At 42.6% G+C, this 144,179-nt stretch overlaps 2 protein-coding genes across 7 annotated transcripts; both read right to left on the minus strand.

Moving 5' to 3' along the window:
• Positions 1-13,262: 13,262 nt before the first annotated feature.
• Positions 13,263-47,530, minus strand: LOC142741531 (uncharacterized protein C3orf38 homolog). Its single transcript, XM_075850913.1, has 4 exons — positions 47,394-47,530; positions 32,337-32,501; positions 29,425-29,637; positions 13,263-15,186 (listed from the first exon to the last, which is right to left on the minus strand). The coding sequence occupies exons 2-4, from the start codon at positions 32,490-32,492 to the stop codon at positions 14,734-14,736; spliced, it is 822 nt and encodes a 273-aa protein (XP_075707028.1). The 5' UTR covers positions 32,493-32,501; positions 47,394-47,530; the 3' UTR covers positions 13,263-14,733.
• A 13,541-nt stretch (positions 47,531-61,071) lies between these two features.
• On the minus strand, positions 61,072-96,750 carry LOC142743575 (uncharacterized). Of its 6 annotated transcripts, XR_012881587.1 has the most exons (12): positions 96,679-96,750; positions 95,820-95,953; positions 93,094-93,165; positions 92,324-92,407; positions 90,835-90,906; positions 90,064-90,147; positions 82,562-82,672; positions 75,735-75,845; positions 73,883-74,072; positions 65,431-65,474; positions 63,307-63,449; positions 63,121-63,204 (listed from the first exon to the last, which is right to left on the minus strand). XR_012881587.1 is itself a non-coding variant. In XM_075854461.1 (11 exons), the coding sequence occupies exons 1-11, from the start codon at positions 96,683-96,685 to the stop codon at positions 62,695-62,697; spliced, it is 1,410 nt and encodes a 469-aa protein (XP_075710576.1). In that variant the 5' UTR covers positions 96,686-96,750; the 3' UTR covers positions 61,072-62,694. The 6 variants fall into 6 exon arrangements, 5 of the variants coding, with proteins under 5 accessions (XP_075710576.1, XP_075710575.1, XP_075710577.1 ...); XM_075854461.1 differs by lacking the exon at positions 63,307-63,449 and having other exon boundaries at positions 61,072-63,204; positions 90,064-90,138; XM_075854460.1 differs by lacking the exon at positions 63,307-63,449 and having other exon boundaries at positions 61,072-63,204.
• Positions 96,751-144,179: the final 47,429 nt, after the last annotated feature.

Genomic DNA, 144,179 nt, shown 5'->3' on the forward strand with positions numbered 1-144,179 from the left:
TGGAAGCTGCTGCTGGGAACCCACAACATGAGGTCAAAGAAGCTCTCAATGCAAGTGAACCAGACCATAGTTAGGCTGAGAAAAATGAAGAAATCCATCAGAGAGATGTCACAAATGTTAGGAGTGGCCAAACCAACAGTTTGGAGACAGTGTGATGGCATGGGCATGTATGGCTGCTAAAGGCACTGGGTCACTAGTGTTTATTGATGATGTGACTGAAGACAGAAGCAGCCGGATGAATTCTGAAGTGTTCAGGAATATACTTTCTGCTCAGATTAAACCAAATGCAACAAGGTTGATTGGACGTCATTTCACAGTACAGATGGACAATGACCCAAAACATACTGCAAAAGCGACCCAGGAGTTTTTTAAGGCAAAGAAGTGGAATATTCTGCAATGGCCAAGTCAATCACCAGATCCCAACCCGATCAAGCATGCATTTCACTTGCTTAAGACAAAACTTAAGGCTGAAAGACCCACAAACAAGCAACAACTGAAGACAGGTGCAGTAAAGGACGGTCAAAGCATAACAAAGGAGGAACCCCAGCCTTTGGTGATGTCCATGGGTTCCAGACTTCAGGCAGTCATTGCCTGCAAAGGATTCTCTGCAAAGTATTTAAAAAATAAAATAAATATTTATGGTAATGTTAATTTGTCCAATTACTTTTGAGCCCCTGAAATGAGGAGGCTGTGTAGAAAAATGGTTGCAATTCCTAAACGTTTCACAGGATATTTTTGTTCAGCCCCTTGAATTAGACCTGAAAGTCTACACTTCAATTGCATCTCAGTTGTTTCATTTCAAATCCAATGCGGTGGCATGCAGAGCCCAAATCATGAAGGTTGTGTCACTGTCCAAATAATTCTGGGCTCTGGGTTCTTTAATGGTTCCAATTGATCTCAATTCTAGATTCCCTCTGCATCCATTGGTTTGTGAAAAAAAAATGTTTTGTTTTTTTATCTTTGCCATTACGTAGTCTTTTAAAGGTTTTCTACTTCTTACTTAGTTACATTATTTTGTTAGAGGCTGATTTCTCAGCGATCGAAGAAGGTAGGGGGCACTTTCTGTATAATCACCTATACAGTGGAGAACCTGCCAAATGACTAGTGCTTGTTATGATCATGTACACACACATTGTGTATGGGAAAGATGGGTACTTTTTGTTGGCGCTATTCCCCCAAAAAATGTCTTCAAAACTATTCATATATAAGATACATTTTTATTTCTTTAAATAGATATATATTTAAAACAGAGCTTGTAAACTACACATTTCATGTTTAAACCGAGCACTTGCTCGAGTTTAGATAATCAAAGTAATAAATGAAAAGCAAAATAGGTGGGTTGCTGGCGCTACTCTGCCCTACTTAACCAAACAAGCCAAAATCCAGGAGACAGGGCGGGGGACCCACAAAAAACAACCAGGATGGTGCTCAGACGAATCCAAGCCAAGCCATACAGTGAAAGTTTATAGAAAGTAGAAGCAGCACTCACCAGAAGTCATATAAAAATTTAATTTATTATGATCCACATAGGTATCACAGCGGGGGAAAATGCAGCACTGCACACAAGGCAATGGTCATTTCGTCTATAGGAAATGCTTCTTCGGGCTTAGCAACGTCATGGCGTAAGCACGTCATCTTTATGCGTGCTGTGGAACTCTCACCAAGGCAACCAAATACAACAAGCATAGATGTGATACAATAAAAAAACAGTTACAAAAAGACACTCATGCAATTTTTATCATTAAAACCAAGGGCATCAGTTGGGTTAGTTCGCAAAATACATCTAGCTTCTTTCTGCAATGGGACCTTCTGGTGATTCCGAAGCGGACCTAGGACTCGTTCCCCATGTGGACTTAGGACTTGTTCAATCGCTGCAAACCGCTGGACCTCAGGGTTACTCCCATGTACCTCTCTAACATGGTTTATGAGGCGTCCACCAACTGCTTGGCTTTCTGAGAAAAGACGATCAGACACTAAGCGGTTCAGTGCTCACACAACCCTTTCTGCCACTTCGTTTTAGCGATTGGTGGAGGTTTCAGTGCTCAGACCCCCACCGATAAAAACTTCTGACATGTCACTATGACATGTCAGAAGTTTTTTGAAAGTTTAGTTTCCCTTTAATCACTGCCTAAGAAATTAAATGACAAGCACTGTTAGAACTATAGTTAATGTTTGTTTAGCAGCAACTTTCCCGAAAACAAATTTGAAAAAGCACTCTAGTGCATCTACTCATGCTTGAGTAAAGAAAAATATGTAGCACGCGTTCTTCTAGTATCGAAAGCAAAAAAAAGTTTTATTTCACAATAACAAAAGCCACTTTTCGACCCTAGTGTGGTGCTTTTTCAACCTTACGAAAGATTTGTCTTAGATTTGTGACTATAGAGGAGTTGTAGTGACTAAAGCTGAACACTGCTTGCGCTGTGTGAATATATTTTTTAAAACTATTTTACATGTTTTTTGGACTGCATTGTGCTGTTGATCTCTCTTTTTGTAAAAAAAATGATGGGCACGTTAACATAATGGCAATGCAATGGGCACAAACTTGTATGGTGGTAGAAGGAGTATGTCGCTGTATGGTGCCTCCATGAAGCACCACATTCTCTCCTAGAACTCCACATACAGTAATCATTTTCAGTATTTTGATCACTTTTGTGATTGGGGGAATCTCTAAGAAAATTAAATTCTCCACTGATGTTCTGCAAGTCGTTGAGCCGCCTTCAGGTGGCCACTTATTGGAAATGTATGAAGCTGCTCTCACAGATTCTAGATTCTAGAAAAAAAAAATTGCAGTTTCTTAACTAGCAGGTGTTCTATACAATATACATTTTAGGATCAAAAGTAGAACATTGTTGTTGTTTTTTTAAGAAATTAGAAAAATAATTCTGTTCTGTATTCTGTGTGTGTGTGTATATACAAAATATTGTAACTGAGAGAAGTAGATTCTAAGGATTGATGAGACTTTTTAAATGAATTGAGAGAAAAGGTTCACAACAGATCATAGATGTGACAATATATTCATTGTAAAGCAAGAGGGAGGCTGTATTAGCAGCAGGCAGGAAATAGAGGTGTCACCAGAAATAATTGTTATTTTAGGCAAAAATCTCAATGGTGTACAGGAAATATGAGAATCACACCAGGATGATTCAGCTTCTCTATAAAATTAAGTATATTGTGTATACACCTACATTACAATCAGGTAAAGTGTCATTCTAGATTGCTTTTGTGAGTCACATTCCTTAAATTGTATATTTTGTTTTAATGTATTAGATAATCATTGAATAATGTGTGCACTGGCCACAATTCTGCCTTATACTCCAAACCGTTGCTTATTATCTGTGTACAGAGCTTGGATTGCTTCTGCCTTATTCTACTAACTGTTGAAGCTAATGTGTGTTCTGAACTTGGATTGCTTCTTATTATGTCTCTGCCTTATGCTACTAACTGTTGAAGCTTATGTGTGTACTGAACTTGGATTGCTTCTGACCACGTCTCTGCCTAATGTTACTAACTGTTGCCACTTATCTGTGTACCAAACTTGGATTGGTTCTTATTGTGTCTCTGACTTAGGCTACATTCACACTACAGTTAAACACGGCCGTGTGATGAACGTTTTTCGAACGGCTGTCACATGGCCATTTTCGGAACAATGATGTTCTATGGGTATATTCACACGGCCGTTTTTTTAACGGCCTGTGAATATTGGCCGTCAAAAAATAGGACGTGTCCTATATTTGGCCATTTTCATGTCCAAACGGCCCCCATAGAAGTCAATGGATCCATTTTTAATGGCCGTCAATACATGTAACAACCGTTAAAAACTGATTTGTGACACGGCGGCGTGATGACGCTGAATGCCCTACACACTCACACAGGATGTGGTCCTTTCTCCAGAGAGGTGTGTGTGACATCATCTACAGGGAGGCTTTGTGGCATCATATACAGGGAGGCTGTGTGGCATCATCTACAGGGAGGCTGTGTGACATCAACTACAGGGGGGCTGTGTGGCATCATCTACAGGGGGGCTGTGTGGCATCATATACAGGGAGGCTGTGTGGCATCATATACAGGGAGGCTGTGTGGCATCATATACAGGGGGGCTGTGTGGCAACATCTACATCGGGGCTGTGTAGCATCATATACAGCTGTGTGGCATCATCTACAGGGGGACTGTAAATAGTGTCTAAGTGAACATGTGACCTTCCTTTGAGTGTTTTCAGGGGGTTGGGACAAAAATAGCCTGACAAATTGAATTCATCAGTTTTTTTAACAGTCATGAAAAACGGATGCAAAACGGATGTCAAATGGCCATTAAAAACGCATAGATGGACTGGAAATGGATGAAAATTAAGAGACACACTGATGCAAAATGGCCATGAAAAACTGGAAGTTGATCAGTTTTTAATGTCCATTTTTTTTTACCTGTCGTGTGAATGTAGTCTTATGCTACAATTTGTTGCCGATTATCTGTGTACCGAACTTAGATTGCTTCTGGCCACGCCTCGGTCTTATGCTACAAACTGTTGCAGCATACGGGTATACTGAACTTGGATTGCTTCTAACCATTTCTCTGGTTTACGCTACATTTTGTTGCCACTTATTTATGCACTGATTCAGGGGAATTACTTGACTACTCTTGCTAAATAACACCATTCTTTATGATTGTTTCAGCCACTGGACTTTAAACCTGATTCCAGAGACAGTCTCCTCCTACATATGCCCTAACAGATGCAAGTGCATATTATTACACACAAGCATAATGGAGTGGTATATACTGTAGACATATTGCAATAGAGAAGCAGCACCAATTTAAAATCCCTACATCTGGGGTCCAGGAACTTTTATCAAATTACGGATTCCCGTAGTGTCAGCCCATATACTGTGAATGGAGACAGCAGAAGTGAGGCTAGTAAGTGTGCTAAATCTGATTTCCTAGCTGCTTCTCCTCTCTATAAGGGTTGTAAAGGTTGGGATTCCGGTAATAGATATATATTAGAGTGTTTAAGTGGCTTGGAAAATTATATTATGACGGTTTAAAATCACAGTTAATGTGCGCCCTAAATATGAGATTCTGGGATAATTAAGATGGGATAGAGATATGAACAGTGTCAAAATTTTCAATTATTACAGGTTCTCACAATTTTTCTTCAATCTTAAACCAAGATCAAAAGTTTTCTCAATTGTGTGTGATTAAAAAAAATGTGCAGATGGTTTCTGGTTTGGCTATCCCTTGTGAGCGCTGCTTCACCTTCGTTTCCTTTACTGCTCACACTGTGAATCACTGACACACATGTAGCGGCGCTTTACAATATTACAGCCTTCTCTCATTTACTAGCGCTATGGCCCCTTCAAAACAGCTCATTGGTGGGGGACAGTCCGAAGAAATTGATGGCCTATCTTCAGGATAGGCCATCAATATCTCATTGGTCGGGGTCCGCCTCCCGACTAATGAGATATTGATGGCTTATCCTTAGGATAGGCCATCAATTGCTTCGGACTAGAAATCCCCTTTAACGTCTTTAACCAGATGTTACTGTACAGACCAGTGGCATTTACAATCTAAATCTACATGTGATTCTGTGAAAGCAGGTTGACAACCAATATGGTTATTTCAGCTCCCACTGGGTTGTCAGCCTTTTCTGTATCAATGTATAAATAGGCAGACATCTAGGACACTAGGTATGTTTGCCACTGCAGGTCACTTAATATTTCCAGAAATGAATATAAATATATTACGGATTGTGTGCTCTAATAACTGACAGCAGTGAGAGTCAGACACTTTGCTGTGCATGGAAACTTGTGCTCTAGTTCTGCATCTTTATTTCTAACAACCGCACTCAAATAGAAAAAGAATCAGAATATGTTAATGAATCTCTTTTTAGACTGATTTAAAAATCAAATAATCATATTATTTTCATTCACAAAATCTGCTGGAGTTTAAAACTTCAACAATCAGCACACAGATTTAATTTTCCCTACTCAAGCAAATGGTATAAAGAATTCGCAATTAACTCATTTAGAGGCAAATGTCATAACTGTTACAACACTGCCCCTAAGTGGTCAGTTAGAAAATAGCATGTGTGTCATAAAAGTATATTGTTCTTGCGAAAGTAGCAGTCACACACTGGGGCGGCAGGGGCTGGTGCTTGAGGAGACCCAAAGGCTCCTCTGCCACTTATCAAAACAGCAGGATTGCTGGCACATGGTAGGTAGGAGAATAGGCTGTGACAGATTTTGCATTGGGGCCCAGGAGCTTTAGGTTATACCTCTGGGTGTAAGGATGAACTGTCAGATGCCCTTAGCATGGTATCTTAGTTGTAAAGCAGTGCACTGCATAAGATCCAGACAATATTACAACTAGGGCTGCATTATAATTGGCACAGATAGAGCCACTGCACTGTGCCCCCAAATTTCTGTGATCCCCATCGACAGACAACAAGCTTAGTGGGTCATTGCAGATTTTCCAGGACTTGTCTCTTAGAAGGCCATGCCCTTGAATCTTGAACAACAGTCCGAAAACCAAAAGCATTTATAGATATAGTTCCCATAAAACAGTACTTAGAATGTGAATGCAATATTACCAAAGTCATACAAAAGTAATATATAACAGCAGGGGCATACACAGAAATCATAGGGCTCAATAGCAAAACTAAGTATGGGCCTTGCGCCGACTGACAGCTCCGTCAAATATGCAAATGTTCTATTTAGTTAAAGCAACCCTCCGGTCCCGGTACAACATTTTAAATATGATAGGGTATATGGAGTAATATTATCTGGTGTCCTTTAGTTGTGCCCCTCTGTCATGGATCCACCATTTTAGGGTCCCCTCTGCGCTGTCCCAACATGGCTGCAGTGCTCAGACTATAAGTCTGAGATACTACCACTGTTCTTGGATTGGCCAGAGCTGCTCACGTAAGCATCGCTGTCCAATCAGTGAACAAAGGGAGTATCTTAGACTCAGTCTGAGAAGCACTGTGGCCATTTTCAGGCAATATAGAGGGGATCCTATAACAGCAGATTTACGGTGTAATATAATATTATTTTGTTCTGAGAACGGAGGGTCGCTTTAGTGTTCACCATAGTTTTATAACATATCTTGATATGGGGATATTAGTTAATACTGATGCAGCATGTGAGCGGTGCACAGAATCTATCCCCTGTGCCGCATGTAACAGATTGGGGTGCACGCACTGTTGAATCTAGCTTAAGCTAATAACGTCAGGTCGGACCTCTTCAAACACAAGTAGAAATGTGGTCTAACTCTTTCTTGGAAAGATGGGTGGCTGTTACAACAACTCCCATAGTGGTAATCTACAAGCTTGAGACGCTCCTAAATTACAAAGATCTGAAGCGATACATCCACTGCACCAAAAATCGGCCATCATTATTATTGCCAGCTCTCCCAGAAACAGATATAAATTAGAAAAAATGTTTGTCTTTCTGGAAAATGCTTCTTCACTACGTGGCATCTGCAAGCTAAAGATCCGAATTCTGGTTGCCACTTCCTCCACTGGGGGGGGGGGGATTACAATCCATATGTGCTCTCTTTTTGGCTTCTATTTAGTTCAGTGCACAAGTATGACAAGTGAATTTGGAGTGCGACCCTCGGTGTAGGAAGTGGCCACTCAGGGGTGTAACTAGGAAAGACTAGGCCCCATAGCAAACTTTTGACTGGGGCCCCCTCTTCCCTGAATATCACACAACCCCCCTTGTAGATAGTGCCTCCCTGTAGATTCCATACAGCCCCGCTGTTGATAGCGCCATACACAGCACCCTGTAGAGAACGCCTTACAGCCCCCCTGTAGATAACGCTATACAGCTCCCCTGTAGATAACGCCATATAGCCCCCCTGTAGATAGCGCCATACAGCCCCCCTGTAGATAAAGCCATACAGCGCCCCCCTGTAGATAACGCCATACAGCCCCCCTGTAGATAACGCCATGCAGCCCCAAACTCCCCTGTAGATAACGGCATACAGCCCCACTGTAGATAATGCCATACAGCCTCCCCTGTAGATAACGCCATACAGCACCAAACCCCCACTGTAGATAACGGCATACAGCCCCCCTGTAGATAACGCCATGCAGCCCCAAACTCCCCTGTAGATAACGGCATACAGCCCCCCTGTAGATAACGCCATACAGCCCCCCTATAGATAATGCCATACAGCCCCCCCTGTAGATAACGCCATACAGCCCCCAAACCCCCCACCCCCCCCAAAAAAAATGACCTATAGTTTGTCCTACAAAAGAGATGTTTCCCATATGCACAGGATAGCGGATACATGTGTGATCGCTTGCAGCGATAAGGAGAAAAGGGGACCAAAAGTCCCCTGAAGTTCGCCATGATGAACCTCGGACTTCCGGGGTCTGCGCAGTTCAATAAAAATTAAAGGAGCGCTGGTCACGCATGCGCACAGGCGCGACCGGTGCACAATTCATTTCTATGGAGCTACCGACAGACCCCGGAAGTCCGGGGTTTGTCATGGAGAACTTCGGGGGACTTTCGTTCCCTCGTTCTCCTTACCGCTGGTCGTCCCAGCGATCCCACATGTATCCCCTATCCTGTGGATAGGGGATGCATCTCTTTTGTAGGAACAACCCCTTCAGTGGCATTGCGCTGTGGCAGCCATAGTGGCTGCTAGTGGAGCCTCCCCTCATGCTGCGGGCCCCATAGCAGTCGCTATGGCTACTACAGTGGTAGTTACGCCACTGTGGCCACTGCAATGATGAACTTGCAGACATACCAGACTATCGATGCTGCGTGAGAAAACCAATTTATGTATATAGGCTAAATGATCTAAGTGAAGACTGAGGAGCAAATGTGAGACTCATGAATTGAAATGCATTACCCAAAGAAAAATTTTAATATTTATCAATGCTCAAGCTGATTCCATTTATGTTATTGTATTCTGCTGCAGAGTATCATCGCCATCTAGTGGAGAAAACATTCTATTCTCTAAAATGCTTTAAATTAGACCATATGCATACAAGTAATATATTGGTGGGAAAAGCAAACATTTTTTTACCATTATTGTTATTAATATGAAAAACAATATTTGCAAAAGTGGGAATGATTTTCTATGATGAAGATGATTTCTATTATTAGAAATATTCTGTATTGTATGGCCCTTTAATGGCAAGCATTATGGCTCATTGCATACACAATGGGTACAGCCATTGGGTTACCAGAAGCAAAATGAACACACATATATATATATATATATATATATATATATTTGTATTTATTTAAAAAAAAAAAAATTGGGGGCTTTACATTATAGAATTTAGGGGTTGTAAAATTGAATACTACTATGTGCTACTACCTGATTGCTATATAATATTCAGAAATGAAGAGGAGACAGAGCTTACATTTTTAAACATGATTTATTGGAGTACAATCCCGACATCTAAAACTCTTGATCGAGTAGAAGTAAAAAAGACTTGAACACATTTAGCCAAATTGGGGCATGGAGAAAATTCCTTCTTGACCCCAAGAAAAGGCGATCAGTTCTACAACCATGGACCAATGCAATAATACAACTAATACTATATATACTATAACATTCAATATTATGTTATAGAGATACATTTATGATATATCCAGTTGTTTTCTGATCCACACCTTCATTCCTATGTCCTGGTAGTATGTATCGCCTCTCCTTCACAGATCGGACTCTGGATCTCCCAGCACGACTATGTCCATCACCACTGCTGAAAGAGAAAAAAAAACACCACTCCCTATGTCACCGGCTTAGGCCAGTTGTATTATGGCACATCACTTATGTGGCATAAAGCAACTGGCCAACAGAAGAACCGGGATTAGGCCTGTGGTCTATATCTCTGCAGATGTTGGAAGCCAATACAGATACATTTGAATTTGATGGTTGACATATTTTGTTAATAGTCAACTTCGCTATTGGTTCCATCAAAACAACGGAACCCTGACACAACGGTGACCAACGGAAACCATTAACAACGTTTCCCTCAGCATTGAGATCAATGGTGAGGGAAACGGAAGCTAAGGTTTCCGTTTGCCTTTCCGTTGAGGGGTTAATCTGACGGAAACCTCCGATGGAATGCCTCAACGGAAGGACAACGCTGATGTGAACAGGCCCTTACTAGGTCACAGCTGATGTCCAGCTACTTCCCTCTGAAGGAAGACTCATGTCATTGGATTTTGCAGCAAGATCGTATATAGGCCTGTTGTTTGGAAACAGGTAATACCATTCCCCCTTGCTCCAGAGTAGGCCAGTATTTTTACACCACAACTTGTAGCCTAAAGGGTGCCTGAAACCTATCAACTGTAATGCTCTCAAAACAAGGTCCAGTTTCTTGCAATACAAAGCCTAGATGCCATGGGACAACATTCTGCTGTACATGGGTATGGATTTTTTGGTATATGTGTCATTGACTAAGGATAGAGGATACCAAATTTTCGTATATGGACATAGAGAAATGGCTGCATCAAAGCTTCATAAAATACCAGACATTTTTAAAGCATTTGGCTGGTAAATAACTTCTAAAAGTTATTTATTGGTCAATAGTTTTTATTTTAACAATAAAGTAATATTTTACACTAGAAATTATTATCGTTAAAGGTACAATAGAATAATCTATGCTGAAGATTTAAATTCAACTGTTAACCTCACTCTATGATGTCCTCACTTCCCTTTATCCTATTAGCAAGTTTAGTAGACACTGATAATCTATTGGCCTCTATGCAGACCAAGCAAGACCTTGGAATAGACAACCAGGATGTGACATATCATTTCTGTCACAAAAAATCAAATTCATTGACTCACAGTTGATAATTTCCACCACTTAGTTTATTTCTCATCTCACTAGGCCATAGTTAAAGAGGCTCTGTCACCAGATTTTGCAACCCCTATCTGCTATTGCAGCAGATAGGCGCTGCAATGTAGATTACAGTAACGTTTTTATTTTTAAAAAACGAGCATTTTTGGCCAAGTTATGGCCATTTTTGTATTTATGCAAATGAGGCTTGCAAAAGTATAACTGGGCGTGTTGAAAAGTAAAAGTACAACTGGGCGTGTATTATGTGCGTACATCGGGGCGTGTTTACTACTTTTACTAGCTGGGCGTTCTGATGAGAAAGAAGTATCATCCACTTCTCTTCAAAACGCCCAGCTTCTGGCAGTGCAGATCTGTGACGTCACTCACAGGTCCTGCATCGTGTCGGCCACATCGGCACCAGAGGCTACAGTTGATTCTGCAGCAGCATCAGCGTTTGCAGGTAAGTAGCTACATCGATTTACCTGCAAACGCCGATGCTGCTACAGAATCATCTGTAGCATCTGGTGCCGATGTGTCCTCGCTCGTCTGACACGATGCAGGACCTGGGGAAGTGACGTCACAGCGTGATCTCTCGAGAACACGGCTGTGTCTGCACTGCCAGAAGCTGGGCGTTCTGAAGAGAAGTGGATGATACTTCTATACACAACGCCCAGCTAGTAAAAGTAGTAAACACGCCCAGATGTAACACACATAATACACGCCCAGTTGTACTTTTACTTTTCAACACGCCCAGTTGTACTTTTGCAAGCCTCATTTGCATAAATACAAAAAATGGTCATAACTTGGCCAAAAATGCTCGTTTTTTAAAAATAAAAACGTTACTGTAATCTACATTGCAGCGCCGATCTGCTGCAATAGCAGATAGGGGTTGCAAAATCTGGTGACAGAGCCTCTTTAACATGCAATTTGCTCTTTCCCAGTTGGGACTGGCCTCATCAAAGTTACTGCATGAATGTGTTCAAGTCTACTGCTTGAAGTCTAGAAAGTCATCTTTACCTCTCATCCCAGAATAGGCCAGATGTTTTACGCCACCTCTACTTGGAAAGTGGCACATGCTTTAGAGTCCACTGAGAAGCTTTCAGCCTCTATGTAGACCAAACTAGGCCCATAATCTTGCAAAAGACAACTAAGATACCATTGAATAGATAAAATGCTGAAGAAAGACCTGTGAAGGATTTCCCTGACACAGCTTCTGTGTCGACGCCCGTGGTTAATCAGCCTGCATCTGTTCCTAGGTCTGCTAGAGTGACTCGATCTGCTACCACTCAGGCTGGTAGGCTGAGGAGTGGGAGAGCATATCGCAGCCTGACGGTTCTAGCTCCCGCCCTTGGTCCACTTATACCTTAATTTGCTGCTTGTCCTTTGCCTGTGATTCTCTTGCTTTCCTGACTCTGCTGTTCCTGCTGTTACCATTGACCTCTGCTTCATATTGACCCTGGCTTGACTGACTATTCTCCTGCTCTGCATTTGTTACCACGTACACTCTTGGTTTTGACTCGGCTCGTCCACTACTCTGTTGCTCACGGTGTTGCCGTGGGCAACTGCCCCACATTCCTTTTCTTTTGTGTTCCCTTGTCTTGTTTGTCTGTCGTGCCCATATTGAGCGTAGGGACCGTCGCCCAGTTGTACGCCGTCGCCTTGGACGGGCTGTGCAAGTACGCAGGGACTGAGTGGCGGGTAGATTAGATTTTTATAGTTAATGGAAGGATTCATCTTTGTCATCTATTTTTCATCATGTTTTATTACATAAAAATGTGATTTTACAGTATTTTTGGACACAATTTTTTTCAAGCAATGCATATATTGCATTAGTTACCCAACCAGCTGTGATCCTTTGCAAATTAAATAATATTTAATGTGAAAATGCACCGTAGTGCTTTATCTACAATGTTTTAACATATATAGTATGAGCCCAGTAGCTGTTAAAAGCGTGGTGGGACTTACAGAGGTGTATAAGTAAGTATCTTGAGGCTCCATTGCAAAATGTGTAACAGTGTCTTCCACCTACCATGTGCCATTTAGGATATTGATGTCTCTTAAAATTGCAGTGGGATTTTTGGGTCCCCTCAGACAACAGGGCTTGGGTGCATCTGCTAGCTCTGTAAACCATCACACCCCTTGGTGATTATTAGACACAATGAAATGCTGTGGTGCAGCCTGTTTCATTGTTCTCAGCATGGCTCCCAGTTGCTCAGAACTGCTGTAGCTTTGCAAGACTCTCATGGGCTTCAGACAACATATTCTCAGTGTGACAGTGCAGAATAGAAAGATAATATACAACAGTCCAAGTATATATACCTGTATATTCACCTAGGGTCCAGCAGTAGCTCTTCTTGCTCCAGGTCTTGAAGACGTATCCAGTAGCTCTACTTATTTGTGTTTAGCTTATAAATACACAGAACCGGCCTTAGGGGTGTGCGACCTGTGTCATTGCACAGGTCGCACCACTCCAGCAGATGGAAGGGTGCGCTGCGCTGGCCCCCTTCTCCTGCTTGTGTTTCCGAAGTGCCCGGGCTGGCAACTCAGCAGCTGCCTCTCTGCCCGGGCGCTTCTTCTCCCAGTGGCATCGCTACCGCTGTAGCAGCCATAGCTCCTGAAGCGGAATCCCTGTCCACAGAGTTGCCGGACGGGACAGAGTCATCAAGCGCTCCATCCAGTAGCGGAATCCCCAGCCACACGGGGATTCTGCTCCTTCAGGAAGCTACAGTGGCGCTATTTACAGGAAGGAGGGGGGTGCTACCTACCACGGGGCTGTGTGGCACTACCTAAAAGAGGCTGTGTGGCAATACCTACAAGGGGCTATGTGACACTACCTACAAGGGGCTGTGTGGCACTATCTACAGAGGGCTGCACGGCACTACCTACAGGGGGGCTGTGTGGCACTACCTACAAGGGACTGTGTGGCAGTACCTTCAAGGGGCTGTGTGGCACTATCTACAGGGGGCATCTGTGAGTGGCCGGCTGATGGTCATTTTAGTAAGAGTGGGGGGCTGATGGTCATTTTACTGTGAGTGGGGGGCTGATGGTCATTTCAATGTGAGTGGCGGGCTGATGGTCATTTTACTGTGAGTGGGGGCTGATTTTTTTTCCAGGGGTGCCTCAAGTCCGAAATGGTTGGGAAACTCTGTACTAGGCTACAGGATCACTCCGGCCTACACAAGGATCCCATCGTCGGCGTTGTGTACAGCTCAGTTAGTCGTGGGAACGGGGCCTAGATGAGTACAATTTTTTTTGTTTCGGGGCACTGTCTACAAAGCGGGAGTTGGGGGGCTGTAGGGCACGGTCTACAAGTGGAAGGTGGGGGGCTGTATGGCATGGTCTACAAGGAGGAGGTGGGGGGTTATCGCACTGTCTACAGGGAGGCTGTATGGCACAATCTACAAGGGGGCACTATCTACAAGGGGGGGATGTGAGTGGGAGCCAGGGGAGGGGGGCATTATACTATGTGGAGGCCACTAAGCGGACATTATATTGTGTAGGAGCAGTACAGGGGGCAATGTACTGTGTGTGGCACTTAGGGGGCATAATACTGTGTGGGCACAATGAGAGGACAAAGTACTGTTACTTTTAAGGGGTTATAATATATTATATTATTAAATATTATTATTATACTGTATGGGGGCCACTAAAGGGGCATTATACTCTGTGGGGGCACTATATAGGCCATTATACTGTGGGGGGGGGCATTATACTTTTTTATGGGGCATTTTTTTTATGATGGGGTGGAGCGCCGAAAGAATATTTTGCACGGGTGCCATCTATCCTAAGGCCGGCCCTGTATATACATAATATGATAGAAACAAAGATTCTGTCTTTAAGTAGGCACGCTTTTACTAGGGCAGCCATAAGGCATGGGCATCCCCCAGGGACTTATAGCTCTCACTACAGTAGAACATTATACTGTTTTTGATACAAATTCCTAAGGACTTATTTTCGAGATTTTCAATTCACTCTGTTGTATCTTCCAATTGTTATCTCTAGTATTGCCTACTATTTTAAAGACCTGATCAAATGTACCCACGTAGGACTTATTCCTGAAGATTGTACCAGCCACTGCTACTACCATACCTTTAAGGGACCTCTCACACTTTACTCCCCTATTTGTAATATTTGGTTGAAAAATAAGTTTATCTTCTTGTATGAGAGCAAGTAAACGTGAACTTGCATTTCTGCCACCATTGTACTGTCTCTTGGCGGACATGTACGTGAGATGAAGTGCGGCATCCTCCAGGAAGTGCTGAGGGCCCCAGTCTTTATTCTGCAGTCCGGATGATGGATATTGGGAGTTCAGGAGAGGGTAGAACCATTCACAGAAATCTTTCGCAAACTTTTCACAGTGAATTGGCCAAATACACGATGGATCGTCTGCCTCCTGTAAACAAATGCAAAATAAGCCGGGGCAAGACGGACATTCATCCTGGGTTTCAGCTAAGCTATATGGGTCTTACTGTAATGTATTAAAAATACACCAATATTATATATTATATGCATAATTTATGGATATTATTTGAAGCGATCCTTGACTTTTACATTAAAATATAACCTTAGCTGGAGATTGCAAAGGTATTTTCCCTTGTTCCCTCCGTTTCGCCTGTTGTGCCACCGATTCCCCCCCCCCCCCATTCCTGGGTGCCTCTCACGTGAGCAATGCTAGCCAATCGGACAACAGGGCAGAGTTCGTTGGACTGCCGAAGCACAATGTGCATCGGGTAGTTTGAGAAGCGCTGCAGCCATCTTGGATGAAAGAAAAGGGACATGGAAATTGATGTATTGGCAGCACAACACGCAAAACAGAGGGTACCAGGTAAATTAACTATGCATTCCCCAGCTTAGGTTAAATTTTTATGTAAAACCAGAGGGTCGCTTTAATGTTCACAATAAAAATTTGTTGATTAATATACAAAAATAAACATTTAAATTGACAAGTACGCTATATAGGACACCATTGGAGAACCTTTATCTATGTTTAAAGGAGTATAAAGGTTTTAGCAACAAAAAAAAAAGAAGCTTATTCATTGCATTACAAAAAGTTATAAAATTTAGAGCACTATGAGGGTATGTGCACACGACCTATTTTCAGACGTAATGGACGCGTTTTACGCCTCGATTTATGCCTGAAAAGACGGCTCCAATAATACCCCCATAGTGATACTGAATAATACCTCTACACCATAACCACATAGTGACTGAATAATACCCCCATACTGTTACTGAATACCACCACATCATAACCACATAGTGACTGAATACTACCCCCACACGAATGCTGAATAATACCGCCACACCATAACCGTATAGTGACTGAATAATACCCCATACTGTTACTGAATAATACCGCCACACCATGACCACATAGTGTCTGAATAATAATCCATACTGTTACTGAATAATACCGCCACACTATAACCACATAGTGACTGAATAATACCCCATATGTTCACAATGAAAATTAGTTGATTAATATACAAAAATAAACATTTAAATTGACAAGTACGCTATATAGGACACCATTGGAGAACCTTTATCTATGATTAAAGGAGTATAAAGGTTTTAGCAACAAAAAAAAAAAGAAGCTTATTCATTGCATTACAAAAAGTTATAAAATTTAGAGCACTATGAGGGTATGTGCACACGACCTATTTTCAGACGTAATGGACGCGTTTTACTCCTCGAATTACGCCTGAAAAGACGGCTCCAATAATACCCCCATAGTGAAACTGAATAATACCTCTACACCATAACCACATAGTGACTGAATAATACCCCCATACTGTTACTGAATACCTCCACACCATAACCATATAGTGACTGAATAATACCCCCACACGAATGCTGAATAATACCGCCACACCATAACCGTATAGTGACTGAATAAAGAAAAGACGGCTCCAATATGTCGGCAAACATCTGCCCATTGCTTGCAATGGGTCTTACGATGTTCTGTGCAGAAGAGCTGTCATTTTACGCGTCGCTGTCAAAAATTACGCCCGCGTCAAAGAAGTGCAGGACACTTCTTGGGACGTAAATGGAGCGTTTTTTCATTGACTCCATTGAAAAACAGCTCCAATTACGTCCGTAATTGATGCCGCGAAAAACGAGTGCATTTGTAAAAACATCTGAAATTCAGGAGCTGTTTTCTGCTGAAAACAGCTCCATAATTTCAGACGTATTTTGCGTTGCCGTGTGAACATACCCTGAGAAATAAAAGCAGTGTTGCGGTTAGTTGCAATGGGCAACAAAATAAGTTTTCTGTTAGACAGATTCATCTTTCCCCCCATTGAGCACTGTGTAAGCTGAAATAATCACTTCTATTTCGGGTCTCCAGACAGATGGACACCCAACCTGCTCCTGCTCGATTTTTTTTTACAATGACAAAGGTTTAAAGCCCTGGACCATGCATCGTACAGTTATTGCATGCGGTCCTTGACAGGTTAAAGGGGTTATCGCATAACAAAAATAAACTAGTAGATGTTCACTCCCTGAAGTGCCCCCCCCCCCCCCCCCCTGCTCCATCGCTCCAGTTCTGGAAATTCCTGCAGAAGATTAACCCTTTGAGCAAAAGTAGTATACTGTGCAGCATACTTTTTTTGTAGTTGTATTGAAAAAGAGCAGTTGGGGCTGCGGGATCCCCTTTTGGCATAAGTTTGTCCATTAAAGTCTGTGGGCACATTGGTGTATATGCAAGGTCGGTTTTAGACACAGTGTGGCCTTGGACAAAGTTAAAAATGGGACCCCAAATGCTGAATTACTGTATCAATAATGCAGTAAATTCAGAAGTCGAAGTGCAGAGAACTGCATCGCTGATTTCTAGTGCATCTAGGAGTGTTGCAAGCCCCAAAGCATATGTCCCCCTCTCACACAAAAAATTATCTACCATATATACAGTTATTAAATCATACTACTATACCAGATGAAATATTACCTGCATACTGTTACTGAACACAACTTACTATTATAAGACCAATATTACCAACAATAACACAATATAAGGTCCAAATAATACCGCCAAACCATAACCACAGAGTGAGTGAATAATACCCCCATACTGATACTGAATAATACCGCCAAACTATAACGATATAGTGACTGAATAATACCCCCATAGTGATACTGAATAATACCTCTACACCATAACCAAATAGTGACTGAATAATACCCCCATACTGTTACTGAATACCTCCACACCATAACCACAGTGACTGAATAATACCCCCATACGAATGCTGAATAATACCGCCACACCATAACCGTATAGTGACTGAATAATACCCCATACTGTTACTGAATAATACCGCCACACCATAACCACATAGTGAATGAATAATACCCCCATACTGTTACTGAATACCACCACATCATAACCACAGTGACTGAATAATACCCCCATACGAATGCTGAATAATACCGCCACACCATAACCGTATAGTGACTGAATAACACCCCCATACTGTTACTGAATAATACCGCCACCCCATAACCACATAATGACTGAATAATACCCCCATACTGTTACTGAATAATACCCCCACATCATGACCACATAGTGACTGAATAATAATCCATACTGTAACTGAATAATACCACCACACTATAACAACATAGTGACTGAATAATACCCCATACTGTTACTGAATAATACTGCCACACCATAACCATATAGTGACTGAATAATACCCCATACAAATACTGAATAATACCGCCACACCATAACCACATAGTGATTGAATAATACCCCTATACGATGACTGAATAATACCACCACACCCTCACCACATAGTGACTGAATAATACTCCCATACTGTTACTGAACAATACCCCATACTGTTACTGAATAATACCTCCAACCCATTACCACATAGTGACTGAATAATACCCCTATATTGTTACTGAATAATACCACCACAAAACAACTACATAGTGACTGAATAATACCCCCATACTGATACTGAATAATACCGCCACACCATAACCACATATTGACTGAATAATACCCCATACGGTTATTGAATAATACCGCCACACCATAACCACATAGTGACTGAATAATACCCCCATACGAAGACTGAATAATACTACCACACCCTCACCACATAGTGACTGAATAATACCCCCATACTGTTAGGCCTCATTCACACGGGCGTATCCGTTTCACGCGCATGAAAAACGCACGTGAATCGGGTCCGTGGGTGTTGCATTATGCATAAGTGTTGTGTGCTTTGTGAGTGGCATGCGTTATTCACGCGCTCGCAAAGCCCATCTTTTCCTTTTTTTTTATTACTTTCAACTGAATTGATGGGCAAATCACGCAACACACACGCATGTGCATCTGCGTGCGGTGCGTGGTTTCACGCGCCCATTGACTTCAATTGGCACGTAGGAGCGTGATAACGCAACAATACAGGAGATGAAAATCAGAGGCTGTTTTCCCCGGAAAAAAGCTCTGTATTTTACAGCCGTTTTTTGTTTAGTGTTTGAACATACTGTACCCTAAGGGTATGTTCACACGCAAACTCAAAAAGGTTAAACAGCTCCTGATTTTTGGACGTATTTTAAGCCACTCACGTTTTTCGCAGCGTTTTTCACGGCTGTTTTTGGAGCTGTTTTCAATAGAGTCTATGAAAAACGGCTCCAAAAACGTCCCAAGAAGTGACCTGCACTTCTTTTTCGCGGCGGTTTTTTTACGTGGCCATTTTCAAAACTTATCGGATCCTTTTAGAATGTTCCATAGAATATCTAGTGCACAATATCCTATTATCAATGGCCACTAGAAACTAATTTTATGCTGGTATAATTGGCCAGCAATATACATTACCACACTAAAAAATATCTTTAAAAATCTTACAATTATTGTACATGATATCCTTACCATATTGGGCATGTAGGGAGTAGCTGCCACTTGTTCAGTCTTCCCTTCAAAATTTGAATATTGAGCATCAGTCTGAAACATGGAGTGCATTCTGACGCGTGGCACAATATTGGAAAGGATAAACCATCAATATTAGGCTATGTTCACACAGGGTGGACATGCTGCGTTGTGTGCGTTGTGAGTGGCATGCGTTATTCACGCGCTCGCAAAGCCCATCTTTTCCTTTTTTTTTATTACTTTCAACTGAATTGATGGGCAAATCACGCAACACACACGCATGTGCATCCGCGTGCGGTGCGTGGTTTCACGCGCCCATTGACTTCAATTGGCACGTAGGTGCGTGATAACGCAACAATACAGGAGATGCAGGGAGTTTCACTCAGTGGACTCTCGCTGCGTGAAAAATCACGCATGTTTGAATGGCCCCATTGAAATCAATGGGTCCGTGTGCTGTGTGTTGTTTCAACGCACAGCACACGGACGTGATTCATGCTCATGTGAATGTGGCCTTATTGAATAATACCGCCACACCGTAACCACTTAGTGACTGAATAATACCCCCATACTATTACTGAAAAATACCGCCACCCCATAACCACATAGAGACTGAAGAATACCACCATACCGTTTCTGATTAATACCCCCATACTGTAACTGAATAATACCACCACACCATAATTAGATAGTGAATGAATAATGCCCCCATACTGTTACTGAATAATACCGCCACACAATAACCACATAGTGTCTGAATAATACCACCCTACTGTTACTGAATAAAAACAATTATATAATGACCAATATTACCACCATATAGTGAGCGTATTATGGTAGATGCCAGCAGTGGCGGATTAAGTAGACCATAGGCCCTGGGCTGTTACCCATAGTTGGGCCCCCCTTCTCCACCGCCGCCCTGTAACTATTGTTAACACAAATGGGTGTTACTACTCCCCTTGTCAAAAGGCTGTGTCCCCACATACTGACAGTCTCCAACCATCGCTGACAGTATCGCGCCGTGTAGGTACACATTCTCCTGACAAGGGGAATAGTAACACTTATTTGTCTATTAGTCCTGGACTGCACAAAGACTTTGTGAAATACAAGGATTTCCTATAATAAACATGTCAGTAGAGATGACAGATTGTCTATAAATCTAGTGACTCACAGGTGACGAGGTAGTTTTTTTCCTCTTCTCCATCCAATCCAGACTTCATGTCGACTTTTCCCGGCCATGACCCATTTCTGCAGAATTTGCCACTCAGATGTCTTTGGCTCCTCACTTTTCCAACATTTCCACACCTATAAACAAAGATAATATTATCATGGTGCCACACACTGTGCCCCTAAATATAATAGCACCAAACACTGCGCCCCTGAATAAAATAGTACAAACACTGTGCCCCTAAATATTATAGCACCATAGACTGCGCCCCTGAATATAATTGTGTCAAACACTGTAGATAGCACCACACACAGCCCCCTGTAAATAGCGCTACACAGTCCTCCCCCTCTGTAAATAGTGTCACATAGCCCTCCCCCTCTTGTATATAGTGCTACACAGCAATCCCCCTTAGATATAGTGATACACAGCGCTCCCTTCTATAATGGTGCTATACAACAATCCCCCCTTGTATATTGTGCTACACAGCGTCTCCCCCCTTGGACCTGCAGCTCTTGTAATTGCTCAGTATAATGTCCCCCGTAGCTGCCCCCATAGTATATTGCCACCCATAGCTGCCCCCACAGTATAATGCCCTTCATAGCTGCGACACAGTATAATGCCTCCATAGCTGCGACACAGTATAATATCCCCATAGCTGCGACACAGTATAATGCCTCCATAGCTGCGACACAGTATAATGTCCCCATAGCTGTGAGGGTATGTTCACACGTAGTCAACAAAAACGTCTGAAAATCCAGAGCTGTTTTCAAGGGAAAACAGACCCTGCTTTTCAGACGTTTTTTTACCAACTCACATTTTTCGCGGCGTTTACACGCCGTTTTCGCAGCATTTTTTACGTCCGTTTTTGGAGCTGTTTTCATTGGAGTCTATGAGAAAACAGCTCCAAAAACGTCCAAAGAAGTGTCCTGCACTTCTTTTTACGAGGCGTAATTTTACGCGTCGTAATTGCCGTACGACGCGTAAAATGACGCGTCGTGTGGACAATACAGCGTTATACCCATAGAAAGTAATGGGCAGATGTTTGACGACGTATTTGAGACGTATTTCCAGACGTAAAACGAGGCAAAATACGCCTCGTATACGTCTGAAATTTGGCCGTGTGAACATACCCTGACACAGTATAATGCCTCCATAGCTGCAACACAGTATAATGTCCCCATAGCTGTGACACAGTATAATGCCTCCATAGCTGCGACACAGTATAATATCCCCATAGCTGTGACACAGTATAATGCCTCCATAGCTGCGACACAGTATAATGTCCCCATACCTGCAACACAGTATAATGCCCCCATAGCTGCGACACAGTATAATGCCTCCATAGCTGCGACACAGTATAATGCCTCCATAGCTGCGACACAGTATAATGCCCCATAGAGGTGACACAGTATAATGCCCCATAGAGGTGACACAGTATAATGCCCGATAGAGGTGACACAGTATAATGCCCCATAGAGGTGACACAGTATAATGCCCCATAGAGGTGACACAGTATAATGCCCCATAGGTGACACAGTATAATGCCCCATAGCTGACACAGTATAATGCCCCATAGAGGTGATACAGTATAATGCCCCATAGAGGTGACACAGTATAATGCCCCATAGAGGTGACACAGTATAATGCCCCATAGCTGACACAGTATTATGCCCCATAGCTGACACAGTATAATGCCCTATAGCTGACACAGTATAATGCCCCATAGCTGACACAGCATAATGCCCCATAGCTGACACAGTATAATATCCCCATAGCTGACACAGTATAATATCCCCATAGCTGACACAGCATAATGCCCCATAGCTGACACAGTATAATGCCCCATAGCTGACACAGTATAATGCCCCATAGCTGACACAGTATAATGCCCCATAGCTGACACAGTATAATGCCCCATAGCTGACACAGCATAATGCCCCATAGCTGACACAGTATAATATCCCCATAGCTGACACAGTATAATGCCCCATAGCTGACACAGTATAATGCCCCATAGCTGACACAGTATAATGCCCCATAGCTGACACAGCATAATGCCCCATAGCTGACACAGTATAATGCCCCATAGCTGACACAGCATAATGCCCCATAGCTGACACAGTATAATATCCCAATAGCTGACACAGTATAATGCCCCATAGCTGACACAGCATAATGCCCCATATGTACGTACCTAATAAAAAAGAAAACATAATTACTTACCTATCCCGGTTCCCACGACGGTGGGGGATGCTTCTCCTCCTCTGCACTGTGCTGTGAGTGACTCCGTGCAGACAGGCGCGATGACGTCACTACATCGCGCCTGCCTGCACCGAGCCGCTCACGGCAGAGTGAATGCTGGGGCGAGGCTCCAGCATTCAACCCAACTGAATCTGCGTCCTGCGGACGCAGATTCAGTTGGTAGCGGGCAGCGCTGCATAGTTTTTGAAGTTTGTGTGCGGTTCGGGCCGCGATGGGCCCCATGGCAGCCTCGGGCCCCGATGGGCCCCCTGGCAGCCTCGGGCCCCGGGCGACCGCCCGAACCGCCCATATTATAATCCGCCATTGGATGCCAGTTATACACAGGGGTTCTTCACCCCATATAAGTGATTACAGCCCATTTATATCCAGTAACTCACAGGTGATTTTTTTTCTCTGATTAGTCGTTTAATTTCCTTTTTTTTCTCCATCCTGCCCAGACCACTGTGATGACTTATTCCAGCCACGACTCATCTCTGTAGAATTTGACACACAGACATGTTGGTTTCTTGATTTTCCAGCACCCTCCACACTTATACCCCATCCTCTAAATAAACTCGTAATCCACAGTGCCCCAGATTGTAACAGTGCTCGACACAATAATAAGTGCCCCATCAGCAACCACGAACCCTTTGTGCCCCCTGTATATAGCGCCACAGCATCCCCTGTAGATAGCGCCACATACAGCCCCTTGTCTATAGTGCCACACACAGCCCCCTGTAGATAGCGCCACACAGCCCTGCCCCTTGTATATAGTGCCACACAGCCTCCCCTTGTATATAGTGCCACACAGCCCTCCCCTTGTATATAGTGCCTCACAGACCTCCTTGTATATGATGCCACACAGCTCCCCCTCCCCTTATATATAGTGCCACACAGCCCACCAACAAAAAAAACTTGTACTTACCTTGCCCCTTTCCCGCGACGGACAGAGTGCTGCACAGACTCCAGACGGGACGCATGCGCAGGCCAGCGTGATACAGTTACATCATCATGCCGGTCTGCGCAAGGAGTCTTCCCAGTGCCTTATAGCCTGCAGGTCTAAAGTGGCCAGCAGCCTTTAGCATTCAATTGTATCTGTGTCCTGAGGACGCAGATACAATTGAATGTGGCTGTTGCAAGCACAGGGGCGGCGCGGGCCCGCTCATGCCTAAAGTTGTGCCTATAAGGGTATGTTCACACGCTGAGAGGCAGTTACGTGTGAAAAGACAGACTGTTAACAGCTGCCTCGTTTCACACGTAAAAGCTCCTCCTCTGAATTTACGAGGCGTCTGAGACGCTCGTAAACCTTGAGCCGTGCTTCATTGATTTCAATGAAGAACGGGTCAAATTACGTGGCAAAGAAGTGCCCTGCACTTCTTTGCCGAGGCAGTAAATTTACGCGTCGTCGTTTGACAGCTGTCAAACGACGACGCGTAAATTACAGGTCGTCTGCACAGTACGTCGGCAAACCCATTCAAATGAATGGGCAGATGTTTGCCGACGTATTGCAGCCCTATTTTCAGACGTAAAACGAGGCATAATACGCCTCGTATACGTCTGAAATTTGGCCGTGTGAACATACCCTTAGAGTGCAGTCATACATAGCGTACTTGCTTTGTATTTTTGCAGCGTAAACATACGCTGCCGAAAACGTTACACTAAATGCCTATATAAAAAATATATTTGCAACTCAAAAACTAGGGAAATCTGTTTGAGTTGCAGAATATTTTTCCCATAGGCATACATTGTAGTTTTACTATAGAAAATATGCCACGTGTGAGTGCACCCTCACTATAATGGTATGTTCACATGGATTTATTTTTTTGCCTGTTTTCAGTGCATGTCACTTCTTGAGACAATTTTGGAGCCGTTTTTCATTGTGTCAATAGAAAAACAGCTCCAAAATACGGCGGCAAAAAACGTTTGAGGTTTCAAAAATGACTGAAATTCAGAGGCTGTTTTCCCTGGAAAAAAGCTCTGTATTTTACAGCCATTTTTTGTTTAGCGTTTGAACATACTGTACCCTAAGGGTATGTTCACACGCAAACTCAAAAAGGTTAAACAGCTCCTGATTTTTGGACGTATTTTAAGCCACTCATGTTTTTCGCAGCGTTTTTCACGGCTGTTTTTGGAGCTGTTTTCAATAGAGTCTATGAAAAACGGCTCCAAAAACGTCCCAAGAAGTGACCTGCACTTCTTTTTCGCGGCCGTTTTTTTTACGTGGCCATTTTTCAAAACTTATCGGATCCTTTAAGAATGTTTCATAGAATATCTAGAAACTGATTTTATGCTGGTATAATTGGCCAGCAAAATACAATACCACACTAAAAAAATATCTTTAAAAATCTCACAATTATTGTACATGATATCCTTACCATATTGGGCATGTAGGGAGTAGCTGCCACTTGTTCAGTCTTCCCTTCAAAATTTGAATATTGAGCATCAGTCTGAAACATGGAGTGCGTTCTGACGTGTGGCACAATATTGTAAAGGATAAACCATCAATATTAGGCTATGTTCACACAGGGTGGACATGCTGCGTAAAAGCACACAACGTATCAGTGCTGTACTCCACAGGGAATTACGGACGAAAAAAAACGCAACCATTTGTGGTGCAGTTTTTAGTCCGGAATGTCTGCTGCGGAAAACAGCATTAAAAAAAAAAGCCTTTACTTACTCATAGCCATGACGACACATCCCTCTCATGTCCTGAAGCCCTGGCCTCCTGGGTTGATGTCTCATCCCATGTGACCGCTGCAGTCTGTGATTGGCTGCAGCAGTCACATGGGATGAAACGTCATCCCTGGAGGCTGAGCTGGATGCAGGAGCAGAGAGATCTGGGTAAGTATAGACTTTTTCTGAGTTTCGACTTCACTAAAAATCGAAGTAATTGCACATTATATCCTTACCATATTGGCCATGCAGGGAGTAGCTGCCACTTATTCAGTCTTCCTTTCAAAATTTGCAAATTGAGGAGCAGTCTGAAACATGGAGTGCATTCTGACGTGTGGCACATTCTTGGAAGAGGTAAACCACCAATATTACCGTGCGAGTTCTCAAATTCATCAATCATTACATTACAATGTCGGATACAACCAACAAAGGTCTTCTATGTTAGAACAGGGTTTAGAAATCATTAGGGTATGTTCACACGGCAACACAAAATACGTCTGAAATTACGTAGCTGTTTTCAGGCGAAAACAGCTCCTAAATTTCAGACGTTTTTGCATGTACTCGCGTTTTTCGCGGCGTCTTTTTATGGACGTAATTGGAGCTGTTCTTCATTGTAGTCAATGAAAAACGGCTCCAAAAACGTCCCAAGAAGTATCCTGCACTTTTTTAATGCGGTCGTAATTTTACGCGCCGTCTTTTGACAGCGACGCGTAAAATGACAGCTCGTCTGCACAGAACATCGTAAGACCCATTGCAAGCAATGGGCAGATGTTTGCCGACGTATTGGAGCCGTCTTTTCAGCCGTAATTCGAGGCCTAAAATGCCTCCATTACGTCTGAAAATAGGTCGTGTGCACAAACCCTAATTCTTACACATGTACTATGCTCAGGGCTCAGAAATGGTTGTGTAAGATTAGAAAAAATAGGATGCTTATAGAAACTGTGCCACTATTGTCCCTGGGCTATGTCTGGTATTGCAACTTTGTCCCAGTCAATAGAAGGCTGCTAAGCTGCAATACACACACAGGACATGGACAAAAGTTGCGTTGGTTTTGAATGAAAGCAGCCATTTTATTCTAATATCATAGAACCCGCCAGCATATAGCAATCCCTTCCCTTTTAGAAATTTGGGTCTTGTACTTGTTCAGGTGGCAGTCCAATTATTGCAATTTCATCATGCAGCAGTTCAGGGATCATTTCTCCCAAATACTTTTTGTTTTTTCCCCTCTATGTTCGGCACATGCTCTCCACGTCAGGAATGCTCTCTACGTATACACCGAGGATATGGGCCCAACATTTGCCAAAAAGTTGTCCTTTTGGGATCCATTTGCTAGCCTTTAATAGCATGCCTTTTTTTTACTTTATGGAAAAGCGTAGGCTGCTGATCTTTTCCATACAAACGGTTGCTGCAAAAAAATGTATACTGTTTTCTGTCTGTGTTTTTACAATGCAAGTCAATGTGCGTCGTCTGAGCTATACATGCGGTGTATACGTTGGGAACATTTCTTAACATATGCGTTTACCATAGGGAAAAAAGAAGTTAACTAAGCCTTATACTTCACAACTGATATGAAAATGTTATGTTTTTTTTCCGTAATAAGATCAGTTTTTTAGTTGCTATAATGTCATACGTGAAAAAAAGAAAAGTTGTTTGCCATAATATTACAGGCAATAACTGCAGCACCTGAGAACATATATTTAAACGGTTATTCACATCTCAGACATAAATGTCCCGTCCCGCAAAGTAAGACTATGTGGCATGCGCATGGCTCTCCATTATGTTCTAACAGAGTCCAGAAAACAGCTCATTCACTTCAACAAATAGTCCCCACCTGAAATTGGCGGCCTTGCCAAGCGGGATGGGGGTCGTGTGACCTTATTCGATATGTGGGTGTAAGTCCCAGAGTTGGATATGCTGTAGATATGCTATAAATATCTGAGATGGGAATAACCCTTTAAAGCATACCAAACGGGTGTACATGAGGAATAAAACTTTTTCTGGACATTATTTGTCTTGTATTTGGTATTTGTCTGATTGCCATCAAGTCTTCCCTATATTGCACACATACGGAAGAGAACATCCTGCTCTCCAATCTTTATCTATTCTTAAATATATTTTATAAGCAGCAGCATTGAGAAAATTATCAAGAATTAATGAGCAGTGTAGCAGAGAATCCAGCACTGGAGTGAGACATAACGCTCACAAGGAGGCTGCAGCAGCAGCGTCTCTCTCTCTCTCTCTCTCTCTCTCCCTCTCCCTTTCCCTTTCCCTCTCCCTCTCCCTCTCTCCCTCTCCCCCTCCCCATAGACTTTTATGGTTACCAGTAACCTGATCCTCATTGAGCTGATGGTCCATCTCATCTTGAGGAGAGAAAAAAAGCATTAAATTTAAAGTGAACAGTTAGGAAGTGGGAAGGAGCCTGATAAGTGGAGAAAGAGGCATAAAAAGACACATTACAAAGTTTCTTATATTGGATGGTAATATTGATTTATGCAAAGTTTGCTGAAAAGTTAGTGACCATTTAAACCAGCCATGTTTTAAAAGGCAAAGCTCCCCCAAGATCAACAATCGTACAAAAACTTAATGAACAGAATGGACCATGCCCTCCCCCCATAAAACGATATATACTCTGAAGCTAGAGACCTTTTAAATTTAAGACTATTATGAAATGCTTTATCTATCAATCCGTCCTGCTGCAATTTGGGTCCAAAACATAATTTGTCACCAAAAAGGGTTGGGTGAAAAAGGTGGAGTGAAACAACCACAAAACCCAAGAAACTTTATCGCCCATCACTCTTTGCTGGATTAATAATTGCAGAGTTTGTTGTGATGTTTTGAATTCTGGGAAGTGTAGTCATTTCAGATTACAGGAGCATCAAAAATACATTTGCTTTTCTTTTTCAAAATGTGTGCCAAATCAGCAACATAAAAGGCATGCCCTCAAATCCGCAGCAGAAAAACACACTACCTGTGAATGAGATTCTGAAAACCCTATTCAGATGTATTGTACTGTACCTTGTTGTAGATTTTTGGTGTTAAATCCATCCCAAAAATAGGCAACAAATCCACCGCATCTGAACGTGGCCTATCCGTAATCTGCCCTGTCCCTGTGTTAGGGTATGTTCACACGACAGCGTCCGTAACGGCTGAAATTACGGGGATGTTTTCAGGAGGAAACATCCCCGTAATTTGAGCCGTAACGGCATGTGCAGGCGCTTGAACGCCGCGTCAATTACGGACGTAATTGGCGCTGCTTTTCATTGGAGTCAATGAATAACGGCTCCAATTACGCCCCAAGAAGTGACAGGTCACTTCTTTGACGTGGGCGTCTATTTACGCGCCATCTTTTGACAGCGGCGCGTAAATATACGCCTCGTGTGAACAGACAAACGTCAGCCCATTGGTTTCAATGGGCAGATGTTTGTCAACGCTATCGAGGCGCTTTTTTCGGACGTAATTCTGGGCAAAAACGCCTGAATTACGTCCATAATTAGTGTGTGTGAACATACCCTAACCATCACATGACCAGGACAGATGGACAGATTTTAGAATTCTAACTCCGCAGCTAAAGAAAAACACCCCCCCCCCCCCCCCCCCGCCTTTACCCTTCAACATAAGTCATTTTTACATCATATAGTTCCACTCGTGTCATGTAAACTCAAACTTACTTGAGAATCCCATGTCTGTGAAGTTAATGTCTGCTCTTTTCTATCATCCTCTTGACTGCTGTGTATGGATAGTTTGGAAATATCATAGGAGAGTGGGCAAGAAGAACTATTATCAACAATTTCCAGTTGTTGGCATTTTGAAGCATCATAGACGTTCTCTTGTTTTGGCATTGAAGGGGAAACGACAGGTTCTTTGATCCTTGAGAGGATTTCCTGTAACATCACACAAATACAGTTTAAAGGGGTTTCCTGACATTCCAAAAAAAAAGTCTGTGATTTTTTTTTTTACAGAAGCAGTGCCACTCTTGTTTATTGGCCATGTCTGGTATTACAGCCCAGTCTTATTCAAGTTAATGCGACTGAGTTGTAATGCCAGACACATGCCATTAATAAGGGTGGCGCTGTTTGAGGAAAAAAACTGCAGATCCTCTTTTCTAATTCTGGACAACCGCTTTTAGTAACATAAAATATAAACATCATCCAAAAAGCTCTGTAGTTATCAAAAAACACCACTATATGTTCTGCAGACCGACAGGAGACTATACTGGTGTTCTCTAGGGTAATGGGCTGCATAGCATAGAGTCCAAATTGGGGAACACATTTTACCTCCTAATTTGTCAATGATCCCATGTAGTAGTAAATGTAGGTAATAGAAAATGTTGCATTAGAGACATTTCTACTGCAACACTTTATTAAAGTCAAATGACAATTTTACATGGTGTTAGAACAGGACTACGCAAAAGTATTAATAAATCTGCTTAAAATTGTCCTGCTCACTAATGTTCCAGGTTAGTAGTTACAGCTGATATCACACATCCGACACCATCCGACTATGAGGCTGGGTTCACACGACCATGTTACGTCCGTAATGTACGGAACGTATTTCGGCCGGAAGACCCGGACCGAACACACTGCAGGGAGCCGGGCTCCTAGCATCATACTTATGTACGACGCTAGGAGTCCCTGCCTCTGCGTGGAACTACTGTCCCGTACTGTAATCATGATTACAGTACGGGACAGTTGTCCTGCAGCAAGGCAGGGACTCCTAGCATCGTACATCACTATGATGCTAGGAGCCCGGCTCCCTGCACTGTGTTCGGTCCGGGTCTTGCGGCCGAAATACGTTCCGTACTTTACGGACGTAACATGGTCGTGTGATCCAAGCCTAATGGTATACATTAAATGGAAACATCATGAACTGGGGTTAAATGGATGCCATTAAAGTCTAAGGGTATGTTCACACGCAGTGTTTTCAGGCGTATTTCGGGGCCTCTGATTTCCAGCTGTTTTTTAAGCATCAAGAGCTTTTTGATGTGTTTTTTACGGTCGTTTTTGGAGCTGTTTTTCTATTGAGACAATGAAAAATGGCTCCAAAAACGGCTCATGAAGTGACATGCACTTCTTTTTATGGGGCGTAAAAAAAACGCGCCGTCAGAACGAAACACCATTTTTCCCATTGAAATCAATGGGCAGATGTTTGAAGGCGTTCAGCCTCCATACTTTTTGCCATTTTTGGGGCGTTTACGGCTCTGAAAATAGGCCGTGTGAACATACCCTTATGCATCCATTTAACATATCCATCACCCATAGACTATATTGGCATCTGAAATGCTATATTGGTATCGTGGGCTGAGACCTGAATCTGTAAGATTCGTCAGGTTAGCGGCACTGATGGGTTCGGTGACAGACGGTACTGCGTGTCTCTGACACGCAGGATCCGCCTGTTATTGATCACATCTAAGTTATAAACTTAGATGTGATCGGTAACAACTCAATCACACAGTACCCACTTTCACTGAACTCATCACTGCCGCTAACCTGACGGGTACAGGATTCAGCACTAGATACAGCTACTCTGTATACAGTATCTCAAAGCATCTGTATCTCAAAATGTAATTTTTGACTAAAAAGTATTTAGTTGCAGAAAAAACACTGCTAGACATTTTTATAAAAAATGTATATATATTTCAAATGTGTACATAGCCTTTAACCCCTTAACGACATGCCACCTACATGTACGTGACAGACGTTAAGGAGAAGTATGGAGTGTGCTCACGAGCTAAGCTCGCTCTATACTTAGTGGGTGACATCTGTGTAAGAGTGGGTTCACACACACTATTTACGGCCGTAATTCGGACGTTTTAACCTCGAATTACGTCCGAAAATACGGCTCCAAAGCGCCGGCAAACATCTGCCCATTTATTTGAATGGGTTTTACGATGTACTGTGCCGACGGTCATTTTTTTTACGCACCGCTGTCAGAAGGCGGCGTGTAAAAAAGACGCCCGCGTCAAAGAAGTGCCTGTTGCTTCTTGGGACGTAATTTGAGCCGTTTTCCATTGGCTCCATAGAAAAACAGCTCCAATTACGTCTGTAATGGACGCAGCGAAAAACGCCGGCACATGCCATTACGTCTGAAATTCAGGAGCTGTTTTCTCTTGAAAACAGCTCCTGAATTTCAGGCGTATCGGACGTGTACGTGTGACCATACCCTAATACAGCCGACACCTCACTGCAACAGGCGGAATCAAAGATCACTTTGATTCCGCAACTTTAACCCCTTAAATGCCATGGTCAATCACGACTGCGGCATTTAAATAGTTAAAATCAGGGCGGCGGCCCCCTCAGACATGCTATCGCCCCCCCTCCCCACGACATGATAACGGGGAAATGATGGTCGTAATGGCAGCCAGGATGATTTCCTCAATGAAAAATAAAAAATGTATGTCTTTTGAAAGACATAGAGGAAAAAATTTAAATGAAAAAACGAAGATTGGCTGTGTCCTTAATGGGTTAACAATGCTTTAAATGAGATAATACAAACACTGTTAACCTCATATTGCAGCAACCACTATAAAAGGTGCCTCCAGCATATTCCGTTGTATTGTTTTACTGATATTGTATAGACTTACATCCAAACCTGGTGTCAGAACTCCCAAATTCCAAGTTTTGCTGGAATCTTGTAGGGGGCTAAGCATAGATGATACGGGATAAAGGGAGGATGAAAAACGAGTAGCAGAGGCTTTCTGTCTTTGCTTTAGTGAAAATGGAACGAAAGCAGTCGGCATATAGCAATCCTGCAACATTGGAAAAAGTGAATACATGTAAGTTCAGTAAAACATAAAAACAAACAATGTTTTTTCAATCTGCTCACCATTCCACCCCAATGTAAAAGGCATTTCATCACCAATTCAGGCTTCTTAGTTTTGGGGGGTATAGAGATGCCCTCTTGTTTTAGATATGCAGCAATGGTAGCACAATTCATCTTTTTACATTTTAAGAGTTTATGCGCACTCTGACTGTTTTGTAATATTGTATTAATGGCTCCTAAAAATAAAATAAAAAAAGATAATAAATGTAATATCATAAACATAACAAGTGTATCACTGCAAAAAATAAATGACTCCATAGGCAGCTATAGCTTCGTTCACATCTGCGTTGGGGTCCCGTTCTGACGTTCCGTCGGAGCTTTCCTTCCGAACGGGACCCTGAACAGACACAAACTGACATAAATGGAAACCAGAGGTTTTCGTTTCCATCACCATTGATTTTAATGGTGACGGATCCGGTGCCCATGGTTTCCGTTTGTCTCTGTTGTGCACTGGGACCCATCGTTTTGCCGGAAGCAATAGCGTAGTCGACTACGCTATTGCTTCCGGCAAAACGACCGAAGCAAAACGACAAAAATAAAAAAGTTATAGCTCTTTGAATGAGACGATGGACAATTTGTAAAAATAGCTTGTTCTAAAATAGGCTGGTCACTAAGGGGTTAAGGTGAACCTACAGGGGGTTTCTGAAGTGAACCTGAAGGGGATTTCAGATTTTTTCCAAATAGAGCTTATTCAGTGTATATACTAAAAGTTCTACAACTTTCTAATATGCTTTGTTTTTCAATTCCTCACCATTTTCATGATATCTATTTGCAGTGAGTTAAAGAGAACACTATTGTTTAATTCAGAAGCTGCAGACCCTACATAGTCCTACTCTCAGTGTAGAAGTGGATACAATTAGGGTATGTTCACACAAAGTGTTTTCAGATGTATTTCGGGGTGTTTACGCCTCCAAAAATACCTGAAAAAACTGAAGCAGAATGCCTCCAAACATCTGCCCATTTATTTCAATGGGAAAGACGGCAATCTGTTCCGACGGGGCGAAAAAGAAGTGCACGTCACTTCTTGGGACTTTTTTGGAGACGTTTTTCATTGACTCTATAGAAAACAGCTCCAAAAACAGCCGTAAAAAGCGCCGAGGAAATCACAAGTGCCTTAAAAAACGTCTGAAAATTAGGAGCTGTTTTCCCTTGAAAACAGCTCTGTATTTTCCGACGTTTTTGATTTTGTGTGTGCATATACCCTTATATGAAGTCTAGGCAATGCTCTGTGAGGTAAATACAACAGCAGCTGCACAAAGGACCTGTTCACATCAGTGTCAGGGTTCAGTTCGTGGGTTCCGTCAGACCTTTCCGTCAGGGGAACCCATGAACAGAAACCAAACGGAAACCATTGCTTTCCGTTTGCATTACCATTGATTTCATTATCATTAATTTAGCGCAGTCAATGATTCCACCCAAAAAACTGAAACCTTATGGAACAGAGACAAACCGAAACCATTTGCAATGGAAGCATTACGATTGAAATCAATTGTAATGCAAATGGCAAGCTATGGTTTCCATTTGGTTTTGAGTTCAGAGGTTCCCCTGACGGAAAGGTCTAATGAATCCCATGAACGTAAGCCCGACGCAGATGTGAACACACAAGAATCTCATAAATCTGTTTGCAAGAATTTATCAGACTGTAGACCAGGCTGTTTAGCTCACGGAGCATTGCCTAGACTATGTACAATTGTATCCAATCCACAGCATATTGGAGAACTTAGACTTAAAGGCTTTGGACAACTTTGGGGACATTCTTGTTTTTACTAAAATGTGTGTATTTTTTGTAATTAGGTTCTATTAAAAATGTTCAACTGTTTTACTTCTTTAGCTTCTGTCTGTCGGTCTATCTAATCACAGTACAAAGCGAGCTACAAAATTTCATTCAGAGCCGAATCTGTCAGAGAACTCATCTGACGGCTTGGTCACCAGCAGTTTCAGCCTTCTCCTGAGCAATTATCTAAGCTCTGAGCCGTTAGACAAGCTCTCTGATGAATTTGACTGTGAATGCCATTCTGCATCCTGCTACAGTATGTACTGTAATACATAGAAGCTACAGAAGCCAAATGGTTAAAAAAAATAATAATAAAACCCAATTACAAGAATTATTTAAGTAAAAAATACATGTATTTCAGTAAAAAAAAAATGTGCCCCTACGTTTAAAAGGCGCTATCTTCTTATGCTTTCTACTATCATGCTCATTCATCTCAGCTGAATTTCTGTTTAGTATGGACAAGTAAAAACACAACCTGTCCAATACTTTTTTCCACCAACAGCAGATGTCAGGTGTAACGCCCATGGCCACGGACCGTCGGAATTACTCACCCATCGACGGCCACAGCCATGGATCTGTGAGCGCTGGGTCGCATCTCCTCCTCAGGAGACGCCAGCGCTCACTTCTGCTTCATTCTGCAGTGTCTCTTGGGTGCGCGCGCACGCTCGTGCCCAGCCTTAAAGGGCCATCGTGCCCACATGAAGTAAATCTGTAATTAGCCCATACTCACCCTGGACTATAAGAAGGGCCCTGTCCCTTCCTTCATTGCCTGAGCTTTGTTGTGTTCACCCGTGTTAGTCTTTCCAAATGGTCCCTTAGAGTTTTCCAGTTCCCAGTGTTCCTGTACCTGCTACCTGTATCCTGTATCCCGTGCTACCTTGTTCCTGTGCCTTAGAGAGTTGGAGTCGTGTTGTGTCACCGATCACGTCTGCTGAGGTACACCACGCTTGGTGACTGCTGCCAAGGTCCCATCCGAGCCTAACCATCGCTACTGTCTGAGCTACCACAGGTACCCTTACTCGAGCTATAGACATTGACTTGGTACTCTGTTTGGCCAGCGGCTATCCCGCTACGGCGGTACGGCCCAGTAGGTCCACATACCCACAGATCGTGACATCAGGAGACCGTCAGGTTCACCTCATAGATCGGTGGCTGCTGCTGGAACATATTATAGAATGTCTATGGCAAGTTTATAAAACAAGAAGAAACTTATGCCATAATTGTCATAAGTCATAATATAATTCTGATATAAACATTTACGTGGAAAACACATTATACTCGGATAATTACAAACCATAAATATTCTCTAACGCCCCATGCACATGGCCATGTCCGTAATCGGGCACGCATTATGGGCATGCATTTTCGGCCCATGCTTCCATACAAAGTATGGGAGCACGGCCCGTAAAAAGCAAAAGAGAGGAAATGTCCTATATTGCAGGACGCAATTACGGACGTTTTTTACGGTCGTGTGCATGGGGCCTTAGTATTCAATTACTGGGTGGATACTTGTATGTTCCTTTGTTTTCTCCTATATGTAGAGTAACCTAAAGTTTTTAATTAACCTTAACCTATCTGCGCATTTGGAAGGCCATTTAAAGTGTAGCTAAACGTTTGACAAACTTCTGACATGTCATAGTGACATGTCAGAAGTTTGGATTGGTGGGGGTCCGAGCACTGAGACCCCCACCAATTACTAGAACGAAGCAGCTGAAGTGCTCGTGTGAGCGCTAACCCGCTTGGTGTCTGTCAAGCTTTTTCCGGAAAGCCGATGTATCGGAGTACAGGCTCATAGACTTTCTATAGAGTCTGTACACCGATACATTTATTTCCGGAAAAAGACGAACAGACACAAAGCGACCGAGCGCTCACACGAGTGCTTCAGCTGCTTCGTTCTAGCGATTGGTGGCGGTCTCAGTGCTCGGACCCCCACCAATCCAAACTTCTAACATGTCACTATGACATGCCAGAAGTTTGTCAAACGTTTAGCTACACTTTAAGTCCAAATGTGCGGGGGTTAAGGCATTTGAAACATTTTAAATGAAAAGACCTCTGGTGGGATAAAGAATCGTCAAAGTAAAAACAAAAAGAACAAACACATTTTTTTACTAAATTGTTTTTATTAAATAATAACAATACAATAACCCCATAATGGCTGATTTGCATTTTTTTTATTCTACAAAATAATTAAAGTAAGAAAAGATCAGAATTATGATGTCTGATATGTATATTCTGGGGCTATGAAGTTATTATGTAAAGAACAGTGGCATAACTACCGCTGAAGTAGCCGTAGCGGATGCTATGGGGCCCGCAGCATGAGGGGGCGCGTGCCGCCCGCTGACACGTCCCCCCATGCCCGGTGGCACCGCTAGCAGCTGTTATGGCTGCTACAGCAGTAGCGACGCCACTACGGGGCCTGCGCCGCCCGGCCTCTAACATTTATGGGCCGGGGGGCATGGCCCTCTCATGCCCGGTGGTGTCACTAGCACCGGAGGGGGCGCGGGAACGGGATCATGTGAATATGTAACGTTTTTGTTTTATTCCGAATAAAACTATGAGTGGCATTATCTATGGTCTATATGTGGGGATGTGGGCCACTGTATGTGGGGCACTATCTACAGGGGGGTCTATATGTGGGGCACTATATACAGGGGGGTCTATATGTGGGGATGTGGGCCACTATATACAGGGGGGGTGTATATGTGGGGCACTATCTACTGGGGAGGGTCTATATGTGGGGCACTATATACAGGGGGTCTATATGTGGGGCACTATCTACAGGGGGTCTATATGTGGGGATGTGGACCACTATATACAGGGGGAGCTATATGTGGGACACTATATACAGGGGTGGGCTATATGTAGAGCACTATCTAGAGGGGAGCTATTTGTAGGGCACTATCTATAAGGATGGGCTATATGTGGGACACTATAAGGCCTCATTTACACGAGCGTGTGCGTTTTGCGTGCGCAAAAAATGCAGCGTTTTGCGTGCGCAATAGGCACTTGACAGCTCCGTGTGTCATCCGTGTATGATGCGCGGCTGCGTGATTTTCGCGCAGCCGCCATCATAGAGATGAGGCTAGTCGACGTCAGTCACTGTCCATGGTGCTGAAAGAGTTAACTGATCGGCAGTAACTCTTTCAGCACCCTCGACAGTGCATTCCGATCACCATAGCGAGTAACCTGTTTAAAAAAAAAGAGGTTCGTACTTACCGAGAACTTCCCGGCCTTTGCCTTGGTGACGCGTCCTTGGTGACGCGCCTCTCTTGACATCTGGCCCCACCTCCCTGGATGACGCGGCAGTCCATGTGACCGCTGCAGCCTGTGCTTGGCTTGTGATTGGCTGCAGCTGTCACTTGGACTGAATTGTCATCCCGGGAGGTCAGACTGGAGGATAAAGCCGGGAGTTATCGGTAAGTCAGAACTTTTTTTTTTTTTACACGTTCACGTATATTGGAATCGGAAGTCACTGTCCAGGGTGCTGAACCAGTTTAACTCTTTCAGCACCCTGCACAGTGACTGTCTCCTGCCGGGTTCGGTCAAAACGAGTTCGGCCGAACCCGGTAAAGGTCGGTTCGCTCATGTGTAAGACACTCCGTTCGGATGTTTGTAAACAGAAAAGCACATGGTGCTTTTCTGTTTACATTCAGTTTGACAGCTCTTGCGCGAATTACGCAGTTCGCATGGAAGTGCTTCCTTCGTGGTTTTCACGCACCCATTGACTTCAATGGGTGCGTGATGCGCGAAAAACTCAGAATTTTAGAACATGTCGTGAGTTTTACGCAACGCACTCGCGCTGCGCAAAATTCACGCATCGTCTGCACTACCCCATAGAGTAATATAGGTGCGTACGACACGCGTGAAAAGCACGCGCGTCGCACGCGCGTATATTACGCTCATGTAAATGAGGCCTAAAACGGGTGGGTTACCTGTGGGGCATTATCTACAGGGGGCTATATGTAGGGCACTGTCTACAGGGGTGGGCTATATGTGAGGCACTATCTACAGAGGTGGGTTATATGTGGAGCACTATCTATAGGGGAAGTAATATGTAGGGCAGCACGGTGGTTCGGTGGTTAGCACTAGAGATGAGCGAACTTTTCAAAAGTTCGGTTCGGCTAGTTCGCCGAATTTCACAAAAAAGTTTGATTCGGACCGAACTAGTTTGGACCGAACCTGTCACTTCCGTGCGCCGAGCATGCTACTGTCCAGGGTGCTGATAGAGTTAATGGGCTGCACTAACTCTTTCAGCAACCTTGACAGTACATGCTCGGCGCGCGGAAAATAAAATTTAAATGTAATAAAAAAATAAAAATTATACGTTCGTACTTACTTTCCTCCTGTCCGGCCTCCAGCGATGACGTTTCATCCCTTTCGCCGCTGCAGCCAATCACAGGCTGTAGTGGCGGTCACGCACGTCAGGATGACGCTTTATCCCACGTGACCGCCTCTGCAGCCAATCACAGGCTGCAGCGGCGACATGGATGAAACGTCATCGCTGGAGGCCGGACAGGAGGAAAGTAAGTATGAACGTATTATTTTATTTTTTTGCCATGTATGTATGTTGTCATGTATGTATGTATATATGTGCATGTATGTTTGCATGTATGTATGTTTGCATGAATGTATGTTTGTATGTATGTATGTTTGCATGTATGTATGTTTGCATGAATGTATGGTTGCATGTATGTATGTTGTCATGTATGTTGTCATGTATGTATGTATATATGTGCATGTATGTTTGCATGTATGTTGGCATGTATGTATATATATCAATCACAGCCAAGTTTAAGGACGCAGCATCGTCCGAAACGCGTAGGCCACAGAGGATACCCTCCCTCCACTTCATGCACACCCTGGACCCATACCACTGGACTTCCTTTTAACTCATGACAATAAACTTGGAAATATCGATTTCCATTTTAAACACATCCCAGCGCTGGATCCTATCTTCGTTTCCCTGTTTCCTACCTGTAACCCGTGTGCCGACACGAGGAACCGGGCGCTACCAACGACACACAGGAGTGTGTCAGGTGAGCTGGAGGATTTCTCCACAAATTTTTCTTTTGGATATATGTGCATGTTTGTATGTATATTTGCATGTATATATTTGCATGTATGTATGTATGTTTGCATGTGTGTATGTTGGCATGTATGTGTATATTTGCATGTATATATTTGCATGTATGTATGTATGTTTGCATGAATGTATGTTTGCATTTTATGTATGTTTGCATGTATGTATGTATGTATGTATGTATGTTTGCGTATGTATGTATGTATGTTGTCATGTATGTATGTATATATGTTCTTGTATGTTTGCATATATGTATATATGTGCATGTTTGTATGTATATTTGCATGTATATATTTGCATGTATGTATGTATGTTTGCATTTATGTATGTTTGCATGAATGTATATTTGCATGTATGTATGTATGTATGTATGTATGTATGTTGTCATGTATGTATGTTGTCATGTATGTATATATGTGCATGTATGTTGGCATGTATGTATATATGTGCATGTTTGTATGTATATTTGCATGTATATATTTGCATGTATGTTTGCATGTATGTATGTATGTATGTTGTCATGTATGTTTGCATGTTTTTATTTTTGCATGTATGTTTGCATGTATGTTTATATATATGTGCATGTATGTAATTATGTTTGCATGTATTTATGTTTGCATGTATATTTGTGTATGCTTGTATATATGTATGTATGTATCTTTGCATGTTTGTATGTATGTATGTTTTCATGTGTGTGTGTATGCATGTATGTATGATAGTTTGCATGTATGTATATATGTGTGTATGTTTGCATGTATATATGTGCATGCTTGTATATATGTATGTATGTTTGTATGTATGTATGTATGTTTGCATGTATGTTTGTTTGTATATATGTCTGTATGGCCATGTATGATACTGTCTGCTGGCGCCCTGTATCTAAGTCAACTTTGCCGCAGGCTTCTATACATGGTATAACAGTCAGTATCACACATTAAACTGAATCTAAGCCTACGACATGTTTTATTTCATTTTTTTTTTTACAGGTTTCGTGTTTGGACTACGCCGGTTTCGAGGACTACTTCGATGACGGTTTTCTTTTCTACAATAAAATGGTTAATGAGGGTTGTGTTGGGGGTGCTTTATTTCAATAAAATATTTTATCTATATCTTTGTCTTTTCAAATTGTATTACTACCACTTTAGTAATGGCCGCAGTCTGAGTGACAACATCCATTACTAAGGCGAGGCTTAGTGTTAGCCGGTGCAGAGGCTAACACTAACCACCATTATTACCCCGGTACCCACCACCACCAGGGGTGCCGGGAAGAGCCAGGTACGATCCAGTACCCGACCATCTGTTGTGATGGTCGGGCTCTGGGGCGGCCGCAGGCTGGTATTATGAGACTGGGAAGGGCCAAAAACAGTGGACCTTCCCACCCTTGTAATGCTAGGCTGCTGCTGCTGTGTTGTATCTGGCTGGTTTCTTTAATGTGGGGGGGACCCCACGTCATTTTTTTAAATTATTATTTTTTATTTTTTTAAAAAGACATGGGGTTCCACCCAATTTATCATAACCAGCCACATACAACACAGTGTTATTAGCCTGGGAATGGACAGAACCAGTGGCCCTTCCCACCCATGTAATGCCAGACTGCTGCGGCCTTGTATATGGCTGGTAATTAAAAATGTGGGGGACCCAACGTCTATTGTTAAATTTGTTAAATTCAAAAAAAAAAAACGACGTGGGTTCCCCCCATTTTTATAACCAGCCCGATACAACACAGCAGCAGCAGCCTAGCATTACAAGGGTGGGAAGGTCCACTGTTTTTGGCCCTTCCCAGCCTCATAATACCAGCCTACGGCCGCTCCAGTACCCGACCATCACAACAGATGGTCGGGTACTGGATCGTACCAAGCTCTTCCCGGCACCCCTGGTGGTGGTGGGTACCAGGGTAATAATGGTTGGTTAGTGCTAGCCTCTGCATTGGCTAACACTAAGTACCACCTTAATAATGGACGCTGTCAATCAGCCAACTGTAATTAGTGCGTGTGAATACACCCTTAGGGGTATGTTCACACGCACTAATTACGGACATAAATAGCGCCGAATTACGTCCAAAAATAGCGCCTCGATAGCGCTGACAAACATCTGCCCATTGAAAGCAATGGGCAGACGTTTGTCTGTTCACACGAAGCGTAATTTACGCGCCGCTGTCAAATGACGGCGCGTAAATAGACGCCCGCGTCAAAGAAGTGACCTTAGGGTATGTTCACACGCACTAATTACGGACGTGAGAAAACGGGAAGGTACCCGTGGCTAACAGATGTCTATGGGCCCGCTATTTCGGGTCGTAATTACGACCCTTAATAACGGGTGTTTTTACGGTCGTGTGCATGAGGCCCCGTAATGACGGGTAGCTACATGTGTGCACCCGTCATTACGTCAGCGTTGCTAGGCGACGTCAGTAAATAGTCACTCTTCAGGGTGCTGAAAGAGTTAACTGATCGGCAGTAACTGTTTCAGCACCCTGGACAGTGACTACCGATCACAATATAGAGTACGTGTAAAAAAAAAAGACGTTCATACTTACCGGGAACTCCCTGCTTCCTCCAGTCCGGTCTCCTGGCCGTTGCCTTGGTGACGCGTCCCTCGCGACATCCGGCCCGACATTCCTTGATGACGATGCAGCCCATGTGAGAGCTGCAGCCAATCACAGGCTGCAGAGGCCTCTGCAGCCAATCACAGGCTGCCGCGTCAGAAAAGAAGGTCGGACTGGAGGAAGAAGAGGGACTCGTCCGCAAGACAATGACCAGGTATGTAAGAAATGCTTTTTATTTTATTTTTAATCAGCAGCCTCTTTTCTCTATCAGTGATTGATAGAGATAAGTGGCTGCCGATTTGTATAATATTTTTGACCGGGTTCAGTCAAAACGGGTTCGGCCAAACCCAGTGAAGTTCGGATTCGCTGCAAACCGAACTTTTCCGGAAGATCGGACCGAAACCGGGTTCGGTTGTCCCGGTTCGCTCATCTCTAGTTAGCACTATTGCCTTACAGCTCTGAAGTCCATATGGGGGCACTATCTACAGGGGCTTCTATGTAGGGCACTATCTACAGAGGCTTTATGGGGGCCAATATCTACAGAGGGCTATGCGGGCACTATCTACAGGGGGTATGGTGTGTGTGGGACATAATGTATGGTACTATTATAATCAGGGACACAGTGCATGACGCTATTATAGTTAGAGGTGCAGTGTATGGTACTATTATAATCAGGGACACAGTGTATGGCGCTATTATAATTAGCGGTGCAGTGTCTGGTACTATTATAATCAGGGACACAGTGTATGGCGCTATTATAATTAGTGGTGCAGTGTATGGTGCTTTATTATATTTAGAAGTGTTGAGAATTTTAACATCGTTTATAGGTGCAGAAATGTTTTAAAAGTGAGAAGTGAAGACATCTGAGCGGAAAACTGCAGAAATGGGTCATGGCCGGAAGAAATCCATCATAGAGGTCTGGACCGGAGGGAGAAGAAAAGAATTGGAATCTGAGACGTCACCGGTGAGTCACTTAATGTAAATGTTTATTCTGCCTCTAGGCGCTGTATGATCTGCAGCTAAATGATGGGTGGTATGATTTAGGCCGGATTCACACGAGCGTGTGCATTTTGCACGCGCAAAAGACGCAGTGTTTTGCGTGCGCAAAAGGCATTTGACAGCTCGGTGTGTCAGTCCCGTATGATGCGCAGCTGCGTGCTTTTTGCGCAGCCGCCATAATTATGACACTCCATTTGGATATTTGTAAACAGAAAAGCACGTGGTGCTTTTCTGTTTTCATTCAGTCTTTTCACAGCTGTTGCGCGAATCACGCTGGTCGCACGGAAGTGCTTCCGTGTGGCATGCGTGGTTTTCACGCACCCATTGACTTCAATGGGTGCGTGATGCGCGAAAAACGCCCAAAAAACGGACATGTCGTGACTTTTTTTCAGCGGACTCACGCTGAATAAAAATCACGCACATGTCTGCACGGCCCCATAGACTAATATAGGTCCGTGCGACGTGCGTGAAAATCACGTATATCCCGGGATGTGTGTGGCACAATCTACAGGGGTCTGTGTGTGGCACTATCTACTAAGGGGGGCTGTATGGCACTATATACAAGGGAGGGGGGCTGTGTGGCACTATATACAGGGGGGCTTTATTGCAATATCTACAGGGAGGCTGTATGGCACTATCTACAAGGGGGAGGTGGGGGGCGCTATCTACAAGTGGGTGTGACACCATCTATAGGCGGGGCTGTATAGCTCTGTCTACAGGTGGGCTGTATGGCACATTCTACAGGCGGCACTTTCTATAAGGGGGGCTGCTTGTGGCTGCTGGGGGGTCCAGTCAAGAGTTTGCTATGGGGCTCAGTCTTTTTTAGTTATACCTCCCCCTGTATCAGGGGCATATGTGAGGCACTATCTACAGAGGTGGGCGTTATGTGGAGCATTATGTATAGGGGAAGCTATATGTAGGGCAGCACGGTAGCTCAGTGGTTAGCACTATTGCCTTGTAGCTCTGGAGTCCATATGTGGGCACTGTCTACAGGGGGCTGTGTGTGTTTGTGTGTGGGACACAGTGTATGGTACTATTATAATCAGGGACACAGTGTATGGCGCTATTACAGTTAGAGGTGCAGTGTATGGCGCTATTATATTTAGAATTGTTGAGAATTTTTTCTTTGTTTATAGGTGCATAAATGTTTTAAAAGTGAGAAACTGAAGACATTTGAGCGGAAAATGGCAGAAATGGGTCGTGGCCGTGAAAATTCATCATTGAGGTCTGGATCGGATGGAGAAGAAAAGCAAAAAGAACTAGAATCTGAGACGTCACCTGTGAGTCACTTAATGTAAATGTTTATTCAACCGCTAATCAGTACTGTAGTCATTGTATGATCTGCAGCGAGTTGATGGGTGGTTCGATTTTGATATGCTTTTTTTGGCACTATATACAAAGGGGGAGCAGGGTGGCACTATATACAAGGGGGAGCAGCGTGGCACTATATACAAGGGGGGGAGCAGAGTGGCACTATATACAAGGGGGAAGCAGGGTGGCACTATATACAAGGGGTCTGTGTGGCACTATATACAGGGGAGCTGTGTGGCACTATAAACAAGAGGGAGCTGTGTGGCACTATTAACAAGGGGGAGCTTTGTGGCACAATATACAAGGGGCTGTGTGGCACTTGTAATGGGGGGACTGTGTGGCACTACTAATGTATCCATCTTTAACTTGATTCTGATAACTTGCTGAAGCATGATATCACACAACAAAGCCATTGAAAAAGTCACGATAAGGGATCTAACCACTGTTTATTTAATGCATTAAAAGTCAAGTTAAAAGACGGCTACATCTTTATCTACTAGGGCGGCTGTATGGCTCTATTTACAAGGGGAAGGGCTCTGGCGCTATCTACAGGGGTCTGTGTGTGGCAAAATCTACAGGGGTCTGTGTGTGGCACTATCTACTAAGGAAGGGGCTGTGTGGCACTACCTACTAAAGGGGGCTGTGTGGCTCTTTATACAAGGGAGGGAGGCTGTGTGGCTCTATATACAGGGGGCTTTATGGCGATAAGTACAGGGGGCTGTATGACAATATCTATAAGGGGGAGGTGGGGGCGCTATCTACAAGTGGGGTGTGACACTGTCTACAGGGTGGGCTGTATAGCACTGTCTACAGAGGGGCCGTAAGGCACAATCTTCAGGGGGCACTATCTTTAAGGGGGGGCTGCGTGTGGCACCTTGGGGTGCCCCAGTCAAAAGTTTGCTATGAGGCCCAGTCTTTCCTAGTTACGCCCCTGGTACAGAAGTTGCAATAGATGTTATTATATACTATATGAATGACCGCTTCCTTCCCCAGCATTTTGCATTTATGCATCTTTATGTTTTGTTTATGTCTATTGTTTCAGTGAACTATCTCAATTATTAATAGATCGGCATGATGTTTATTATGCACTGACTTAGGCTGTCAGGACACAAGTCTGCTGTGCAGCGTCGTTACTGCCCTGACAACGGGAAACTCCCACTCGATGACGAGGCGGTTCCCATGGTTCGTCTGACTCAGAGCGGCCGAATGTCACTGGTGACGTCTGTGGCTCTGATTGGCTGATGGGGGGCTCGGCCTCAGCGAGACGGGATGAGTGTCATCTATATGAACTCTTAGGGTATGTGCACACACACTAATTACGTCCGTAATTGACGGACGTATTTCGGCCGCAAGTCCCGGACCGAACTCAGTGCAGGGAGCCGGGCTCCTAGCATCATAGTTATGTACGATGCTAGGAGCCCCTGCCTCTCCGTGGAACTACTGTCCCGTACTGAAAACATGATTACAGTACGGGACAGTTGTCCTGCAGAGAGGCAGGGACTCCTAGCATCGTATATAACTATGATGCTAGGAGCCCGGCTCCCTGCACTGTGTTCGGTCCGGTACTTGCGGCCGAAATACGTCCGTAAATTACGGACGTAATTAGTGTGTGTGCACATACCCTTAGTCCCAGTGTAAGCTGATACCAAATGCAAGCACGCTTCCGTGCATATACAAGCAGACAATGTACTGATGAATTTATTTGAACTATCGCTGGCATGACAGTCGGCTTAATCTTATCTATAAAAGACCTCTGATGACAAATGTACTCTAGGTGCGGTCATGTGACGGCTAATCAGAACTAAGTAACGCTGCCACAGGTAAATAGACATTATATTACAAAGTTAATTACATATGTCCCATTAAGTTAAATATAAATAAAATGTATTCCTGGACAACCCCGTTAAGTGCGGATTTCTTGCCAAAGTATGAGTCAACACCGCCAACCATCCACATCACATGCAACAGAAAATTTCCATGCAATTTTTATCCCGTACAATAGAAAAAAACTCAGACGAGTAGATAAGTAGCATTCTACTTATTTCGTATTTTGCAAGGAAAATCTGAGAATTAGCCTCATTGAATGATAAAAGGGCGAATTTTCGTGCAGATGTGTTGCATATTCATGGCACAAATGCTTTGGATCATGTAGGAATTTGTGAATTTGTGTTGAACTTGCAATATGCAAATCCGACAAGTGTAAATTTAGACTTAATCTCCCCAATTCTACTTCATGCTGGCCATAAAAACTATCATCGGTGGATACTAATAAAAATAATATATACATTTTGGTTAAAACAATAAAGATTTTTTTTTTGTTTACAAACTTTAATCAAGGTATATAGATTGCCACCACTTAGGGGGCTGTTTGTTTTTCTATACATGTTTAGACATCATTTACACGACCGTGATATACGTCCGTGCGACGCGCGTGCTTTTCTATGGGGCAGTGCAGGCAGTCCGTGAGTTTTGCGCAGCGTGAGTCCGCTGCGTAAAACTCACGACATGTTCTATATTTCCCCGTTTTTCGCGCATCACGCACCCATTGAAGTCAATGGGTGCGTGAAAACCACGCAGGTCGCACGGAAGCACTTCCATGCGAACTACGTGGTTCGCGCAACAGCTGTCATTCTCTGAATGTAAACAGAAAAGCACCACATGCTTTTCTGTTTACAAACAGCCAAACGGGGTGTCAAAATGATGGCGGCTGCGAGAAAATCTCACAGCCGCACATCATACACTGATGACACACGCAGCTGTTAAGTGCCTTTTGCGCACGCAAAACGCCGCGTTTTTTGCGTGCGCAAAACGCACACGCTCGTGTAAATCAGGCCTTACACATACTGCACTGCTATGCATAGCAGGTGACACAGGGTTTTCAGGCAATGTTATATACTGTATATGCTGGTGACTGATGACACTGCATCTTATGTATATGGCGTATAGTCATCCTGCACTCACCACACTTCCTCATAACCCACAAGCGCACAAACATATATTTCGCATCCACCACACAACAAGTGGGCCTTTTTGCTTTCAAATGCCAGGGCTGAATTTCCTTCCCAGTCCGACCCTGACTACCAGTATACAAGGCACAGCCCCAGCTTCTCACCTGTCCTTGTGCACGCTGTAGACTTCTTCTTAGTGACAGTGCCAGCCAGGGACAGTAAGTCTGTGGTGCCCCGTAACTCCAGCAGCCGCCTGCTACCAATTTTTTCCAATACACTCAGCCCCATTACTCTGTTATTATGGAGATTAAAGTGAAAGCAACCAAATCTGCTCAGACCTTTAAATTCAGGAAAAGGAAACGAAACTGCAAATCATTATAGTACCAGGTCCCACCAGCAGGGGCCCCCAGCGACAATATTCTCTTCACTACTGATGCTGCGATCGCAGCAAATGATGATGATGATGATGATGATAATATAATGATAATATAATCATTGCTGCATGTTTAATTGCTAAGAAAGTTGTATAAAGGGAATATAATTTGCTACAACTGTTTTCTAAGATTTTCAAATCGACTGGTTAGTTATTATAGATACTTTATAGACGGTATAAACAGTTGCTAAATTTCAATTTTGGAATAAGGTTTTCAGAATTAGTGATCCTCTAATTTGGGCCATTAATAGCCATTCCCTAATATAATGCAATTTTACAAATTGAGTCTTCGTAGGGTTGTTTTGGAGTATAAACATATTATTTTTTATTTGGAATATTATTATAAACATTTGGAATACTTTTACCTATCCAAGCGATTCTGCGATTGTTTTCTCGTGACACATTGGACTTTACAGTAGTGGTAAAATTAGTATTTAATTGTGAATAACACCAAAATTTAGCAAAAAATCAAAAAAATTTGAATTTTTCTAAATTTAAATGTATCTGCTTGTAAGACAGATAGTAATAACACACAAAATTGTCACTAATTAACATCCCCCATATGTCTACTTTAGATTGGCATCATTCTTTGAACATCCTTTTATTTTTCTATGACGTTACAAGGCTTAGAACTTTAGCAGCAATTTCTCATATTTTCAAGAAAATGTCAAAAGGCTATTTTTACAAGGACCAGTTCAGTTGTGAAGTGGCTTTGAGAGGCCCATACAATACAAACCCCCATAAGTTACCCCATTTTAAAAACTGCACCCCTCAAAGTATTCAAAATAGCATTTAGAACGTTTCTTAACCCTTTAGGCATTTCACAAGAATTAAAGCAAAGTGGAGGTGAAATGTACAAATTTTATTTTTTTTGCAATGTTAAATACTTATGTGTCAAAAAAGACAAAAGTATTTTAGGTATGATACCTTTATTGGCTAACCATAAAAGTTCTATGTTGAAGTTTTTGCAGACTTTCATTTTTAATTACTTTTTTTTCTGTAACACAGAAGGTTTTACCAAAGAAACACAACTCAATATTTATTGCCCAGATTATCAAGTTTTTACAAAAATCCCACATGTGGAATATCCTAGTGCCCTAATGGACTGAAGCCCGGCCTCAGAAGCAAAGGTGTACATAGAGGATTTTGGGGCGTTCTTTTTATTAGAATATATTTTAGGCACCATGTCAGTTTTGAAGAGGTCTTGTGATGCCAAAACAAAGCAAACAACTCAAAAAATACCCCATTTTGGAAACGACACACCACAAGGAATTCATCTAGGGGTCTAGTGAGAATTTTGACCCCACAGGTGTTTCATAGATTTTATTAGAATTTGGACGTGAAAATAAAAAAAATTTCATTATTTCCAATAAGATGTAGTTTAGCTAAAAGTAACCAATGTCCACAAGGAATAAAGAAGAAAAAGCCCCCTAACATTTGTAAGCAACTTCTCTGGAGTACTTAAATACCCCATATGTGGGCATAAACTGCTGATTGGGCACTGGGCACTGTGCGGCACTATACAGGGGGAAGGCTGCGTGGTGCTATCTACTAGGGGGCTTTGTTGCCCTATACAGGGGTGGGCTGTGTGGCACTATCTACTGGGGGGGCTGTGTGGCACTATACAGGGGGAGCGCTGTGTGGCACCATCTACTAGGGGTTACTGTATGGCTCTACTAAGGGTGCTGTCTGGCACTATACAGGGGGACGGCTGTGTGACACTATACAGGGGGAGGGCTGTGTGGTACTATCTACTAGGGGGGCTGTGTGGCACCATCTACTATGGGGGCTGTGTGGCACTAAACGAGACAGCTGTGTGGCACTATCTACAAGAGGGGGCTGTGTGTGGCACTATCTACAAGAGGGGAGTGTGTGTAGCGCTATCTACATGAGGGGATCTGTGTGTGGCACTATTATTATTGTGGGGCCTAAAGGGGGTACTATTATAGTGTGTGGCACCGAGGGGTCATTATTTCCGTCTGGGGTACTATAGATGGTGAGCGTTTTGTAGAGGGTGGGGAGGTGCTACAAAAGCGAGAAGCCAAAGATGTTTGTGTTTCAAATTCTGCAGAAGTGATTTGTAGTTGGGAGAAGGCGTCAGGGCATTTTGGGCCGGATGAAGAAGAAAAGGAAAAGTGAGCGACTCCAATCTGAGAAGACGTCACCGGTGAGTCACTGGATTTCACTCTATTGTATTAAAGGAGTTTTCCCATCTTAGACATTTATGGCATATCCACAGGAAGTGCCAAAAATGTCTGATAGATACGGGTCCCAGCTCTGGTACCCACAGCTATATCTAGAACTGACCGCAGAATCCAGGCGCAGACCAGTAGAGAGAGGGTCGCGCATGCGTGCAGCCCTGTCTATTCTGTTGTATGGTTGTTATGGAAACAGCCGAGCACCCCATAGTGGTGTAGTGAGCATGTTAAACCCGCAGGTGTTTACCAGAAATTAGTGTGCAAAGTGAAAATGGCAATTTTTCCATAGATATGCCAATATGTGGTGCCCAGTTTGTGCCACCTTGAAAAGACAGCTCTCTAATTATTATGCTGTGTCTCCCGGTTTTATAATCACCCTACATGTGCCCTAATCTTTTTCCCGGACGCTCGACATGGCCCAGGAGTGAAAGAGTACCAATGCGAAATTGAGGCCAAGTTTGGCAACTTACACAGTATTGGTTCACACTTGCAGAGGCTCTGATGTGAAATAATAAAAGAAACCCCTGAGAAGTGACCCCATTTTGAAAACTACACCCCTAAGGGCATTTATTAAGGGGTGTTGTGAACATTTTCACCCCACAGGTCTTTTCCATAAATGATTGCGCTGCGGAAGGTGCAAAGTAAAAATTAAAATTTTTCCCTAGATATGCCATGTCAGTGGCAAATATGTCGTGCCCAGCTTGTGCCACTGGAGACACACACCCCAAAAATTGTTAAAAGGGTTCTCCCAGGTTTGGCGATGCCATATATGTGGAAGTAAACTGCTGTTTGGGCACGCTGTAGGGCTCAGAAGGGAGGGAGCGCCATTTGGCTTTTGGAGCGTGGATTTTGCTTGGTAGTAGTTCTGTTTGGAGTATTACTGGTATTTTAGTTTATAATGTGGGGGTACATGTAATCTGGGCAGAGTACATCAGGGGCATAGTCAGGTGGTATAATAATGGGACAAAAAAAAAACAATAAAATAATCCATAGATATTTGTTACGCTGTGAAGCAATCCTTTCTGCACAGGCCTGTCTTGCACTAATAAATGGTGTCCTTTCTTATCCCCTTTTGGTCCACACTACGCACCTATGCTGTTGGGGAATATTGCTGGGAAGTGTTGTCCTTGTATAATACGGGCACTCTCACTTCCAGCAGATGTTTGGGCCCTACCTTTCCTGGTTCCCTAATTTTAGGGCCTTGATAAATCGCCTCTTGAAACAGAAGAAATGTTCCCCTCGGGTCTGCACAACTGCAAATTTTTTATTTCCTGACTTATTGGAGCCTTAACTAATTTTATTTTTTCATAGACGTAGTGGTATGATGGCTGTTTTTTGCGGGACAAGCTGTAGTTATTGTTGGTACCATTTTTGGGTACATGCGACTTTTTGATCACTTTTTATCCTCTTTTTTTGGGAGGCAAGGTGACCAAAAAACAGCTATTCTGGCATAGCTTTTTTTATACAGCGTTCACCATGCATTATAAATTACATGTTAATTTTATTGTTCGGGCCAGTACGATTCCAGCGATACCTAATTTATAGCACTTTTTTATGTTTCACAGCTTTTTACACAATAAAATTACTTTTGTAAAAAGAATGTATTTTTTCTGTCGCCATATTGTGTTTTTGATTGCTGCATCTAAGGTGTTAATGGCAGGGATCGGTGCTAGCTCCGGTTCCTGCTGTTACAGGTGGATGTCAGCTGTAACATACAGCTGACATCCACTGCTGACTGCTGACATTCACTCAGGAGCTGAGCTGGCGCCATCTTGCTGGCGGCTACGGAAGCCTTTTAGACCACGCCTCTGGGTGGTGCCTGGAAGTTTTCTTGGCAGACCGGGAGGCCTGTTGTAGGCCTCTGGTTGCAATTGCCGATGAGCTGCAAACCCCTTAAATGCAGCGATCGCTTTTGACTGCTGCATTTAAGGGGTTAATGGCAGGGATCGAAGCTAACTTCGGTCCCTGCCATTACAGCAGGGTGTCAGCTCTATCATACAGCTGACAACCGGGGATGATGGCACCGACTCAGATTCTGAGCCGGTGCCATCCAATAGTCGTATGGATATGGCAAAATGCGGAAAGCATGTCGGGAAGGGGTTAAAGTCTGTGGGTTTTATGGAAACATCCAAGTGGGTTAAATAATTGATCTATTCATGAGGATTTATACATTATGGATATATGATGTATCAGGTCTGGTCTGCAGATTTTCTACTTCTATCATCTGATGGTCACTTTTTATGTAGAATGTCGTCTATATTTGATGGGGGGTTTTTTGTCTTGTGATTGCTTAGCAAATTAATCTCTATATTTTTCATAATCTTTTGTATTTGATTATTTATAATATTAATTATCTATTTATGAACTAGGCACTATGGGAATGCTATATATCAGGGAGAGATTTTTATGTGAGGAATACAGTATGTGTTTTGTTTCATATATACTTAAACTAGCTTTTATACCCGGCGTTGCTCGGGAGGTTGACTTACGGTATAGATAGAGTAAAAGCTCACTATTTAAATACCTCTCGATATGAATTTAATTGCTAAAGAGTGTAAATAATGTTATTGGAAGCATAAAATAAATGAAATGAAGCAATATATTCATTACAGATTTAGGCCTCATGCACACGAACGTAAAAACACCCGTAATCACGTGCCGTAATTATGGGCCGTAATTACGGCCTGTAATTACGGGCCCATAGACTTCTATTGGCCACTTTGCTTACGGGAAGGTGCCCGGGCCATTGAAAAATATAGAACATGTCCTATTTCAGGCCGTAATTACGGCACGGGCAGGCCCATATAAGGCTTCATGCCCACTTCAGTCTTTTTCTTCAGGGTGCTAGCCGTTTTTCATTTCAATGGAGCACACTTCATGCACACTTCAGTTTTTTTGACGGTCCCGTTGCTCTGTTCCGACAAAAGTAGAGCATGTCCTACTTTGGTCTGAGATTACGTGACCATGGGGCCCATGCAAGTCCAAGGGGCCGTCAAAAAACCGTGTGTCATCCGTGTGTGACGGAGCCGTTGCCTAGCAACGGCCGGGTGGGCAGAGGTACACATACAGACAGATACTGCACTGCACTAATCGGCAGCCCCTTCTCTCTGTCAGCACTGATAGAGAGAAGAGGCTGCTGATCAGTGCTGGAACGCAGCGATATTAAGAAAAATAAGTTCATACGTACCCTGGCCGTTGTCTTGGTGACGCGTCCCTCTTCTGACATCCAGTCCGACCTCCCTGAATGACGCGGCAGTCCATGTGACCACTGCAGCCTGTGATTTGAAAACGTAATCTCAGGAGGCCGGACTTGAGGAAGAAGCACGCAAGCAGGGCGTTCTGGGTAAGTAGTAAAAATGTTTTTATTTTTTTAAATGAACCATTAATCTATATTGTGAGCGCCGCACATGGTATTCCCTGTCCAGCGGTATTCTCTGTCCAGGGTGCTGAAAGAGTTAAGGGGCTGCACTGATCGGCAGTAACTCTTTCAGCACTCTGGACAGTGTGTACCGCTGGACAGGGAATAGCATGTGCGGCACTCACAATATCGTGCAAATAGTGTGAACGGGTTTCAGTTTCCTCTCAGAAACTGAAACACGGAAGTGTACACGGAGTACACACGGGAAGCACACGGTTCCAATCACATACGCACGGATCCGTGAAAAACAGCCGTGAAAACGGTGATGGAAGTGGTCTATGGGGCTCCCGTAATTATGGGTGGCTACGTGTGTGCACCCATAATTACAGGAGCGTTGCTAGGCGACGTCAGGGGATAGTCACTGTCCAGGGTGCTGAAAGAGTTAACTGATCGGCAGTAACTCTTTCAGCACCCGGGACAGTGACTACCACTGGAGTTAAAGGTATTAAAAGTTAACTTACCCAGAACTCCCTGCTTCTTCCTCCAGTCCGGCCTCCCGGGATGACGTTTCATCCCATGTGACGGCTGCAGCCAATCACAGGCCAATCACAGGCTGCAGCGGTCACATGGACTGCTTTTAAACCAATGAAAAATCGGGCTTCAAACTTACTTTCCAAAATATACAGTATATTAAATGATAAGGACGAAACACCTGATAAAGTTGAAACCACCCACCACGGTAGAATTACCGTAATGCCACTGTCACGCGGCAGTATTTTAGTCAGTATTTTGCATCAGTATTTGGGAGCCAAAACCAGGAGTGGGGCCAAAACACGGTGCAAATCTTTCTATTATACTTTTTCAGTTTATTTTACAGTCCTGGCTTTGGCTTCCGAATACTGGTGCAAAATACTGATCAGAATACTGCCGTGTGAAAGTGGCCTAAGGATGGATCCACACCGCATATTTGTTTCAGATTTTGATTACAAATTTTTTAGTTAAAGCCGGAAGTGGTTTCAAAAGGATTGGGAAATATAAAGCAAGGACTTGTACTTCTCCTTTCTCTTGGATCCACTTCTTTAAAATCTACAACAAATACACGATATGTGAATACACCTAATATACTTTTTTAGCTATTTATTCATTGTATCTTACAACCTGTGAAGGGTTCCTAATGAAGACTCCGGCTCTGAGTCAAAGCACAACGTATTCTTCAATAAACGCAGTTTGAGGAAATATTTATGATCGTTAAAGACTCCCACTCATGAGGTCCTGAGGCAGTAGTCCACATGAATAGTGTGTTGTGTCTGCTACTTAACCCGTTCCTGACATTTGACGTACCTGTACGTAATAGTCGGGAACGCCTGCTTGCAAATTGACGTACATGTACGGCCCAGTGGGAAATGTAGCCTAATGATACGGTGACCTGACAGCAGGCCATATTTACTTATTGCTCATCATATATATATATATATATATATATATATATATATATATATATATATATACTTCTTGATATTGGTTTTGGAAGCAGGTAAAATGGGCAAGTGTGATGGTATGTTCCCACAGGAAAGTGTGGAGAAACTGCAACATTTAGGCCCCGTTCACAAGGAGTTTTTTGCAGGCAGAAAATTCTGACTGGAAAAATCAGCTCCATTTTCTTTTAAGTGGTTTTGCACCACAGGCATGTTTTTGACGTGTTTTTTTCCGCAATTTTTGACACATTTTTTGTGGAGTTTTTTTAGGCAGTTTTTACCTCATTCTTCAACAAGCAAAGGAAAAAAAAAACGGCAAAAAAAACACTGCTGTTTGCTGTGTTTTTCCCGTCTACCATTGATTTCAATGGGGTTTTTAAGGCGGAAAATGCCACCTATTTTTCCACCTCCCATTGAAATCAATAGGAGGCAATTTCGGACATTTTTCACAAAAACTCTGTGTGTACAGGGCCTTACAGTAGTAGCAACAGTTTCAACAAATCTTATGCCCACACTGCTTCTATAATCCGAACATGTCAATTTATGCTGCGGATTCTGGGCGGAGATGCTGCGTTTTTTCCCATTGACTTGTTTGGAGAGCATAACATTTATTGTAAAAATTGCAAGCTGTATATTGAGGTTGTTTTCACAGTGACTCCGCAATTAAAACTGCAGTAAATCTGCAGTTTTGATTAAAGTTTTCTACAATCAATGATTCCCACTAAATCCGCAGGTAAAACCGCTGCTAAAAATCTGTAATGATTTCCACATTGCTGCATTGCATTTCCGCAGCAATATGAACAGCGAAAACGCACTATTTGCTGCCCATTTCTGTGACTGATTTACCTGCGGATTTATGAGAATATTCGGCCTGTGGAAACATACCCTAAGGATCTGAGCTACTTTAGATCAGAGCATCCCCAAAATTACAGGTCTTCCCGGCCTGTAGTGGTTAGTATCTACCAAAACTGGTCCAAGGAAGGAAAACTCGTGAACCCGCAATATGGTCATTAGTGCCTACTGCTGAACTGTGTGTGTGTGTGTGTGTGTGTGTGTGTGTGTGTGTGTGTGTGTGTGTGTGTGTGTGTGTGTGTGTGTGTATATATTTTATTTTACGTTTTCTATATAGTACAATTACTTTTATTTATGGTTTTTTTCTCAAATTTTTAGATTTGACAAAAAATTTTATCTTAGAAATTTTTATATTCATTTCTGTTTTCTTTTCTTCTTCTCTTTGATTTAAGTAATATGTAAAAATGTCCCAATCGTCTCGAAGGGGCCTTTCACCTGAGGCATTCACTCTTCCGGCCTCAGAAAATTATTTGGCCAGTGGGGGAGAAGAAGAACATACCACACATTTTTACCTCATCCAGTGAGGAGAAATTCCCGCAAAAGTGTTCCAGGAGAATAGCTGAGGAAAAAATTCTTCCCTTTAGATCCTAATTGATCCAATGTGGAAAAATCTTCCCTTTAGGCCTTATTCACACGAACGTATAATACGTCCGTGCTACGCGCAAGGAAATTACACGCGTCGCACGGACCTATGTTAATGAATGGGGCCGTTCAGACTGTCAGTGAATTTCCTATATTTGGCCGTGCTTCGCCCAGCACGCACCCATTGAAGTCAATGGGTGCATAAAAATCGCGCTCGGAACACGGAAGCACTTCCAGGTGCCGCGCATGATTCGCGCAACAGTAGTAAAATGAATGAATGCAAACAGAAAAGCACCACATGCTTTTCTGTTTGTAAACATAAAAACAGAGTGTCATAATGATGACGGCTGCGCGAAAATCACGCAGCCACGCACCATATGTTGATGCCACACAGAGCTTTTGCGCGCGCAAAACGCAGCGTTTTTTGCGCACGCAAAACAGACACATTCGTGTGAATAAGGCCCTAGATCCTAATTGATCCAATGTGGAAATCACCCCCCCCCCCCCCCCAGACAGAATTTTACACCTCAGCTTTCTGTTTTCTTGGGCAGAGCAGCAATACAGTTTAAGGCCCTATTCACACAGAGTTTTTTTGCAAACATAAAATTCTGCCTGGAAAAAGCTGGTCCAGGTTTTTTTTAAGTGGTTTTGCACCACAAGCGTTTTTTGCCGTGTTTTTTTAGGCATTTTTTGCTTCAACTTTTGGCGCGTTTTTTTTAGGCTTTTTTTTACCTCTTTCTTCAACAGGCCAAGGTAAACCCGCAAGCTTTTTTTGCCATAAAAGGCATAAAAAACGCTGCAGCCGTTTGCAGCGTTTTTTTCCATCTACAATTGATTTCAATGGGGTTTTTGAGGCGGAAAACGTCTCAAGATAGGGCATGTCACTTCTTTTTCCCACGAGTGTTTTTTTTTCCGCGGGAAAAAACCGCCTCCACCTCCCATTGAAAACTATGGGAGGCAATTTCGGATGTTTTTTGCAGCGGTTTTTGCCAAAACCAGTAATATCAGGGATAAAACAGCTCCTTACCCATCACAGTGATCCTCAGAGCCTGAATGATATGTGAAGAACCCCAATGCGCATTTCGCGATAAGTGCTTCTTCAGGGGGTATGTAGTGTCTTATTGCCATGAATGCTACCTAGATAGTGTATTTCACAGGTGTTTAAAGTTTACAGAGCGCCAGTGAGTGGTCGGCGCATGTCCGTTGGCGTAACCGGAAGCACGGCACGACCTACTGCCGGCCCCCAGTGCCATAGCGCATATCCGGGTTCCTGACGCGTACCAGGAATTCCGGACATGCGCAGTGCACTGTAGGAGGCAGGGCAGGGCGGACGTCACCAGCAGTCACACACTGATGGAGTGCGCACCTCATTGGTCAGCTGAAGAAAAGAATAGAAAGTAAGATGTTAGCAGCCCAGCCCCTTTTCTTGCTCCTCCCACCTACTCATAAAGTATGTATTAGTGCAGAACCAAGTGCTGCATCGTAAATAGTATTGGTGATGTATAGGAAAATACGTATTTGCGTATAAAAAGTGGCAATATAGACTAAAAAGAGAGGATAGAGGACAATGATTATATAAAGCTACCTCCCGCACAGTGTTTACATGTGTAATCATGTTGCCAAAAGTGAAAACAAATTATTGCTTGGGGATTTATTCTTATTTTTAAAGGGAACTAAGTGAAAAAAAAATAGTGATAGTGCACAGGCTTTTATAATAACAAGTCATTCCACAAAGTTAATTCAAAATTCAACTAAATAAAAAGTGCTATGAGATATCCATAGAGAATGTGGCTGTACTAGACATATCATTCAATAATGATACCAAACAAAAATAGCAATCATACTGTGTAAATATTGAAGTGTATAAACTAAAAAAAAAACATTTTATTTTAGGTAGGATGGGAATGAGAGGGAGCTAAAAAGACCATGTCATCAAATATAATAGAAAAATTGCTATAAAAAAAATGTATACATATATATTGGTGATCCCTATCTTAATACAAGGATGAGCTAGGTTTTGCTGCGACCTTCAGACTCTATATTGTAGAAATCATGTAAATTTCTTTCATATGTAGGAGCAATCAAGCTGGAAAAAGTTGGCACATCAGATACCTAATAGGACATATAATACAAGACACATAAAAATAGTTAAAAAACATGCTTAGTGATAAGGATACATAATTATAAAAATGGGGCAAAGCTGAGTTTGCCATTGAGTCCAATTTTACGATCCATCTGCACTCTCTCTGTGTCAAGACCTTTTTGAAATAATCCCCTCTGATGCCACAGTGTATACGATCTATTCCTCTAATTTTTAGGGACTTAGGGTTACAGCCATGGTGTAGTTTAAAGTGCCTTGGTAGGGTTTTTAATTGAGCAAAATCGTCTATTGCACTGGCTCCTCTAATGTCACACACATGTTCTCTCGTGCGTAATCTAAGTTCCCTAGAGGTCAGGCCTATGTAGACCTTGGGAAATTACCTATTTGTACATTCAGGAACAAACGAATTGTTAGAACTGATGACCAGAAACAGATGGTTTGATGTAAAACCAAGTATCAACTTGGTGCATTGACCTATGAGAACCCAAGTCTAGCCTATAAATGAAGGTCAATTAACACTTAATTTAATAGAAATATGAAAAAAGCTTTATTTGACATAAATACAAAGTACATGAATAAAAATAGAACCATGCAGTGCAAACAGATGTCCTGCAGGCGGAAGCAACATGGGAAATAAGGAATACCATATAATAAATGGATATATTGACATAAAGTGACGTAATGCTGTTTCTATATTCCTACCTAAAATCAATGTGTATAGTTGTAATGACATAGAAAAGAGCCAGATGTATGGCCACAGAACAGCTTACCCATGTATGTATGCTCCCACAGCCTGCAGAGACACCAGACCCGACGCGCGTTTCGGCAGGAAATGCCTTCGTCCGGGGGTCAATATGTAGACCTTGGGGCAACCACACACACCGCGTAATAGATTACATAGGTCGTACTGCAAGAAATGTAATCTTTTATTTTAAACTATTTCTTGCCATCAACTGACGTGAAGTCTGTTGCTCTGCTGATGTTAGGACATGATATACAGTCACCACAGGGGTAACAACCTAATTTCGGTCCACGTAATCCAAAGGGGTTCGTGGCTTTGGGTATGTAGTGACTCTTAACCAAGAGATCTCTGAGATTCTTACTTCTCTTGGACATCATCATAGGTCTCTTAGATAGATTGCGGGCCAAAGTAGGCTCGGATCTTAAAATAGGCCAGTGACGCTCCAAAATTTCCCTCATTCTCTCCCATTGGCCATTGTATGTGGTTGTGAAGCGTATACCAGGATCTCCGTTTCTACGGGGCTTACTTCTCAATAGGCCACTACGTGATGTTGTTTTGGCTCTAGTATATCCTGCCTTTATTGTCCTTTTACTATAGCCTCTATCTTCAAATCTAGACCGCAGATCTTCAGACTGTTGTTCGAAAAGACTAATTGTGGAGTAGATCCGCCTCATCCTGAGAAATTGGCCAACCGGGATGGCTTTGATGATGGATCGTGTGTGAGATGACGTGGCATGCAGTAATGAATTGACTGATGTAGATTTTCGAAAAACATCTGTTTGGAGATATCCACCCTGATCAGTGAAGATCCGTATATCCAAGAATTCGATTTTATGTCTGTGGAAAGTATATGTCAATCTGACATTAAATTGGTTGGAATTCAGGTACTGCATGAAACTTGCCAGCTCAGTCTCAGATCCTTGCCACACTAAAAGGATGTCATCTATGTAACGTAGCCAGCACAGTACATGGTCCGCGGCATGTGCGCCCTACCCCTGGAAAACCTGTCTCTACCACAATCTGAGAAACGGGTTCGCACAGGACGGCGTGCACGCCGCCCCCATGGCAGTGCCCTGTGTCTGAAGGTAAAAGGTATCCTTAAACACATACAAATTATGGCTGAGAATGTATTGTAGCAGTTCTAGAATTAATTCAGAAAGTTATGAAGGGAGAGCCTCCAATTTTATTTCTTAATTTAAAAATTGTGATGACCTTTCTTGCTCTGGTGTACACCACCTATTTGTTCATAGAGTTTATAGGAATAGGGAAAGAGGGAAAGTAGAGCAAGAGTGGTCAGTATCGCCTTCAATTATTTAAATTGATACGATCTGGTATAGTAGGTGAAGAAATTTGGTTAGTGCAATGTCCCCTTTTTTTGCACAACCGTATTCACTTATTATTTATATTTTATTTTTATTATTTTATATTTTTATTAATTTGTTGTAAATATTTTTTGTTATTTGTTTTATTGTATTTTTCAATAACTTTGTATAGGTATGTTTATCCCGCAGTTGTCTAAATGCCTCTTTTTCATATTTGTTGCTAGGCCAGACCACAATTTTGCCCCCCTTGTCTGCGGCCTTGATAACGACATCATCAAAAAATTGGAGCTCTTTCAGAGCTTTCCTCTGAGGTGTGGTTAGATTGTCCCTATTCATGGAGGTGGATAATTGTTTAAACTCATCCACCACCATTTTGGTGAATATTTCTACTTATTCTCTCGCAAATTGGGGCTAAAAAAAACTGCACAGTAGGGGCTCTGGGCCATTGGAAATCACCAGCGAAATGGAGAGGGAGGTTTTACAAGCATTGGAGGATCTACTACGGGAACAGACAGTTGAGGCAACAGGTATGTTTCCAACGTCTGTCCTACCCAGATCCACAAGGTTTCCCCCCTTGTCTGTGTGCCCTCAAGTAGAAATATTCACCAAACTGGTGGTGGATGAGTTTAAACAATTATCCACCTCCATGAATAGGGACAATGTAACCACACCTCAGAGGAAAGCTCTGAAAGAGCTCCAATCTTTTGATGATGTCGTTATCAAGGCCGCAGGCACGGGGGGCAATATTGTGGTCTGGCCTTGCGACAAATATGATGGCGGCCTTACGTTTAGAAACAGTAGGTGTCAGTCTTGTATAGGAATACCACAGTAAGTGAGCCTGAACTAAAGTAAAGTAGTGTATGCAGAGGATGAACTTTTTTTATTTTTCATTCTTAAAAACAGTTTTATTTAGAAATAAAAAATTGGTTACAATACAACAAAATAAATGTATTCACATTCACATAGATGAAAACAATGATGTAAATTACTGTACATCAAAGTTGAAATACATTTTTGTTGGATACATTTTTTATGTTTCTTTAGTTTAATAATTCCCTGAGTGTCTTCTCCTTAATAATATAGGTAAAGTGGACTTATGAACGCTTTATTACAATCCTCTACAGAAATTCCTTTCTTTTCAAAAAATTTTAGATTTCAAGCAGACAAAATAGAAAATTTAAAATAGAAGAAAATAGAAATGTCATACAAGCAGAAATAAATATGTAATTACAGGCAGTAAACTTTATTCAATGTTAATACCAGTGCATGTCAACCAGTGAGTCGCCCCCTAGTTGTGGGGGAATTGCAGCTACAGAGGTAGTTTTTTTTACAGGATTGATCATATGCTGTTCAAGCTTTATTCAGGTTGCCTAAATCTTTGTTTTAGCAACGTATATGACTCCTTTTGTGTTTATTTTGATTTTTAAGCAATTTTTTTAATTTCGGCACGGACTTCGATCACGGATGGGGAAGCCCAGACAGCGCCTATGTCCGTTTTAGTTGTCCGATAGACATTTACACTAATTGATCTTCCAGACAATAGAGTCCCAGTTTGCTTGAACCAGCCTGAACATCAATAACACCCCTTCACCGCCCTAGACCAATAGGACATAGCCATTAACTGCTTTACCACACTAGACCATGAGGTTGTCACCCATAAAGGGGTTGTCCCAAGAGCCATAGGATAGGTAATAAATGATGGATTGCTGTAGGCCCAATGGCTGAATGGCTGACATAGGCCCCCTTAGTTTTAGACTGAGTCCTAACTTTACAAGTACTAAAAGAAAAAGTTTAATATCCCCCTTTTGTGAAATATTGGGAGAGGAAAGAAAAAAATTGCCAGAACACACTCATTAATGGGAAGAATTTTTCGGTGGTCTGAATAAAAATGTAATCCCCCACTTCAAGCATCGTTTCCCACCCAAACATTTTCAGGATCAAGTTTTCCAGGATGTTAAGGTTATTATTTACCCGACTGATGAGATGAATATCTCACAGAGGGAAAGTAGAGCATTGTCCTGGCTGAAAAGTCAATGCAATATTATCCTAAAACACGGTTATAAAAAGGGTAAGATGGTATTTTATCTACTGGTGAGTGCCGCTATCTTCTTTTCCTACTGCTGAATGACTATAGTGTGTGAAAATATTGTTTGGCACTTAATGGCAGTACTCAGGTATAAACCTCCAGGTATAAAAGTACTTATGTTTAGTATGAAACTCTATACAACTCCTTGCTGAATAATTCTTATAGTTGTAAACTTATACCAAAATCTTGTGACGATTTGGGTACCAAATCTATGACATTAGATGCCTCAATTTATATGTATTGTAAGAACAAATAGTACACATACATACTGACACAAAAAAAAATTCTATATAGTCACTGGACAATAAATGTTTCTCTATTCTTTAAATTCCTGCAGTTGTTCTGTGGTATATTGTAATGGAGGCACCTGAAATTTGTATTCTATAAAATGTAGATTCATTGATTTGATTTTGTAATTATTTGTGCATGGACATTTAATAAGTCCAAATATCTGGTTAAAAACCCCTGAATTATTGTTATTGCTAGAAATGACCCCAGTAACAGCTACCACCACTAGTCCATGCTTGGAATTTACGCATTTAAACCTTTCACTGTCAAGCGCCGGTATAAATGTTAGTTTTTGCTCTTGTGTCATTTCAAGCAGTTTTGAGCTCACACATTCACCTCCAGTGTATTTTTCGAAAGAATTACCATGGTAAATTGACAGTATTGCATCATCCCAGAAGTGATTGGGTCCCCAATCCAGTCTTTCCTGACCATGAGATGGATTCTGGGAGTTCAGACGGCTGTAGAAAAACTTACAAAACTCGACTCCTAATTCATGACAGCCAAATATCTGAGAAAGTTGCTTGCCTCTATTGACTACCTACAAATAAAGAATATAAATAATATGTACATTAATTAAAACAATAAAAGGATGATAGAATGAGGGAATACAAATTATTATTGTCTGGATCTTGCTACTTACAAAGGGTGCATAATTTTGGTTGAGCAACAGTTGCTGTAAAGTTGCAGGTTACTGTGACCGTCAAGTGGCCTCAATGTTTCCTCATGGGGGGAAGTCATTTTACGGTGACCATTGCCCCACTAAACTTGCTCAAGAGCCCTAGCCTAAGCAATAGATAAAAACATGCTGCGGTTTACAACCATTGTTTAAATTATTCGATTTCAAGGGTGAACAAAATGTAACATTAGGCTGGGTTTTAAAGGAGTGTCATTTTATAGATTATGACTTGAAGAGAACCTGTCACATTCCATGACATCTACGCCTGCTGTATTTCTTAACAGTCGCTGCAGCTCTGAGTGCAGCACTGGTTTTCTTTTCTTTCTAGCTACCTGCGTTCCCCTGCAATCGGTCCTTTTCATTTCTGTGACCTGTACGAGCAGACTGTCAAGTGGGCTAGTTCTTTTAAGAACAATCCACCCCATACTAGTGGACGGTCCCCAGCGCTCAGTGTCTATGATTGAAAATGACAGCGCTGGGGACCGTCCACTAGTATGGAGTGGAGTGTCCTTAAAACAAAAGAACTAGTAAAAGTAAAAAAAAAATAGCATTGAAATAACATACACCAGTAAAATATGTTTGCTACAAAGCCAGTGTAAAAAGATACCTGTACTAAAAACGTATTGCATTAAATAGCTGTGAAACTTAATTTCACCTCCTTTTATAATCAGCTGATTCTATACATAAATAAAACTGTGGCCAGTATTGGAATTATATGTCGTTTCTGGGCTGCAAGGCTTATAAAAAAATTGAAACATTTCAGTTTATTGTTACTGATTGTATCTTTTGGGCAAAATTCCTATTAGCCCCTGAATGCACCTTGAGGTAAGTGCACATCATGGTGCAGGGGTCAATGTATGGTGCGCGCTCCATACACTGTGTGTGATAGCTGTGTATTACAGCTGACACCCGGCACTAACGGGCAGGAACAGCGATCCTGACCATTAAACTCCTCAAATGCTGCTGTCAATCGCGACCGCAGTATCATAGGCGTTATAGAGAGGGGGCTCCCCACTCCAACAGCTCATCGGCGGCCCAACAATGTGATCAAGGGGCGCTGATAGTTGTCATGGCAGCCACGGGGCCTAATAAAGGCCCCGAGTACTGCCTTCACTCTGCCTCTGTTAAGCCCTGCTTAGAAAAAAAATTCCCAGTACATTATATGGTACTTTAAATGCTGTCAATAGAAACTACAACTCCTCCCGCAAAAAACAAGCCTTTACACAACTCCATTGACGGAAAAATAAAAAAAGTTATGACTCATAGAAGGCGAAGAGTGTAAAACGGAAATGAAAACAAAAAATGGCTTGGATGCTAAGGGTTTAATCGACATGGGATTGAACATTACTTTGTAAACAACCAATGTAGCACTTCTAGTTGCCAGTTTTACATGCCAGTAGTGTATTATGATGGCCAGGGTGCCATAACTATTAATGATGAGACCTCATTGTAAATAAAAAAATGAGACTCCACATCACCATGACCAACATCAGCAAGTGGTATTTTGTTCCTCACATTTTTCTTCTCTTCAAGGCCTCTCATTGCTCTATATTCTATTATCCACTGCACTCTCCTGCCCTACTTTCCCATTAATTTGTCTATTGAGCTCAATCATTATCAGTGATCACTAGCTATCTCTCTTTTTATAAAGGGGTATTCTGGTTTCAGCCAATAAATGTTTTCCTTTCTATAGAGAAAGTTATTCAATATGAACCTTCCATGACTTACAATGGATACAAATCTACCCTTGTCATGTTTTGGACACGCAGTAGCAGAACTGATTACTGTTACAATATGTGTATCAGAGCTGTGTCTTCTAGGGAGACGTGCAACTGTGTGACCATTATATGACCATAGACACAATTTTATCCACTGGCAGTAAAAAAAAAAAAAATGAAGTTCCTTTTGAATTAGTGCAAGCAAAGATGCGGTTATGTGCATGACGCCTATATCTAATATGTTACTTTATATAGTGACATCGTATTTTTCAGCTGCAGTATATATGACTGACCTCACCAGTTAGTATATACTACTTTTTAATCTAGCTTTCTGTACTTCACTGACTAGTATTTTAAAGAATAATCTTACCGATTTATTCACACTTAAATGATCATCAGGCATCTCTGTTTCACCTGCAATAGACAAAACTATATGTCAAGTTCTGTTATAGAGCCATTATCCTAGTCCAAAGCTGATAAAAAAAAGCTTGTAAACTAGCTACTAAAAAGTCACATGTGCACTGTATACAGTAATCTCATAAAAGAACACTACAATAAAGGCCATTTACACGGGCCAATGATCGAGAAAACACCATGTGTAAACAAGGCAGCGATCAGTTGGCAAATGAGCAATTGCTCATTTAACCAGGGGCGTTGCTAAAGTCTTAAAAGATCAGGGGAACAAGCCCCGAGACATATATCCCCCCCCCATTTTATTTTATTTTTTTCACATATATATCGGAGATGGCATATCTATAAGACTAAGGCTCCTACAGCTACACCGCTGGATAGAATTGGATGTATTGTCTCAGCAAACAGTGTCATACATCATAGGCTTAGATACATAGCCCCAGCAGACCGTATCACACATGATAGACTTAGATACATGGTCCAGCAGACCGTACCACACATGATAGGCCTAGATACATGCCCCCAGCAGACAGTATCACACATGATAGGATTAGGGCTCATTCAGACGAGTGTGATTCTCATCCGTGTGTTGTGCGTTGAAACAATGGGACTATTCACACATGCGTGAGTTTTCAGGAAGCGATTGTCCGTTTTGTGAAACTCACTGCATGTCCTATATTGTTATTTTTCACGCACCAAGTTGCCCAAAGAAGTCAATGGATGCGTGAAAACCACGAACAGCACACGGACGACATCCGTGTGCTGTCCATGTTTCACGCATCAATTATATTGAAAAAAAAAGTGCAAGTGCGTGAAAAACACTGGCCACACGCAAAGCACACTGATGCAAAAACAGAACGCAAACATCCAGATTTACACACGTTTTTTACGCGCGTAAATTTGTGCCGCTCGAATAAATGTAGCCTTAGATACAGGGCCCCAGCAGTAAGTATCCTTGTACTAACCCTCAGGGACAAATTTGGCATTTATGGGGCCCCAAGCAAAGTTATGTCTCTGCCATACATCCCCCTTGTGGATAGTGCCATTCAGTCCCCTGTAGGTAGTACAGCAGACAGTGTCATACATGATAGGCTTAGATACATGGCCCAGCAGACAGTATCACACATGACAGGCTTAGATACAGGGCCCCAGCAGTAAGTAATTCATTAGAACCCATAATACCTTCAGGAATAAATACATATACAAGACATAGGCCTCATGCACACGACCGTAGCCGTGTGCACGGCCGTGATTTTCGGGTCAGCCGGCTGCGGACTGTCAGCCGCAGGCCGCCCGCAAATCGCGGGACATGCACATGGCCGCCGCCATTGTTTTCAATGAGCCCGGACCGCAGAACAGGGCCATAATAAGACATGCCCGTTCTTTCTGCGGTCCGGGCTCCCGGGCCGTGCAAGGACCGCAAAAACTACGGTCGTGTGCATGGCCCCATAGAAAAGAATGGGGCCGCAATTCTCGCGTGGATTTTCGGGGGAATTGCGGCCGCAAAAACACGTTCGTGTGCATGGGGCCATAATTAAATAATAACTAAACCAAAATATGTCTCAAATTAAATAAACAATTTAGACCAATATAGTCCAAAATACAGTACTTTATTTTATTCTTCCATAAACATGGACACCCCAGCAGTAAGTATCCTTGTACTAACATATGTTCACCCCCCAAAAAAAGTGTGCGAGTATGTATATGTGCGTGTGTATGTGTGTGTGTGTGTGTGTATATATATATATATATATATATATATATATATATATATGAGATATCATATCTGTAGCACTCTGAGCCTATAGCTATAGATGGGATTAGATACACTGGCTCAGCAGATAGTATCACACATGATAGGATTAGATATAGGGCCCAGCTTGCTGACATTGCGACTCCGGTGCTGTTACTAATTTTTTTGGTGTGTTTGTGTTTTTTTACAGGTTCGGTCAGTGAACTACGTCGGATTCAAGGACTACTTCAATGACGGCTTTTTTTATTCTCAATAAAATGGTTATTGAGGGTTGTGTGGTGGGACGTTTATTTCAATAAAATATTTTTTTATGTCCTTGTATTTTTTTTTCAAACTTTATTACTACCGCCTTATTAATAGCCGCTGATTAACGGCGTCCATTACTAAGGCGGGGCTTAGTGTTAGCTGGTGCAGAGGCTACACTAACCCCCATTATTACCCTGGTACCCACCGCCACCAGGAGTGCCGAGAAGAGCCGGGTACGATCCAGTACCCAACCAACTTTAGTGATGTTTGGGCACTGGGGTCGCCGTAGGCTGGTGTTAATAGACTGGGAAAGGCCAGAAACAGTGTCCCTTCCTGGTAATGCTACCTGCTGCTGCTGTGTTGTATCTGGCTGGTTATCAAAAATGGGGGGACCATGTTGTTTTTTCCAATTATTTATTTAAAAATGTTTTTTTTTTTTAAATGACATGGGGTCCCCCCCAATTTTTATAAACAGCGAGATACAACACAGCAGCAGCAGGCTAGCATTACCAGTGTGGAAAGAGCCACTGTTTTTGGCCTTTCCCAGCCTAATAATACCAGCCTGCGGTCGCCCCAGTGCTCAACCATCACTACAGATGGTCGTGTACTGGATCGTACCCGGCTCCCCCCGATACCCCTGGTGGCGGTAAGTACCGGGCTAATAATGGGGGTTAGTGTTAGCCTCTGCACTGGCTAACACTAAGCCCCGCCTTAGTAATGGACACTGTCAATCAGCCACCAGCTATTAATAAGGCAGTAGTAATAAAGTTTAAAAGAAAATACAAAGACACAACCCTCATTAACCATTTTATTGAGGATAAAAAAAAAGCCATGATCGCAGTAGTCCTCAAATCCGACGTAGTCCAACAACCAAACCTGTAAAAAGACACAAAATAAAAACCATTAGTAACACATGTGGTAAGCTTAGATACAGGGTCCATCAGACAGTATCAGACATGGGCCATGTATCTAATAATACCATGTGGTAGGCTTAGATACCGGGTCCATGTATGACACGGTCTGTTAGACCTGTCATAAACCTGTCTTACTGTCTTAAACCCTGTATCTAAGCTTACCACAAGGCATGCTTAGATACAGGACCCCATCAGACAGTAATCTTATACTGTATAAGATTACTGTCTGCTGAGGCCCTTTATCTAAGCCTAACATGGAAGGCTTAGATACAGGGTCCATGTGTAATACTGTCTGTTAGACCCTGTATCTAAGCCTACCACAAGGCAGGCTTAGATACAGTACCCCAGCAGACAGTAATCTTATACTGTTATACTGTATAAGATTACTGTCTGCCGGGGCCCTGTATCTAAGCCCAACGTGAAAGGCTTGGATACAGGGTCCATGCGTGATACTGTCTGTTAGACCCTGTTTCTAAGCCTACCACAAGTCATGCTTAGATACAGGACCCTAGCAGACAGTAATCTTATACTGTATAAGATTACTGTCTGCCGGGATCCTGTATCTAAGCCTAACGTGGAAGGCTTGGACACAGGGTCCATGTGTGATACTGTCTGTTAGACCCTGTATCTAAGCCTACCACAAGGCAAGCTTAGATACAGGACCGCAGCAGACAGTAATCTTATACTGTATAAGATTAGTGTCTGCCGGGCCCTGTATCTAAGCCTAACGTGGAAGGCTTGGATACAGGGTCCATGTGTGATAATGTCTTAGAACCTGTATCTAAGCCTGCCACAAGGCAAGCTTAGATACAGAACCCCAGCAGACAGTAATCTTATAGTGTATAAGATAACTGTCTGCTGGAACCCTGTATCTAAGCCTATTGTGGAAGGCTTAGATACAGGGTCCATGTGTGATAGTCTGTTAGATCCTGTATCCAAGCCTACCACAAGGCATGCTTAGATACAGAACCCCAGCAGACCATAATGTTTCACTTACCTGCTCTTCTGCTCCGGGCGCAGCGGATGTCCCAACACCATCTAGCGTTGTGACGTCATCCGCGGTGCACAGTGTCCTGACATCATGATGCTAGAAGACGTCAGGAATTCCGCTGCGCTCGCTAAGATAGACGGGTAAGTATGTGTCATTACTATAGTAACAGGGGCCCGTGTATTTGATTACTTAGGCCCCAGTTACTATAGTAACTCTTACAGATGCAGTGTGGGTGGCCGCGGCTCAGGCGCAATTGCGACTGCTGCAACCCGAATGTGCCAGTCGTCGGGGATCCGGGGCACCAGGCCAAAGATCCGGGGCTTGGGCCCCGAAGGCCTGGTGCTAGCGACGCCCCTGCATTCGACAGCTGATTTAATCTTTTATGCTGTCCTGAAAATCATTGTTCTCAGCAGCACATCTCCCCATGTAAACACGGTTTGTGTTGCTGACATTATGTAAAATACATGGGACCGAACAATTGTATTAACAATCGTTTGTCCCCATACAGTAAACAGTGGCCTGTGTAAAGGGACTTCAAACAAGCGCTCATCGATATTTAATTATTGGCAATTGGCGCTTGTTATGGGCACATATCTGCCCATGTAAACCAGCCTTAAGACAAATAGCTAATCACAAACACTAGACTGCATTGTATTGCACAAGAAAATGTAGATACAATATATTGGGTATGGATGTGGCTCTAGGAGCAGGGTGTATGAGGACATGGAAGTATGTGTTGCTTAGGAGAGGAGAAGACAGGCAACTATGAGCTACAAGAATATTACGGGAATAGGGGATGTACATTATGTGAGGGGGAAACAAGGGGGAATGGGCTACAGGTGGAAACATGAGTATGTGTGATCTATGAATAGCACTATGCTTTTTCATTAGTAATTATGTGGGTACTATATGGCACTATATGTAGGCATATTATTATTGTTATTTATTTATATAGTGGCATTAACTTCCATAGCGCTTTACATAGCATAATATTGGAGTAACACATTGTAACAATTAGAAAAGACAGTGTAGTGCAGACAAGTGAACAGTAGTTACAAGATACATTAGGTAGGAGCCCTGTCCATATAAGCTTACAGGTTATCTCGAGTCCTTACACTGGTGGTTAACTATGCACCCTGTTTAGGAAGGCGGTCCAGCAAGCATGAGCAGACGACATACACTCCTCAACATTGAAATTGCAGGACCAAGAAGGGCAAGCCGTAAGGTTATGCAAATCGAGGAAGTAGCAGGAGTCGCTGAGATCTGCAAATGCTCAAATTTTCAAGCACCTAGCTCCAATTCCTTGTCATGTGTGCGGGGCATAAAAATCAAGATTAAAAGCAATGTTTTTTTGCAACATGAAACCTCAATAATTGGATCATATGGTGTGGGATGATTGTGCGATGCCTCCTGTTCATCGACGTGCCAGTTATCGCCACTTGTCGCAAACTGAGAGGGACAGCATCCTTGAACTGAGAGACCTTGGTTTATCACTCTGGCAGATCGCTACACGCCTAGGTCAAGATCTCAGCACTGTTAAACGTTGCGTGTCCCGGAGTTTGGGGGAACAACAACAAACGGGAATGACAGCAAGAGGTGCACGGAGGTGAACCTCTGCACGGACGGATCGTATAATTGGAAGAATGGAGCGTAGTGATCCATTCTGTACTGCAAGTGAAATTGGACGTCACATCCCAAGCCTAGGGTGGCAACAAGTATCGACACAAACCATCAGAAGGCTTTTGCACAATATTGGGCTACAAGACACATCCAGGTACAGGTGTTCTATTGACCACATGCCACCACTATCAAAGACTATCATGGTGTACAGCAAGATGGCAATGGAGGCTGCAATGGAGGTCTATCCTCTTCAGCGATGAGTCCCGCTTTTGTCTCGAATGCAATGTTAGCCGGAGATTGGCCTGGAGACCACGTGGACAACAACATGACGCCTTCACAAGGGAACGTCACACCGGTCCTTCTTGCGGGATTATGGCAAGGGGTGGCATACTGTCGGTAGCCGGACACCTCTGCCCTTCATTTCAGGTACACTAACAGCTCGGCATTTCACTGATTTGGTCGTGGAGCCAGTGGTGCGCCCATTTCTCCGAAGTGTCCTAGAAGCCGTTTTTCAACAGGACAATGCCAGGTCGCATGTTGCTCATGCTACTGTGAGCAGCCTGCATGGCCCAAATGTACTACCATAGCCTTCAGCGTCTTCGGACGTGTCTCTCATCGAGCACATCTGGGACGTCATTGGTTGGCAATTGCAAAGGGAGCTTTGTATGGGAGCACAGGCCAAAAATGCGGGCAGCTGCCTGCGGCCGTCGATCGGCACCGTAATTACGGGCACAGCCGTGTGCACGAGCGTGTCATGGGGTTCGTTACGTTAATACACGATCAACAGAGCCAGTGACGACAGGGCAACTTCAACAGGGTTTATTGCATCCAAAGCTGATGGAACAAGTTGCGTTCAATGCAGGAACAACACACAGTACACAAAATAAGGTGATCACAGGAACATCTTCAGAGTGCTGGCCTCAGCTTCAGCTCTCCTGAAGGTCTAAATCCAGAAGATCTCCATCCTCCCCAGGACAAGCCCTTATATCCCCTCACAGGGGGGGGAGGAACCTCTTGGCAGTTTCTAGTCACCATCATTATAATGACTTTAGTTTGTGACTCTACTGTCTGTATGTGAGTTGTGGTCCTTTGTGCTATCATGTGTATTACCACAGCCGGGATGAGAAAACAATGGGGTAGATAATTGGATCACCTTTGTTTGCTGGTCTGCACCTGAGCTGAATATAACTGTGGTGCCTCCTGGTGACCCCCTGTGGAGACTGGACAGTGAGAACACTTTATGTCTTGTGGACTGTACCTCTGACTCGTCTGATTGTCCATAGGCTGGAGACACGACCTGTGGTACTTGATTAGAGAGTCATTCCTCTATGCTGAGGACTCACAATAAACCACGCATAATGCACCATCACAGAGCGTATCCGGTCCCCCTTGTACATGACGTCAGCAATAATGTTCTGTACATTGAACCGGCTGGAAGGGAGCATGGGAGTGAATGAACGGGAAGTTACTGGAAGAGTGAAAATCAGATGGGGTCAACATCACGTGACCCGTGTCGTAACCGTGAAAACACTGCAGATTCTCCAGTGTGAGTAATTTTATAAGTGATTTGTATTGGCAGCGGTAGGTGATTGGCCATTACATGTGAGTTGCTGGAAAACCCCTTTAATTAATATTCTATGATTTTTTGTTTTGCGGCACTATTTGTACCCTGCATTTTTATGTTCCTTGAAGTTTATCAGTTACTACCATCTCTTATACTCTATGACAATATTATGTTGGTGTGGTATAGTACTTCTATTGTTATGTGGTCACCTTATAATTTCAGCAATATGTGCAGTGTACAGTAGTATTATTTAGGTTCTTTATAGATATGTATATGTCTTAGTAGTCATTACTTTAGTAAATACTTGTATTTACCATGAAAATAATTCTGGAACATATTTTCTTAGAACTCTGTGTTGTGCTGTTACGTTGTTATCCCTCCTAGAAATGTATGAATAAATTGACAACTGGGTGCTACCATTCCTCTGGGAAAGGGGGTGTCCCTAAAAAGTCTCTCTCTGTCAGCACTGATTGGACAGTGTCAGTCTGTGTAGGGACACACCCCCAACTGGTAACACCCGGTTGTCAATTTTTTCATAAATTTCTAGGAGGAATAACAGAGGAACTACACAAAGTAGAGTTCTAATAAGATGCTTCTGATTTGTTATTTTATGGGCAATACAATTATTTACATCCACAAAGGGCACTGCGGCAGCATCCACAGAGGGCACAGCGGCAGCATCCACAGAGGGAACAGCGGCAGCATCCACAGAGGGAACAGCGGCAGCATCCACAGAGGGCACTGCGGCAGCATCCACAGAGGGCACTGCGGCACTATCTAAAAAGGGGCTGCCCAATCTTGACATGTGTGTCTGCCAAACGCTGCCAACTGAGACGCCGGACTGCATTTAGCGACACTTAAGCTGGAAAACTGGATTGTCGAAATAAGCATGTGGAGAAATATCTCAAATTTTAAACCTAGCGGTATTATTATAGTAATGTAGTATTAATTTTATAGTAATGTAGTATTATTATTATTCTAGTAATATAGTGTTATAGTAGTTCAAATAAATAATTTATTAACAATAATTTTGTGTTGTATCAAATTTGAAAGTAATGCGGCCCGTCAACTTCCCATTTTTTCTATATGCGGCCCACTTACCCGGCCGAGTTTGAGACACCTGTTCTAAACTCAATGTGATGCTGGTTTATGTGACTGGTGGTAATAAGGAGTAATGGATTCAGTGACTAGCTCAGGGAACTGAGGAGGTCAGTCGTGATAACCGCAGAGCTCCCAGTTCACATTCTGCAAACAAAATTGTTATAAATGTGATCTTAAGTAATAAAATCCATCAAACATCAGTAAGACATGAAAAAGACTCACTGTAATTCCGTGGCTGACAGAAAAGTGTAGTTTGCATCTCTGTATTCTTCGTGAAATTTTCCATCTGGTTGGACTTTTCAGAAACTTTGATTTGTTGCTGTTGGTTTAGTTGTGTGAATTTCTGGCCTTGGAACTCTTGATCCGGCTTGTGATGTTCAGTCATAGACTTCGGGTCCAAATCAATGATAACCTGAAGCACAAGAAAAATGCATGCTACACTAAAATGTGGATTATATAATTATGTCTTGGTTGTAACCAGAGAAGTGGATCTTCCAAGATAAATAACTTCCCTATTACAGAGCAATCCTGAAAATTCAGAATCTAGAGAAATAGCCAAAGTTTGGTATTTGAAGGAGATTTATGACATATCTACAGGATGTCATAAATGTAATTTTATATGCAGTTATGACAGCTATTTTGGCAAAAGTGACAACAGGAAATGCAGTCATAATGGAGTGTCACTTTTGGTTTATTATCTCAGAAACTGTTGGTAAAACTGTACCATTATTAGGGTACATGCACATGTAGTGGAATACAGTACCAGCCATGTAGATGAGATTTGAACAAATTTCCTCCATATACAGATGTAGCCATCTTTATCTTGATTCTGATAAGTTGCTGCAGCGTGATATCACACAACAAAAGCCATTGGAAAGTTATTGAAAAAGTCAAGATAAAGGAACTTTACACTCTGTATCAAGATACAGATACGACATCTGTAAATTAACCTGCGTTGCGTTCATTTAGTGTAGAATTTTTCTGCATGGAAATGGACCTGCTGACCTGTTGTGGACACTGTACGTTTTACTCCTATTATTGAGAGAAGTTAAATCCACAACAAATTTTATAGCAAAATCTGCATGTGTAACATACAGATTTTGCAGTGGATTCGCCGGAAATTTTCACCAGATATTTACGGTACGTCTTAATTTACCCTTATTGATTGTACATGCTGGAAAAATGCTACTATGTAAACATAATTACCAAACTATGGCTTAAATCCTCTTTATGTTTATTAAAAGGCTTAAACCATATGACTTTGTATGCTCTGGGGATCCATGATATAAAGCATACTACCAGAGCTCAGAGGGATGCCATCACTTAAGGTGGCCACAGATATGGGCATGAATCAATAGTACTTGATTTAGAGGTCAGATACTATGGACTCATTCAGATGAGTGTATCTCGTCAGAGTGACGGCCGTTAAAACAACGGCCGTCACAAGGACTCGTGTACTTCAATGAGGCCGTTCACACGACCGTTATTTCGACGGAGTGTGTGAAGGGTCCGTGAAAAGATAGGACATGTCCTATTTTTTTTCTTTACGCATCCCTCCATATACTCTAGTCTATGGGTCTGCGTGATAATGTGTCCCACACTGTTGTTTTTCACGTCCGAGGTTGGCTACGTTGGCTAAAGGGGTGTCTAGTTTAGAAGCCCCATTTTCATATACTAGGGGTTTTCCTGAAAAGCACATTTATTACCTATCCAACCCTACAGCATGTACATCTGGATAATTTCCGACGTGCACGTTAAACGCCTCCATACAAGTCCATTAGCCAGATGGTGTGTCAGTCAGTTTACCGCAAAACATTTAGCAATTTAGTAAACGACGCTATTTCATTCTGTGGTAGTCTGTAAAAAAATACTATTATACATATTAGTCACATATTGGTCTATGGGTGATGGATGCTAACATATGGTATCTGTCGCAGACATCCGTTTAACAGATCAAGAATATCCAGTGATTCAAAATTATTTGTTGTGATTCTGCTTATTTATACTGCCAATTCCCCACATTGGATTCTCCTGTGATCAAAAACTTAGACATGTATCACTGTATTGTTCAGACCTTTGGCTCCTTGTGTTCATGCAATTGCTGCAACAAAAAGTTTTGGTACTGATGCTGTTGGTCCTTCATTTCAGCTATGGCTTTATTGAAGTGCTCGAGACTGCTCATTTCCTAGAGCAAGAGAAAAAGGAATATCAAGTACTCCACTACAACTTGTGATAAACAGGTAATCAATTTTATCTAAATAGCTAACTCCGATCCTGGACGTTTAACCCCTTAGATGCCCCGGTCAATGCTGGCAGCGGCATCTAAGTGGTTAGACAGAGGGAGGGGCTTCACCCGAGATGCAATGGCCGGGTGCCGAAGAGTTGTCATGGAAGTCAAGGGTCTAATGAGGCAGGGCCTAATAGAATGCTTGTCAGCGTTACGCTGACAGGCATAATACACTGTAATACTGAAGTATTGCAGTGTATTTTATGATTGATCAACCAATAGCATAGTCTAATCTCATGGAGGGATAAAAAAAAAATTAAAAAAATATTAATAAAATATTAAAGAGAATAATAACCTCAAAAAGTTTCCCCATTAAAAAATGCTTTACTATGTTAAAAAAGCACGCATAATTGGTATTGCCGTGTGCGTTACGACCGAACTATAAAATGTTCATGTTATTTAACCTGCACAGTGAATGGCATTAAAAAAGATAAAATAAAAACAAAGCCAAAGTTCCTGTTTTTTGCTCACCCCGACTACCAAAAACACACAATAAAAAGTGATTAAAGAGTTGTTTATACTTCAAAATGGTACCAATAGAAACATCAACAAAAAAAAGTCCTAGAACAGCTCAGTCGATGGCAAAATTAAAGTTATGACTCTCAAAAACAATTAACCCGCATGGTGAATGCCGCAAATATAAAATATTTGACTCTCAGAATATGGTAACACAAAAATACATTTTTTGCAAGTAGTAAAACATTTAGTTTTTTTGACTAGTCACTGCTATTGCTAGTTTTTCAACAGACATCAAAACTTTGCTGTATGGGGCAATGCAAACATTTTTTTTAATGTAGTAGAATGTCTGCATTCATACCCTGATCAAATGAATGCTCTGATATTGAATAAATAGTTTATTCATCTGACTGGAAGGAAAACCTTTAGGCTACATGCACACGTTGTGTATTCTACTGCAGAAAATATGCACCAAAACCGCAGTAATACACAGGAAATTAAACCTAATCGTGTGTTTTTCGATGCGGTTTTTACATTATGATGCGTTTTTCAGCACCTTTTCCTGCTGCAGATTTTGGTGCGATTTTCCACAGCACCAGGCAGATACAATTCACAAGCAGAAACGCAAGATAAATTGACCTGCTGCACATTCTATAAAACGCACCGCAGGTCAATTTCCGTCCAGAAAAAAATTGCAGCGTGTACATGAGATTTCCTGGAATCTCATTGACTATGCTGGTACTGTATTACACTGTGAATTTGCCGCATGCAAATCTGCGTAACAAAACCGCACATAATACGCATTGTGGGCCTTGAGCTTTTCAGGTTTCATGCATATGGCCATATTATCAATCCATGTTGTATGGATCCATTATAATGCACCTACAATACAGCTGCCCTTAATGTACCTTCTTGTTCCTCTGATTTTATATGGAGGCATACAGAGGTTTTTTCTCACGGATTCACTAAAAAAATAAATTTTAAATTATAGCCATGCACATGTCGTATTATAGAGCTATTCTCCTATAGAAGCATTGCTTCTAGGGGAGAATACAGTGCTTTACTTATTACAAACTTTGTAATGAGTATGTACCCTTAAGGATGTGTTTTTAATGTAGATTAAAGGCCCTTTTACACCGGCCGATAAGCGGCCGGTGCAGCGAGCGCCGATCAACGAGACATCGTCACACGGAGCTATGGTTGGGGACGAGCGGTCGTTACTCCGATCGCTCGTCCCCATACATTATCATGTCGGTTTACACAGGGAGACGCGCTGCCGACAACCATAATATTTCACTTTTTTAAAACAATTCGACCAGCAGATCTGCTGATCATTTCCCTGTTTACACAGGGCAATTGTTGGGAACCCGTGAACGCTCGTCTGCCCGATAATCGTCCTTTGTAAAACCTCCTTAAGGGCGGATTTACATGAGCGTGCGCAAAAGGCACTTAACAGCTCCGTGTGACTTCAATGGGTGCGTGCAGGGCCGCCATCAGGAATTTCAGGGCCCCCTACAGCTAAATATTCTGGGCCCCCCTACCGTGGCACCGCCTGTTAACGGTACTCCGTCCAGCACTATATCATGGTACCCAGGGCCGCCATCAGGGGGGGTATTATGGGTACTGATGTGAGAGGCCCGGCCAAACCTAATTGAAAGGGGGGCCCGGCAAACTGCCGCGACATGCCTTTAGTAGAAAAAAAACAGGCCCCTGCAATGGGGCCCGTTTTTTTCACCAAAAGAATGTCATGAGCTGCGGGCCCCCCTTTCAATTAGGTTTGGCCGGGCCTCTCACATCAGTACCCCTAATACCCCCCCTGATGGTGGCCCTGGGTAGCATGGGGGCCGTCAAACACCGCCGCCCGTGCGACCGATCACGCGCACCCACAAACTCCCGCGCATGCGCACCGGTGACCGCCTGGAACCGCGCACCGAATTTTGAGGCAGATTTTGACCTGCCCACACTATCTTGCCGCGTTTTTTGCCCACGGCGATTGAGGACAGCAGACAGAAAACGCAGCGAAAAATGCATTTTCTGCCCCCCATTGATTTCGATGGCAGGTCAGAGGCGGAACCGCGGCAAGAAAGGACGTGCTGCTTTTTCTTTTTTCCGCGACTGGCTCCCATTGATTTCAGATTAAATCAATGGGAGGCAGTTTTGGAAGTTGTTTGGTGCTGATTCTGACGCAGTGTCCGAGTCAATATCAAGGCCCAAAAACTCTGTGAACTGGGCCTTATTGTTAGGGCTTATTCAGACGAACGTGTAATACATCCGTGCAACGTGCGTGATTTTCACGCGCCTCGCACGGACCTATGTTACTCTATGGGGCCGTGCAGACTGTCAGTGATATTCATGCAGCGTGTGTCCGTGTGTCCGCTGCGTAAAACTCACGACATGTCCGATATTTGTGCATTGTTCGAGCATCACGCACCCATTGAAGTCAATGGGTGCGTGAAAATCCCGCCCAGCACTTCCGCAGCAGTATAAACTATGAATGAAAACATAAAAGCACCACGTGCTACAAACATACAAACAGAGTGTCATAATGATGGCGGCTGCGCGAAAATCACGCAGCCACGCATCATACGCTGCTGACACACGGAGCGGTTATGGACCTTTTGCAAGCGCAAAATGCCACGTTTTTTGCGCGTGCAAAAAGCACACGCTTGTGTAAATCCGGCCTTAGGGTAGGAACACACTAGGCATGAACGCTGCGGATTTTATGCAACACATTTTATTGTGGAGAATCCGCAGCGTATTACAGTTGCAGCTGAGGGGATGAGATGTGAACAAATCTCATCCACACGCTGCAAAAATAATGGACCTGCAGTGTGGCTTTTTGGCTTTTTAAGCCGCAGCGTGTCAATGTATTCTGTGGAATCGCTGCTCCTCTGTTGCGGAAATGCTGCGGTTCTGCCGCAAAAATCATACATGAGAAGAAAAAAAAGGCACTTTTTTAAATTTATAAAAAAGTTTAGACTTACCCCGGCCGTAGTCCTGGTGACGCGATCCTCTATTCTTAGCGCAGCCCCGCCTCCTGTCATGACGTTTCATCCCATGTGACTGCTGCAGCGGTCACATGGTCTACAGCGTCATCCCAGGAGGCGGGGCTACGTTCAGAAGAGAGAGATGCGTCACCTAAACTACGGCCGGGGCAAGTCTAAACGTTTTTTTCCCTGCAGGATTCCCGCAGCGGACATGCCTCACGAAACCTGCGCCACTATTTGGTGCGGTTTTGCTGGCAGAATTCCCTGCGGCTACCGGGGCGGATAAGCTGTGTAGTTTTACTCCGCATATCCGCCTAGTGTGTCCCTTATGATGTCGCTCCTGGAGCTGCTGCCGGTCTCTAAATAGGCAGTTGGTTCAGTAGAATTTGGAATTATTTTTTTTTTTTGTGAACCAGCTTAAAAAAATACAAAACTTTTGTGTTAGGGCCTGTTCACATCACCGTTCGCTTCCGCTCCGGGGTTCCGTCTGAGGTTTCTGTCGGGTGAACCCCGCAACGGAAAGTGAAAGTGATAGCACAGCTTCCGTTTCCGTCACCATTAGCGCAGTCGACTGCGCTATTGATTCCGTCCGAAAACCAGCCGGAATGGTGACGAACGGAAACCATTAGCGATGTTTCCGTCACCATTGAGATCAATAGTGACTGAAACGGAAGCTGTGCTGTCACTTTCACTTTCCGTTGCGGGGTTCACCCGACAGAAACCTCAGACTGAACCCCGGAGCGGAAGCGAACGGTGATGTGAACAGGCCCTAACACAAAAGTTTTGTGTTTTTTTAAGCTGGTTCACAAAAAAAAAATAATTCCAAATTCTACTGAACCAACTGCCTATTTAGAGACCGGCATCAGCTCCAGGAGCGACATCATAAGGGACACACTAGGCGGATATGCTGAGTAAGACTACACAGCTTATCCGCCCCGGTAGCCGCAGGGAATTCTGCCAGCAAAACCGCACCAAATAGTGGCGCAGGTTTCGTGAGGCGTGTCCGCTGCGGGAATCCTGCAGGGAAAAAAAGTTTAGACTTGCCCCGGCCGTAGTCCTGGTGACGCATCTCTCTCTTCTGAACGTAGCCCCGCCTCCTGGGATGACGCTGTAGACCATGTGACCGCTGCAGCAGTCACATGGGATGAAACGTCATGACAGGAAGCCGGGCTGCGCTAAGAATAGAGGATCGCGTCACCAGGACTACGGCCGGGGCAAGTCTAGACTTTTTTATAAATTTAAAAAAGTACCTTTTTTTTTCCTCATGTGTGATTTTTGCGGCAGAACCGCAGCATTTCCGCAACAGAGGAGCAGCGATTCCACAGAATAAATTGACACGCTGCGGCTTAAAAAGCCAAAAAGCCACACTGCAGGTCCATTATTTTTGCAGCATGTGGATGAGATTTGTTCAAATCCCACCCACTCTGCTGGGACTGTAATACTCTGCGGATTTTCCACAATAAAATGTGTTGCATAAAATCCGCAGCGTTCATGCCTAGTGTGTTCCTACCCTAAGGCCGGATTTACACAAGCGTGTGCTTTTTGCACGCGCAAAAAACGTGGCGTTTTGCGCATGCAAAAGGTCCATAACAGCTCCGTGTGTCAGCAGCGTATGATGCGCGGCTGCGTGATTTTCACGCAGCCGCCATCATTATGACACTCTGTTTGTAGCACGTGGTGCTTTTCTGTTTTCATTCATAGTTTATACTGCTGCGGAAGTGCTGGCCGTGATTTTCACGCACCCATTGACTTCAATGGGTGTGTGATGCGCGAACAATGCACAAATATAGGACATGTCATGAGTTTTACGCAGCGGACACACGGACACACGCTGCATGAAAATCACTGACAGTCTGAACGACCCCATAGAGTAACATAGGTCCGTGCGAGGCGTGTGAAAATCACGCACGTTGCACGGATGTATTACACGATCGTCTGAATAAGCCCTAACAATAAGGCCCAGTTCAGAGTTTTTGGCCCTTGATATTGACTCGGACACTGCGTCAGAATCAGCACCAAACAACTTCCAAAACCGCCTCCCATTGATTTCATCTGAAATCAATGGGAGCCAGTCGCGGAAAAAAGAAAAAGCAGCACCTCCTTTCTTGCCGCGGTTCTGCCTCTGACCTGCCATCGAAATCAATGGGAGGCAGAAAATGCATTTTTCGCTGCGTTTTTTGTCAGCTGTCCTCAATCGCCGCGGGCAAAAAACGCAGCAAAAAAACGCGGCAAGATAGTGTGGGCAGATCAAAATCTGCCTCAAAATTCTTTAAGGAATTTTGAGGCAGATTTTTTTTTGCCTGCAAAATACTGTGTGAACAGGGCCATACATGATCAGCACTTTGAGATAATTTACTCACTGTGTCAGAAGAGATGCTCCCACTCCAGTCCTCTTCCGGCGATGTCTTCCAGGCGAGGTCTTCGGTCCAGACGTCCAGGTAAGTTTTGTCCATGTGTGTCCGCGGCTGCGCGTGCTTCGTTCGCGGGTGCGTGCGCGGCCGATCGCGGGTGCGCGCGCGGGCGGTCTCCAGTGCGGGCGTTCGTGGGTGCGCGCTCGCGAGTGCGCACGCGCGGGAGTTTCCTTGTGCGCGCGATCGGGTGCGCGCGCACGGGCGGACGGTTTGACAGCCCCCCATGACGAGGGGAGGGGGCCCGCAGCAGCAGCTCACGACATTCTTTTGGTGAAAAAAACGGGCCCCATTGCAGGGGCCCGTTTTTTCCTACCAAAAGAATGTCGCGGCAGTTGCCGGGCCCCCCTTTCAATTAGGTTTGGCCGGGCCCCTCACACCACTACCCCTAATACCCCCCTGATGGCGGCCCTGGGTGCGTGATGCGAGAAAAACGCCTAAATATAGAACATGTCGTGAGTTTTACGCAGCGGACTCACGCTGCGCAAAACTCACGGACTGTCTGCACTGCCCCATAGACTAGTATAGGTCCGTGTGACCCGCGTGAAAAGCACACGCGTCTCATGGACGAAAATCACGCTCGTGTAAATGAGGCCTAAGAGGAATGTTTCACTAGGCAATCCCTTTAAAAAAGGCATCTTTTAGATTTTATTTCTAAATCACATCATCGTTACACCCACTGAATGGTGTGGAATACAATGGATGCTCATGTTCTTATCTTAACAATCTTATTCTCACACATGTATTAATTTGTTTTCCAGACCTTTGATTCCTTGTATTCACGAAGTTGGTCAAATATATCGTGTTGGAACTGCTTCTGTTGGTTATGCACCTCTGCTACGAATTTATTGAAGATCTCCACAGTTAACATTTCCTTCAACGAGAGAGAAACATACAGGAATCTACTACAGGTTGTGGTATAGCGAGTGAATGACCGTCTGGGGTCTGAATTAATTTGGGTCTGAATTAAATTGGGGGTCAAGTCTGGGGTCTAAGTAATTTGGGTATCAAGTCTGGGGTATGAATTAATTTAAGGCTCAAGTCTGAGGTCTGAATTAATTTGTGGGTCTGTCTGTAGTCTACCTTGCATTACAACTTCCAAAAATATTAATGGGGATAGGGAATGACAGGGGCCAATAGGAGCGTAGTGTGTTTTGGGATGTGGGGGACAATACCAAAATTTGCTCTGGTGCTCATCGGACTCTTGTTACACTACTGATTGACGTCATGTTCCATTGTTGATATTTTTGTTTGTGTGATACTGCAGTATCTAAATCCAACTTGGTTTAATAGATTGTTTTTTTAGGAAGTTAAGATGAGGAACAACCAAAAACTTGGCTGTAATCCACTTTATGGCTTCTTACATAGACTGTAAAATTTTAACTCACATCCTGGATCAGTGTCTAAAACTGAATCAGAAGAAGTTCAGTTTAATCATCACATTACAAGTAAATTTTTCTATGTCTGTTAGAAAGTGCGGTCTATTCTCAGAATTCCTAAATAAATGTTAAAGGGTAACTAAACTTTCAGAAAACTTCTGACATGTCAAAGTGATATGTCAGAAATTTTGATCGGTGGGGTTCTGAGTACTAAGATCCCCACCGATCGCTAAAACGAATCGGCAGAAGCACTCTGGTGATCACTGAGCCGCTTGGTTTCGGATTGGCTTTTCTTAGAAAGCCAAAGTAACGGTGTACTGGCTCAATAGAAAGTCTATGGGCCCGTAAACCAACTGTTCGGCTTCCGTAAAAAGCTGTTAAGAAACAAAGCGACTCAGCGCTCACCTGAGCGCACCTGCAGCTTTGTTTTAGCAATTAGTAGGGGTTTGCCACCGATCAAAACCTCTAACATGTCTTATGTTTTCTGAAAGTATAGTTACCATTTAAATATGACACGGAATGATATGCTGTAAAAGGAGAGTTGATGCAACAAAGAACTTGCCTCATTTCTGCGGTTGGTATCCTGTGATAAAGCTACCTAAAGAAATTAAAGGTGTAGAAATTCTAAATTCGAAAAAGGTTACAAACCTATAGATTTTAGCAATATACACTTAGCTAGGCTGGTGGTGGAGTTGTTTTAAATTTGTGTTTGATTTCTTTTCTTTTAGCCAGAATGAACTGTGAGACTCAGTACAGCTTGATGAGATTAAACCACTTCATTCATTCATTCATTCATTCATTCATTCATTTATTCACTCACTCACTCACTCACTCACTCATTCACTCATTCAATCAATCCCTTATCATTCCAATAAAAACATATCAAAACTAACATCAAAGATAACTGTCTGCAGGTAAAGTTCAGATCAGGATAGAATATTGCTGTCTTGTAGACAAAAACTGTTTGTGTTGTGTATAGCAATATGGAAAGTTTTTGTAAGGACTTTTATAGAAAACATGTATATCACCCTGTGGAGAGGTGTAGGTTATCATTATATATTGATTGTTTTTTTTATATCCTTTTTATTGGTCTGTTATACATATTGGATATAATCAGGGCCGTCCTTGGAGGTGTGCGTCCTGTGCCATTGCACAGGGTGCAACACTTCAGCAGGTGGAAGGGGGCGCTGCGCTGGCTCCCTTCCCCTGCTTGTTTCAGAAGCGCCCAGCACTCAGCAGCTGCCTTTCTGCCCGGGCGCTTCTTCTCTAAGTGGCGTTGCTACCTCTGTAGCAGCCATAGCAGCTGCTAGCGGCGACAACGGGCATGAGGGCACCCATGCCGCCTGGCCGGCAGCACCGCTAACAGCCGCTGCAGCTGCTACAGTGGTAGCAACGCCACAGTCATTAGTATCTGAAACAGATACTATTTGAACACTAAAGGAGAGCAGGGAGGTATCTAGTATCTACTAGTGCCACTGTAGCTCCCTAAAGGAGCGGAATCCCCGTGTGGCCGGGGATGCCGCTCGTGGATGGAATGCTTGATGTCTCTGTCTCTGTCCATATATAGACAGTGACATCATGGGCAACTCCTGAAGTGGAATCCCCGTCCACAGCATTGCCGACGCTGTGACCGGGGATTTCATTCCAGGAGAAGTACTTGAAGTCACTGTCCATAGATGATTTTTTGTTTGGGGGTACTGTCTACAAGGGGGAAGTGGGGGGCTGTATGACAATGTTATGACACTGTCTACATGGGGGAGGTGGGGGGCTATAAGGCACGATCTACAAGGGGGAGGTGGGAGGATGTATGGCACTGTCTACAAGAAGGAGGTGGGGTATTATAGCACTGTCTACAAGGAGGAGGTGGGGGATTATAGCACTGTCTACAAGGAGGAGGTGGGGGATTATGGCACTGTCTGCAGGGGGGTTGTATGGCACAATCTACAGGGGGGCACTATCTACAAGGGGGCTGTATGTGACAGCCAGGGGAGGGGGGCATTATACTGTGTGGAGGCCACTAAGCGGACATTATACTGTGTCGGGGCACTACAGGGGGTAATATACATACCGAAATGTGTACACATGAAATTATAGACAAGGTCCATTTTGTACGTCATTTAAAGTTAACTTGATGTGACATTCCCAAACTCACGCACACACGCACACACGCCCACACACATTTAGGCTTTTACACACGCGGTACATTTTGGGTAATTCTAACACCGTCGGTTGCTGATAACGAAGGTGATAACTTTAAAGTTAAATATCTCAGCGAAAAAAAAATCCTATCTCAAAATCAATTGCGGCATTGTTTTTGTATTGAAAAGAGATTTCAAATGAGCCCCCGTGCCATTTAAGATTTTGCTGCCCTCGTCCACCCTACCGCCCCCAAGGGGGTGGGGGTTGTTTTTTTTGGGGGCGTTAGCCGGTAGATTTTATGACCCCACTAAATCCCACCAAATTTCAACCCTCTACCTCGAGCCGTTCAAAAGTTATGAGGATGTTCCGGAACTTTTGGTGGGCACTGTATATATATCAGGAAAAAAAGAATTGAGGCAGCACTCCAAAGTGGTGAATGAATAAAAGGAAGTCCGTTTAATCACTCCCCAGGCAACGTTTCGATCCTGCTTACTGGGAAGAACCGTTGGCTGGGGAGAACCCAGTAAGCAGGATCAAAACGTTGCCTGGGGAGTGATTAAACGTACTTCCTTTTTTCATTCACTACTTGGAGTGCTGCCTCAATTCTTTTTCAATTGCTGTCAATCTGAGGGCTCATAACCTGTGCCTAGGAGGAGTTGCACCCATCACTGGAGCTGTGTTGCTTTATTTCTTGTTTTCTATATATAAATTATTATTTTTTAAACTTCCATTGGAACAATAGGGGTAAAACAAAGTTCCCAGGTCCCTTCCCTTTCTCCCATCCCTTGGTTGAACTTAATGGACATACTGTATGTCTTTTTTAATTGGACTAAACAGTGGCGTAACTACCGTGGTAGCAGCTGTAACGGGGCCCGCAGCTTGAGGGGGCCCGTGCTGCCAGCCGACACCCCACCATATGCCCGGTGACGCCGCTAACAGCCGTTATGGAGCGGAGCCTCTAACATGTAGGGGCCGGGCGACACGGGCCCCCTCATGCCCAGGGGCGTCGCTAGCACCGGAGGGAGCCCCGGTGCTAGCAACAGCCACCCCCTCTTGCAGTAATTGTACCTGCGTCTATAGCACGCAGGTAAAAAATACATGTATCAGCGCTGGATAGCCGGACATATTCTGTGCCCGACCATTCAGCGCCTTACAATGACGCTGATTGGTGGGGCAAAATTACTTGCCCCGCCAATCAGCGCCTTTCAACGACGCCAGCGGTGCAATGACATAATCTCGTCGCTTCCGTACTTGAAAGGCGCTGATTGATAGGGAAAGTCATTCTGCCTTGCCAATCAGCACATTTGAATGACGCGCCGCTTGTTTAGCTACAGCAGACCTGCTCAGAAAAGAGCAGATCTGCATTGCCACTGGACAGCGCGGGACTGGGATCAGGGTGAGTATGTAATTTTTTGTTTTTTTTCTACTAAAACTGAGTGGCGTTATCTATAGTGGGGGCTCTATCTACAGGGGGGTCTATATGTGGGGATGTCGGCCACTATATACAGGGGGGTCTATATGTGGGGATATGGGCCACTATATACAGGGGGGGCTATATGTGGGGATGTGGGCTACTATATACAGGGGGTCTATATGTGGTCATGTGGGGCACTATCTTCAGTGGGGTCTATATGTGAGGATGTGGGGCACTATATACAGGGGAAGCTATATGTGAGACACTATATACAGGGCTGGGCTATATGTAGAGCACTGTCTATAGGGCATCTATTTGTAGGGCACTATCTATAGGGGTGGGCTACTATATACAGGGGTGGGTTACCTGTGGGGTACTAGCTACAGGAGGGCTATATGTAGGGCACTGTCTATAGGGGTGGGCTATATGTGGGACACTATATACAGGGGGAGCTATATGTGAGGTACTATCTACAGAAGTGGGCTATACGCACTATAGGAGAAGCTATATGTAGGGCAGCACGGTGGCTCATTGGTTGGCACTATTGCCTTGCAGCTCTGGAGTCCATATGTGAGCACTATCTACAGAGGGCTGTATGTAGGGTACTATCTACAGGGGCTTTTATGTAGGGCACTATCTACAGAGGCTTTATGGGGGTCACTATCTACAGGGGGCTATGGGGGCACTATCTACAGGAGGCACGGTGTGTGTGTGTGTGTGTGTGTGTGTGTGTGTGTGTGTGTGTGTGTGTGTGGTACTATTATAATCAGGGACACAGTGTATGGCGCTATTATAGTTAGAGGTGCAGTGTATGGCGCCATTATATTTAAGGGCATTCAGAATTTAATCTTCGTTTATAGGTGCAGAAATGTTTTAAAATTGAGAAGCTGAAAACATCTGAGCGGAAAACTGCAGAAATGGGTCGTGGTCGGGAGAAATCATAGAGGTCTGGACCGTAGGAAGAAGAAAAGTGAATAAGAACTAGAATCTGAGACATCACCGGTGAGTCACTTAATGTAAATGTTTATTCTGCCTCTAATCAGCACTGTAGTCACTGTATGATCTGCAGCGAGATGATGGGTGGTATGATTATTATTATTATTTTTTTTTAAATTGTATCTACCAGCATATCCTTACCATTGTTCGGGCCATGCTGGGAGCTGTAGTTTTACGCCGTACAAACCTATACGGCAGGGGTTGCACTAAATTGAGCTGTATTTGTTCTGGTGTTGTATATATGTACTGAGCTTGGTTCTGGGGCTGTATTTATGTACTGATCTTGGTTCTGGGGCTGGATTTAAATACTGAGCTTTGTTCTAATGCTGTATATATGTGATGACGGGGTCAGGAGACAGACAGGTTAGCCCTAATCTACCCGCCACTCAGTCCCTGCCTACTTGAAACGGCCCGTCCTAGGCGACGGCGTACAACTGGGCGACGGTCCCTACTCTCACTATGTGCAAGACAGACAGACAGACAAGGGCATAAAAAGCAAGGGAAAAGGGGCAGATGCCCACGGCAACACCGTTAGCAGCAGAGGAGTGAACGAGCCGAGTCAAACCAGGAGTGTACGAGGTACCAAACGCAGAGCAAGAGAGTAGTCAGTAAAACCAGGGTCAATTTGAAGCAAAGGACAAATAGTAGCAGCAGCAGCAGAGCCAGGAAACAAGGAGAATCACAGGCAAAGGAGACGCAGGAAATTGAGGTATAAATAGACAGAGGGCGGGAGCAAGCTCCGTCTGGCCAGGCTGTGATAGGCTCTCCCACTCCTCAGCCTCCCACCCTGATTGGTGGAAGAAGGAGTCACTCTATCAGACTTAGGAGCAGGTGCAGACTGAGTAACCACGGGCGTCGAAACAGAAGCTGTGTCTGGCAGATCCTTTACAATATATGTATGAGATTTGTTCTGTTGCTGTACATATGTAATGAGCTTCGTTCTGGTAATGTATATATGTACTGAGCTTGCTTCTGGGGTTGTATATATGTACTGAGCTATGTTCTGGTGTATATATGTACTGAGGTTTGTCCTGGTGCTGTATTTATGTATGAGGTTGTTCTTGTGCTGTATATATATGTATGAGCTTTGTTCTAGTACTGTATATATGTGCTGAGCTTTGTTCTGGTGCTGTATATATGTACTGAGCTTGGTTCTGGTGCTGTATATATGTCAGAGCTTGGTTCTAGTGCTGTATTTATGTACTGAGCTTGGTTGTGGTACTGTATATATTTACCAAGCTTTGTTCTTGTGCTGTATATATGTACTTAGCTTTGTTCTGGTGCTGTATATATGTACTGAGCTTGGTTCTTGTGTTGTATATGTGTACTGAACTTGGTTCTGGGGCTGTATTTATGTACTGAGCTTGGTTGTGGTGCTGTATTTATGTACTGAGCTTGGTTCTGGTGCTGTCTATATGTATAAGCTGTAATTATATAGGATATATTTATAATAACAAAATTGCAGGGCAGATAGAATTGTTCTCAATTCATTGTATATTTCATGGGAACTTGTCTGGTAGTTTTAACCCCTTGAACCGCCACCATGCAGTAATACAAGACCTGAAAATGGCACACACTATATGCAAATTACTTATTAAAGGGTCATGGGGCGGTGCCGCTATCCTGAAGAGTCACATAGTCCTGCATCCAAACCCACCTTTCCATGGGGTAGCTCTGTGGCACTATACACATGGGGAGCTGTGTGGCACTATACACATGGGGAGCTGTGTGGCACTATATACAAGGGGCTGTGTGGCACTACTAAGGGGGGGCTGTGTGACACTATCTACTAGGGGGGCTGTATGGCACTATTTACAAGGGGGAGGGCTGTGGCTCAATCTACAGGGGTCTGTGTGTGGCACTATCAACTAAGGGGGGGTGTGCGACACTATCTACTAAGGGGGGCTGTGTGGCACAATATACAAGGGAGGAGAGCTGTGTGGCACTATATACAGTGGGAGCTGTATAGCGCTATATACAGGGGGGCTTTATGGAGATATCTACATGGGGCTGTATGGCACTATCTACAAGGGGGAGGTGGGGGACACTATCTAAAAGTGGGGTGTGACACTGTCTATAGACGGGGCTGTATAGAACTGCCTACAGGGGGCTGTATGGCACATTCTACAGGGGGCACTATCGATGAGTGGGGCTGCTTGTGGCACCTGGGGGGACTTTGCTATGGGAACCAGTCTCTCTAACTATGTAATGCAATTTCGGTGAGAGATTGGTCAAAAAAAAAAAAATTAATCCGAACTGCTATTGCACATGTAGAAATAATGGGACAGCTGAAGTCGTGTGATCTTTTGAGCGAGCCCATTAATAACTTGTACTCACCGCTGGTCCTGAGCTCAGCTCTTTTATTACTGGCGTCTGTTGAGTTGTGTTCTGCAGGTCATGCTTGTGTTCCTCCTGAAGATCCTGCAGAAAATGTTTATAAGTCACAGGTAGTAATGATTTCTTATTACATTTTTTCACTATTTTTTTATATTTGATAACTGGTAACAGGTTCACAATTTCAAAAAAACAATGATGACCTATCCATCACTATTTTGTGCTTCTGGTTCTTTCTGTCAAATTGGCTTTGTGGCAGACATAGTAAAGTGAGTTCTATGAGTAAAAATCAGGGGTGGATTGACCATATAGGTAATTGGGCACTGCCCAATGGCCCACAGCAGTAGGGCAGCCCATAGCTCTACACCTGGAAACTGCACCATATATCATTGTGAGAGACCAGTTCTCTGTTTTCAAAATTGTTCTTTTTTTGTCTGCAGCTAACACTGGGGCCAGCTTGATGGTTAATAGATTTTTACAGCTAGAATTACCTTATAAAGATATATGGTGCATTTTCTGGCACCACAAAAACAAAAACCTTCCTCGCTAGTCCCTCATGCTTCAATACAATGACCAGTCCACAATGACAATGCCTCATGTCATATGGTTGCGTTCTCCAATGGCTGTAGGCTGTAGTAATGCTTATCCATATATATATAGCAGGATTTAGCATCCCAAGGTAGCCATTGGTGCAACCATATGACATTACTATGGATTGAAATCATGTGGGTTTTATTTTATTTTAACTGGGGCCTATAAATAACTTGTACTCACCTCTGGACCTGAGCTCATTTCTTCCATTACTGGTGTCTGTTGGGTTGAGTTCAGCTGTTCATGGTTGTGTTCCTCATGAAAATAATACAGAAAGTTTTTATATACTGTATATCAGTGGACACAGTCAGTAATGTTATATTAGTCATTTATCTTGTTTTATGTTCTGGTGTATATATGTACTGAGGTTGTTCTGGTGCTGTATATATATATGTATGAGCTTTGTTCTAGTACTGTATATATGTACTTAGCTTTGTTCTGGTGCTGTATATATGTACTGAGCTTGGTTCTGGTGCTGTATATATGTCAGAGCTTGGTTCTAGTGCTGTATTTATGTACTGAGCTTGGTTGTGGTACTGTATATATTTACCAAGCTTTGTTCTTGTGCTGTATATATGTACTGAGCTTTGTTCTGGTGCTGTATATATGTACTGAGCTTGGTTCTTGTGTTGTATATGTGTACTGAACTTGGTTCTGGGGCTGTATTTATGTACTGAGCTTGGTTGTGGTGCTGTATTTATGTACTGAGCTTGGTTCTGGTGCTGTCTATATGTATAAGCTGTAATTATATGGGATATATTTATAATAACAAAATTGCAGGGCAGATAGAATTGTTCTCAATTCATTGTATATTTCATGGGAACTTGTCTGGTAGTTTTAACCCCTTGAACCGCCACCATGCAGTAATACAAGACCTGAAAATGGCACACACTATATGCGAATTACTTATTAAATGGTCATGAGGCGTGCCGCTATCCTGAAGAGCTACATAGTCCTGCATCCAAACCCACCTTTCCATGGGGTAGCTGTGTGGCACTATACACATAGGGAGCTGTGTGGCACTATACACATGGGGAGCTGTGTGGCACTATACACATGGGGAGCTGTGTGGCACTATATACAAGGGGCTGTGTGGCACTACTAAGGGGGGGTGACACTATCTACTAGGGGGGCTGTATGACACTATTCACAAGGGGGAGGGCTGTGGCTCAATCTACAGGGGTCTGTGTGTGGCACTATCAACTAAGGGGGGGTGTGCGGCACTATCTACTAAGGGGTGCTGTGTGGCACAATATACAAGGGAGGAGAGCTGTGTGGCACTATATACAGTGGGAGCTGTATAGCGCTATATACAGGGGGCTTTATGGCGATAGCTACATGGGGCTGTATGGCACTATCTACAAGGGGGAGGTGGGGGACATTATCTAAAAGTGGGGTGTGACACTGTCTATAGACGGGGCTGTATAGCACTGCCTACAGGGGGGCTGTATGGCGCATTCTACAGGGGGCACTATCGATGAGGGGGGCTGCTTGTGGCACCTGGGGGGACTTTGCTATGGGGACCAGTCTCTCTAACTATGTAATGCAATTTCGGTGAGAGATTGGTCAAAAAAAAAAAATTAAATCCGAACTGCTATTGCACATGTAGAAATAATGGGACAGCTGAAGTCATGTGATCTTTTGAGCGAGCCCATTAATAACTTGTACTCACCGCTGGTCCTGAGCTCAGCTCTTTTATTACTGGCGTCTGTTGAGTTGTGTTCTGCAGGTCATGCTTGTGTTCCTCCTGAAGATCCTGCAGAAAACGTTTAAGTCACAGGTAGTAATGATTTCTTATTACATTTTTTCACAATTTTTTTATATTTGATAACAGGTAACAGGTTCACAATTTCAAAAAAACAATGATGACCTATCCATCACTATTTTGTGCTTCTGGTTCTTTCTGTCAAATTGGCTTTGTGGCAGACATAGTAAAGTGAGTTCTATGAGTAAAAATCAGGGGTGGATTGACCATATAGGTAATTGGGCACTGCCCAATGGCCCACAGCAGTAGGGCAGCCCATAGCTCTACACCTGGAAACTGCACCATATATCATTGTGAGAGACCAGTTCTCTGTTTTCAAAATTGTTCTTTTTTGTCTGCAGCGAACACTGGGGCCAGCTTGATGGTTAATAGATTTTTACAGCTAGAATTACCTTATAAAGATATATGGCGCATTTTCTGGCACCACAAAAAACAAAAACCTTCCTCGCTAGTCCCTCATGCTTCAATACAATGACCAGTCCACAATGACAATGCCTCATGTCATATGTTTGCGTTCTCCAATGGCTGTAGTAATGCTCATCCATATATATATATATATATAGCAGGATTTAGCATCCCAAGGTAGCCATTGGTGCAACCATATGACATTACTATGGATTGAAATCATGTGGGTTTTATTTTATTTTAACTGGGGCCTATAAATAACTTGTACTCACCTCTGGACCTGAGCTCATTTCTTCCATTACTGGTGTCTGTTGGGTTGAGTTCTGCTGTTCATGGTTGTGTTCCTCATGAGAATAATACAGAAAGTTTTTATATACTGTATATCAGTGGACACAGTCAGTAATGTTATATTAGTCATTTATCTTGTTTAATAAGTTAGATTAAAAGAACTAACTCAGAGCTGTAGCCAGGCTTTCCTTCACTCAGGGCAAAGATTTAGTGTACCCCCCCCCCCCCACCTCCCCGATTCACGCATACCTAGAACTTAACTAAATTTGTCCCTGATTCCCGATAAAATGTAAAGTAACTTAATATATACATTTTAGAAGTGGTAATGCAGTTACATATAAATATAATGTTAAAATGGGTTCCCATTTACAGAGGCAGGACTAAAGTTACAATATATATTGACAGTAACACATAAGAAGTAAACTATACTGTACACATAAATAATACCACTATACCAGACCAGACAATAAACTGAGTCCCAAAACTAGATCCCAAAACTAATCCTAAACCCTGACCGGCATTAATTCATACCCAAGGACCCAAAATTCAGACCCCAGACCCTAAAATTAAATCTGACCCCAAGCCAGGCCCCTAAATAAATCAGACCTCAGACCATATACTTATACTCCTTGCTACCTGCTCCTCTTCAGCTCCAGGCTCGACTGCACTGGGTCCTTACATCATCCAGAATCAGAACATTGTGTGTGCCACCACAGGAGCCAGGAGTGATGAGGATAAGTATACCGGCAAATATCTACTGGATTAATGCAATAGATTCTCCCATTTACTTTTTAAATCTGCTATGCCCCCTTCACATCCTGCATCCAGTAGCCGCCCCAGCCTTCTGACAGTGCAGATCTGTGACGTCACTCACAGGTCCTGCATCGTGTCGGCCACATCGGCACCAGAGGCTACAGTTGATTCTGCAGCAGCATCAGCGTTTGCAGGTAAGTCGATCTTACCTGCAAACGCTGATGCTGCTGCAGAATCAACTGTAGCCTCTGGTGCCGACACGATGCAGGACCTGTGAGTGACATCACAGATCTGCACTGTCAGAAGCTGGGCGTTCTGAAGAGAAGTGGATGATGCTTCTCTTCAGAGCGCCCAGCTAGTAAAAGTATTAAAAACGCCCCGATGTACGCACATAATACACGCCCACTTGGACTTTTACTTTTAAACACACCCACTTGGACTTTTGCAAGCCTCATTTGCATAACTACAAAAATGGTCATAACTTGGCCAAAAATGCTCGTTTTTTAAAAATAAAAACGTTACTGTAATCTACATTGCAGCGCCTATCTGCTGCAATAGCAGATAGGGGTTGAAAAATCTGGTGACAGAGCCTCTTTAAGGATCTGCCAGGCACAGCTTCTGTATCCACGCCCATAGGTAATCAGTCTGCACCTGCTTCTATGTCTGTGAGACTGACTCCATCTTCCACCACTCAGGATGGCAGGCTTAGGAGTGGGAGAGCCTATCACAGCCTGGCCAGACGGAGCTAGCTCCCGCCCTCTGTCTATTTATACCTGCCTTTCCTGTTCCTCCTTTGCTTGTGATTCTTCTCTGCTGGTTTCCTGGCCCTGCTGCAGCTTCTGTACGATTTGACCCTGCTTCATATGACCCTGGCTTACTGACTACTCTTCTGCTCTGCGTTTGGTACCTCGTACACTCCTATTTTGACTCGGCTTGTTCACTACTCTCCTGCTCTGCGTTGGGCACCTCGTACTCTCCTGGTTTGACTCGGCTCGTTTATTTCTCTTGTTGCTCACGGTGTTGCCGTGGGCAACTGCCCTGTTTCCCTTTGTTCTGTGTTTCCTTGTCTGGTTGTCTGTCGTGCACTTACTGAGTGTAGGGACCGTCGCCCAGTTGTACCCCGTCGCCTAGGGCGGGTCGTTGCAAGTAGGCAGGGACTGAGTGGCGGGTAGATTAGGGCTCACTTGTCTGTTTCCCTATCCCTGTCATTACAACATGTCTTATTTTTTGCATTTGTGGACTGTGCCCCTTTACTTTTTAATGTGAGTACGGTCCGCAAATGTGCGTGAAACTCCACAGCCCGCCCGGGGCCTGTCCGTACATTATTTACTGACTGTAAATACTGCACGGTCGTGTGCATGAGGCCTTTGGAAGGGTACAAGGTATCCATATATATATATGTAATTGTCAAATTAACAGCTAATGTTTTAATAACATCCACTTCCCCCAAAACCTGTTTTTAAAAGTTGCATCAAGGAATGTAGAAGCTCCTTTTTAAACCTTCTTACTGCATTTTCCCTGAAAACAGCTCCTGATTTTCAGACGTTTATTTAAAAACTTGCGTTTTTCGCTGCGTTTTTTACGGCCGTTTTTGGAGCTGTTTTTTAATGAAGTCAATGAAAAACGCTTCCAAAAACGTCCCAAGAAGTGTCCTGCACTTCTTTTGACGAGCCGTCATTTTACGTGCCGTATTTTGACAGCGATCCGTAAAATAAAGGCTCGTGGGAACAGAACATCGTAATTCCCATTGAAAGCAATGGGCAGATGTTTGTAGGCGTATTAAGGGCGTTTTTTTCAGCCGTAATTCGAGGCGTAAAATGCCCAAATTACGTCTGAAACCACTGCGTGTGAACATACCCTTAGAGGTGCAACATAGAGGGCTGTATTATGTGACATAACCTTATGCAATGCGAGCACTTTTTTTCCCTTCTTTTTTTGTACTTCATTGTCTACTAACCTGAAGCCATAATTCAGTCATTTTCTCCTTACAATGCTTTATCACATGCTGGGTTATTCCGTTGATGTGGTGTGCTTTAATATTATTTTGATCACCATATTGTTGTATGGCTTCTGTGATGAGCTTCTCATATACTGGTATGAAATATATGATGAAAAGTAAAAGAAAAAATGAAAACTTATTACCCCGATATAAAAAAAATACATAAAATGTGCTACAATACATTTGAGACCCATCTCCATGAGCCAGAGTGGAACGTTACTGAAAAAAAGCAGCTGCAGACTTGACGCGACCTTGCCTCAGAATATTACTTATAAACTTTAATAGGTTGCGTGGAGTCTCAGGAGGGATGATATATTCAAATATTTCAATGTGCAATCCTCGACTCTGTAGTCTGTAAAATGCATTATCCACCAAAGGTGTAGTAGAATCCTAATGATGCGAGCTTAAATGCAATGCACCATTAACATACGGCCGCACACATTGCAGTCATATTGCATTTTTTTCTGCGATATAGGGCTAAAAGGCTGCGGTTTTGCAAAATCACTCCATTTTTGCCACGACTTTGCGTAATTGCCTTAAAAAAAACGTGATATAATGCCAACATGTGAAAACAGCCTATACCTTGTTTCAATATAATACTAAATAACTGTTCTTTATAAATAAAATGATGTAAAATCAGTAGCAAAGATTGTATTACATTTTAACAGTGACGTCATAGGAATTACTGCTGATCTCAACCTCATAACTATGTATGTTAACATTATCCTGAGACTTATTTGTGCTGCCGTATACAGTATACTGATAATGATGCTCAGCAGATGAAGATTTTATTACTTTTATTATTATTGTTACTCACCTAACATTGTTCCGGTAAGGTTGTAGCTCTTCTCAGTGTTTCAGGATTGTCTGTCGCTGTTGACAATGCCGTGAGAAGTGAAACTCAGAACAGAAAGTTACAGCCCATTCCGAGGGTGGAGACTGTTATATTCTGAAGAAAGTGTAACAAGAGCAGAAACAAAACCACTGGCCTATTTTTTTAAATTGCAAAACACAATGGATAATAAAACATACTGCAATGGTGGTCTTTTTTTACCCCTTTTTCTATCAGACTATCAGATAAATCTAAGCTTTAGCTGCATTTTTTACTGCAGAAAAATTAGAATAAGGCTTCAAAGGCATGAGGCTTTAAAATACTATGGATCTGTATGGCCTCGACGTGTTACTGTATAATATTTCCATACAGCAGCGCAGTGGCGGACACACATTAGAGCAATCTGTGAAGCTGCACAGGGGCCCGGTAGGTAAGTGGCCCACTGTCACCTTTTGAGCAGACCTAAGTGTATTCTGTCTGCTGAGATATTCAAGAGCAAGGGGCCTGTATACTGTTATATTACAACTGTCTGGCAAGCGGCTACTTCGCTATGGCGGAGTAGCCCAGTGGATCCACATCCCCATTGGACGTAACAGTAATGTACTTGATGGGGGAGCAAAATGGTCGTTACACTGCTTGTTGACCAGGTGCGGACTGACAATCGGTTGTCTCTAGAAGGGCCACTCTAAGTAACTGTAGAAGGGCCAGTCTCTTGTACAAATAGAAATAAATAAGCCTAAAGTAGAGGTAAAGTGCCATAGATCTGTGAGGAATAAAAGGAAACGGGTGAGATCCTGGCCACGACTCTTGGGCTGCCTGCTCCAACTATCTGTACAGTAACATAACAAAACTTGGAATGGGGCCCCCCGTCGTCATGATCACCATCAGCAGAAATTGACTTTCTGCTGGGCCTCATAGCAAATGCTTTACTGCTTTACTGGTAGTTACGCTAGTGTTTCAGCAGCTTTCCTCACAGAGACCCACCTAAGATGTTCCAGCAGCTAACCGGAAAGAGAGTTGTTATTTTGATGTGTACTTACTTACTGATTAAAACACTTTTACAATATCAAAGTTGCTTACATGACTAAAACTAGTTGTGTCACAGCATGCTACCTGTCTAAAACACATACTTCCCAACTGTCCCATTTCTGTGAAGGATTGTCCAGTGAAACAGTCCTCCAATGTGTTGGGTTATGCAAATGCATTTAAAAGTTGGTGTTTCTTGGAGTGTTTGTGAGCGTTCCTGATCGGCTTGAGGGCAGGGTATAAAATAGCTCGCATATAGGGATTCAAATGTTGAGAGAGATGCCGAAACTTGTGATTTTACAGTGGTTATCCTGACTAAAACTCACTTTTTTTCAAAGTGCCTGTCGGACGTGACCAGTGATAGAACTTTGGGAGACAGTGCCCTTGAAGTACTTAGCCCTCTTGAGAGTCAGGGAGCGGTGATAAAGAGGGAACACTGCACTGGAGTCAGGGAACTGTGACTTGGAAAATATCCCTTGTAGCCTGAAGCCCTTGAGATCTAGGAACACTGCCAGAGGAAGACACAGGGCTCCGGTGGATAAGGTCAAGAAACAGAGAGAGAGAGAGAGAGAGAGACAGAGAGAGTGAGAGTGAGCGCAGGGTATAAAATAGCCTGCATATAGTGATTCAAATATTGAGAGAAATGCCGAAACTTGTGATTTTACAGTGGTTATGAGAGAAATGCCGAAACTTGTGATTTTACAGTGGTTATCCTGACTAAAACTCACTTGTGATGTCATTAGATGGCTGAACTCACTTGGGATGTCACAGGAGCTTACCTGACATGAACACAGCAACTTAACCCTTGTGATATCACAGTAGCTTAGACAGGCAAAGACACCAACAACAGAGGGTCCCTGTGCAAAAACTGTATATGGACTACTTGATTTCCAACAGCAAAATTGATGACAACAGAGTTGTAGCCATTTCATTAATGTCACTCCAGTGCTGTACCAATCCTCCAGTTGTGGGACATTGATAGGAAGACGCATAGCCTCTTATATGTGATCTAATAGAAAGTAGGAACCACTATTACAGTTTTTGTGTAAGTATGCACACATGTAGTAATTGTGCTATTGATACGTGTATGTAATGAGTATATATGTCTGCTCATATGTAGTTCCATAGGTTGAAAAAAGACACAGGTCCAAAAAAAAAGTTTAATCATTCTCAATCAATTATTTGTCCTTCATTGCTAGATTAATTATAACCATCAATGCCATTTATCAGTAAATAATCGTCTAGCCTTTTTTTAAAATACTGATATAGTATTTTCCATTACTACCTCTTTTCGTTATTTCTAAAGTTTTAAATTGCTACCAGACACTGTATATAAGGGAACCCGACAAGTCGCTGTATACTGTATGGGAACACCTAGCATGAACTGTCTAACAGAGCAGGCACAATTGCAAGCATAAGCGCTGAAGTCTGTGCAGTGGCGGAGGAACCCAAAGCGGGCTTGTCTTCCTTGTGGTGAGTCAGGGGAAGACTCGAGGCTTCAGCTGCTGGGGTAGAGAGCCAGAGGCATGCCTCACAAGCGCCCGGATCAAGCGGGACAGTCCACTGTACCGGGCAGCATGTCCTGGTTTCAACTATATACGTGTTCTCATGACGCTGATATGGTTAAATCCAATGGTGGAGCTCCCTGCTACACCATTAGCCCTGTGGCGACGGCCTTTGAGCAGCTTGGCGTAGATTCAGTTACATCATTGCTCCTGTCAGTACCAAGCCAAAAAAAGCACAGAACGGAGGAGACTTGTAGAGGGATCTCCTCCATTTGTCATGGTGGACCTGTTTGGAAGCTACAAAGATGACTGGTTGTCCTGTAGGCCTGAGACATGGCCTAGTGATTGTAATTCTGGGAAAGTCTGGACTGCTGAAGTAGTCAGCGGGAAAGGTAGCAGTTGGTAACCCTTGAGAGTCAGGTCCCCAATGAAGAGGCTACCTAGATCCTGTGTTGACTGGGAGTATAAGAGGAGACCTGAGACAGGGTCTGGAGACCTTTTTTTCAAAGTGCCTGTCGGACGTGACCAGTGATAGAACTTTGGGAGACAGTGCCCTTGAAGTACTTAGCCCTCTTGAGAGTCAGGGAGCGGTGATAAAGAGGGAACACTGCACTGGAGTCAGGGAACTGTGACTTGGAAAATATCCCTTGTAGCCTGAAGCCCTTGAGATCTAGGAACACTGCCAGAGGAAGACACAGGGCTCCGGTGGATAAGGTCAAGAAACAGAGAGAGAGAGAGACAGAGAGAGAGAGAGAGTGAGTGCCCTAGATATAGGAGTGGAAGAGAAAGAGACATATAGCGGGAAATCTGTGGAGGAGGCGGGAGGCTGTGTAAAGTAACAGCATGTGGTCTATGAAAGACAAGTAGAGACCTGTACCAGGAGAGTTCTATTTGTTTAAGTGTTTATCTGATTAGACATTTTGTGATGTTCCTTCCCGCTGCAGCCATTTTTCTGTTTTTCATTTTAGTTTGTTCCTTCCCACCTTCCAAAAGCCATAACCTTTTTCGTTTTCAGTCGATAAAGTTGTATGAGGGCTTGTAGTTTTTCATGGCACCATTTATTGTACCATATAATGTAATAGGAAACGAGAAAAAAATTATTTCTAGGGTGGAATAGGAAAAAAACAGCGATTCCTCCATTGTTTTTTGGGTTTTGTTTTTACAACCGTTCACCGTGCAATAAAAACAACATATTACCTTAATTTTGTGGGTCAATATGATAACAGTGACACCAAATGTATGTGTTTTTTTTAATATTCTACTACTTTTACAAGGAAAAAAGTAATTGTTAAAAATAAAATGTATTTGTGTCGCCACATTCTGAGAGCCAGAAACAGTTTTTATTTTTTTCAGTCGATTGAGTGGTATGAGGGCTTATTTTTTGCCAGGACAAGCTATAGTTTTTAATGATACCATTTTGTGGTACATGCAAAATTTTTATCACTTTTTATTATATTTTTTGTGGGAGATGAGGTGACGAAAAAACAGCAATTCTGGAGTTTTAATATATAATTGTTTAACTGAGTTTACTGTGTGGGCTAAATAATGATTTACTATAGAAGTTTAGACTTTTACAGACATGGCGATACCATTTGTGTTTATGTTTTAAAAAATATATATTTTAATATTTCTTTTATTAGTCCCCCTAGGGGACTTGAACCAGCGATTGTTTGATCACTTGCACGATATTCTCACAGTCCCCTATTAAGCCCTATTAAACCCTACTGAAGGCAGGGCTTAATAGGAGTACAAAGATGGCAGACCTGGGGGCCTTCATTAGGTCCCCAGGCTGCCATGACAACAATAAGTACCCCGCGATCACATCGTGGGGGGGCAACGGGTTGTTAGAGGGGGTCGCCCCCTCTTTCTTTATGACTTAGATGCCGCGATAGCTATTGATCCCGGCATCTAAGGGATTTTATACAGCAGACACCTACGTTGTATGGAGCAGGCTCAGCCCGTGAGCCTGCTCTGGACTTCACCTACCCGGCTATGACGTAAGTATACTGTACGTTATACGTTGGGAAGGGGTTAAGAGACTGGGCCATTTACTGTGTTATCACTACTGTGCCTCATAAAGAAAATGGAACCATATCTTTGTGTACCACTGTAATATCAGTTGTGTTCAGTAAAGGCAACCTGTTCAAAAACGTTACAAAAACCTTGCAAAAGCCATAAGTTACCCGTTTATTCCACCTTGAAAACCTCAGTGATGTTCCTTATGAATTACGTCCATTACCAAATATAAAGTACACATAGTTCCCATTATTTTCTGGTAAATAAATTTTCAAAAACATATATATATATATATATTTTAATAGAAACAAGAAGCAAAATGAGTTTACAATTTTTTTCTGGAACATACAATAAGTATATTTGATCAAAAAAGCAACCAAATAAAAGAATGGAGTCCGGGGAAAGCTTAAATTTATTCTTTCTACATCTGCATGGAGTTTGTATGCTCTTCCTTTGCTTGTGTGGGTTTCCTTTGGGTACTTCGGTTTATTCCCACACTCCCAAAATATCTGTATACTGTATACTATAGGTTATTTGGCTCTAGGGAAATTACTTTGTAAACCACATTGGGGAGAGAGACTGATGTGAGTGATGACACTATACAACACTATACAATATATTGCCGCTATATAAGCAAGGAGAAAAAAAAACAACATTTTTTTTGCTAGATAAGACATTGGAGGAAAAAATAAAACTTTTCATATTAACTACTGTGTCTGGGTCTACAAAGTGTAAAAAAACGCAACAAATTTTAGTGCAGTTTGTCGCAATTTTGATGTTTGCACTTCATTATACATTTGTTTTTTTAATGTTCTGAAAAGGGGGTGTGGCATAGTGGGAAAGGGAGCGTAGGTTACCAGATAGGGGGTGTGGCTTAAATGTGCCAAAAATATGCAAAAACAGGAGCAAAATTCTGGCGCAAACTAAACCAAATCAAAAGTGGTATAAGGAGGAGAAAAGTGTCTAACTGTTCATGCAAGATGCGCCAAAATTATCATGCAGCATGGACCACTGTGATAAATTTGGCTTTTTTTTTATGACTGCATAAGGCCAGAACTTGAGTCAAAAATTATCCACACTTTGGTTATATTAAAACGTCTGTTGGCCACACTGTCTTATTAGCGCTTTCCGTACGAGGTCGTTGTCTCCCTAGACACTGCTGTGCCGGTTTGAACGTGTGAAGTCTGTTTATTTCTGATTGCGGTGTCGAGAAACATTGGCTGCCCACTTGCTATTTGCAAGAAAGAAAAGCAACGTGCAGTGATTAGTTATTTGTGGTCTGAGGCAGTGGCGTAACTACCGCTATAGCAGCCGTAGCGGCTGCTACGGGGCCCACAGCATGAGGGGGCCCGTGCCACCCGCCGGCATGGGACCCCCATGGCCGGAGGCTCCGCTAACAGCCGCTATGGCTGCTACAGCGCGACGCCCCTGAAGGGGTTGTTCCTACAAAAGACATGCATCCCCTATCCACAGGACACCCAGCAATAAGGAGAACAGGGGACCGAAAGTCCCCCGAAGTTCTCCATGACAGACCTCGGACTTCTGGGGTCTGTCTGCAGCTCCATAGAAATGACTTGTGCACTGGTCGCGCTTGTGCGCATGCGTGACCAGCGCACCTTTCATTTTTATTGAACTGCGCAGACTCCTGAAGTCCGAGGTTAGTCATGGAGAACTTGGGGGGACTTTCGGTCCCCCGTCCTCCTTATCGTTGCCAGCGATCACACATGTATCCCCTATCCTGTGGATAGGGGATACATCTCTTTTGTAGGACAACTATATGCCGGTTTTTTTGGGGGGGGCTATATGGCGTTATCTACAGGGTGGGTCTGTATGGCGTTATCTACGGGGGGTTCTGTATGGTGTTATCTACAGGGGGGTCTGTATGGCGTTATCTACAGGGGGGTTCTGTATGGTGTTATCTACAGGGGGGGTCTGTATGGCGTTATCTACAGGGGGGGTCTGTATGTTGTTATCTACAGGGGGGTCTGTATGACATTATCTACAGGGGGTCTGTATGACGTTATCTACAGGGGGGTCTGTATGGCATTATCTACAGGGGGTCTGTATGGCATTATCTACAGGGGGAGTCTGTATGGCGTTATCTACAGGGGGCTGTATGGCGTTATCTACAGGGGGGCTGTATGGCATTACCTACAGGGGGGCTGTATGGCGTTATCTACAGGGGGCTGTATGGCGTCATCTACAGAGGGATTGGGGCTGTAAGACGTTATCTACAGGGGGCTGTGTATGGTGCTGTCTATAGGGGGGCACTGTGTGGTGGAATCTATAGGGCGGCACTATCTACAAGGGGAGGTTGTGTGATACCCAGCGGAGGGGGGGCACCAGTCAAAAGTTTGCTATGGGGCCCAGTCTTTCCTAGTTACGCCCCTGGTCTGAGGATTTGTCTGGTGCCGATATTTATCGAAGAGTTTGTGCACAGAATGGAGAAAATGTTTTGTTGCAAAGAAGTGTGTATTGTATGAATGGAGAAGCTCAAAGAAGATCGAACAAGTGTCAGCCATAAAGAAGGAGCCAGACGCCCGTCCACTTCCATGACTGATGACAACATTGAGCGTGCATGTGAACTGATTCTATTGGATAGACTATCACCTGTTTAGTCCCCTGAAAGAAGCTTCACGTCTGATGAAGTGGTGAAGACAGCGGTGCATTTGTGGCTCACAGCTCAGCCGAAAACATTTTTTAGTGTGGGAATAGGAAAGCTTGTTGACAGATGGACAAAGTGTATTGAAAAGCAGGGAGATTATGTAAAAAAATAATGTATTTGTTTTTTCTGAAAGCTGTTTAAAATAAAGTCTACAGGCAGAGAGCGGATCATTTTTGTCTCACCTTCGTATTTGTGTACCATTTTTGTGAATTTGGCGGTCTTCTCATACAAATTGTTAAAACTCCCATCTATATTCTATTCATTGTGAGTTCAACAGATTTGATTTTAAATTGGTTATTATTTGGAGAACAAACTAATTTAAATGTATGATCAAATAAACCTGTGCAAGTGCTCTCCTTATGTACAGTGCCAGAGGCTACCACATTGAGTACTCCATATCGGTCGAATACACTTCTTAATCCTCCACGATCAAGGTTTGGATTGAAAACGAGATGTTCTTCTTTGAATATTCCACACAGAACCCACTTAATCATTTGAATGCCTTTGCAATCTACTGTTTCTTCTCCATATGTATTATATCTGCACTGAAGGCAAGCATTCTCCATAAAAACATTTGTTAAAAACTCATCCGTAAGTTCATTTTCTATCTGATTGGGTAAGTTGTGGTAAAACCATTTACAAAACTGTCTTCCATAGTCTTCAGCGTCTTTCTGCAAACAATGACAACATTCATTTAGATACATCCCATTATATAAAGAAATTATTACACATGAGTAAAGTAGTAAAATGTATAAGGTTGGGTTCACACTGTGAGAGTGTGCCCGCACTTAAAGGGGTACTCTCACCAGTGACAATTCATTTTAGGGGTCCAGATTCCATAATTCATTGACGTCTATAACAGTTATGGAAACAGCTGTGGGATCCTCACCTATAAGGCATTCATGGCACATTCTGTGAACTAAAACTGTCTCAAAACTGAACAAGAAAAAAACGCCATGAAATACCCAGGGTCAGGTAGGACTGCATCCATGACAGATCTTCTTTAATATTTGGCTCCTCCAGCCTTACCATTGAACACTCATATTTCACTCCAGATTGCTGCGGTCATTTTTAATGTTAGCAAGGACTTTCAGTTCCCAAAGTTATGTCTAATCAACTACATTTTATGTAATTATTTCTTTAATATTCTTTTATCCCTTTTTGTATGTATTTTAGCCACAGAAGAGGTATTATAAAAATGGGATTACAAATCAAATAATTTTAAGGGTATGTTCCCACTCACAGGATGCGCTGCAGATTTTCTGCAACAGAAAATCTGAAGCACAATCTCAAGAAAAACGCTGGTAATTCTTTCACAAAAATCTACATTAAATAGTGTGTTTTTCCTGTTCATATTGCTAGGGAAATGTTTTTCCCATAGCGGGTTTTACCTGCGGATTTAGTGTTAAATGTAATCAGTGCCAAAAAAAGCGGCACAAAAAAAGCTACATGCTCTTTCTTGAAACGGTTCCACCTCTGACCTCCCATTGAAATCAATGGGAAGCAGAGAAAGCATTTTTCACTGTGCTTTTTGCCTGTGCCGCTCAATGGTCTTGGGCAAAAAATTCAGCAAAAAAAGCTGCAAAAACTGCAGCTAGAAAGTGCAGGCAGATCAAAATCTTGAGGCAGATTTTTTTCTACCTGAAAATTCCTCTGTGTGAACTGGGCCTTATGCTCCCCATTAAAGTCTATGGGCCAAAGATGCAGCATCTCCGCGCAGAACACGCAACATAAATTGACATGCTGCAGAATTGAAAGTCGCACTGCAGAACACTTTCAGCACGACTTATTTGCGTTTTTTCCAGCGCGCGCATGAGATTTTCTAAATCTCATTGACTTTGCTGCTACTGCGAATGCTGCGGAATTTCCACATAGAATTCCGTTGTGGGAATTCTGCAGCGTTTACACTACATGGGAACCCGGCCTAATGAGGATCATCTCATTGAAGCTTTTTAGTGTGTTTGGAGGATGACTGAAATCAATAAGTGTGGCCAGTAACTGGCACCAGGGGAGTGTGAAAACCATAGTCAGTTGTATAGGTGTTCTTCCTCTCCGCCACTACCCCATGACCCCCACTACCCCATGAGGTCCCTGACCAAAAAATCATTGAATAGTAGTCATCTGCCTTTTAGGGTTATAAGATTCAACAAACTAGGACCAACATTTTCAATCAGCAATGATTATACAGTTACATTAACTCACCTCAACTAGAATATCTCTGCTTTTCCCATAATCCACCACCTGACCACCTGAAATCCAATAGAAGAGTAGTCAACACTGACTATAAAATAAAGGAAGCTTTTAAAAAACAGCCAACACAGCTCCCCGGAAACCTGAGATACAAAGCTATACGTAAACTAATAATACTAACAATTTTAGATATATTTCTAGCCATCTGTGAAAGGGTTACAAGACCATGTGACGAACACACTGTGTAAAGTCATTCTTTAAGTCTTGTGACGAAGAAAAAGTGAAAAGTTGTAATTCTATTATTGGATAATATTCGTATTTCTACACAAACACATTGTATCTACCTTCTGGACCATATTAGTAGATATACACGTTATGTCTATTCAATTTTAGGCTTCAATGGATCAGTATGACACAGAACCACAACTACTTACATATATTATTCAGAATCAGACTAAATAATGAAAATAATTTATTACGGCGGTCCAAACCAGGAAAGGTCATTGGATGCTACAAATTACTTTTTCCATTTACATTATACAGGGTCATGGGCAAAAGCAGGAGTTTTAAAGGGGGTTTCCAAGTGTTTTAGTTCCCTCAGCAGAAATTTCCCCCTCTACCCCTGAGTATACTTCCCCAACTTTCTTCAAGTACTACATCACAAATTTTAACATAGGGTAGTTAAATAGTTAGTGATATTATTCCTGCAATATCCTTTGGGGTCCAGAGTGTATTAATGGTTAATACCTAATATATATGAGGGTCTAGGATGACTAAGGTATTATTACTGATAGCCTTTATCCATGGCGATATCGGAAGGTTATGGGTAATACCAAACATCTTTGGAGTCTAGGGTTTTTTAGTGGTTATCACTTATTTTTATATATCATACATACCACTACATGGACAAAAGTATTGGGACACCTACACATACCACCTACAAAAGCCTTTATGACATCCCATTCTAAATCCATAGGCACTAATATGGAGTTGGTTCCCCTTTTGTAGATAATACAGTTTCCACTCTTTTGGCAAGGCTTTCTACAAGATGTTTGTAATGTGTCTGTGGGATTTTTTGCCCACTCATTCAGAAGATCATTTGTCAGGTCAGACACTAAAGTTGGAGGAGAGGGCATAATCTCTGTTCTAGTTTATCCCAAAGGTGTTGGATGGGGTTGAGGTCAGGGCTCTGTGTGAGTCATTCAAGTTCTTCCACATCAAACATGTCTTTATGGACCTTGGTTTGTGCCCTGGGGCGCAGTCATGCTGGAACAGAAAACCTCCGAAACCCCAAACAGTTGCCATAAAGTTGGAAGCTAAAATTGTCCAAAATGTCTTGGTATGTTGAAGCATTAAGATTTCCCTTCACTGTTACTAAGGAGCCTAGGCCGACCCCTGAAAAACAACCCCATAGCAATATCTCACCTCCACCAAGCTTTACAATCGGCACAATGCAGTTCGGGAGGTAACGTTCTAATGGCATTCACCAAACACAGACTCGTCCATCAGACCACCAGATAGAGAAGTGTGATTCATCACTCCACAGAACACGTTTCCAGTTCTCGAGAGTTCATGGCGGCATGCTTTACACCACTCCATCCGATGCTTGTCATTGTGCTTGGTGATGTAAGGCTTGCATGCAGCTTGTCGGCCATGAAAACCCATGCCATGAAGCTCCCAATGCACAGTTTTTCTGCTGATGTTAATACCAGAGGAGGTTTTGAACTCTGCAGTTATTGAGTCAGCAGAGCGTTGGTGACTCTTATGTACTATGCACCTCAGCACTCAACATCCCCGCTATGTAAATTTACGTTAACATTTTGTGGATGAGTTGCTGTGCTTCCACTTTGCTAAAATAACACTCACAGTTGATGGTGGAATATCTAGGAGGGAAGAAATCTCGCGAACTGACTTGTTTTAACGATGGCATCATATTACAATACCATGTGTAAATTCAGTGAGCTCTATAGAATGACCTATTCTTTATACATCTATATATATATTTAAAATTTTATCTACAAAGATGTGGACAGGGGCATAGCTAGGGGGGGGCAGGTGGGGCATGTGCCCCGGGCGCAACCCGGAGGATAGGGAAGGGGGGCGCCGAAGAGCAGCTGATCGCTGCTGACAGGCGCTCCGTATGTCGGACACCTGCAGCAGCTTAGGAAGAGCCAGGACATTACAGCATTCTGACTGGGGTCTGTGACGGCCAGGGAGTGGACTAGTCCAGTCACCTGACCTCACGTCGGTGACATGAGGTCAGATGACTCAGGTCAGGGGACAGGTCCACTCCCGTGCTGCAGCCTCCCAGCATCTGCCTCTACTCTGTGCTCTGCACACACGCCTAGAAGCAGAGAGGAAGCTCCGCCCACACACAGCCCGTCCTGACTTGTCAGCAAGGAGCATGGTGTGTGTAGTGTGTAATGTGTGTCTCTGTGTTTGTATGTGTATATGTTACAGTGTGTGTGTGTGTGTGTGTGTGTGTGTGTGTGTGTGTCTCTGTCTGTGTGTCTCTGTCTGTCTGTGTCTCTGCATGTGTTTGTCTCTTACATCTACTACATTATCTGTACTCAGAGAGTTATCTCTGTGTTATCTGTGGTGTTACATAGGACTGCAGGGAACATCTACTACATTATCTGTACTGTTTGCTAAATTACAATCTCAGCTCTGCTACACAGTACAGATAATGTAGTAGATGTTACCTGCAGTCCTATGTAACACCACAGATAACACAGTGATATCTCTCTTGAGTACAGATAATGTAGTAGTGTTACCTGCAGTCCTATGTAACACCACAGATAACACAGTGATAATGCTCTGACTACAGATAATGTAGTAGATGTTACCTGCAGTCCTATGTAACACCACAGATAACACAGTAATAACTCTCTGAGTACAGATAACGTAGTAGCTGTTGCCTGCAGTCCTATGTAACACCACAGATAACACATTGTAGCAGAGCTGAGATTGTAATTTAGCACAATGTGTTATCTGGCGTTACATAGGACTGCAGGCAACAGCTACTACATTATCTGTAATCAGAGTTATCACTGTGTTATCTGTGGTGTTACATAGGACTGCAGGTGACACTAATAACACCACAGATAACACAGTGTTATAACTCTGATTACAGATAATGTAGTAGCTGTTGCCTGCAGTCCTATGTAACGCCACAGATAACACATTGTGCTAAATTACAATCTCAGCTCTGCTACAATGTGTTATCTGTGGTGTTACATAGGACTGCAGGCAACAGCTACTACGTTATCTGTACTCAGAGAGTTATCACTGTGTTATCTGTGGTGTTACATAGGACTGCAGGTAACACTACTATCTGTATTTAGAGAGTTATCTGTGTGTTATCTGTGGTGTTACATAGGACTGCAGGTAACATCTGCTACATTATCTGTACTCAGAGAGTTATCACTGTGTTATCTGTGGTGTTACATAGGACTGCAGGTAACATCTACTACATTATCTGTGCTGTGTACATATGTGCCTGTGTGCGTATATATGGGTCTGTTTGTGAATGTATCTTTGTGCTTCTATATTTGTGCCTTTTATGTATTTGTATATGTTCCTGTCTGTGTATTTATCTGCCGGTGTGTATGCGTATATTTGTTTGTACGTCTATATATTTACCTGTATGTATATATTCCAGAATGTGTGTATGTATATTTGCCTGTATGTCTAAATATCTGTCTTTATGTATCTACAGTATATATGTTCCAGCGTGTCCATATATGTGGTTCATTTTTGGTTTGTGTAGGGGGCGGCAATAGAGAGTCCCGCACAGGGCGCCATCCAAGCTAAGGCTGGCCCTGGCTGTCACCAACCCTCGTCAGAAGAAACTCCGCCGCTGCCTACGCCGAATGACCTCCTCAGCTCCTCCGGTAAGTCACACCAGGCAGAGCGGAGAGTGGTAGCGGTAGGCTACCACTCACCGGTCTGTTCACAGTGTGGCGCTAAGTACAAGGGGGGGAATGTGGCACTATTTACAAGGGGGGGAGTGTGGCACTATTTACAAAGGGGCAGCGGGCTGTGTGTGGCACTATCTACAAGGGGGGCTGTGTGGCACTATTTGCAAGGGGGCTGTGTATGGCACTATACTGGGGGCTGTGTGTGGCACTATCTACAGGGGGCTGTGTGTGGCACTATCTACAAGAGATGGGCTGTGTGGCGCTATCTACAGGGGGCTGTGTGTGGCCTCTTTAATATATTTTCTTTTCATTTATTTTTATGTTAATTACATTATAGAACTATATCGCTTGTAAAATGTAGAAATGCTTTTATACTCAAGTTACATTAAAAAAATGGTGAACAAAAAATTACATCTCATTGATTGGTAGGGAAAGAAAACATGGCGAGGGGGAAGAAGATGTCGGGAAATAAGTTGGGGGGGGGCGCCAATCTGAATCTTTGCCCAGGGTGCCGGAGAACCTAGCTACGCCTCTGATGTGGATGACAACTTCCGAATACAGAAATCAATAACCATAAAATGGAAAAGTGCAACACATTCTTAACATAACAATAAAGTCCGTATAGAGCACAACAGTACAGTAAGAAGCATATACCAAGCATTCTTTTTAGTTTTGTCCTACCCGCCTTCCAAGAGTCATAACTGTTTTATTTTTATGTTGACTTAGCCATATGAGGGCTTGTTTTTTTGCAGAACGAGTTGTATTTTCAGTTGGTTAATTTTTGGGTGCACAAATGATATTGATTAACTTTTCTGAAAAAAAATTTGGGAGGGAATTTAAAAAGAAAACAGCTATTCCAGCATTGTTTTTCACATTTTTAATTTACACGGTTCACTGTGCAATGTAAATGACATGTTACCTTTATTCAATGGGTCAGTACGATTATGGGCTTACCAAATATAAATAGTTTTTTTATGTTTTACTACGTTTGCGCAATTAAAGTACTTTTAAACAGAAATCATTTATTTTTGCATCGCCGCATTTCAAGAGTCGTACTTTTTTATTTTTGCGTCAATGTCACCATATATGGGCCGTTTTTTTGCGGGACGAGATGTAGTTGTCACTGCTAGCTAAAGGGGTTATTCCACAATTAACGTTTATCACCTATCCTCAAGAAAGTATGTATTATTGCTGGGGTCCCACAACTGGGACCCACACCGATTTCTAGTCCCGACCCACGTTCCTCCTCACTGCATGATCACAGTGAGTAGGATTTGAAATGGAGTGGCAGTCACGCATTTGTGCGCTGCCACTCCATTCGATAACCATGGGGCAGACAGAGACCATCTCACAAGCTCCTCTCCCCAGGCTGAGAGAGAGTGTGACTGAACTGCAGCCTTTTTAAAGGGCTATCTCACCTGACCCACCCATCTCTCCCCACTCCAACAACCAGGCCCTCTTCCGAGGTTTTAGATAAAACCTATTGCAGAGGGAGAACCACATTCTCTGCTGAATTTAGTCCCTGGTTGTTTTCAGATAGCAGAAGACAGAAATCTTGGGGAAATATAGACCCCCGTCCATAACCTCTCCACATGGTCTGTCACACTAGGCTTTCCTTCACACGGAGCAAAACTTCAGTGTGGCAACACATGCACACTTATGCCTAAACTAAATCTATCCACCCTCCCCGAAATATAATGTAAAAAAAATAAAAATAAATTGTAGATGCAGGACAACAGTTACTATTATTTAGATTACACTAACACATAGTGGTGCTGTATCCCACACATAAATCGTATGCTATACCAGACCCCCACAATAAATTGGGACCCTAAAACAGACCCCAAAATAATCTAGACCTCAGACCAGACCCCAATATTAAATTCAAACCCCAAAATAAATTTAGACCACATACCAGACCCCTAACTAAATTCTGATTCCAGACGTGGCCACTAAATTAATCAGACCCCTAACTTAATTCAATATAGACAAAAAAAGAATTCAGACTTTAGACCAGGCCATATACTTACTGTCCTCACTCCCAGCTCCTCTTCAGATCCAGGTTCCACGAACACTACGTCCAAACTCTAGACGGTGTTAGGACCCAGTGTAATGGCGTCTGAAGCTGAAGGGAAGCGAGGAAGGTAAGTTTAACGTCCATTATCTTTTGGATTAATCCAATAGATAACTGACGTTTTTGTTTTGCTTTTTTAAATATGGAAGGGTCCCCTACCGTGCCCTCCTCATTATCTGCCCGGGGCAAGTGCCCCCGTAGCACTCCTGCCTACGCCTCTGTAGTAATGGAATCCTCTTTATTTAGTAAAGCAAACTCATAATTTTCACTTGTTTTTTTTATGAATCACTGGTTGCGAAATTCCCAAAAAGCTGCTGGAGACTGACGGGATAAAGTGTGCAAATAAAACCGCAACCCTAAATCCGTCACAACTCTGATCGACAGAATCTAAGGCTACTCTGAGGTATTCACCAAAGCCCACCGCAAGGCGGGATGATTTTTGCTGCCCAGAACCCAGGTTGTTCTAACAGAGTTCAGTGTTGGATAAGGAGCGCAATGTAGGCTATACCTGAACAGGTAACCAGACAGCCAGAGGGTAAACAGAAAGTCCAAAACAGAGCGAGTGCAAATCAGGTACAGCACCAGCCGGGAGCAGATAATCAAAATTGGTAAACAAGGTATTAACGAGACAAGCCGAGGTCACCAAACACCTGACAGGAAGAAGACAGAGAAGTGGGATAGGCTCAGGAAGTAAACAGAACCGCCCAGAAGATAGATCAGTAGTCATGGCGATCTTAAAGACACAGACGCTTCCTAACAGTTTTATTGCATTAAGTGGGTAATAATATCATGAAAAATAATCAGCGCAGGAGGATTTGACCCCGCTCGGACCAGGAGGCCTGGGCAATTACATGGCTTATCCCTAATTCTGCCTGTGGGTAATGACCTAAAAAGCCCTTTGCAACCAAACTTTGGATATTTCCTAAACATAATGGTAGATAGTTAATGCAGTTTTGCTACTGCTACAATCACGGTTCATAATAGTTGTATATTGATAGCTCCTGGTGATCAGGAAAGAGTGCACAGAAAACATATTGTAGCAAAATGTACATTCTTCAGCAAGGGAGCTAATAAATGAGTGGCACAACAGTACCCAGCACCAGGGGCATAGCTATAGAAATGCAAAGGTAACTATCGAAAATGGGCCCTGGTGCCTAAGCGTGACCAGATAGGTAGGGGCCCTGTTAAACATTTTGCATTGGGGCCCAGGGAATTCATTATCCCGTCTGCCCAGCACTAGATAAACTAGCATTTATCTGACACCTCCCTATGGACACCAATCAAGATTAAGTTTGGAAAGACCTTTATTTGCAGTTCAGAACATAGGTTTTTTTTCTTCATCAGTTAATAAGGTCTTTTTTTTATTTTTATTCTTATTTTATTTATTTTTTTATTTTTATTTATTATTATTTTTTTATTTTTTATAAACTCCACTTTTATTGGGGGGGGGGTTTGGCCATTTTATATGTCTGATTTGACATGTAATATCATTTGTTGTTGTATAAGACAGAAAAACTTAATAAAGAAATAATTAAAAACAAACAAAAAAAAAAAGATTAAGCTTGGAGCTGTCAGATAAATGCTCCAGACAGCCCTCACCTCACGCTCGTAACAAGTCAGTGGCAGATCATTGTGCTCAGTAATGTAACTTTATGTGACGTATATTTACTAGGAAGCAATGAGTTACTGCAATATGTTCTTATGAGTTATAAAGGAGCTGCAACATAATAATTGTGCTGACTATAGTATGAAACTCCTAAGGGTATGTTCCATTTTCTATTCCCCCTTGAGAACAGCCAGAACTGACTCACCTTCAGTGCACCTATCCATTCTGGCAGCTGATAAACCTCTTTTCCGACATACAATATCAGTCGAGTTGGGAACTGCATTTGCTGACTGAGAAGAGAATTGAAACTAAAAGTTAAGGAAAGGGAGGAGCTCGACTGAAAAACACTAGACTAGGTGTGTATTAGCCTCAGGGTGTTATATGTTTATATACAGAGACATAAATGTGGAGCCTCCTAGCAGTGCTGGACTATAGCGCCCAGTATCAATAATGTTCTGGTGTAATGTCAAGAAAAGTCTGCAGCATGTTTCTAAAATATGATACATTACATAAAAACGTTCAGGGCGAATTCACACATTTATTTAGGAAAAATACCATGTTTTTAGTGGAGTTTTTTGTCGAGTTTTTTTGGGGCAAAAACTGATGCGGCCAGGTGTTAGATCGAAGTCAATGTTGACATTTAAAAAGACCTACAAACATGGCTTTTTTAGGTGCATGATTTTTTTATTTTAGTTTGTGATTTTTCTGGCTCAGTGGCGTTTTTTCTAAATTGCAGCAAAGTCTGGCTATGGAATTTTTTTCAAGAATGTAGTAGCATTTTTCTCCCACGGAACTTCATAGTTTTTTATTGCTTTTTCATAAAGCGCAAGTTTCAATGCGTGTTTCAAGTTTTTTTATTGCCGTTTTTGGTGGCTATTTTCAGACTTTATCATGTGTTGCAAAGAGGAATCTCATGAATCCCATGACTAGCAATGTGAAAAACGCGACATAAAAAATACATAGGAAATAAAACACTATTAGCAAAAATTTCCGCCAACCCAAAATGCTTTTTTTTTTTAGATGCCTTTTTTCAATGGAAAAATTTGTAACGAATTGGTAGTATGCTCACGAATGACGAATCCACACAATTTTGATTGTTGCTTGTGAAAATGGCGATAACTGATATCTGGGAAGAAAATAAGTTTGCCTTTTTTGGTAAAAAAGCAGAAGTCGTGCACATGCATGAGACCACATAGTTACCTCAAATATTGTTTGTCTCCTGTAGAATGGCTTCATTATTGTTTTGTTTAGCAAGAAAACAGAAATGCTACATGTAATAATCCTTAGAATGATTACCGTAATGTATGTGTATATATACAGAGAGATAATCCAAAGTCCAGCAGCACAGGCGGCTTGTGGGTGCAAGCCCTGGTGAACAGAACAACGTCTCGTCTATATAGAAAGCAAACAATTAGGCAGCACTCCGTAGAATAAAGTGAAAAAATGGGGGTACTTTATTACCCTCTGCAACGTTTCAGCTCTGTCCACTAGAGCAATTCTCAAGCTTGAGAAAGACTGAAGAGGACAGAGCTGAAACGTTGGCACTAAGGGTAATAAAGTACCCCCATTTTTTCCACTTTTTTCTACAAAGTGCTGTCTAATTTTCTGCTTTATGTATACATATATATATATATATATATATATATATATACACATATACAGTATATACATACACAATTAATGATGAAAGAACACAAAATTATGTATTTTATCATGTGTTTTATGATAAGTTCTCTGGTAATACAGCATGGAAGTTCTCCTCCTTCTTAACCTTTTAACCTTGTTGTATACCAGTTCAGGTATTAAGCGTTTTAAGAGGTGTAGTTCACACAGCATTCTTTGGCGCTCGTTCCAATGCGGAAACTGTGTTGAAATGAGCATCAAGAAACGCCCTACCGCCTCAATGAGAGGCAGAGGCTTTTTTTTTTCCTGAGCGGCTTTTTGCATGCTCGTGGAAAAAATAGTTGACTACGCTATTGCTTCCGGCAAAACGACAGATCCGGTGCACAACAGAGACAAACGGAAACCATGGGCACCGGATCCGTCACCATTGAAATCAATGGTGATGGAAACGGAAACCTCTGGTTTCCATTTGTGTCAATTTGTGTCTGTTAAGGGTCCCGTTCTGACGGAAAGAACAGGACCCCAACGCAGATGTGAATGAAGCCTAACACACATTGTAGTCTAAATGTATTTTGATTGTTGCTAGTTCACATACTGTATATTCCTCGAAATATTGTTTTTTGACGTATTGATTACAAATTTTTAGCTCTTCTATTTGGGAAGTTGCCCATGAGCGCGCTCCATACTTCCCTTTCATGCTTGTCACATACAGGATTAGATCTTTGAGAAATGGATTGTTCTTTAAAATGTGCCAATGTTTTTTCAAAATAGTTCTGACCAATTTTTTACCTGTGTTATAATTGGTAATAAAATTATTACTCGTAAAGGGGACTAGTTTATTAGTAGTTGTAACTGATTTTGGTTTGATGCATTGTTCCTGTGTCATCTCCATTGCTCTGTTGCGGGCTCCTTTTTTAGGCTGACAGGGAATTTTTTCTCTAAAAATCTTTTTTCTAAAATACTGCATTCTTTTAGGAAATTAGTCTGAGAAGAGCAGTTTATCCTCACCCTTCAGAACTGACCGAATGTTATGTTTTTCAACCATGGAGGATAATGTGCACTTTTGTAGTTTAAATAGCTGTTCACGTCAACCGTTTTAAAATGTGTTCTGGTGACAAACTGATGCAAACCATCAGTACTAATATTAATGTCAAGGAAATCTATTGTTGTTGCTGAAAATGTAAAGGTAAAAGATAATCCAAAATTGTTGGTATTAAGAGATTCAATAAAAGAGAGGGCTTCTGTTTCACTGCCATCCCATATAAGGAAGAGATCGTATTTCGGCGTTGGTGCGTCTTGGGCATCTCTACACTTAGTTACATTCTGCACACTTCTGAAAATCGTGTAATGACCTTTCAGGAGTTAGTGGATACTTTTAATGTCCCTTTACATCATTATCTGGCTTATTGTCAGTTACGTTTTTTTTTACGTTCCCTACTCCGAGACGTTTCACTGGTGTGCTTGGAAAACCCTATTGATTCTTTGATTGGCTCTCCTCCATCTAAAGCCTCCTTATCACTTCTTTATAAAACATTTAGGGATCAACAGGGGAGGTCTACATCAGCACTTTTGTTTAAAGCCTGGAATAGAGAGTTCCCGGTCTCAGATCTGACCCAACAAATTCTGGAAGGGTGGATGAGAGTGAGAAAAGCGGTAGTAAATGAGCAATGGCGTGAAACACATTTTAAGTTTCTACATCGTGCTATTTATGGTTTCAATATACCCCCGCATCCAAATGCGCCTGATAGACTGGTGGCTTACCCAAGATGTGCCACTCCCAAAACCGATCTTCTTCATGGATTATGGAGATGTCCCAAACTTGTTCCGTATTGGACCGAGATATTGTAATTTATAAAGGATACTTGGGGAATATCACTTACCTTGGACCCTTTATCTCTTTTGTTCCATATCTTTCCTGATCTCCCTTGTGTACCACAAGCTCTCCATGTATTTTTGTTGATTGCTAAAATGTGCTTATTGGCTCAATGGCTTACGCCCCTTCTACCTACACTTACGGATCTAATGTACCAGATGAAGAAAGGTATATTTATGGATAAATTAGATATAGAGCGTACACCGAAGGCCAAAGCTTCCAAATTTTTCCAGAAATGGAAGGTCTTTATTTGCAAGCACTATCAACAAAGTGAGATTGTGGAGTTGATGGCTCCATTTTATTATACGTCCTGGTATTTGACCAGAGCGGTTGCGGGGACGCTAGGTAACTTGGGGCCTCAGTGAAGGTCTATTGCAAGGTCTCTGGACCTGGCCCGGTCTAAGATATCTCACCAAAAGGTTTTTTCAATAAAGGTGTTCCAACGGAGAAGCCTCCAACTTAAAGGTAAGCAGGGACCTGGATCAGAGTAAACTCGGGCTCTTTCCATGTATCGTGTCTACCACATGGTGGTTGCTCAGGCAGGATTGACATCACTACCTGCTCTGAGCCTCTAATTAGCAATTCAGCTGACGCGTTTCTTCCCGGATAGGGATTTCTTCAGAGCTATTCCAATCTCTACAAAGAAGTATGGCATCTTTATAGTGCCTGACTTAAAGGGAACGTATCCCCAATTTTTTATATATACAATAATATACATATATATATATTATTTAAACAATACATACATATATATATAGCCAAAGAGACTGCAATCGGTCCCTTAAATAGATAATTCCTTACATATATATATAAATATATATATATATATATATATATATATATACACATGTTTCTTTTTATTCCACCTTAATTTTTCCTCAAGTACCTTCTCAATAGAGGTCTTGAGCTATTTTAAAAAAGATGTTCTTCCAAGAAACATATATTGGGTGGTAAAACTTTAAATACAGTTTACATTCAATCAATAGATAGTTCGAGATGTCCCTCGTCAAAACAAAAACAAAAAAATATATACTCATCCTCAAATTTCCCCATGTAGAGGTTAGTGTAGGCTGGTGCAAACCTGGAGCCCATCGCGCATCCACGTAGTCGGTTGTAAAAATTGTTATTAAAAGAAAATGTATTGTGCCTTAAAATGAAATTGATACAATTAATTAAAAATGCCACCTGTGCTTGAGGTATAAGTGGATTAGAGGTAAGAAATCCTTTGATAGCCTCTATACCTTTATCATGAGGGATATTGGTATAGAGGGCTGTTACATCGGCTGTTAAAAATTTGACAGTAGTTATGACCTGTTTCGATTGAAGATCCCATAAGTCTCTAATTAGTTGTGTGTAATCTTTAAGGTAGGATGGTAAATTAACCCCTTCCCGCAAATCGGCGTTACTGAACGTCCTTTTTAGCGGTGCCTTCCCGCAAAAGGGCGTACAGTAACGCCCTGCATTCAAACTGTCACCATGTCACTTGACATGGTGACATCACAATGATTGTTGCTGTCCGTGACAGCTAACAATCATAGTTACCCGGCACGGGACCTATCATAGCTGCCCCGTGTTGGCGATCGCTGTGGTTGGTCAGTCAAATGTGACAGACCAATCACAGCTGTCAATGACGACACAGTGCTGTTTCCCGGCTCTGAGAAGCTCATTGCGTGTCAGATCTTCTCAGAGCCGGTCATCAGTGTACTGTGCTGTTCAGGGGCGTAGCTAAAGGCTCATGGGCCCCGATGCAAAAGTTCATATTGGGACCCCCCCCCCCCGCAAACTTCTCATGGCCGATGGTCCGCAGCCTTCAGCTGCATCGCTGGGTCACCTAAGTGACCTAACAATGCAGCACTAGCAGCCGGGGGCGTCACTAAGGACTTAAAATGTCAAGGGAAATAGCCCCAATACATATGTGTCCGCCCAAAAAAAATGTGTGTATAGGAGACAGCATATCTATAGCACTACAACCCTATCAACTATGGATAGGATTAGATACAGTAGCTCAGCAGACAGTATCACACATGATTGGATTAGATATAGGGCCCAGCAGACAGTATCACACATGATTGGATTAGATACAGTAGCTCAGCAGACAGTATCACACATGATAGGATTAGATACAGTAGCTCAGCAGACAGTATCACACATGATAGGATTAGATACAGTGGCTCAGCAGACAGTATCACACATGATAGGATTAGATACAGTGGCTCAGCAGACAGTATCACACATGATAGGATTAGATACAGTAGCTCAGCAGACAGTATCACACATGATAGGATTAGATACAGTAGCTCAGCAGACAGTATCACACATGATAGGATTAGATACAGTGGCTCAGCAGACAGTATCACACATGATAGGATTAGAGTTATAGTTCCCCATGCAGGGGAAGGGCATAACAGACAGTAGTTTCTTTGCAAAGTACTGGGGACACACTTTTTTCTTATAAGCTGCTGCTGTGCTGCCTGGCTCTTACCTTTGAGTCTGACTATGTCTGCTCAGCTCTGTGAGCATTGATGTAGCCGGCACTCTGTCCCCCGAGGATGAATGTGGGCGGGTGGCTGGACATACCTACTTATGCAGAGCAGGTACAAGATGTAATATGATGGGGCCGGGGGAGGGGGAGTGGAAGTTGAAAAGGTCAGTCGACGACTCATGAGGCACCTCCTCCTGCTGCTAGGACCACAATTCCCCCCTATACAGTGCACAGTCTACATGCAGGCCGCTGTAGTACACAGCCTAGTGCAGCCCAGCCAATCAGTATGACCCACACTAATTGGCTGGACTGCAGCAGGCTGCGTAGTATAGCGTCCAGCAAGTGGGCTGTGCGCTGCTCAGGGAGGGGAAATGTGTCAGACTACAGGGCAGGGCCCGCCGCTGGGGATAAAGAGGTGGGCGGGCAGCAGCAGCCCACTACATACACCGGCATCTGGCATTTGCCAGATAGGCTGCCCGGCCCTGCAGTCAGCGTTAGTGTGGCGAGGGGGGCCTACGGGCCCCCCTGGCTTACGGGCCCGGTCGCAACTGCGACCGCTGCGACCCCTATAGCTACGCCACTGGTGCTGTTCGTGTCAGAGTGTTTCTGACAGAAAAAACTGTTAAAAATAGAAAAATAACTTCTCTATACTCACCCTCCATGCCCTTCAGCTGATCCCTGCCTAGTGTGAAGGACCCTGTCAGATTTGTGGTCCCTGTCAGATCTGTGGTCCCTGTCAGATCTGTGGTCCCTGTCAGTGTCCCTGTCAATTTTGTTTAAAAAGTTCCCCAATTTTACCCTATACTGACCCCTAGCCCCAGCGTCTGTCACCTGGTAATCCTGCTTAGCTGCTGACGTCCGTCACCTGCTGACCGTTTACTTGCGGTCTTCTGTCCCTACCTACTCCGTCCTCTCCTGAATTTTTAGGGAGTTTAGTTTTCTTGTTAAAAAAATAAAAAAAAAATAACAAAATGTAAAAATTAAAAAAAAAAATTAACAGTTATTTAGCAATTGAAGGGAGTCTTGTTAGGGGTAGCGCTACTTTATATAGGCTCATTACCTGACCTCTGTATCTTGTCACCACCTGTGACCTATACAATGCGCTCCGTCCCGCTTCTGTATTTTTGGGGATCACTTTTTAGTTATATTGTTTTTAGGGAGTTTTATTAGTTATTATACACTGTACCATACCAATATGGCCCAGAGATTTTATAGTCCAGAGGAGGCATATGCCATGTTATGCTCCGACACCGACTCTGCAAGTGAAGATGAGATGGAATTTGTTATTTCATCTTCATCATCATCTAGCGAGTCTGATGAGCCCCCCCGCACAGCGCAGAAGAGCAGTTGGTCCTGCGCAGCCGGATTCAAATGAGGCGATGTGGGTACCCGCTGTAAATTATACCCCTCAGGTTCCCAACTTTACTGCCTCCTCAGGGATCCAAGTAGAGACTGCAGGGTTCAGGGAATTAGATTTTTTTTAATTTGTTCTTTTCTGAGGAATTTGTTTCTGCGATGGTCCAGCGGGACCAATTTGTATGCAGAGCAGTTTATGGCCAGCAATCCCACCTCATATAATGCCAGAGTTCAAAGCTGGACCCCCACAGACCCAGTGGAACTCCGAAAATTTTTGGGCCTATTATTAAATATGGGCCTCATAAAAAACCACGTATCCGGGACTACTGGTTCTCTGACGTACTGTACAATACACCCCTCTGCAGTACGGTGATGAGCAGAACACGTTTTGAGGCCCTGCTCAAGTTCTTACATTATAATGATAATTCCCGTTGCCCACCACCCCAGGACCCCCATTATGACAGGCTATATAAGATTAGGCCTGTCATTGACCACTATAATACAACATTTTCAGAAAATTACACCCCTGAAAAAAATATAGCGGTTGATGAATCCCTTGTAAGTTTCAAAGGGAGGCTGCACTTCAGGCAATACCTCCCAAACAAAAGGGCCCGGTATGGCATAAAATTATTCAAGGTGTGTGAGAGCACCACCGGGTACACATACCGTTTTAAAATTTATGAGGGGAAAGATTCAAAAATTGAACCCCCAGACTGCCCCACCATTCTTGGTATCAGCGGCAAAATAGTTTGGCACCTGATACACCCTTTACTTGGTCAGGGGTATCACCTATACGTGGACAATTATTATAATAGTATTCCCCTCCTAAAGTCCCTTTCGTCCAGATCCACCGTGGCCTGTGGCACCATCCGGAAGAATCAGAAGGGCCTTCCCAAATCCCTGCTGGGGCAGACGTTGCAGAAAGGGGAAAGTAGTGCCGTCTGCAGCAATAATCTGCTCTTTCTTAAATTTAAGGACAAAAGGGATGTACACATATTGTCCAGCATTCATAATGCTAGCAGCAGACCTGTTCTAGTACGTGGATCCAGCACCCCAACCATCAAGCCTACCTGCATCCTGGACTACAATCGCTTCATGGGTGGGGTGGACCTATCGGATCAAGTGATCAAACCATATAGTGCCATGTGTAAGAGCAAAACATGGTACAAAAAGCTGGTCGTCCACCTCACCCAAATTGCATTTTATAATGCGTTTGTGGTGTCCAGGTATGCAGGCAATCGTGAAACCTTCCTGCAATTCCAGGAGAAGGTCATAAAGGCTCTAATATTTGGAAACCCAGAAGGGGAGGGTACTGCAAGTAATGTGAATCGCATTATTCCAGGCCAGCATTTTCCAACAGAAACACCCCCTACCGAGAAAAAAAGAAGACCCCAAAAAAAATGTAGGGTGTGTACAAGAAGAGGGATCAGAAGAGACACCACCTACCAATGTGATACCTGCCCCACAAAACCCGGCCTATGCATAAAAGAATGCTTCAGAATTTATCACACCTCATTAGAGTTTTAAATTATGTTTTATTCATCAGTCCTCTCTTTCTTCATATTGGCCATTATAAAGAAATTTCATTTATTTCCCATTTTCTGCCCACTGACTAAAAATTTGAATAACCCCAAAACAAAACTAAAAATTCTCACTATACCCCTAGATGAATACCTAGGGTGGTGTCGCCTTACAATTGGTCACGCAAAATTCTCACTATACCCCTAGATGAATACATTGGGGGTTGTAGTTTTTAAATGTTCGATTCTTTTGTTCTGCCTGTTATGATTATGTCCTGCCATAAAAAGCAGTTATTTTCATTCTTAGTACTTTTTTACTTTTTGGTGATACGGGCATAGCTCTTTTTATTAGGAGGTTATACGAGCTGTTCCTGATCAGTACAGTTTGGGCTTGTTTTACGGTTTTGTGCAACTTGTTCTACCCGATAATACTGCTGGTAAAGCTGACAATAATTTGTGGATTAGTGATCCTTTACTGTATCTATACATACGGTGTTGGACACTGCGCCTTTATATATTCTGCAGGTGATTGGTTGTTTTGCGCACATTTCAGTTCCTATCTTGCCAGGCAGGGATCGGTTATGGATTGCCTGCGTCACTTGGCACGTTTGTCCCTCATGTAGGGATTGATTGTGCTAATGAGACAACCAGTCCTTTCAAAAAAAAACAAAAAACAATTATATAGCCCCATGGCTGTCCTTTTATTATGTGAACATGCTCAGTATTTGTTTCCTCCACTTTTCAAATATATTGCCTTTCCTAGGCAGTTTCATATATTTTTTAAAATTTTCCCAATCTAACTTACTATATATCATAGTGAGATGCTGTTCTTAACTCTACGGACTGACACATTTGTTGGTCATATGCTTTTTTAGCACGAAATAGTTATTTGTACAGACAAAAAAGACAAATAACCTAAATAACACCTAAAACTTTGCGATCAACATGCTCAAAATACCCCTAGATAAATACCATAGGGGTGTAGTTTCCAAAATGGGGTCACTTTTGGGTGATTTCCACTGTCCAGTACATTGCAAACTCGACATGGCACCAAAAATCATTCCAGTAAAATCTGCGCTCCAAAATCCAAATGGTGCTCCTGCACGCTCTGGCGTGTGTCTAAACAGCAATTTATTACCACATATGGGGTATTGCCGTAATCGGGAGAAATTGCTTTACAAATGTTGGGGTGCTTTTTCTCCTTTATTCCTTGTAAAAATTTGAAAATTCTATGTTTTTTCAGAAAAAAAGTAGATTTTCATCTTCACAGACTAATTCCAATAAATTTAGCAAAAAAACTGTTGGGTCAAAATGCTAACTATACCCCTAGAAAAATTCCTTGAGTGGTGTAGTTTCCAAAATGGGATAACTTTTGGGGGGTTTCCACTGTTTAGGTCCCTCCAGTGCGATGCAAACACGACATGGCACTGAAAACCGTTCCAGCAAAATCTGCGCTCCAAAATCCAAATGGTGCTCCTTCACTTCTGAGCTCTGGCGTGGGTCTAAACAGCATATAGGGTATTGCCGTAATCGGGAGAAATTGCTTTACAAATGTTGGGGTGCTTTTTCTCCTTTATTCCTTGTAAAAATTTGAAAATTCTATGTTTTTTCAGAAAAAAAGTAGATTTTCATCTTCACAGACTAATTCCAATAAATTTAGCAAAAAAACTGTTGGGTCAAAATGCTAACTATACCCCTAGAAAAATTCCTTGAGGGGTGTAGTTTCCAAAATGGGATAACTTTTGGGGGGTTTCCACTGTTTAGGTCCCTCCAGTGTGATGCAAACACGACATGGCACTGAAAACCGTTCCAGCAAAATCTGCGCTCCAAAATCCAAATGGTGCTCCTTCACTTCTGAGCTCTGGCGTGGGTCTAAACAGCAGTTTATCACCACATATGGGGTATTGCCGTGATCGGGAGAAATTGCTTTACAAATATTGGGGTGCTTTTTCTCCTTTATTCCTTGTAAAAATTTGAAAATTCTAATGTTTTTTCAGAAAAAAAGTAGATTTGCATCTTCACAGAGTAATTCCAATAAATTTAGCAAAAAAACTGTAGGGTGAAAATGCTAACTATACCCCTAGAAAAATTCCTTGAGGTTTGTAGTTTTCAAAATGGGATAACTTTTGGGGGGTTGCCACTGTTTTGGCACCACAAGACCTCTTCAAACCTGACATGGTGCCTAAAATATATTCTAAAAAAAGGAGGCCCCAAAATTCTCTAGGTGCTCCTTTGCTTCTGAGGCCTGTACTTCAGTCCAGTAGCGCACTAGGGCCACATGTGGGATATTTTAAAAAAAATGTAGAATCTGGGCAATAAATATTGAGTTGCGATTCTTGGGTAAATCCTTCTGTGTTACAGAAAAAAATGTATTACAAATTAATTTTGCCAAAAAATATGAAATTTGTAAATTTCACCTCTAATTTGCTTTAATTCCTGTGAAACACCTAAACGGTTAAAGCACTTTCTGAATGCTGTTTTGAATACTTTGAGGGGTGCAGTTTTCAAAATGGGGTGATTTATGGGGACTTTCTAATATTTAAGGCCCTCAAAGCCACTTCAGAACTGAAGTGGTCCTTGAAAAAATAGCCTTTTGACATTTTCTGGAAAATGTGGGAAATTGCTGCAAAAGTTCTATGTTTTGTAACGTCCTAGAAAAATAAAAGAACGTTCAAAAAATGATGCAAACATAAAGTAGACATATGGGATATGTGAAATAGTAGCTATTTTGTGTGGTATTACTATCTGTTTTATAAGCAGATACATTAAAATTGAGAAAAATGCTAATTTTTGAAAATTTTTGAAAATTTTGGTGTTTTTCACAACTAAATATTACATTTATGGGCCAAATTTTTTCACTAACATAAAGTACAATATGTCACGATAAAACAATCTCAGAATCGCTTGGATGGGTAAAAGCATTCCGGAGTTATTACCACATAAAGTGACACATGTCAGATTTGAAAAAATGGGCCTGGTCCTGAAGGCCAAAATGAGCTTGGTCCTGAAGGGGTTAAGGACAAATGGCTGTAAGAGCAGGCAGTGGCGTAGCTATAGGGGTCGCAGCGGTCGCAATTGCGACCCTGCCCCGAAGCCAGGGGGCCCGCGGCCCCCCGCACCACATCAATAAAAAGTTACTATAGTAACTCGGGCCGTGGGCCCCTGTTACTATAGTAACTGACAGTACTTACCTTCCTGGTTCCGGAGCGCTACGGAGGTCCTGACGTCACAACGCTATGCGCCGCACACAACATCGTGATCCTGGATAGAGTTAGGACGGAACTTCCGCTGCGGCTGAAGAGGAAGGTAAGATTAATTTCCCTGTCTGCTGAAACTGATTGGCGGGGTCTGACTCCCGGGGGCCCTCGTACAAGAGCTGCTTCCCCTTCATTCCGGTCACTTGCTCACACTGAATCCGTGTCGTCGATTCACAGTGTGAGCGAGTAAGAGGTAATTGTATATTTTGAGTTGGGGAAGTGATTCATCCTCTGGTAAACGTGCACATGGCCTAATATACAGTTGCTTGGAGTGCTTGGTTCATCTGCAATTGGACTACATATATATATATATATATATATATATATATATATATATATATATATATATATATAAGCACCGCATTCCCAATTATTATGCAAATGTTATTTTTCGCTGATTTTCCTAAATAAATAGTCGATGCAAATGACAGTCAGTATAATCTTCAAGCCATCAACCATTGGAGTATAATGCGAATTTTATTGAACAAATCTCCTAATGACAACAGATTTATTTTTAGAAGTAAAAAAACTCAAAATGCACTGTTTCAAATTATTATGCACAACAAAGATAAAAACATTTTAAACGTTGTAAAGAGAACTATAATGTTCATTTGTTGAATTTGCAGCATCAGGAGGTCATATTTACAGAAATCAAAAGCTCCTTTAATAAAAAAAAAACTTAACACGCCAAGTTACATGTTAACATAGGACCCCTTCTTTGATATCACCTTCACAATTCTTGCATCCATTGAATTTGTGAGTATTTGGACAGTTTCTGCTTGAATATATTTGCAGGATGTCAGAATAGCCTCCCAGAGCTTCTGTTTTGATGTGAACTGCCTCCCACCCTCAGATATTTTGCTTGAGGATGCTCCAAAGGTTCTCAATAGGGTTGAGGTCAGGGGAACATGGGGGCCACACCATGAGTTTCTCTCCTTTTATGCCCATAGCAGCCAATGACACAGAGGTATTCTTTGCAGCATGAGATGGTGCAATGTCATGCATGAAGATAATTTTGCTACGGAAGGCACGGTTCTTCTTTTTGTACAACGGAAGAAAGTGGTCAGTCATAAACTCTACGTACTTTGTAGAGGTAATTTTCACACTGTCAGGGACCCTAAAGGGGCCTACCAGCTCTCTCCCCATGATTCCAGCCCAAAACATGACTCCGCCACCTCCTTGCTGACGTCTCAGCCTTGTTGGGACATGGTGGCCATTCACCAACCATCCACTACTCCATCCATCTGGACGATCCAGGGTTGCACGGCACTTATCAGTAAACAACACGGTTTGAAAATTAGTCTTCATGTATTTCTGAGCCCACTGCAACCGTTTCTGCTTGTGATCATTGTTTAGGGGTGGCCGAATAATAGCTTTATGCACACTTGCAAACCTCTGGAGGATCCTACACCTTGACGTTCGCGGGACTCCAGAGGCACCAGCGGCTTCAAATACCTGTTTGCTGCTTTGCAATGGTATTTTAGCAGCTGCTCTCCTAATCCTATTAATTTGTCTGGCAGAAACCTTCCTCGTTATGCCTTTATCTGATCGAACCCATCTGTGCTCTGAATTAGCCACAAATCTTTTCACAGTACGATGATCACGCCTAAGTTTTCTTGAAATATCCAATCTTTTCATACCTTGTCCAAGGTATTGCACTATTTCACGCTTTTCGGCAGCAGAGAGATCCTTTTTCTTTCCCATATTGCTTGAAACCTGTGGCCTGCTTAATAATGTGGAACGTCCTTCTTAAGTAGTTTTCCTTTGATTGGGCACACCTGGCAAACTAATTATCACAGGTGTCTGAGATTGATTACAATGATCCAAAGAGCCCTAAGACACAATACCATCCATGAGTTTAATTTAAAAACTAAAAATTAAATGTTTATGACACTTAAATCTAATGTGCATAATAATTTGGAACACGGTGTGTGTGTGTGTGTATATATATATATATATATATATATAGCAGAAGAAAATTTGCAGCACTCCAACATGAAAAAAATGGTGGTTTATTCAATCCAAAATAACAGCAACGTTTCAATCCTACAATAGGATCTTTATCAAGGCTTGATAAAGATCCTATTGTAGGATTGAAACGTTGCTGTTATTTTGGATTGAATAAACCACCATTTTTTTCATGTTGGAGTGCTGCAAATTTTCTTCTGCTATATATTATTATACGTCCGAGGATCGGGACGTTTTTGCCTGGCACCTGGTCGATTATTTCTATGTGAGTGCTGCTGTCTTCTTGTGTGCTATATATATATATATATATATATATATATATATATATATATATATATATATATATATATATTATTTAATAGTGAAAACCAATATCCACAGTAACTAAATATCAATCCAAATAAAGCACACATTGGAGAATGGAAAGCCAGGGTGCCCTTAGCAACAGGGACACATGGGATCATGTCGCCTGTGGGTTTAGTTTTTCCTATTTAATCATAAATGGTCTCCCCCCCTCTATATGGGGGGAGTTGGTACTTACCATTTTGAGTTCACTTGAAGGTCAGCTGTGTTCGTCACGAGCAGGTTCTGGAATATGTTGGAAACATCTGGCAGGATGTCGTGGATCCAGCTGATTGGCCAGCGGTGTTTTGGCGGGAATCTTCAGTCTCTATTTATTCCAGTGCTGGAACGTCCGCTGGGTCTTTTGGAAGAAGAAGCTTTGAACAGCACCCACCCTTCCTCCCTTTGATGGTTCCGTTTAAATTTGGACTCATAGGCTTGAGTCTTTAGGACTAAGCCTTGTTACAGTCATTGGTTTTTATTAATTAATTAATTATGCATTCATTTATTTATTTATTGAAATTGTAATATGTATGGTAAACCCTTAATAAATACCGCGGCCTTATTTATCTCCTTGTAAATTAGAAAGTTCTGAATTGTTTAGTATGCAATGTTAAATACATTTCCGTAAAAAAAAAAAAGTATAGTAGGTATGATACCTTTATTGGCTAACCATAAAAGTTCTATATGCAGCTTTCAGAGCACACAGGCCCCTTCTTCAGGCAGGTTTACAAATGAATGACTTAGAAAATAGAACAACATTTAAGATGTTACTCAAAGACAATTAGTACATGAGGTGATACATCATTAAGATAAGTGGGGCAATAAAACTGAGGTGATGACTTAAGAGTTAAGGCATCTGGAGTCAGTTTGATGGGGGATGTGACATGTGTCATGTAGTGGCTCATAAATCCAGGTGTTAGATTGAGGCCTTGTGTCAATGACTGGAATTTTATCATCAGCTCGAATTCCCAAATTTTTCTTTCTCTGTTGTTTTTAAATGACCCTTCAGTATTAGGACCTTTAAGGCCTCGTGCACACTTCCGACACCGTTTACACGGCAGTTTTTGATGGATCCGTGTGCCCGGTTTAGCGGCCGTGTGCACTCCGTGTTTCCGTTTCCGAGCGCCGAGCATGGTACTGTCCAGGGTGCTGAAAGAGTTAATGGGCCGCACTGATCGGCGGTAACTCTTTCAGCACCCTGGACAGTACATGCTCGGCGCTCGGAAAATACAATTTTAATGAAATAAAAAAAATAAAAAAATAAGTTCATACTTACTTTCCTCCTGTTCGGCCTCCAGCGATGACGTTTCATCCATGTCACCGCTGCAACCAATCACAGGCTGTAGTGGCGGTCACGCACGTCAGGATGACGTCAGAAGTCCAGCCTCCAGGGATGACGCGTCAGAAAGGAAGGTCGGACTGGAGGAAAAAGAGGGACTCGTCACCAAGACAACGACCGGGTACGTATGAACTGCTTTTTATTTTATTTTTAATCAGCAGCCTCTTTACTCTATCAGTGATGGATAGAGACAAGTGGCTGCCGATTAGTGTAATATTTTTGTAATGTATTTCTGCCCGCCCGGCCGTTGCTAGGCAACGGCTCCGTCACACACGGACGGCACACGGATGCCTTCCGTGTGCCTTCAGTTTTTTTGACGGCCCCATTGACTTGCATGGGCCTCACGGTCACGGAGTCTCGGACCAAAGTAGGACATGCTCTACTTTGGATCGAAACGGAGCAACGGGACCGTCAAAAAAACTGAAGTGTGCATGGCCACATTGAAATGAATGGGTCAGGGTGCTAGCCGTCAGAAAAACTGCTAGCACCCTGAAGAAAAACACTGAAGTGGTCATGAGGCCTAAATCTGCCAAACTGCGGTCTGGTCCAGAGAAGTGTTTTCCCACGGGTGTATCCACCTCCTGTTTTATTGTATGTCTGTTAAGATTCATCCTGGTTTGTAGTTTTTGTATGGTTTCCCCAATGTAGATTCCTTTATCTATGCACCTTGTACACAGGATCATGTACACTACATTGGAGGATGTACAGGAGAACGTGCCAGTGATTTTATAGTCCTGCTGCGTGTTTGGTATCTGGATGGTGTTTGATGACCAGATGTTGGTACAGGTCTTGCATTTTCTACTGTTGCAAGGAAAAGTGCCAGTCTCTGATGGAGATGAGAGGGACTTCTGACCAAGAGATTCCTTAGGTTTGGTGGCTATTTGTATGCAAGGAGAGGTAAATCCGGGAATATTTCCTTCAGTTTATTGTCTTTGTTAAATCTAGGTTGGAGATCAGCAGCAATTTTCCTCAAGATGTTAATTAGGGGGTTGTGTATGACCACTAGGGGCACCCTGATGTTGTCTTACTTTTTGTACTCCAGAAGTTTGCTCCTTGGAATTCTTGTTCTCTGTAGATCTCATCATCTCTAAACCGTGGATGGTATCCCTGTTGTAGAATGAATTCCTCAGTGATAACAGGTGTTTTTTTCTGTCTTCACTGTCTGAACAGATCCGTATGTACCGCAGAGCCTGGCTGTAGATGATGGATTTCTTTATGTGTCTCGGATGAAAATTGTTTAGTAAAAATATGTTTTTTCTTTAAACAAATGGATATGTAGCTATTAACAATGAATACTTGTTTAGACTTTAAATATACAAAAATATAAAAACATAAAATGTCTACATTGATGTAATGGACACAGACAGAAATATTCACTTTATGGAAATTTGTAACACACTTTATTGCAATTGCATTAGCTGTAATAAACGTTTTACTAATTTACATAATTGTTCTTTCCATGTCATTTCTACATGTAGGGTCTAAAGCAGCTCTCCACCGTTTGTTCCTTCAACTTTGAGTTTAAATGGCCATTCAAATAACTATAATATGTTTATTTAACTAAAACAATTGGAAGACTTGTTCATGCATTAAAATAAATTTTTTGTTGTTGTGTATAGTATATATTACACTCAAAGCTTTTACTTTTGTCATCTGAATAAAAAAGTTAAATTATTACAAAGGACAATACAGTATTTCTAACTATACAATTGATTTTCCATGTACCTTTTAGTCAGATTAAGACTGAAGAAGAATTCCAGGCACACTGGGCAAAGCAGTCTAAATTCATCAATATGGTCAGTTAGACATGTGATCACCCATAATGTATACATCACTGAATTTATTTACTGTACCTTTTCAGCACTTTTCTGAAGCTTTTTAATGCTTGGAGCTGCGGCTGCTTTTCTTAGCCTGTGGGAAGGTCAGATTGCTTGTCTGCCTGTGTAACTTTGGGAGAAGCAGGATACAGAACCTGCAGGTCCTGTAACAGGCAGTTCATTCATGCTGTATTAGAATTTTTGTTGTAACATGAGGGACAAGGAAGAAGGGATAAGGCTTTTTAGAAAGGGGTAGGTAAAGAAAGTTCTGTACCGTGCTTGAAAGACATGGTAGTAGAGAATGACCAAGTATACCAGGAGAGTTGTGGGAATACTCATGTAACGAGGTGTGCCAGGACAACACAGATGTTACAGTTGCAACAAAGACAAGTGGCATGACCAAATACAGTGGTCCTAGAACATGGGTCGTGGGCGTCGACCATGTGGTAGTCCCCTGAGCCACGTTGCACCAAAGTGTCTGTCTGTTTTCAGCCAGACCTACTGTGCTGCTATTGATTTCGGGAGAGGCTACTCTCTACCATAGCCTGACCCACCTTGGTGCTTCTCGCGTAGTTGCACCAGTCACTTAGTATTGGGAAAGCTCTGCACTTCTGTAGGTCTTCCTATTCACTAGACCACTACCTTTTACGGATTGCCAGATCACCCACAGCTGTGAGTATGTAACATACACGTCTCACAGTACTCTGCACAATAGGAGTATGGTCCCGTGTCACAGAGTGACCACCACAGTTCTAGTCCAAGCACTTGTTAGAAATGGGTACTGTCCATTTAAGGACCAAACACCACTTCTGTCCTTAGAATGTCCATAGATGTAGGGTCATGTGACAAGACATATCCATCAGCCGCCACCCTTGCAATACACTGGACGTCAGGGACCTGTACAATGAAAGTATTTGGTCATCTTACTACCCGTTTTCAACTTACACTAACGGTCTCAAGGCGGCTACTCTGGGACATTCCTGTGCTGCTTCACTGAGGTTCCTTTGGCACCTCATGCAATCTCACCGCACATACGCTCTAACTTTCATTATTTGAAACTACTCCGTGGGGCCTGCACCCTCTTGGCTGAGCTACACAGGCTCCCCAGACACTACTTGTGGCTTCATCACATGCACTTCTTGCTATCAGCTCCACTACAGCACTACCTCCTGACATTTTTCTGTCTTGCAGCGCCATCTAGTGGTAATAGCTAATATTACAGTATGAACTCTATGTATTAGACAGCATACAAACTGTAACAAAGAGGAAAACAGTGGTAACTGTCACATTAAGTCCCATTAGTAAGGGTTGGTAAAGCTCATCCTCATTACAATCATGTCAAAGACATTACACACAGTGCTCTATAGGTCACTACAACTATCATGTCCTACCAACTATTGAACAAAAATGGTGCAACTGATAAAAACAAGGTGAGGAGGCTAGGTGGGCACTGCTGCTTTGAGGTTATTGCTTGGAATAGGCCTTTTAATACTAATCTGTCTGGAAACTCCTGTGATCAACCATAATTTGAGTTAAAGATCTTTATATACTAATGATTCTCAATGAATTAGAATATCATCAAAACGTTTAGAGAATGAAGTGCTCTAAAATTTCCTGGTAGACGGCTGCGTTGACTTTGGACTTTGGGAGCCATGTCATCTGCTGGTGTTGGTCCACTGTGTTATATCAAGTACAGAGTCAGCGCAGCCGTCTACCAGGAAATTTTAGAGCACTTCATGCTTCCCCCTGCTGTCCAGCAGGAATTCGCTCATACCCACACTGCCAAAAGTATCAATACCTAGTTTAATAACCACAGTATCACTGCGCTTGGTTGGCCAACAGACTCGCCTGACCTACACCTCAGAGAGAATCTATAGGGTATTGTCAAGAGTAAGATGACACCAGACCCAACAATGCAGACGAGCTGAAGGTCACTATCAAAGCAACCTGGGCTTCCATAACACCTCAGCAGTGCCACGGGCTGATCACCTCCATGCCACGCCGCATTGATGCAGTAATTCATGCAAAAGAAGCCCCGACCAAGTATTGAGTGCATATACTGTTTGGTGATATTCTAATTCATTGAGAAGGACTAGTATGTAGTGGTTGGAGATCAAAGGAAAATAATATACATCTTGAGACATGTTCTATAAAATCAATCCCGCCTTTGGTCTATTAAAAATATGTGTATTGCTAAATAATTCATGGGCTTTATGTCATAATATACAATGATGTAGAATCCTAAGAACTTTTCAGGATTTTCAGATCAACATATTGTATTTTCCAATTGTTATCTCTAGTGTTGCCTACTATTTTAAAGACCTGATCAAATGTACCCACGTAGGACTTATTCCTGCTGATAGTCCCAGCCAATGCTACTACCATACCTTTAGGGGACCTCTCACACTTTACTCCCCTATTTGTAATATTTGGTTGAAAAATAAGTTTATCTTCTAGTATGAGAGCAAGTAAACGTGAACTTGCTTTTCTGCCACCATTGTACTGTCTCTTGGCGGACATGTACGTGAGATGAAGTGCGGCATCCTCCAGGAAGTGCTGAGGGCCCCAGTCTTTATTCTGCAGTCCGGATGATGGATATTGGGAGTTCAGGAGAGGGTAGAACCATTCACAGAAATCTTTTGCAAACTTTTCACAATCAACTGGCCAAATACACGCTGGATCGTCTGCCTCCTGTAAACAAATGCAAAATAAGCCGGGGCATGACTGATATTATTAGAGATAATGTACCTATCAGTGTGGTTTTTCATGGTAAATAAAGTAGCCCTAAATAATTAACCCCTTCAGGACTGAGCCACATGTGTCACTTTATGTGGTAATAACTCCGGAATGCTTTTGCCTATCCAAGTGATTTTGAGATTGTTTTCTCGTGACATATTATACTTTATGTTAGGGAAAAAATTTGGTCGATAAATTCAATATTTTTTTTTTTTAACATCCTTTTATTTTTCTAGGACGTTACAAGGCTTAGAACTTTGGCAGCAACTTCTCATATTTTCAAGAAAATTTCAAAAGCCTATTTTTTCAGGGACCAGTTCAGTTCTGAAGTAGCTTTGAGGGCTTTATATATTAGAAAGTCCCCGTATATCACCCCATTTTGAAAACCCCTCAAAGTATTCAAAACAGCATTCAGAAAGTGTTTTAACCCTTTAGGCGTTTCACAGGAGTTAAAGCAAAGTAGAGGTGAAATTTACAAGTTTCATTTTTTTTTTTCGAAAATTCATTTGTAATACATTTTTTCCTTACCACAGAAGGTTTTACCCGAGAAATGCAGCTCAATATTTATTGCCCAGATTCTGCAGTTTTTAGAAATATCCCACATGAGGTCCTAGTGCGGTAATGGACTGAAACACCGGCCTCAGAAGCAAAGGAGTAGCTAGTGGATTTTGGGGCCTCCTTTTTTTAGAATATATTTTAGGCACCATGTCAGGTTTGAATAGGTCTGGTGGTACCAAAACAGTAAAGACACCCAAAAGTGACACCATTTTGGAAACTATACCCCTCAAGGAATTTATCTATGGGTATAGTTAGCATTTTGAACCCACAGTTTTTTTGCTACATTTTTTTGAATTAGTATGTGAATTAGTAATGTAAATTTTTACAAGGAATAAAGTAGAAAAACACCCCAACATATGTAAAGCAATTTCTTCCGATTATAGAAAACCCCATATGTGGTAATAAACTGCTGTTTGGACCCACAGCAGGGTTCAGAAGAGAAGGAGCACCATTTGGATTTTGGATTTCTGATTTTGCTGGAACAGTTTTCAGTGCCGTGTCGCGTTTGCAATGCACTGGAGGGATGAAAACCGTGGAAACCCCCCAATAATGACCCCATTTTGGAAACTACACCCTCAAGGAATTTTTTTAGGGGTAAAGTTAGCATTTTGACCCCACAGTTGTTTTGCTGAATTCATTGGAATTAGTCTGTAAAGGTAAAAATCTACTTTTTTTTCTGTAAGAAGTTAGACATTTTTAATTTTTACAAGGAATAAAGGAGAAAAAGCACCCCAACATTTGTAAAACAATTTCTCCTGATTACGTAAATACCCCATATGTCGTAATAAACTGCTGTTTGGACCCACACCGGGGCTTAGAAGGGAAGGGGCGCTATTTGGCTTTTGAAGCTCAAATTTAGCTGGAATAGTTTTTGGGTGCCATGTCGAATTTGCAAAGCCACTGAGAGACCGAAACAGGGGAAACCCCCCAAAAGTTACCCCATTTGGGAAACTACACCACTTAAGGAATCTATCTAGGGGTATAGTGAGCATTTAGGCCCCACAGGTCTTTTGCAGAATTTATTAGAATTAGGCCGTGAAAATGAATATCAACATTATTTCCACTAAAATGTTGCATTTTTTCAATTTCACAAAGGATAAAGGAGAAAATGCACCCCAACATTTGTAAAGCAATTTCTCCCGAGTACGGCTATACCCCACATGTGGTCATAAATGTTTTTTCATTAGAAAGTAATTAACCCTTTCCGAACTGATCCATGTTTTGCTTTTGCTTTTTCGTTTTTCCTCCCCGCTTTCCGAGAGCCACAACTTTTTTATTTTTCCGTCAATAGAGTGGTGTGAAGGCTTATTTTTTGCGGGACAAGCTGTAGTTTTCATTGGTACCATTTTTTGGTACATAAGACTTTTTGAGTACTTTTTATTACATTTTGTGGTAGAGCGAAGGTGACCGAAAAACTGAGATTTTGCCGTTTAAAATTCTTTATTTTTCACGGCGTTCACCGTGCGTGTTCAATAATGATATATTGTAATAGCTTGGACTTTTACGGACGCAGCGATACCAATTTTGTGTATTTTTTTTATTTTTTTACATTACTTTAGAGAAAAAATGTGAAAAGTGTTTCTTTTTGGACTTTAAATATTTATTTAATTTTTTCCACTAATAATAACTATTTACTTTTGTTTTTACATATTTTATTAGTCCCCCTAGGAGACTTGAACCAGCGATCGTTAGATCACTGGTAGAATATTGTCATTTTTACAGGCTCCTGTAACAGCGTGATCGCTGTTTCTGTCCGTTAGTCCCGGGTGTCAGCTGTAATACACAGCTGACACCTGCAGCATATGGCGCGGGCTTAGCGCGTGAGACGCTCCATATATCACCCCCCACACCACGAAATGCTATTAAGTCATGGTGCGCGAAGGGTTTAATGCGCAGCGGATGGTGCAGAGTGAAAATTACAATTTTCCACTGATGTGCCATTTTAGTGCACTATATGTGGTTATGTTGTGCCCAGTTTGTGCCACAAATACCTCATAAAATATCAACCGGGTTCTCCCGGGTATAGCGATGCCATATCGGTGGACGTAAACGGCTGTTTGGGCACGCTGTAGGGCTCAGAAGGGAGGGATGCCATTTGGCTTTTGGAGCGCAGATTTTTCTTGGTAGTAGCTCTGGCGTTTTGCTGGTATTTCAGTTTATAATGTGGGGGCAAATGTAGACTGGGCAGAGTACATCAGGGCATAATAAGGGGGTATAATAATGGGGTAAATAAATAATAATCCGCAGATATGTGGCCAGTGTTGCACTTATAAATGGCGCCCGATCTTATCCGCTTTTGGAACGCTCTGCACATTTTGCATCGCCATAATCTGGGAGCCGGAACTTTTTTTATTTTTTCACCACCGGAGCTGCGTGAGGGCTTATTTGTAGCGGGACAATCTGTAATTTTCATTGGTACCATTTTTGGGTACATGCGATTTTGTTGATCATTTTTTTTATTCCATTTTTCGGCAAGCCAGGTGACCAAAAACCATCAATTCTGACAATGATTTGTATTTATTTTTTACAGCGTTCACTCTGGGCTATAAATGACCATTATATTTTATTCTGCGGGTCGGTACGATTACGGCGATACCATATGTATATAGTTTTTTACATTTTGCAGTGCTTGTGCAATAAAATAACTTATTTAGAAAATAATTTATTTTTTGTGTCACCATATTCTGAGAGACATAACTTTTTTATTTTTCAGTCAAAAAAGCTGTGTAAGGGCTTGTTTTTTGTGGGACGGGTTGTAGTTTGTATCGGTACTATTTTGGCGTACTTGCGATTTTTTGATCACTTTTTATTGTATATTTTGGGAGGGGTGGTGACCAAAAAAATAGTGATTCTGGCATTGTTTTTCGTTTATTTTTTTTGCGGTGTTCACCGTGCGGGAAAAATAATATTATAGTTTTATAGTTGGGGTCGTTACGAACGCGGTGATACTGAATATGTGTACTTTTTTTTTACGTGTTCATTTTTTTTCCCTATAATAAAATACTTATTGTAGGGAAAAAAATCAGTTCTTGTTTATGTCACTTATAACTTTTAGTGTTACACTTTTTTTAAAACATTTTTATTCTTTTTTTTACTTTTTTCACTTGTCCCACTAGGGGACACTTAGACTTGCAGCTTTGATCGCTGCTAGAGTACATTACACTACCTACGTAGTGTAATGCATGCCAACTGTCATTGTGACGTAACAGTCACACTGACAGGAAGCCTACGACGACTATCCTCCGGCTGGTCCTCATAGGCTTCTGTACATGGCAGCCCGGAAGCCATTGTCTGGCGTCCGGTTGCCATGGGTACCATCGCCAGCCCCCGTGATTTCACATGGGGGCTGCCGATCGGCGATAAACACCTTAATTGTGGCGTTCAAAATCAAACGCCGCAATTAAGGGGTTAACTGCCGAAATCAGCGGCAATGGGCTCGGCAACGGGGAATGCAGGGCAGACACCCTGCACAGTTAACCGCCGCTGCGGTGTAGCACCGAGCGGCGGTTAACTGTCAAAGCACAGACGTAACTGCACATCAAGGTGCGCGAACTTACTGCACACATTGACGTGCAGTTACGTCAAGGTGCGAGAAGGTGTTAAAGAGGGGTTCCAGTTTTATGTAGATAAAGCTCATTTACTGTAAAATAAAAAGTTGTGCAAGTTCTACTTTACTTTTTGTTTACATTTCTCAACATTTTCAAGATATTTGCCCGCTGTGAGTTAAAGGAACAGTGTCATCACAAATTATTTTTTTATATGTTAAAGATGTTAGTGCTTTATTAAAAACGTTTATATTCATTTGTGTGTTTGTGTTTTACTTTTTCTTATTTTTACACTTTTTCTTCCCTATGGGGGCTGCCATTTTTTGTTCCATTTCTGTGTGTGTCGATTAACGACACATACAGACATGGAATACGGCAGCCACAGTCCCATAGGGACTGCGAACGGCTCCCGTCCCATTGACTGCAGTGTACGGCGTCTGTGTGGGAACTGCGCATGCGCCGCTCCCACACAGTCCTATTCGAAATTGGCGCCGTCCGGCGCCATTTTCCTGTGGACCGGAAGTCGCGGTCGGACAGTAATATTACTACTTCCGGTCGCGGCTTCCGGATTTGTGCACTTGCACCAGCGGCAGCAAACGGAGCGGACGGGCCGGAGGGAGCCGCGGCGGCAGGAGCAGGTAAGAGATTTCAATGTATGTTCGTGTTTGTGTGTGTTTACTACTGTATGTAAACCTACTACACTGTGGGTTAGCTCAAAAAATGGCGACACACAGTGTAGGAGGTTACATCGTTCAAACCCCTCGTTTATCCCGGCACTAGCCAGGATAAAGGAGGGGGGGATGCTGAGAGCTCACTAGAGCGAGGGCTTTTAACCCAATGTTGCAATGCTGCAATTTTGGGAACAGCTCCATCTAGTGACCAAAAATGGGTAGTATTATAAATTAGAAATAATTTATAATATTTCCTGGACTCGTGCAAAAAAAAAAAAAAAATTTGAACAATGTTTAATCACCCACACACTAAATGTTTAATTTTTTAAAAAAAAAACATGTTTTTCTGGCAACACATTCCCTTTAAAGGGGTTTTTCCAATTTTAGCATATGAAGCTTATTCATTGCATAATTAAGAGATATACAGAGCAATGTATTAATAATTACAGATGCTAAGGTCTTGGCATTGCTACTAGGTTAAGAGGATTTCTGGAAGATCGAATACATAAAGATCAAGCTGAATTTATGGCTGGAAGATCTAAGTTGGAAGATCTGAACTGACTATTAAGAAATATCAGGAGCCTGATAATCATGGAGAGAGAATAATACTAATAATACTTTGATGCAGCCAAAGCCTTTGTTTCAGTCAAAGGGGGTTTCTTTGTGAATCTTTGTGTTTTATGGGTTTTAGGTCAAATTTTTTAAATTAGATTGTTATTGTATGGTGGGCCAAGAGCAAGGTAGTTAATAAATGGAGGTGTCTCAGATTCTTTTGGGATTGAAAGAAGATTGCCCTTTGTCACCACTGTGACTATATTCAATCGACAGTTAAAAACGGCCGTGTGACAGCCGTTGTTTTAGCGGCCATCACACGGCCGTTTTCACAACAATGGAGTTCTATGGGTGTATTCCTATATGGACAGTGATGTTAGGGGCTTTGAGATGCTGGAACCCCCAGCCAGAGCAACGGCAATGTTCTGACCGGGAATTCCGCTCCCAGAGGAGCCCTTGATGTCACTCTCCATACATGGACAGTGATGTTAGGGGCTTTGTAATACTAGAATACTCGACCAGAGTATTGGCAAAGCTCTAGTTGGGTATTTCGCTCCTAGAGTGGGCCCCTGACATTAGTGTCCATATACAGTTAGGTCCGGAATTATTTGGACAGTGACCCAAGTTTTGGCATTTTAGCTGTTTACAAAAACATATTGAATATACAGTTATATAATCAATATGGACTAAAAGTGCAGACTCTCAGCTTTAGGCCTCATTTACACGAGCGTATTTCACGCGTGTCGTACGCACCTATAATAGTCTATGGGGCTGTTTAGACGATGCGTGAATTTTGCGCTGCGTGAGTGCGTTGCGTAAAACTCACGACATGTTCTATATTCTTGCGTTTTTCACGCAACACGCACCCATTGACTTCAATGGGTGCGTGAAAACAACGCATGCCACACGGACGGTCCTGCGTTGCATGCGCGAAAATCACGCAAGAGCTGTCAAAAGGATGAATGTAAACAGAAAAGCACCACGTGCTTTTCTGGTTACAAACATCCAAACGGAGTGTCAACGGAGTGTCAAATTAGAGATGAGCGCACCGAACTTCACCGGGTTCGGCCGAACTCGTTTTGACCGAACCCGGCAAAAAATGTTCGGGTACGCGACGTCAGGAGACAGTCACTGCCCACGGTGCTCAAAGACTTAAACTGTTTCAGCACCATGGACAGTGACTTGCGATCACAATATACATATACGTGTAAAAAAAAACAGAAGTTCGGACTTACCGATAAGTCCCTGCTCCTTCCTCCAGTCCGACCTCCCGGGATGACAATTCAGGCCAAGTGACAGCTGCAGCCAATCACAGGCCAAGCACAGGCTGCAGCGGTCTCATGGCCTGCCGCGTCATCCTGGGAGGTGGGGCCGGATGACAAGAGAGGGACGCGTCACCAAGGCAACGGCCGGGAGACCGGACTGGAGGAAGCAGGCAGTTCATGGTAAGTTTGAACGTCTTTTTTTATTCACAGGTTATGTGATCGGCATTCACTGATGAGGGTGCTGAAAGAGTTACTGCCGATCAGTTAGCTCTTTCAGCACCTTGGACAGTGACGAGCGTCGACTACCTCATCTCTATGATGGCGGCTGCGTGAAAATCACGCAGCCGCGCATCATACACGGATGACACACGGAGCTGTCAAATACCTTTTGCGCGCGCAAAACGCAGCGTTTTTTGCGCGCGCAAAACGCACACGCTCGTGTAAATCCGGCCTTAATTTGAGGGTATTCACATCCTAATTTGAGAAAGGGCTTAGTAATTACAGCTCCTTAAAATGTAGCTGCCTTTTTTTCAATGGACCAAAGGTAATTGGACAATTATCTCAAAAGCTATTTAATGGGTTGCATGGGCTAGTCCCTCGTTAATCCATCATCAATTAAGCAGGTAAAAGGTCTGGAGTTGATTCCAGGTGTGGCATTTGCATTTGGAAGCTGTTGCTGTGAACCCACAACATGAGGTCAAAGGAGCTCTCAATGCAAGTGAAACAGATCGTTGGGCTGAAAAAAATGAAGAAATCCATCAGAGAGATCGCGCAAATGTTAGGAGTGGCCAAATCAACAGTTTTGTACATTCTTGAAAAAAAAAGAGTGCACTGGTGATCTTGTGAACTCCAAAAGGCCTGTATGTCCACGGAAGACATCAGTGGTGAATGATTGCAGAATCCTTTCCATGGTGAAGAAAAACCCCTTCACAACATCTACCCAAGTGAAGAACACTCTCCTGAAAATAGGTGTATCAGTATCTAAGTCTACCATGCATCACAAGGTGCAAACCATTAATCAGCATCAAAAATAGAAAGGCCGGATTAGACTTTGCCAAACAACATCCATAGAAGCTCCCCAGTTCTGGAACAGCATGAAACTAAGATCAACCTGTACCAGAATGATGGGAGGAAGAAAGTATGGACAAGGTTTGGAACGGCTCATGATCCAAAGCACACCACTTCCTCTGTATAACATGGTGGAGGCAGTGTAATGGCATGGGCATGCATGGCTGCCAAAGGCTCTGGGTCACTAGTGTTTGTTAATGATGTGACTGAGGACAGAAGCAGCCGGATGAATTCTGAAGTGTTCAGGTATATACTTTCTGCTCAGATTCAACTTCAACTGAATGCAGCAAGGTTTACTGGACGTCGCTCCACTGTACAGATGGAAAATGACCCAAAACATACTGTAAAAGCGACCCAGGAGATTTTTAAGGCAAAGAAGTGGAATATTCTGCAATGGCCATGTCAATCACCAGATGCCAACCCGATCGAGCATGCATTTCACCTTACTTAAGACTAAACTTAAGGAAGAAAGAGCCACAAACAAGCAACAACTGAAGACGGCTGCAGTAAAGGCCGGGCAAAGCATCACAAAGGAGGAAACACAGCGTTTGGTGATGTCCATGAGTTCCAGACTTCAGGCAGTCATTGCCTGCAAAGGATTCTCTACAAAGTATTAAAAAAAACATGGTAATGTTAATTTGTCCATTTACTTTTGAGCCCCTGAAATGAGGAGGCTGTGTAGAAAAATGGTTGCAATTCCTAAACATTTCACAGGATATTTTTGTTCAACCCCTTGAATTAAACCTGAAAGTCTACACTTCAATTGCATCTCAGTTGTTTCATGTCAAATCCAATGTGGTGGCAGCAGCCCAAATCATGAAGATTGTGTCACTGTCCAAATAATTCTGGACCTAAGGCCTCATGCACACGACCGTAAAAACACCCCTAATTGCGGGTCGTAATTACGACCCGCAATAACAGGCCCATAGACTTCTGTTAGTCACGGGTACCTTCCCGTTTTCTCACGGGAAGGTGCCCGTGCCATTAAAAAAATAGAACATGTTCTATTTTTTGATTTTACGGGCCGTGCTCCTATACTTTATAATGGGAGCACGGCTCGCAAAAGCGGCCGGCTGCCCGTGGCCGGCCGTGCCCGCCCGTGCTCGTAATTACGAGTCGTAATTACGAGCACGGTCGTGTACATGAGGCCTAACTCTATGAAGAGTGACGATTGGGGCTTTGAGATGCCAGAATCCCTGGCCAGAGCGTTGGCAATGCTCTGGCCAGGGATTCCGCACCTATAATGAGCCCCTGACATCACTGTCCATATATGTAGGCACTGGCACTCAATGTGCACTATCTACAGGGGCATTTTGGCACTATCTACATGGGCACTGTGGTGTTTTCAGGGGGTTGGGACAAGAAAATCCCTGACAAATTAAATGTATATGTTTTTTATAACACCCGTGAAGAACGGATAACAAATGGCTGTTAAAAACGGTCAGACGGCCAGGACATGGATGAAAATTTGGAGACATACTGATGCAAAACTGCCATAAAAAAAAAAAAGTTTATTTAACTGACAGTTTATCTGTTTTTAACCACTGTATTTGTTATCACTGTTGTGTGAATGAAGCCTTAATCGTAGAACCTTTGGTAAACGATTTCAGAGTGAGCCCAGGAGATTTAATTATGGTTCTAGATAAAAAATAAAAAGAAGCATTATTTGCTGATGATATCCTACTATTCCTGGGTTCGTCTAGATTTACTGGTACTGGCTTTGACATATTTGAACAGTTTGGAAAATGTATTTGTGCTTAAGAATCACCTGGAGGAATCGGTTATGGTACCGATTGAGGAGACTGATGCTCGTTCAGTGTTCCTGTCCAGAAAGATCGTAAAAGGGAGTCTTTCAAGTATTTGTGGCTTAATGTCTCAGTGAACCTTCGAAGATTGAATTGTCCCCTCTTTTGCAGATTGTTAGATCCAAGCTTCAGATTTGGGAAAAAAAATGATTTGTAAATGGCAGTGAGTGTTGTCCTGATAAAGATGGTCTTGTTGCCCAAGATTTTGTAAGATGTGGTTAAAAGTCCAGGGTGGCTAACAGATAAGGTGTGTAGAACAATAGGTCATTTAATTGCAGAATTCGTTTTGAGAGGCAAACGGCCGAGAATTAAACTGGATCAATATCAAAAGCAATATATAAGGGTGGGGTACTTTAGTGGGGTACTTTAGTTATTTCAGCCATTAACCCCCTTACTGCCACAGCCATTGTACGTTTTTTACATTTTTGTTTTATTATTTCCTGCATTCCAAAAGCCATAACTTTTTATTTTTCTGCTGACAGAGCCCTATGAGGGCTTGTGTTTTGCGGAACAGGATGTGGTTTTTAACGGCTCCATTTATTGCACCATATAATGAACTGGGAAATTGTACAACATTTTTATTGTAAGCTAGAAAAGAAAAAATACAGCAATTCCTTTATTGTTTTTTTAATCTAGTTTTTACGACGTTCACCGTCCGGTAAAAATGACATGTTAACTTTATACTGCTGGTCAATACGATTATG

The sequence above is a fragment of the Rhinoderma darwinii genome, chromosome 2 (assembly GCF_050947455.1).
Source record: "Rhinoderma darwinii isolate aRhiDar2 chromosome 2, aRhiDar2.hap1, whole genome shotgun sequence".
NCBI lineage: Eukaryota > Metazoa > Chordata > Amphibia > Anura > Rhinodermatidae > Rhinoderma > Rhinoderma darwinii.

Excerpts from the sequence above, each read along its gene's own strand:
- LOC142741531 (XM_075850913.1), bottom strand. The coding sequence starts at position 32,492 with ATGCCGACTGCTTTCGTTCCATTTTCACTAAAGCAAAGACAGAAAGCC. Across the intron at positions 29,638-32,336 it reads TTCTGACACCAGGTTTGGAT|GAAATCCTCTCAAGGATCAA; the intron begins GTAAGTCTATAC and ends GTGATGTTACAG. Across the intron at positions 15,187-29,424 it reads CACAGACATGGGATTCTCAA|GAGGCAGACGATCCATCGTG; the intron begins GTAAGTTTGAGT and ends ATTTGTTTACAG.
- LOC142743575 (XM_075854460.1), bottom strand. Across the intron at positions 90,907-92,323 it reads AGCTGAGCTCAGGACCAGCG|GAACACAACCATGAACAGCT; the intron begins GTGAGTACAAGT and ends TATTTTCATGAG. Across the intron at positions 63,205-65,430 it reads ATTTAAGTGTGAATAAATCG|GTAGTCAATAGAGGCAAGCA; the intron begins GTAAGATTATTC and ends CTTTATTTGTAG.